The sequence below is a fragment of the Anser cygnoides genome, chromosome 1 (genome assembly GCF_040182565.1).
Source record: "Anser cygnoides isolate HZ-2024a breed goose chromosome 1, Taihu_goose_T2T_genome, whole genome shotgun sequence".
Lineage (NCBI taxonomy): Eukaryota > Metazoa > Chordata > Aves > Anseriformes > Anatidae > Anser > Anser cygnoides.
The window spans coordinates 34296106-34440284 of NC_089873.1; the positions used below are offsets into that span (position 1 = coordinate 34296106).

General features: G+C 37.2%; 1 long non-coding RNA gene across 3 annotated transcripts; it reads left to right on the forward strand.

The window, feature by feature from the left end:
* The first annotated feature begins 31280 nt into the window (after window positions 1-31280).
* Window positions 31281-98356, forward strand: LOC125182949 (uncharacterized). Of its 3 annotated transcripts, XR_010829369.1 has the most exons (8): window positions 31281-31537; window positions 31635-31697; window positions 32812-32873; window positions 36595-36753; window positions 70822-70963; window positions 82147-82219; window positions 90031-90082; window positions 96517-98356. It is a non-coding gene; the product is annotated as an uncharacterized lncRNA (long non-coding RNA). The 3 variants fall into 3 exon arrangements; XR_010829365.1 differs by having other exon boundaries at window positions 31281-31697; window positions 80081-82219; XR_010829360.1 differs by having other exon boundaries at window positions 31281-31697.
* The last annotated feature ends 45823 nt before the right edge of the window (window positions 98357-144179 follow it).

Genomic DNA, 144179 nt, shown 5'->3' on the forward strand with positions numbered 1-144179 from the left:
CTGGTTAAGAGAACCTCCTCTTGCTCCCAATAGCTGCCAGCCTGAGGATTTAACCTGGGAGAACTTAAGGTTCTTGGGGAAATCAGCTTTACAATTTATCCTTACATCCACCCAAGCATATCACAAAATGCTGCCAGGTAGTAATATTTTTTCAAAAGTACACTGGGAGGAAAAAAAAAAAAGAAAGCTAATTTTGTCTCTCTCCTAGTTGTACAAACTAATTAAGAATGTTTGAAAATCTACATTGATATTTTAATTAGCAGTATTTGATTGTTTCAATGTTGTATGACAAAGCCTCCTAAATAAAAGAGAATGTGTATATGTCTTGCATCCAAATATTGTAGAAATTTACAAGTGTGGGCAATACTTACGTCAGCACCTGGTTTGGTTATGGCAGTAGGGTCTAAATAGGCAAAAAAAAAAAAAAAAGAGGAAAAACCTTGTTAAGGTTCTCTTCGAAAGTGTAAGGTGATGCATGCAGATTTCCTGCATGGGTTTCATTAACACAGAATCATTAAGCAGGTTTCCTAAGGCAATAAGGATTACGCAGTCCCTAGGTCCCTGTGTGCATCTCTGTTCTGTGGTAACAAAATTTTACTCTACTCTCCAATGTTAATCACATTTCTTAGATGAACAGATGTTTTGTTATTAAGTTACTAAAATTTATTGCATATCAAACTGTGTAAAAGAAACCCTTCCTGAGGGAAAACCTGTAGGTTGCTTGCTTTGTCTGCTGGTCACCAGGTGAATGCTGAACAACAATTGAGCACAGAAGAGCTGGGAACCAGCCCCAGCACCAGGCTGGAGGACATGGATGTGAGGGGTTGTGGGGGAAGATGGGTGGCACCATGGGGAGGTGATGGGGGCTCATCTCAAGGAGAGAACCTGGCATTATTATGACAGGGCTGCAAGATCTGTAAGAAACAAAGCCTGGGGAATTCTGTCGTTGAAAGAACTCAATACTTTAAAAGCAAAATATCAAATTTAAACTATGGTGATGCTTTATAGTGAGATACCCCCTACAATGAAATGCAATTCTTGCAGCCTTCTTGCAGTTCTCAACTCTGATCTGAGACTCTGCTGGACTTTGTATGAGTGCACAGTTCTGCTTTTATGAAGCCTGTGTTTGGCTTGGGATCAGTACACTCATTCCAAACCATTTAGTACCTTGTGTGGTAGTAAATATTTATTCTGAAACACTTAATTTACAATGACATTTATATGCTTTGTAAGCACTTATAACTTTAAAAAACATCTTCCTCTTCTGTCACAAAAAGATCACAGATATGACTGGTATATCATTTCTGGTTGTGTTGTGATATTAGATTGCCTTGTTTCCACTTCCTTTTCTGATAGCTCTGGGAGCTCTCCACATAGTCTTCACAAAAATTTGAGAAGCCAGGAAAGTCCCTTTGGAGCCATGCAAAGTTCAGGCAAGGCAGGAGGATCTTACTTCTCCTGAGCCCACAGTCCACTTTTATTATCTTTTCCTCTCCAATTTTTCCCCAGATTTTATGTAATACCTGCTTCTACTTTGAGGTAACAAATGTAACTTCTAAAGTACTTTTTAAACCATGTATGATATGTTACAATGTGAATTCTTTCTTTGCAGGTTAATTAAGTGATCTGTCACTTTTTTTTTTGTATTTAGAGGTAAAGATTCCAGAAAGTGAAGCTTGAATATAGCACAAAAAAAATAGTAGCATCCCTTTCCTGAGCAGGTTTTGCTTTGGTGTCTGTGTTCTGCAGTGAAATCAGTATTTAAGTAAATGTCTTAAATGAGCTCTGCACAGCAATGAAAACAGCAGGCTTCCTCTTTAATGCATATGTGTATATATATATTAGAAAAACTTGATTTCCTTTTAAATATCTGGCAATCAAAAGTTAATTTCCCAAATGTAAATCTAATATTTACCATCATCAAAATTATCATCAATCAGCAATAAATTTCCAAGAATACAGACATGCACATGACACCTGATCAAATAGTGAGGTAAATGAAAACTGTTGGAGTTTCAAGGGGCAAAGCCAGGGGCAGGGTCATTTCTGTGACACTCAGCACGAAGCTACTTCTTCACTGCACACACTTCAGGGAAAGAAGGGGTTGTGATACCTTCTTGTGTTGTCTATGCAAGCAGCCTAAGATTCATAACGGTCCCCTTGTAATAACACAGATACTTGAACAATATGTTTTTCAGAAATGTATTCAGGCACAATTTATCAACATTAATAAATAGGGTGTCCACCACTTCCCATTATAGTTTTTTTTCAGTATTTACTCATCCTCACCCATAGTAACCCCTGCTTTATTTTAACCTTGATTTGGTATGGTTTATTTTTAAGTCATTGGCTCCGTTTGCATCTTCAACATATGCATTTCACTGATAGGTGTGGAAGACAAAGGCCTTCCAAGATGCCAATAATTCAGCATGACCCTGACAAAAACCCATGCCCAAATCCATTATCATGCCTTTCTGCTACATCATGCCAACACAAGACTCAGTAAGCCTTCTCTGATTGGGAAATTAGCTTCAAGCTTGCGTATGTTTGAGTAGGAAAAAAACATACTTTTGCATGTAATAAATAAGAAAGCTGTTTTTGTTTTATGATTAATTAAAAATTGACCTAGCTTTTCTTAGGAGTAATAAACATTACTGATACAGAGTCTGTCTGAAAAAGACTGGAACATGCAATTGCGAGAAATCCTTTTGATTCTGAAATTGTGTGTTTATCCTGGATATGTCTAACATGCATATAATTTGATCCAAGCTTCGTGCAAGCCAGAATTAGAACAGCAGATTGCTTACTTTTAGGAAGAAGTGTAATCCAGGGCTTTACTGCTTACATTATTTGTGTAATTAGAAAAAGACCATGGTTGATGTCACTGGTTTAATCTCCAACAAACTGGAGCATTTGATAACCTACTGACATTGAAGTCCAGAAGATTCTCTGGAACAATTTATCTAATTCATGACTGAAAGAAAATATAATTTGTCTTTCACATATCATCATAACTTTGCAAGTGGAAATGAAACACAATTTTTGAATTATTTAATCTATTTGTTTACTTGCTTTAGAAGTTAATATTTTTACTCAAAGGTAAGCAGAGGATTGTGTCTAATATTTTTAAAACAGCAGTTCAGTGTTTGGACTGTCAAAGAAAAGTCTGCTTGTTTCACTTTCAGATCTTGTCTAAGGTTAAATTCTCAGTTATTGTAATACATGCTTCAGCCTTTGTCTGGTTTATGACCATTAATCAAATTGAATCTAAGCATTTTAATTCACTGATTTTTAATCATGATTTAAATCAATGATCAGGAAAACTTAAATTAAGTATTTGTTTTTAACCTTTTTTTTTTTTTTGCATATTTACATGGTAATTAAGATTCTGCATAATAGTATGCTAACTATAACTCATTTGAATCCTGACTTTCAGTTAAATTTGACCTTTACACTTAAGTTGAAGATTCATCTTGATGTACAAAAGACAAAATGAATCTAGTTGAAAAACTTCTACACTATTGCATGTATTTATAAATGGTTTTAAAGGGTTTTCAAAGTAGAAAAATGCAAACAATATATTTTGTCTTTACTAAGTAACTAATGTACAGTTTGCAAGTTGTGGCAAGCTGTATTTGATTGGAAATTAGGATCCACTTACACGCAAACCAGATTTCCTTTCTATTGAATTAGAAACTCTTCTTCAGTTCTTTAATAAAAGCAATAAAAATATCAGGTACTTAAATTGCTCTGTCATGTGGAAGAAATACTGGTTGTGCTTATTGGCTTAACTGAATCAGGAGATGACTGAGTCTTTCAAAGATTTAGAATTAATAGATCCTCTGCATCTCTTTTTTATTTCTGATCTGGAAGAATACAGGGTTTATCACTTTCTTGACTTTTGGTTTCTCAACCAAATAATCTGATTCATGGGCAAAAAGACAATGTCCTGAAAAAAACGATAACTTTTTAGTCACTTTCTGTTCTAGGCAATTAGCCAATATATTCCATCATTTTCAACTTTCTTTAAACTTCCTAAAATCTTGTACTACTTCAGTGACTAACATTTTAATGCTTGGTGTGACTGATGGGTAATGACTAGGGACATGGAACTCTTTTTCCCTTTTGTGTTTAGACATTTAATTTAGTACCTTATATTTGGAGTAGTAGCAAGTGCTTTTTTGATCTACCTTTCTGCAGACTGCTATTTAATGTCAAACTTTGGCAGTTCCTTCATGCAATTTTTTGGAGGTCTTTCCACATCTCAGCAACATTCTCAGCAAAATTAATCCAGCCATCACCTAAAGCTTTGTTTGGTCGTAAGTAAAATATTGGATAGTAAAGCACTATTTTAGAAATTCAGAAGGAGCTTTGATATAGAATAGCTAGTATCTTTAAAGTAACACATATAATTAATAATATTTCCAGTATATGTATTAATAACACAAAGATAGATTTAGGACAATTATTAAGTTTCAATTAATATTACGTTTTATGATAGTAGCTGAGAGGAAAGCTATGAATATGCTTTATAATAAAGAATAAGTAAGGAATTCTTTCAATTCATTCACTCATGCTAACACTGTTTCCTAATCATTGCTTTCAAAAGAATAATTATCCTAATGTCATTTAATTTTTATTGCTTGTTTTAAGAACATTTGCATTTGCTATGCAATGAAATGCACACTTCTTTTTCTTTAAAACAATTCAAGAGAGCAAAACAAAACAAAACAAAACAAAACAAAAAAAAACACAAAACCAACCAACCAACCAACCAACCAACCAACCAATCAACGAAAACAAAACAAAACTTATTGAATCTCCTAGAGAATTCTCCATACAGGATCTTTATGGATATTTGTCTGTGTTATAGGAACCCCCTCTGAAGAATGACAAGAGACTCCAATGAACAAAAAACAGAAATGAAAATAAATGTGAGTTTTTAAACTGGAAAAAAAAAAAAAAAAGATAATGGTTGGTAAAAGGAGAAATACCAGTGTTATGTCCATTACTGTGATTTAAATCCTCAATCAGTTTCATGGAACTGTATCATTTTTGTGAAGCTAGAGTTGACATAAGAGATTAAAGGTACATTTGCCACTGATTCTTTACAAAATTCAAAAAACACCCTCCATCCAGACAATCAGGGATGACTCTTTGATACTTTGTACAAGGATATGTATTAGTTAACAAATTTTAGTTTATCTTTCATCTTGTTTAAACTGATCATAATTTGAAATCCATTTTAAACGTATTTATTTAATAGAAAATATACTAACATTAAAAATATTTAAATAAATATATAAGGAATTTTAACCTTTTAGGAATCAAAAAAAAATAATGGCCCAGCAACTTGGGCCAGAGAGCGTCAATGAAAAACTTGCATTCTGTAAGACGCATGGGGGCTTTTGGAAGCTCACCTCATGGTATGTGGTCAGTGAGGGGGCATTATTAATTTCAAATATTGAAATTGAATTTTGGCTGTTGGATTGAATTCAGTTGTTGGTGAAATACTTTCTATATTCTTGACTAGATATGTACATTCCAGATTAAACTCTAGAATGCAGAAGATATATGCATTTTTTTACCTTTTTTTTTTTTTTCTAAAGGTTAGTAGATGATCTTTTTATCTTAGATATACACAAAATACTATAATACATGCAGCTGACAAGGTAAACAATCTCTTCCAGAAAAAGCTTTGTCCCTAAGACACTCTCACATGATGACAAAATATTCTGGGGGAGCAGCTCTCATTATACCCTCTACTTTGCTTCTAAAAGAGGTTAAAGCTGCAAAAAGGGAATGAGAAGCCTCCCAAGGTATGATTTCGTGTTTCTTGTTAGCTGTTACCTGCTTTTACAGGGACGGTCGTGTTCCTGCCTCCTCACCTATCTGGCTGTATATTCCTGCTGCTTCCCTCCAGCTGGGTCTAGTGCTTGTCCAGCCTCTAGAAAGCCAGTTCTGCTTCCCAAACCTTCAGCAAACTAACCCAGGGATAAAAAGTCTGCAGCTTCTAAAAACTGCTGTTTCAGTGAGCTGCACTGGGGAGTCAAACAGGAACTAGTGCACCAGAAAATGAGATGGAGAGGGAGAGAGTAAAAGTAGACTGGGATCTAGATGGGAGACAAGAACCAATCTGCAGGGTGTTTTGTTCAGCCATCTCTTTGGATAAATGTGTATTTAGGAAGGTGGATTTGGCATTGGCTAAATGAGGAAAAGCAATTCATTGCAGCCTTCATTTTGAGTAAGCGCTTCTTTTTGAGTCATCTGTATGGAAAAAATATAGGCAGGGCAAGGATATAATTGTTGAGGAACTCAGAAAGAGGAGATTGTACAAAGTACTTCAAAGGCAAATCCACCTATATAAGTACACAGCTTGACTTCTTGCGACTTCTCCATCTACAGCATTTCTGTAAATAATTTCCTGAGTAGAGACCTTGACATTCTTTTGTGTTATTTACTATACAGTTCATGAACCACTGAGGAGAATGAGTTTATTGCTGCATCAGAGAGACCTGACTGAACACAAGGTAGAATGAACACAAGGTAGAATGGTTCAGCATGTATGTTATGGGTAGGTACCAGCATTACATTCACAATTCTACTGAACTTGTCATTAAAGTGTCGTTCACAACTGGACAAAGATAGATTGCACACCAAAACAGTAAGCAATTCTTAGTTGGCTAAAGCTATATGTTGAGTGCAGTATACACTGCAGGAGCTGTATATGAAGAAAATGAAAATATTAAAAATGTTCTGTTACCCCTTTTCAAATTTGCATTTTCAAATAAAACATTTTGATCAACAAAAAAAGTATTTCAAATTGTCCATTAAACTGAAACCAAAATGCTGGAAAGTTTGTAACAATCTTGCTATATGAGCTTTCTCTGCTGGAACAGAACCCTATAGTATATAGGATTTTGAAATGTTTATGTCTTTTTCTCTGAGTTTCTCAAGGCTTCTCCAGCTGGAAACACTATACATGTGGGAAAAGTGTGGAGATCCAGAGAAGGCAGTTTCTGTAGAGCTATCTACAGAGGTTTGTTTAACCAGAAGCTGAAAGTAGCCCCTCTTTGTTGTAGCCCCAGCTATACTTAGGCTTTTCTGTATGTATGACAAGCTGAGTAAGACTCTGCAGTACACAGTGAATGCTGCAGGATTTCTCCTGCCCCTCTCTCTCTGCCCTTTGTACACACTGTAGAAGGATAACTCTGACATGGAGAGAAATGGTTTGGGCTGGAGTCCAAACTGTGAGCTTGGGAATGAGGAATGGGAGAGGGAACGAGGAAGAAGAGAAGTCACATGAAGTGAGATGTATTGTGGGAAAGCTGGAAACTGTTGCCATATAGTTATTAAAGGTAGGTTTGTAGAGCCCTTTCCGAGGCTAAATATGAGCAGAAAATGAAAGCCGTTCCATCTAGAGCTCTACTAGGGAAAAAACAGGAGCTAAAAACTGAGCTCTTATCCATCTGCAACCTGAGAGCTCTTATCCCTTTGTCTTCGTAGTACTAAAATGTAGTGGGAGAACCTGCTGAACATATTGCCAGCAAAATACTCTAAAATACGTATCATTATTAAGCTGTCCTTCTTGTACTGTGTCTTTGTAACAGGAGAAAGAAAATTTTCCTTTTTAGGGGAAAAGGAAGACAATAGGCCTCTGAAAAGAGTTCAGTGACCTAAGCTTTAGGAAAACAGGAGGACATCTGCCAGAATTCTGTAAAATTTGCAACAGAAAATGCTGTTAAGTGTGGAAAGACAGATAAATTAAAAGTTTCAGAAGAGCTGTTCAAATAGAATGAGATACTTTGTTAAAATACAATTCCTTTCCCTTAAGAAAAAAAAAAAATCTTAGTTTTATAATCGTTCCTGGGAAAATTAGTCAGGACTTGTCACCTGATACCTGTAGAATTTTTCCTACATTTACTAACAGAGCCACAGTTAAAAGCAGGAATGATGAAGTTTAATCTTCAGAGCCAAAATCTTTTCTTAATTGTACACAAATGCACCATCTGTATTGATGTAGACTGTGAATACTTGCTGGTGTAGAGACTCTCATTTATTTGTTTGAGAGTTTGGAATATTTTTATGCATTATATGCCATGTGTTACATACATTACTATGTATATAATAAATATTTAAGTTTTATTGTCTACTGGTAGTGACAATATATTAGAAATATTTTGCTTAAATATATTAGTAACAATGGAACACTTCAATGAGCTGGAGGTAAAAATAGCACAACGTTCAATACTGTTCATCTTGCAGTGCTTTAGACAACCTGCATTACATGCACAATGCCTCAGCTTCACAGCAGCTAATACAGGTGCTGTGAATGTTTTCTTTGATCAAAATGATTTTTTTTAAATCTTGAAATTTTGGGCTGTTTATCATCCTATGTCCTGAGGGTCTCTAAAATGCCTTACATTTCTGTTAGCCTAGGAAAAATCCACAGCCAGTCAATCAGGTGGAAAAATAGGTTATATTTTCATCTCACAGAAGATTTTCCAGAAATGTTTTCCTCATTAGAAAGCTTTAAAGTGTCAGAGAGGGAGATGTTCCTTAACAGGAGAGCAGAGGCCATCAAATTCTGCATGGTAAGAAGAGCTTTTGTATTCTTGATCTCCAGCATTGTGGCAAAGATGTAGACCTGTCCTGAAGGCCTGCAGTCTGAAAGCCACTGTATGCTGTACTTCAGTGGTGTGGATCAGTTCTAGACCAGACCATCACTTTTAATCACAGTTTCTGGAAATGACCCAAAATATTCTTATAATATCTACTTACTGTCTGTGATGAGCCTAGAGGTTGGAAATACTTAAATTCAACAGGGAAGAACCTACATAGCATGCTAGGGTTATTGCTTTGTTTTGGGATATTTGTGCTGATAAAGACTGAATGTAGTTTTAGGTATTTTACAAATTTTTGAAGTGTCTGACATGGAAAAATTAGTATTTGCAACAGATGTTTTACTTTGCAAATGGATAAACTCAGAACATGCACATACTCATTTGTGGATCGGTGACCAGCTGATCAACAGGAACATGTTAAGTGTCTTAGTGTGACCATGTATGTATACCCTGAATCACCCTTAAAATAGTTTACCTCCATCTGAGAGTGCTGCAGAACTGTAATTGTAAGGCAGCATATGGGCCCTTGGCCACTGCTGCAAAACACAATCTTCCACATAGATAATATTCTAGAAGACTATTCCCAGCAATGGACCCGTCTGCGAATGTAGCAGACTAAAGTAAATTATGCTTCTCCAGATCAAGAGTCAATCAAAACCCCTTCTTCTAATGAGAGACAAGAAACCAGAACAGTAGAAAACATATTGTGAACAGTCATCAATTAATTAAGGAAAAATGTCTGATTTGGGGATTGAGCCAGACGTGCTGTGAATGGGGTTGTCATGCACAAGTGGTGCTGAATAATGCTAGTGGGAGAGAAAGGGGAAACTGTAATCATCTTAGTCTCTGGTATATCTTCTAGTGGTGTGATCATAACTAGCTGGCTAAAGATATGTCTAGCCTTGGAAGAAGCTACCTGCTGAAAGGCTCCTCAGCCATTCAGAAAACAAGGAAAAGGCAGGTTATGCAATGTTTTGACCACATTCATTTGAGAGGGACTGTGATATTATAAAAAATAAATGAAAATCAATGTAACAGAAATCAGTTGACATCGAATGTTTAGGAGCAATTTTCCTTATTATAGTATGAACCTTGACACTGAAGTATTAGAAGACTTAGATCAAAATAGCATGTCCCAGACCAGGTTGTCTGCTAAGGAAACTATACTTAAGGTAATTAAAGCCACTGGTAGATAAGTTTGACAGTACTGCTAATTACCCAACCTTATTCACTGAAAGAGAGCTTGTAAAATATAATAAGTGTAGTATAATGGAAATGACAAAGACTCTAAGTTCAAGAGAAAAATAATAAGTTCGGAATTGGAAGTGCAAGCATCTTTGTTTAGTTTCTCCTTGTATTTATGTAGACTTGAAATTCATTCAGCAGACAATTGCGGGGAGCAAAGAGCTAATGTGACTCATGAACATTGGCTCTTTTGTTGGCTTGATTTTGTTTTTTATTCTGAGTACTGCCTTTTTCCCCAGTGAACCCAGTGAAGCAGTATTGTGTGCTTAGATGTGCCACTCCTCATCATGACCATGAGTCAGGCTGCTAGAATTGGGTTGGCCTTGCTTAATAAAACATCATTTTTATAAATCTTTCTGCCTGATTTGTCTTTTATCAATAATGAAGTATGCACATCAAATTACTTTTTTTTTTTTTTTTTCAATTACCATAAGCCAAGAGCAGGAAGAACAAATAATGGGATAAAGGATTCACATGTCAGGCTTGAATTTCTTCAGGCATTCAGTAAGCAACTGATTGTGCCCACACACCCATCTGCATTTTTAAACGTTCGTATGTCATGTTCAGTAGAAACAGTATTGTTTATTTCCTAAAGGATGAGCAATTAGGAATGAATATAATTAATACACGTGATACAATTTTGGGTCTTATCACAGTTTCAACAAGCCATCCACATCTATGCTTCAGTAGGTTTTTTGAAACATTTGCAAATGACAGGCAGATGGCCTCTTTGGGTTGTTGTATTAAACAACAAAGATTAATATTACCACTTTTCATGCGGTATGTTCAGTCACATCTTGTCTGCCAGAAGCTGGTTGTTTTCAGTGCCTCTAACTATAAATACTTATGGTCTGCTCTATAAATGAAAAAATAAACAAACAAACAAGCTTGAATATCCTTAAGAAATCTCAACCTATAGATACACAACCTTTGTCATAAGATAAGACGAACCTATCCTCTTTTTTTCTTTTTCTTTTTCTTTTTCTTTTTCTTTTTCTTTTTCTTTTTCTTTTTCTTTTTCTTTTTCTTTTTCTTTTTCTTTTTCTTTTTCTTTTTCTTTTTCTTTTTCTTTTTCTTTTTCTTTTTCTTTTTCTTTTTCTTTTTCTTTTTCTTTTTCTTTTTCTTTTTCTTTTTTCTCTTTTTCTTTTTCTTTTTCTTTTTTTTCTTTTTCTTTTTCTTTTTCTTTTTCTTTTTCTTTTTCTTTTTCTTTTTCTTTTTCTTTTTCTTTTTCTTTTTCTTTTTCTTTTTCTTTTTCTTTTTTTTTTTCTTTTTTTTTCTTTTTTTTTCTTTTTCTTTTTCTTTTTCTTTTTCTTTTCTTTTTCTTTTCCTTTTCCTTTTCCTTTTTCTTTTTCTTTTTTCTCTTTTTCTTTTTCTTTTTCTTTTTTTTTTTTTTTCTTTTTCTTTTTCTTTTTCTTTTTCTTTTTCTTTTTCTTTTTCTTTTTCTTTTTCTTTTTCTTTTTCTTTTTCTTTTTCTTTTTCTTTTTCTTTTTCTTTTTCTTTTTCTTTTTCTTTTTCTTTTTCTTTTTTTCTTTTTCTTTTTCTTTTTCTTTTTCTTTTTCTTTTTCTTTTCTTTTCTTTTTTTTTTCTTTTTCTTTTTCTTTTTCTTTTTCTTTTTTTTTTCTTTTTCTTTTTCTTTTTCTTTTTCTTTTTTTTTTTTTTCTTTTTCTTTTTCTTTTTCTTTTTCTTTTTCTTTTTCTTTTTCTTTTTCTTTTTTTTTTTTTTCTTTTTCTTTTTCTTTTTCTTTTTCTTTTTCTTTTTCTTTTTCTTTTTCTTTTTCTTTTTCTTTTTTTTTCTTTTTCTTTTTCTTTTTTTCTTTTTCTTTTTCGTTTTCTTTTTCCCTTTTTCTTTTTCCCTTTTTCTTTTTTCTTTCTTTTTCTTTTTTTCCCCTTTTTTCTTTTTCTTTCTTTTTCGTTTCCTTTTTCTTTCTTTTTTTTCTTTTTCCTTTTTCTTTTTTTTATTTTCTCTATTTTTTCTTTTTTTTTCCTCTTTCCTTATTCTTTTAATCCTTCCTTCCTTCCTTCCTTCCTTCCTTCCTTCCTTCCTTCCTTCCTTCCTTCCTTCCTTCCTTCCTTCCTCTCTCTCTCTCTCTCGGTGCCCTATTTTTCACTGCTGATGCAGGCCACTGCAAGTGGCAGTTTGGGAATCCAGCTGGGATCAACCCTATCCTTGGAGAGATCAGGTGTTATCTTATGGTTCTGCTATCTATCTATCTTTTTAAGAGACCATAGTGTCTTTTTGTGATTTTACTGACTGTTTCCCATTGAAGGAGGATAATGTTTATTGTGATACCTTTTCAGCTTAGGGAAATTAACGTGATCATATGCTAAAGGTATCAACTTGATAGTGTAAGAACTACTTCAGATCAGCTGGAAGTACTTTTAGAGAAGGTAGCTCCCTCACCTAAAAGCTTGAATTCCCAGCACTTGAAGAAAGCAAATCTACATTGTTAGGCAGGAAATAGGATAGAAGTGGATATTTCTAGGTTTGCAACACTTTGGAATATACCTGGCTAACTATGTCAGTGGTAGGGTGTAGGTTAATACCTTACTTTTACTTTACCTTGACTTCCCAAAGTGGAAGAGCTCCAGAAGATTCTCATTTAGAAACAGGAATTTCTACAGAATAAGGCCATTAGTGGAAAATGTTGAGTAGATATACTGAAAAGTCTACATATAGTGGCATATACTAATCTCTGTTAATCACTGATTAGAAAACTAGTTGGAAATGTCATCTTTTCTCCCACGTCTGTATAACCCTATGCACACTCTTAGCACTTAATATAGAGTAAATGACTGTAATTTCATCTCCTCTGAACCCCTGAGGAAAAACTTGCTGGCTTAATTATTTTTATACAGTCATTGTCCCAGTTTTTATCCATTTCAGTTTCCTGTTTTAAATGACTACAAAGAAATAATTCTTATGGCTTACTACTTTGAAGGCATTGCATCTCTGTCATTTAGTAAACACCTGCCATACTAAACAGTCCCGTTAGAGATCATAAAAGTATCTGAGAAGCTGTTGCATGCTTTATTATGTAGCTTATTGCTTTTTCCTTTCATATATGTTCTGGCTTGTGCTGATCAGCTGGTTCATTGTCTGTGATACTATAAATACTCACATCTTTCAGCTCCTATACAGCTAGCTGGAAGACTTCGTGGAGCAATATTTGATTCCTCAAATCTTCATGAATAAGAAGCTGAATTGGCCGTATCTGTGAAAACTGCGTGTTGGAAAGTGCAAGCCATTTACATTGAGACATTTTATTTACTTTGGCATTTTATCATAGGTTATTTTTGCTGAGGAGTTCATTAAATGAGCTTGACTGGATAATATGAAGATTCTTGGCACCACATTTTCTTATTAGTTCTCAAGATATGACAACTGGGATTAAACTCAAAGTAAATTTAAAAAAGACAATTGCAGTATTATCAGTGTTATTAAATATAGGAGACTGTTTATGATACTGTGCCAAATATTTTTACTTTGTTCAGTTCTATTTTCTGAACTGTAATAGCAGGACCTGAAAGAAATGGGGAGCTTGTGTTTTAAGAATATGGAAGAATCTAGGCTGTGTCTTGTACATCCCCCAAATGCTGCTCCTAGCATTAAGTCCACTGATATTATTGAGCCTATGTAATGGCAAAACACCCATGCTGGCACTCCTCCTTTCAGTCATTTGCATGTTATTGAACTTCTGAAGTGAGATGGTGCTTAAGGTGAGAGAGGGAACCACAGTCCCTCTGGATGAATAAGTGGATGAGTAAGAAGAAAATGGCCAAATATCTGAGAAATGGAAAATTAGATTTGAAGGATGTAAACTACTTCACTTTTTATTTAGGGGATTTGCGTGTTGCAGAGCCTTTGTTATTGACGTTGTGGCTCAGAATTTAATCATTAATCTTAACATGTAATCTTAACAGCCAGAAATAAATAAATAAATAAATAATGTAAAAACATCAAACGCGTAGTTATTTTGTTTTATTGATAATTTCTTTGACTATTAAGAATACCTTTATATTAAAACTGAATGCATCTTACATCAGCTTTCAGATCTTGTTGGGTCTAATATGCTCATTGATTCAGCAGACAAATATCTGTCACAAATATATGTACTTGATATATTAAAAGCTTATTCAGTTTAGACATTGCAATCCCTACTTTAGGGACATCACTCTCAGAGCATTTTGGTGTATATGATGTATATAGGTCCTGTAGTTGTAAGTTTCTGTCTTTTTTAATCAGAAGTCTTGGGAAAGTCTTTTATGTCTAAACTCTTTACACTTGTACTAATGTCTAAAAAATTAATCTTTTTTTCTATTAAAATAAACATGACATAAACACAGTTAAGTACACATCTGGGAAAACAACTTTGAATGAAAGAAGGTAAATCATTCCGTGGTTAAAAGCAAATATTTCAGTGTTGTTGATTTTAAACAGTTGTCTTGTTCTCTCTCTCTTTTTTAAATTAGAAATTAGTTCTTCCCAAAGGTAGACATTCAGGCATTACATTTGCCTGAATAGCCTGACTAATTTAATTTCATGCCATATTTAGCAACTTATGTCGCTAAAAATAATTATGATAAAGTTATAACAATTATGCTATGTTTTGGCAGTCTTAAAGTCACACATATATATAGAATTGAATTGAGTTGAATTGAATTGAATATGTCAGTTCTAAGGGACCTATGAAGACCATTGAACCTGACTGCCTGACCACTTCAAGGCTAACCAAAAGTTAAAACATATTACTGAGGGCATTGTCCAAATGCCTCTTGAACACTGGTAGGCTTGGGGCATCAACCACCCCTCTAGGAAACCTGTTCCAGTGTTTGATCACCCTCACAGTAAAGAAATTTTTCCTCATGCCCAGTATGAACCTCCCTGGGTTCAGCTTTGTGCTGTTCCCGTGCATCTTGCCACCGGTTCCTTGGGAGAAGACTGGCACCTCCCTCTGTGCTTCCCCTCCTCAGGAAGCTGTAGGGAGCACTGAGGTTGCCTCTGAGCCTCCTTTTCTCCAGACCAAGTGACCCAAGTGTCCTCAGCCTCTCCTCATAGGACATGCCTTCCAGCCCTTTTACCAGTTTTGTTGCCCTCCTCTGGACACTTTCAAGTACCTTAATGTCCTTTATTATTGTGGAGCCAAGACCTTTACACAATATTCGAGGTGAGGCCAGAGCAAAGCAAGAGAATCACCTCTTTTGACTGTCTGGATACGCTGTGTTTAATGCACCCCAAAATGTCTTTTGCCCTCTTGGCTGCCAGGGCACACCGCTGGCTCATGCTGAGCCCGCTGCTAACCAGCACCCCCAGATCCTTTTCTTTAGAGCTGCTCTCCAGCCACTCATCTCCCAGTCTGTACCTGTGTCTGGCTTCACTCCAACCCAGGTGCAGCAGCAGGCATTTTCTTTTGCTGAATTTCATGCCGTTGCTGATTGTCCAGTGCTCCAATCTATCTTGACACCTCTTCAGGCCTCTTGACCCTCCAGGGAGTCAACAACACCTCCCAGTTTAGTGTCATCAGCGAACTTGCATTCGACTCCTACATCCAGATCGTTGTTAAAAATGTTGAATAGAACTGGCCCTAGAACTGATCCCTGAAGAACACTGCTAGTGACTGGCCACCAGCCATACGTATGTATATATAATGCTGTGTATAGTATTTTTAATTCTTTAATGGAATTCAGTGTCCTTATTGTGCACCAGATCATTCACTGTGTATCTGATTCAATGTCCACTGTGATCTGTGCATTTCCTTTAGTGAGATTTGGTTTGTGAACTGTTGTGAAATGTCTTAAATTTTCACAACTTGATCCTGCACTGGGGCTTTATATACACGGCTAAAAATGCTTGCAATCGTAAACACTGATGGAGGACTAATACTTCAAGCAATAAAATAAAATTTAAGCAAAACACAGTGGTTATATTGTACCAAATAAGAGTAAAAGAAATTGAGTCTTTCTGTTGTTTTGATAGGACAAGAAAAAGATGTAAGAAAGAAAAAATTTTCACAGACATCTCCTTCCCAAATAGGCAACTAATACATTTGCTTTTATACATTTGTTGTATTACCTTTTTGCCTTTAAAAATTTTGCCTTTAAAAACACATGAGCTATGTGTACATGGGTTACTTATAGTGAATGTTACCTCATCTTCCCAGTCATTCTTCTGCCTATTATTTCTGGGCATTATCTGAGAGGGCAGTTAAATTAAAGTCTTATATTGAAGGAACAGTATATTAAGGGGGGCATGCTTACTAAATGTTGTATATGTGAAAGCAAAGCAGAGTCTCATAAAGCATCAGATTTCTCTGTGTTGCTCATCTTTAGATCTGCAGATGCTTGGTTACTTGATTATGGATCATTGCAGTAGTTAAAATAACTCTTGGACAAATAGGTTTTCCTTTTTTTATTGCCCTTAAAAAGAAAAAAGAAAGAGCTGAAAGGAAGAACTTTTTTTTTTTTCTCTCCAGAATTTAGGGGTAGTTTCTTTAGCAAAATTGTTCTCAGAATAAGTGTTAAAAAACAAACAAACATACAAACAAAAACATACAGTGTGAAGCCTATTCAGAGAAAGGTGTGTATTTCTTTATCAAGGATGTTGAAAGTCCTGTCTATATTTTCTGCTTTACTCCCCCTTTTCTCTTCTGTGTAACATGCCATGTAATTTCCAGCCTATTTGTATCTATAATCAGAAAGTGCATAACATAGTCTACCCTTGATTGATTGTGTGGAAAAATGTATCAATGTTAAATAGCAATGTGAATAATTTTATTTTGAATTCTTATAAACAAGTAAATTAGATTATGAAGTACAGTCTAAAAATAGTTTATAAATATGATAGGAACTTAAGAAATGGAAGACAATTTGAAGATTTCTATCTTGTAATATTCAGGTCAATGTTAATGCTAAAAAGGGCTATCATACTTTCTGAGTTTAGAGTGTCCCATTGTGAGAAACTTTGGTACGCTTCTTCTTTAGATGGCCTGGTTATTACCTCTCAGATGCAATAAAATTAAATTAAGGAAATGTCTACATGAGTTTTGTACAGAATGTAAAATACGTGGTAGTAAAATGTGCTTTAAAATGCACACTTAACTCACTTGCAAGCAAACCAGGCTTATTGCAATGACACTCTCCTTCAGCAGCTCCTTGACTGTGCTCTGTGGGCCACCAGTCTTCTGCAGAATGTTCTGTGGGATGCTCTCTGGAGAGCTCATGGGATTGTGTAGTGTTCCTTCACTTTGTTTCCATTCCTTTAATTGCATGAAAAGAAGTTAAAAACCTGTCAGTACTTTCCCAGTGCAGTCTAGTTTTACTATAACAAACCCAAGGGAGTCCTGGAGAATTGTTCATCCTAACAGGGTTGTTTTGCAATTTGCTGCACTGAAATTGTGAAGAAACATCCGATTTCTAATACCCAGTAATCAGTTGTGCTTTTATGGCAATTACTTCATGCTGTTTAATATTTAAAGGATGCTTTAAGAAGAAAATAATGAGGAAATTAAAAAGGAAAAAAAAAATCACATTCAAAGGCTAAATCCTGCATGCTGTGATAAAGACAAAGAAAATAGAGCTTATATGTAGATCAGCCTTCTGTAAGCACACACTCCAGTAGGCCTGATGATCAAGGAGAACGTATCTTTTTGCTGTTGAAATTACTGAAATTAGGGGGAGGCCGTGACTTACTTTTAATGAAGTCAGTCAATTCTTACTTTCTTTGTAAACATAGTCTGTAGCTATGAAAGGGATGGAACTTGTTTTTTGTTAAAAGAACTGATGACTGCAGTTGCCATGATCTGTAGAGAAGAGGGCCCACAGTCAATGTTTTCTGATGTCACCTGTGTTGTAAAGCTTATGACTCTCTGTTCTACTCTCATTGCAACATCATATAGTATGTACTAGCAGGGAAAATTCATGGCCCCCATTTAAAGTCAGCCAGACAACATTTATGCCAGAGTTCTGTTTAGTTGCTCTTAATCTCAATAGGCTGCTGTAATTGCTGTAATTCAGGCAAAACCAACAAGCATCACTCTTTTTTTTTTTTTTCTTTTTTTTCATACTGTCTAGTGATTGTTGTTCCACTTTAATGTAATTTTAGTTAAATTTAATTTCAAACCATCTCAGTTGAATTACTAAATAATAACATTAAAACCAAAACAAGCCTGAAAAAAACAGATACACACTCAGATCTTGTTGTGATTGCAATTCAGGAAAGCTAAAACCAAACATAAAGAGCTTGAATTTATTTGAAAAAAAAGGTATATTTTTTGAATAAAGGAGATGTAGGTATTAAATCTTCAGTATTAATATTGGACATATGCAGACAGGCATCTGCTTTCATTTGATCCAATCACTTAAAAAACATCTTTAAGCTTTAGCAACTTTATATAAATTCATTATTTTTAACGTCTTTTTTAATATCAACATTTATTATCAAACTATCTGTTAGTTTAAAAGGAATGGCATTGTCCTAGTATCTGGCATATTCCAGTTGAATTACTCCTTCATGTATAACTGTAGATATTTACAGTTTCCATTTGCTAGTTTCACATTTTATGGTTTGTTCAGTACTCTAGCCATGATCCACTGAATTCTCTGGTAGGGAGCCTAATAACATCTCGATAGACAAAAGGCAGTTACTTACTCTGAGCTTTTATTTCGCTATGGTGTCACTGGCCATCCCTCTTTCTTTGGGCACAAAAGAGCTGGAGAACTGGCTTAACACTGAGATATAATGTGAAGATGCATATGCCCCTGCTGTTGGGGACTGATGCTTCCGGAAAGCACAAGGTGAGGAAGCAGCAGATCTCCTCCTGCTGTCCAGCACGCAAGGTGTTCCTGTGGGGGTGAATCAGTGGGAGCAGCCTCGTGGGGTCATGGCAAACTGAAACAAGTCAAAGCTGGTCAACAGTAGCTCTAACTTTTGCTAGGACCAGAGTAGTATTTGCTCAGGAGAAATAACCAGTTAAATAAAAGTTATCTGGGTAGAAATGGCAAAAGTACTGTCCCTTTTGGGTCCATTCTCATTGTGTGCTGAGCTCTGGCTAGAAGCTGTTGGTCCAACTGTAACCTGCTCCCTTTAGACATTGTTTAAATCCTAAATTTTAGATATATATCTATAGTGCCGCTCTTAGTCCATTGAAGTCCATGATCAGCATAATAGGGCAAACCCTAAGCAAATTTCTGTTTTGTTTATATTTAAATATTAGCACATAGCAGACAATTAGCAGCAATGTCCCTGTTCTGGCAAAGGGTAAGGAGAATTAATGGCAATGTTAATGAGGTCTGACTGAAAACATTTAAGGCCCTCTCTGGTTCCACAGCTGCTGCCCTTTTGGTTTGGACCATTTTTGCTAATGTAACAACTAGTTTAGCAATGGTTTGGTGTTTACAGTAAAAAACATAGCTGCCAGGTATTTGTAGCAAATTAGTGACTGGCTCTATCCAGATACCTGCATGTCTTTCTTTAAAACCAGACAAAAGGAACAGTATTGGACAAAAAGAGGGCTTTATGACTTACCATGATGGGTCACGAGTGCAATATGTGCACAGTTTGAGTATCACTTCTGACCACTCTTTAGTACTAGAGTTCCTGTTCTGCTTGCTTCTTCATGAAAATAATAAATTTGCGCTACCCTTATTGCTTGCAGATAGGAATACATATCAAGAAAGATTTCAGCAATGCAGAAGTTTTAGATCTCATGAAGTGCCATGTGATAAATCTAAAGGTGATCATCTGTGGCAGTAAAGAATATATACCCCACAGAAATAAATTGATCTAGTTAGCTGCCACTGGCATAGATATACAACATTCATGACTTTTAGTATTCACATTTATTTTGGTATTTGTTATACTGTGCTGATATTTGTGATGTTTTCTTGTTCCAGATCACGCAGGAGAACTTTAAACAGTGCAGGTATGATCATGTAACTTTCTAAAATTCATCGGTGGTTGACAGAATTGTTCCAGTGTTGCCTCAGGTGCTGCTCAGTGAGAGGTTACCTGCATGCTGGAGCACTTCTGTAACAGTAATGGGACAGTGGTTATTTGTTTGCAAATACAAAATTCAGCATAATGACTTGAAATGTGCCTTGGTTATTTAATCATTGATAATACTAATAGCATCCAAAGAAAGCAATATTTTACATCTGTTACATATTTAAAGTTTAGTTGTTCTCTGACAGCTGAAATTACGTAATAAACATTTTATTTTTTCCTGAAGATTTTTTTTTCCTTGTACATCAGTTTGTATCCTAACACATTATTTCTTTATGGCTTTGCAAACAAGTACTGATTTATAGAGACAGAAACTTGTCAAATATATAATACATATGCTACTTTAGCTAAAACATCTGTTATGTAACTTGTCCTAGGTCATTCTGCTTAATCACATGTTATTTTATACATTGTTGTACTCTGCAGTTGTCATAGAAGTTCTAATTCTGCAAACTTTTCTGAGGTAATAAGATAACACCCAGCTATTGTTTTCCAGTATTTTTTTTCTCCATGTACGTAGGGGGAAAAAAAAAAAATATATATATATATATATAATTCCCATTTAAAATGTTTAAATGTAACAATGTTTACCATTGATACAGTGAAATCTAGAATAGTCTTGCAACTTAGATTTTAGTTACCTAATGTCCCTTTAGACATGCTGTTTTCTAAGAAGAAATTAAATAAGATTTTATAGTATAATTACTTTTTCTATATCTTGAAAATCATCGATCCTGCTTCTCTTTAAATCTCTAAAAATGCCAATGATTTAAAGAGCAGACTCATGTCTCAGGTTTACATATATCACTGATCACATTTACCCAACTAGGGTTCAAGATGAGATCCCTCTGATCAAATGTAGACACCTGTTTATGGGCAGGAGGAATAATTTGTCAGGTTCTCCTGGCTGAACTCTTCATGAACACAATGGATGAGAACTAGCTCTTATGAAGACATAAATTATAGACAGCTAAAATAAAGTAAGATTAGTCTTACCTGCCATCCTTCACCCTCACCTCAGCTCCAGCAGGCTGAGAATTAAAATCTCTTTGTGTAATGATCATCATTCAACATTCAGCCATCCACCAAGGACTGCACATTTTGCTACAGTCATTGCAGTATAAACAGCTCATGTTTCAGAGGACAAAGATACTGCCTTGAATATGCAGTTCACAATGTTTGTTTATTTATTATTTTTTTTCCACAGTTCATCATGCTGGATTTCAAAACATCCAGCTGTATTTGTCTGGGAAGGGTCTGTTACTGACTGTAAGGAGACACTTTGAAGATGCTTGTTTAAATTAAATATTTATGTGAGTTTCTAACAGTTGTGAAGATATTTAAACAATATAATTCTCAATATGACTTAGACATACAATGCACTTGGAAGGAAGAAATAACTGATTTTGCTCTAAAGTTAGAACTATGCTGTCAGCTGGTTAGTTTCTGGGAATGTCGGAAACTAAAGCAGCCCAAAACAAAAGAATAAAGTTGTTAGCAATCTTGTCTCATGAACTCTCTCTCTGTATCTTTCTCTGTCTCTCTGTCTCTCCAAACATAAACCTAGGGTAAGGATTGCAGGAGCTGTGTCTTCTGCTGAGAGATCAGTCTCTCTACATTAGTATCGTGTCAATATTGCCATGTAAAGGCCTTTTGTTGTTGTTGTTGATGGGGGTCATACATTGTAAACAGTTAGGTCTTTCACTGTGACTATGGAATATTTCTTTTAAGCTAAAAAAAAAAAAGTGTTCTGTAATGATTAGGCTGAGTACTTCAAATCTCACTGTGTGGTAGCTTCTGCTGTGTCTTTCTAAGAAGATTACTGATTTACAAGAATTTCAGCAGAATTTGTTGCTAACTTCAACACAGTCAGAGGTGTCTGTGTCACCTTGGCTGAGAGGGGAGCTGTGCATCAGCTAAGTCCTGGTAATTGACTGCATGCACTCCAAAAGCATTGTAAACATGCTATGATAATACTGTGATTGCATTATCACATCACAGTGGAAGTGGCTTCAATGACAGTTTCACTTCTTGAGAAGTACACACTAGAGAAAAGTGAAGGGATCAATGAGGCAGCTTGTTCAGCAGCTAGTTTCTAGGGTTGTCCTGTAAATTTAGCCTGTAAATTTAGTAAATTTAATGTAAAATAGCAGAGCCAGCTGAAGTTCTCTGGTTTTTAAAGCCAGTCAGTTATCTACCAGCTTATCAAACAGGTTCCCAAATCACTCCATGCTGTTTGAAAATATAAGAAGACTATATTGAGTAGGAATAACTGGAAATGTGACAGCATCAATGTGGTTCAGTTGATATAGTACCTGGTGGCAGTGAAGTGAAAAGATATGGAGCAAAGCAAGCAAATGAAAACTGAAATGCTATTCCAGACTTTGCAAGAGGTTAGGGTTCACAAGGAATGATGAATTGAAATCCAACTGGAAAATTGTATATTATATACTGACAAAAATTATGTAATTTTGAAAGCTGCTTTGCTATTGTGTGACTGCAGTATGACTTGCATATGAATGTTCTTGCTTGGTAGCAGCACAACAAAGTCATAGGCCATAAGGAGCAGAGACTGGGCAGAAGTGTGCTATTATGCAAACTGAAAGTATAAAAGGTAGAAATAAAATATTTATGTTATTTATGTTAAAATATTTATGCTTAGCCTAGGCTTTCTAAATTGGCACAATTAGATCTCAACAACTTGCAGATCAATACGGCAATGGCCAACACGTCATTGACTAGCGATGAGAATGGAAAAGGTGATGGTACCTAATATTGTGATTAACTTGCTGATCATCGTATTTTGCTGTCTCTTTTCTTCTCCTTAGGCAATTTCTTTGAAGAGTCATGTACTAGAAGAAGAGGGGTTAATATGGAAATCAGAGAGAGCTGAGGCTGTATCAATAAGCCAGTACAGGTTGAGGGGATTTTTGCACAGGGGAAACATCCGTAGACAAGATGCAACAACCACTGTATAAGCAAAGACCTGAAAGGTATCACTCTTTCTAATTATCATAAGCATGACAGTCACCAAGATCATACATCATAAGAATGACTACTGCCCTTGAGAGTTACAGAGTAAGACTTAATGCTCATCAGTATATGGCCTCATTGAATAAAAAGCCATCTAACTTTATGAGAGCAACACTGAGCTCAGGTTGATGTAAGGTTTGATGAAAGTCAGGACGTGGTTTTGTGGACTTGGTGCCATATGGACATGGTCAGAGCACTGGAAGGGGAAGCTTAACACCATGATTTTGGAATTCGAGGAACACAATTACAAGGCTGAAAATCCATGTGTCTGTTTGGAGAAGTATGATGGAAAAGAGAAATAACGAAAAATTTCACAGTTTTGTGAGATCTTAAATAGATTTCTTCCTTCTCCCTAAACACTTTCAGGTGTTCCCCCCCCCCCCAAAAAAAAAAATAAATATTTCTTTATTTTAAGGCAGCACCTTTTATGAATTTACAGGAAAAAGGATTTTAGGGAAGGTTTGAATTCTTTTTTGTTTGTTTGTTTGCATATTTATTTTACTGGTTATGCTTTTGACTTTATACTAGATGGTCTGTAAAAATGCTATTATATAATATTAATAATTATTATATTTAATTAATAATTATAATAATATAATATTATATAATGGTATTTTGTTTGTATTGCCTAAAAAGCCAATAGAAGATAAAACTATAAAACGTAGAAATAAAATATTTATGGTAATATTTATGTTGTCTTATAATAACATAGTCTTTAGCCTAGCTTTCTAAATTGGCACAATTAGATCTCAACAACTTGCAGATCAATATGGCAATGGTTAACACATCATTGACAGCAATGAGAATGGAAAAGGTGATGGTACCTAATATTGTGATTAACTTGCTGATCTTATAGCATCTATTATAGCATCTGAAACTTATAGTATCTATTCCTCTTTTCCAGTCCTAGTTAATCTCTTCCTTTTAACTACAATATTGCAGTCTATCAAACAGAATGCAAGTAAAGAGAGATTCTCTAAACATAACAGAGTTAAATCAAAACAAATCGTTTTAGGTTTAGTAGCAAAGCAATTCCCAACCACTGCAAAGGTGAATTTAAGAAGCATAAGTCAGTTAAAATCAGCACTTTCTGAAAAGAATTTATTCTTCTCATGTACTTTCAGAGTTTTGTAAGGAATAGCAGTCCACAAAATCAACAGAGCCAGTCCTGCAATCCTTGTGAAGAAGCAGCATTAATCTCCAGTGATGTAAGGTATGTCTGCAAGCCTGATAAGGTGTTTCTACAAGCTAGTTCCTGCTGAAAGGCCCTGTGATTCTGTTAAATTGCTGTTCAGTCCAAAGCAACCCATCTGAAGAGGCAACATGTGCTAGCGTGGGTTTGCCACCCTATGGCTATGACCACACAGCTGCTTTTTATCTGCTTGGAATATGGTCAAACCTGCTTGCTCTATATTATATGGGTGCATCTATGGTGAAACATACCTTTTGCAAAGTGCATATAAAAGCACTTCAGTGTAAAATAGGCCAAACACAGTCTTTCAGTAGGTTTGAAGTCCATTAAGGTTATTCCATTGAACAACTAAGTTAAATTTAGTTTTCTGTCTTTTTAGCAACTCAGCAAAACTCCCTGCAAGCAAATGATGGCACATTATCCAAGACTCTTAGCTTGGATACAAAGGAAAGGGAAAAAAGGATAATAGCCTTTCTTCTGCGTAGCTGTTCATATCATTGCAAATGCTCAAATTGTATTTTTGTGCACAATAATTGGACTGAAACATCAAAAAAAAAAACCTGTTAGGGCTGTGTGTGCTTGCATTGGGGTTGTAGTTGTTATTTCAGTGGGTCTGGAGAGGACGGTGAAACGGTGAAGCAGGCTTTATAAACCCTGTAGGAGCAACACTAGTGCTGCCACTGAGCTTTCTATTTTAGCACTGCTGCAACTGGTTTCTAAGTAGAAGAAATGTAAGAGGCACAACAAATACTGGAGTGGTAGGAAAGCAAAAGCAAGCAAGGACTAAAACTTGTGCAGCTGTAGGCCTGCCTATACTCTAGGGGGGGCAAAGGGCTAGTTCAAACATATGGCTGTGCTTTATGCAGGAAAAGAAGACTTGCTTTCTCAAAATGGTGAAAGCTTATAGTGTAAACACAGCCCATAGTGTGTGTATATCCGTATGAAGCTTTCTTTACAGTGCAGTGCCAGAACTTACTTCCTTGCTAAGCTACAGAATGTGGTACAGACACAGGCCAGTAGCTGAGGTGGCAAATTAGAGTTAATTTGGATATCTCTGCACTGGGTTGTTTTGGGGACATTCGTGTTAGTAAATAAAAGAGGACAAGGTGTGCTCTCTGGTCATGTGGACAAATGTCCATGGCATAACTGATGTCCGTATGATAAGCTTGTTTTTGCCTTGCCCTTTCTGCCTGTCAGGCGTAGTCCCCGTCTCATGCAAAACCCTCAAGCTGTGTGGCCAGTGCTACGTGCAGGAGCACTGCTAAGCCCTGGCTGGTTTCTTGGTATAGCTCTAGTGACTGACTTCCCTCTTTACACTATAAACTGAGTTAAAAGGAACCAAGGTAAAGCTGAAATGTAAATACAGCTATCTGTCTAGATACCTGTCTGTTCCGCTGCTGGTGTAGTGGTGGCTCTGTATAGCTGAATACTGGAGAACTGCCTACTGAAGACATTAGCTCATTTGGCTTCATGAACCTCTTCATGACCTTCAAGCCAAACATGTGGTTAAGTGTTTTGCTGGAAGGAGGCTTCTTTTATACTGATAAGAAATACTGTTTTCAGGGCAATGGGACACTCATTTTCTCATCTCTCCTTTAACCTTTCTTTTCTGCTGTTGCCTATAATAGATGCACAGTCCCACTTCATTTTCCTACCTTATTACTGCAGTTGACATCTCCATCTTACCTCTCTCAACGTACTCTCATCTTTCTTTATCAATTTTTAAAATTTCAGCCTTTCCTACACATTCAAATCCACCCTACATCAAATTTTTTCTTCAGACTGGCCTGTGAAAGACTCACCATATCCATCCTAGATTCCTCTAATTATTTTGCATATTTGTGTGAATTATTTTGTGATAATGGCTGTTCATTACATAGACTGTTTCTTCATACTAAATACAGAAAGTTAAAGAGGTTGTTATAGAAGAAATAGAAAGAATAGAAATAGACGAAATCCTATCTCCAATCAGTCCTTTTTGAGGTACCTAAAAGGCTGAATATTTGGAAATTTTTAGTTTTATTTATTTATTTATTGTTAGTTAACTGTCACATACCAGAACTTAGAGACTGTAGAATGAGGAAACTTCATTTATACTACGGTACATGGTTGAGCTGATCCAAAGAGCCACACTTTGTCACAGGGTTTTTTTTTTTTTTTGATAATTTATAATTTGGGCTATTCTATTATTTTCCACACACCTGGATGGTGTCTGAGTAGACATACACTTAAAGAAATTCATTTCTGATACTACTGTCTCTAAACAGAGCACCTGTAGAATTTCTTCAAATTTGTATATAATGAAAAATAGATGCAAGTGGACAAGGTCTCTACCTCCACATAGATAGGTTGCACAAGCTTGAGAATGTATCTCCCAAATTATTCTAAAGATGGGTAGAAAAAAAACTGGTGGTATTCAACAAAACACAAGACTTCACGATGTACAATTTAATACTGTACTAAACATTGAACTGAAAGAAACGTAATGATTAGAATTAGAAAATGTCTAGTCTTTTAATCCTATCTGTTAAACACAAATGTTATTAAATGACACTGTAGTTACCTAAATGATTTAATATCTGTCTTAGATGGCAATCAGACAATTTAAGCTAATTAAAAAACAAAAATGTACTGCTTTTCCTGTTTGGAAAAACTACTATAGAATGTAATGGGAGAAAGACAAGACCTTATTTAGGTTATAAAATGCAATGAATGATATCTGACATGTAGAAGATGTTGTGCTTTCCAGTAAAAGAATAATAAGAAGTATGGCTAATCTTTCACTATTTAATGAATTGATTTATTTCTTTAAATTGTTAGAAAGTGCATGGGCATCATTTTATTACTCTGCTGTTTAAATGAAACATCTAGATCCTTAGGGCAGGCTCTCTCTTCCAGTGATATATATATATAAAGGTTGGTCCTCTGGACTTGGACTGCTATTTCTAGGCAGTGCTATGCTGCAAATTATAAACATCTACGAGAAAATGCTTCTTACAGAAGCTGTTTGGCTCTGAATCAAGAATGAATAAGTCACTTCTAAAGATTCTGGCAAATAAATTGGAACTCCAGTCGCCTCTTGTACACATGCTCAGCTTCCAGTAATCTGCTAATTACTCTTAAAATTAGCACAGTCTGCAGCCTGCAGGAAAATATGCAGTAAATCTTCAGTCACATGAACTTTTGAACCCAGACTTTTAATAAATATAATGAGATGGTCACTTAATAAAGACTTTAATCAGAATTTTAGTGTGCTTCATTCTGCACTAAAATGCAGAGAGAATTTACAAATAAGGAAACCAAATTGTATATAATGAATTGGGAATAAAATATGGCTGATTATTCCGGCTTCAAACGGCTGGAATAGAGCTGTGAGAACATCCCTTACCAAAAATCCTTAAATCCCCTTATATTCTTCCTTGAAAAAGTTGAACTTCTATTTCTGAAGAAACCCTTTGAAGTCTATTAGGCGACTCCATCTTATTCCAAAAATTAACTCCAAGAAAACTGCTGACAAGACATCCAATCACCCTCTTCTTAGAAAGAATCAAATGCACATTTTCAAGAGGGAAAAATACAGAGGAGCTTTTTCTTTCATAAGCTGGGGGAAATGGGAAGACCACAAAGAGGCTTTTATGATGGTATGGAGTACAGCATTGGGGTGAAGTGGCTGAAAAGGATATAAGAAATTAGTGCTGTATGGACTGCCATACCACAATCTCTGATTTTTTTCTTGTGGTACCCTACTGGGATGATCCAGTTTTGAAAAGCTTTGACATGGCACTTCTGTTTGTACTCACATTCTTGTTGGGGTATACCTGCATTATGCCCTGTACCACCATTCCCTTCCCTTTTCCCTCATTCTCACTTCAGTGTTCCTGCTTAGTCTGGATCTACAGGACTACGCTGTGGGGAAAGAGGCATCTGCTGCTGAAGTTCTGCTAATATGGATTAAACCCAGCCCAGATCTTTTGTACATGGTAGTAGAAAATCAGGCTGATTCCCTGGGCATTCACACTCTCAACATTTTAGCCTGGTAAACATTTATCTAGTGTTCAGTATTTTAAAGGAAAAAAACACCAGGAAGCATTTTAAATATTGGGAATTCAAAATCTGGTGCATGGTATCTACCATGTTTGGATCTTGAGCCTGTTTCAACTGGTAGGCACGACTCCAATCAAAACAATTTGTGAGTAGAATCAACCTTTGGCAAGGTTTCAACTATTTGAAGATTTAGCTAGCTGGAACTCTATTTTTACAGCTGTTTCCATATGAATTTACGGATTTGAAGTAAACCCCTTTTTGGTGTATAAGCACTGTTCGAAATGCCATCTGTTGGTCCCCAGTTCAGAGTTTCAGCTAGTCTTGAGCAATGCATCTTTTTCAACTCTGTGCAATTAGTATTTATAATTTTACAGAAGCAGCAGTCTAAAATGTAAACCCTGTCTGTGTTATCATGGCAGTAATCATTTGATCAACACTGGTCTTTTGAAAGCTTTCTAGACTTTTTCTCAAGCTATGAATACCTAAAGGATTCCTGCTTTTCCTTTACAGTTTAAAAATTATTATGTTGGATTTTTTTCCTCTATTCAGCCACATATTAAAAGTATTTTTCATCAGTTCTGCTAGTGTTCACTTTAGAATTAAACCTGACATTACAAACACTGAATGTACTTGTGTTAGTAGAAGTCGACCTTTTAAGCTTTCATTTTTCAAAGTGTCTGCTTGTCAAAAGCAGAAAGAAGGCAGGGCGGTGGGGAGGGGGGACCACGTATTGTATGGTAACAAACAAAAAAGCAACACAAAAGATTTTTCTTTTGAAACCTGGCATGTACTCCAGAATAGTTCTTGCCATGGGAACATTTAATTAATCTCAGCAGCTTCCACTTTTCCCAGTTGGGTACTGTCCTGTCACTTCTCCTGGTAATTGCAAATACAAAGCTGTTTTACATACAATAATGGGTGAGTGAGTTGGTGTTCCTGCTCATTTTGCTAAGCTGCAGAAGCATATTCTCAAGTATATTGCACATTCCTGGAGAGTGCATTTACCCAAGGGAAAATATGCTCCAAAATAATTTACAATCAGCCCAGTTCTAGCAAAATGCAAGGAACATGTTGTCCTCTATGGAGCAGTGACGCAGTTTCACTGGTACAAAATTAGATGAGGCTGAGACTGGGTGCTCTGAACGGCTGCATGATGGACATGTGGCTTTGAGTCCTGCACTGGGTTTGTGTTTTCTTTGGGTGCATTTAGCACAGCTGTGGCGTGAGGACCCAAGCCCATCATACAAACATGGGTTAGTAATGCCAGCTTCTGCAGATTTCTTATCAAAAGCAGTGGGAGATTCATGACTTGAACGCACACAGAATGAGCCCCATAGATCATTTGATTGAACTGGGTAATGGTCTGATTTTTGGGGTGAGGGGGAGAGAAGAGAGGTAGAGAAAAGAAAGAAAGAAAGGGAGAGAAATGAAAACAATCTTCCTCTGATACCTTCAGCCTTCAGCAGGAAAGATGGGGCTACCTGTCACCTGTCTTTCAACTCTTTAAAACTGACCTCTCTGAATTCTTATATACAGTGAGGACTTCGACAAGAAATTAAACTATAAAGATATAATTACTGGGGAACAGTGTGTGTGTATACATATATATATATAATTATATATACTTGTATATAGACTACCTATATAATACTTTTATATACAACTATAAAATAAAAGGCAGACTTCACTAATAAAAGAGAAGTGTCAAATATTTCCAGGGTTCTTCCACTACTGAAGCTGCTGCGAATCAGTATACTGCTACAGAAAAGCAGGATAATTAAAGTATTAATTATTGGGTTAATCTACCCTGAACTGCCTACTGGAGTGCAGTGTTGAGGCTTGACCATGGATGACCATTTGGAAAACACAACTGGAGTGTGAGAGCTGACCTAGCTGCCTCAATCTTAGGTCTTCAGTTGTAATGATTTTTTTTATTCAATTTAGAACATACAAGAAACCCTCAAGTATGCTTAATTACACTTTCTTATAACACAAGAACCAGCTCTTTTCAGGTCTTTTAATTAAGAGATACTTAAGGAAGCAGAAGCCAATAATTTTATGTGTGTGCTGGGCCTGGTCTCGGAAACCGGAGCTATCAGCTGCCCACTGTGAAGAACTCCCTACTTTCTACTGCTTTCCAAACTTTCATTGTGTGGGTTGAAAGAAAGGCAGGAGCTTGCCTTAGGCTTCAATTATTTTTTTTACTGTAGCGTCCCCAATAGCGTTTGTACACAACATAATGTGATCTTTAGCAGTGCAGTTACTTGTTCTTCTCTTCAACGCACATCTTTGGATGGGACTTTTGGGGCAGAGGAGTGGGAGGAGAAAGGTGACAGCACACCACTGTCCTTCACCTGTCTTGGTGCTGGTGTTGGTGTTCCCAGCCTTGCCCTGTTGTTTTCTCCATGGAACTAGGAAGAAGTGATTGCTCTGCACGGGGTGGCCAGGGGTGCCACCCACAACCCAGCTCAGGAAAGCAGATTCTTCACAATGGTCATAAAGTCTTTGGGTCAAACCCTCTTGTTTCTGAGCTAACCAACATCAGCTTCAGGGGGCTACCCAAAAGATGAGGAGCCACTGCCAGAGGGGAGCAAGGGGAGACAGTATCTGGTGTAAAGGAATATATAATTATGGCTTGCTTGTACTTGCTTCCAAAAAAAAGTATATTAACACATGATCAATGCTGACCAGCAGAATACATTATCAGCCTCAAAAGCCGTGCATTGAAAGCTGTGCATTGACTGTTAATGATGTTGTAAAATTCTGTGTAATATACAGTGCATAAAAAATCACCATTTGTAATAAAATACAGTAGAAAATAAAATACAGAAGCAGAATTAAACATGCTTCTTTTCAAAATCTGAAAAATGTTTTTATCTTTCTTAATGCATTTTTTCCCTCCTCTCTGCTTTCCACCTACTGATTTTCCACCAGCAAAATGACAGTTTGGGGCAAAATGTTGGGTTGACAGAAACCAGCTTTGCATTTATAAACCTCAACCCACAAAAACACCTCTGAGACTTTGCATTTATGCCCTGTAGGAAAACAGGATTTATTTTGTTTTGCCTTTTAGAGTAACAATGATAAATGTTAAAATGAAGCTGCTTTTAAGAAGATGTGCCTTCAATACAACTGTTTTGGGCTATTACAGGAGTGAAATACTGCAGCCTGGCTGAAGGAGGGCTGGTCTTCATGATGCAAGAGCCCTTCCTGATTTTATCAGAAAATAATGATCTAATTGTGGTGAAACCATTGCCAGTCTGAAGTTCATTTGGATGGATTAATTGATCTGGATTCTGACCCTAAATATGGAAAAGTCACCTGAAACTTTGTCATTGTTTTTGAATGAAAAGTATGCTGATCCAGTCCATGAGAAAACAGAAGAGAAAATGACTGAAGAAAAGTAAGACCAGCTACACTGTTCTGTTTGTAGAGATGTGAATAGTTGTGGGGAGGGACAGGACTAACACAGCTTCACCTCCTACCTCCCTGTGCTGCAGGGTCTCTCCTCCCAGCATCTCAGCACATGGCCACTCCAGCTCTGAAAAGTGAATGTAAATAAGGTAAGTGCTAAACAACTGAGGAAGGGGGCTTTAAAAACAAAACTTAAAGCTGTGGGTCTAAAAGTCTATGAGTAGCTTTTCATTTAAAAAAAAAAAACAACTTTTTTTTCTTTTTTTTTTTCTTTTTTTAGTGTGGCATCTTATTTGCCACTGCTGATGCAGGCCACTGCAAGTGGCATTTTGGGGATCCAGCTGGGATCAACCCCATCCCTGGAGAGATCAGGTGTTATTTTATTGTTCTGCCAAGAAAAACGTTTTCAATAACAGCCTGGCCTCTGTGGGAACCTTACTGGCAGGGGCTGTCATGAAGATATTTAGACGTTGTGCATTTCATCCCCATCATGTTCATGATCTCCTTGCTGATTTGCCTTGGGCTGGTTTCTCTCTTGCAAAAGGCACCTGTTTTCCTTCATTTCAGTGCTTTCCAATTTGTTTCTGCTTGAAAGTACTAGTCTATAGTTTAGAGCAAAGTGAATAGCTAATATACATTTAGTTTTGCTGGAAGAACAAGTATTTTTTTGTTTTATTTGTACTTGACCCAAAATAAACTATTTTATTTTACTTTGGAAATATATATATTCCAAAGTGTAAGGCCTTAAAAAAAAAAAAAGTAAATTCTGAAGTTTTAAAAAAGTGAGAATGATTTTTTTTATGATAGTCTTTCTCTCTCTCATTCTCTTTCTCTCTTTTCAGAACTATTCAATAATTCAACATGAACTTTCACATACTATAATTAATTAAAGTCTCCGTTTCTGATGAACAGAGGATCTGTCTAAAGAACGTGACATCCTTCCATATGAAGTTTTCATCTTAGAGAGCCTGACTTGATTGATTGTTCTTTTTGATTGTCATGGTGTCTGATAACTTTGGCTAGGATTCTTTCTGCTTGCCTGAAGGGAAATAAAATGTATTGGGCTTTTGGGCCTAGAGTTACTTTACATGCCAGACCTTCTGGTGTGACAGCATGCCATACTCCAGAACACATGCCTATTCTTTACTGATTTTCTTAGCGGGAATGTTGGCTAATGGTAAAAAACTTTTGACCCGGGGGGTTTGCAACTTTAGACACTATTCCTAATTGCTTTATTTTATTTGTGCTTATATAATTCTGTAGATTTTCTGGATATTCAGATTTTCTACAGGACTTTGAAGAGATATATCTTCCAAAAAGATCAAGTAAGTACAGGATTTACTTGTTTCCCTGTTTGTTTTTGTTGTTTGTTTGTTTCGTTTTTGTTTTTCCCAAACCACAGCTGCACATTAACTTGGGGACTGTTCTATTTTTTTAGCAGCCAGTAGCACAGCTGTGCCCTGGGGAGTATTTAGCAAATACAGATTACCGGACAGCTCTAAATTAGTTCCCTGTGTATCACGATCTCTGTCTCGGGTTGAAATGCCCCATTATTAAGTGGGACTATATTCTATTCAGATTTAATGTTTACCTTTAGAAGTAATGAATAACAAAGATAGTGTGGATTCAACAAATTATTGTTACAATCCTATTATGTAAAGTGGCTATCCTTCACATTTTTCTGAGGTCAGACCATGCAGATATTTACAGTGACACTCAAAGCCAGTCTAGCCTTCTGTACTCAGAAGTATGGCTGTCATGACCAAAACGTTGGTCATTACTTGATGGACATCTATCCAGCTTTGTGTTAGAAAATAGGGAGAGCCCAGACATACATTTCAGACCTGTCATGTAAGAGGGGTGCTTGTATTATTGTTATTTGGTGGATACTCCATTCCATGTGACAGAAAAGAGTGCTGGAAAAAAAGCATAGTAGAAAGGGATCTGTAGGCTGAATCTCAGTTCATTCTCCTAGAATGAATTTGGACACTTGTGATGTGAAATCATTTCAATTCATCAGGCTATTTCCTATCTATTATATTATCTATATCAGATTTGATGAGAACTTCTGTGTCAGATTCAATATCTGAGCATCCTAAGTGTACTGCCTAGAAAACAGTTTATATTTGAGATAATACATTTCAGCTGATGAAATCCAAGTGTATTTGCAATACTGTTTTTTCTGTTTCTAGGAATTTGACCTAACCTATTTGATATGTAACACAGAGTTTAATTCTACAAAGATTGAAAACACAATCAAATCATCTTGCAAGCTCAATATCAGTTATTAGAATTTTTTAGTTAACCATAAGCATGTACCATAACCATAAGCATGTACCAAAAAAAATCTTTGCTACTGTACCTGAACCATAATAGTCTAATGGTTAACCAATTTTTAATTTAATTAATTAAGTTTATTTAATTTTAAACTTTGAGTTTTAGGCGTTGTGCTTGGAAACGGTGTAAAAAGATGTCCCTTAAACATACTGGCTCATCTGATGGAGTTGCCATAAGAATCCTTTAAACACTTCCAAAGTCCACTAGTATTTGCACCTTGGTGCAAATGGAGCAACACCACAGAGAAGCTCCAGTTATGGGTGCATGGGGAGAAGAAGGACAGGGCTGCTCCTTGGAGAGGCTTTTGTGGAGGTTTTACCCAGCTGGGCAGCTGAGCTCCACCACAACCACTCTCTCCCTCCCCCTCCTCAAAAGGGGGAGAAAATACGACAGAAAGGGCTCAAGGGTTGAGATACGGACAGGGAGATCACTCAACAAGTATCATCATGGGCAAAACAGGCTCAGCGTAGGGAAATTAATGTAATTTATTACCTATTACTAACAAGGTAGAGAAGTGAGAAACAAAGAAAACAAACTGAAAACACCTTCCCCCATCCACCCTATTCTATATCCTCCTCCCTGAGTAGCACAGAGGAACAGGGAATGGGGGCTGTGGTCAGTCCCTAACGCTTTCTCTCCACTGCTCCTTCACGGTCCCTCTCTGCCCCTGCTCCCCGTGGGGTCCCTCCCACGGGATGCCGTCCTTCCCCAACTGGGCCTGCGGGGGCTGCCCACAGGCAGCAGCTCTTCAAGAACTGCTCCCACATGGCTCCGTACCACGGGGTCCATCCCCCAGGAGCAAACTGCTCCAGCACGGGTCCCCCACGGGCGGCAGCTCCCCCCAGACACCCTGCTCCTGCGTGGGCTCCTCTCCACGGGCTGCAGCTCCGGCCCGGGGCCTGCTCCTGCGGGGGCTCTCCATGGGCCGCAGCCTCCTCCAGGCCACATCCACCTGCTCCACCGGGGGCTCCTCCACGGGCTGCAGCGTGGAGATCTGCTCCGTGTGGGACCCATGGGCTGCAGGGGGACAGCCTGCTCCACCAGGGGCCTCTCCACAGGCCACAGGGGAACTGCTGCTGCGTGCCTGGAGCACCTCCTGCCCTCCTGCTGCACTGGCCTTGGGGTCTGCAGGGCTGGTTCTCACCCCTCACTCTCCCAGCTGCTGTTGCACAGCTGTTTTCCCTTTCTGGAATCTGCTCTCCCAGAGGCACAAACAACATCGCTTTTTGGCATGGTTCTGGGCAGCAGCAGGTCCCTTCGAAGCCATCTGGAGCTGGCCCTTATCTAACATGGGGCAGTTTATGGATTCTTCTCACAGAGGACACCCCTGCAGCCCCCTGTTACCACAACTTTACCACACAAACCCAATACAACTTGGGGCATGGCTCGAGGGAGAGAGAACAACAGCTGAGGATGACCATCATGCAACAATTTGTAGCAGCTGGTTTGGGGGTTCACATTGCCTTTAATAGCCACCTGTACTGAATCAACTCAGATTAATACTAGTACAGGTTCTTTCAGTAGTCCTGTAGACAAGTCCTCTGTAGGACAGAACCTCTTTGTGTTCATGACACATCACCTAAATTCACAGTTTGCTCTCATATAGTTTACAGCAATTTCAAGCTAGACTGAATCTGGAACTGTATTTTTCTTAATCTGATATTTGTTGGGCTCTGTTTATCAGTATTTTAAACATGGGATCCTTGAATAAATGTATTGAAGCTGTTTGCATAATAGAAACTTAATTGGAGCTAATTAAAACTGACTAACATGAAAGATTAAGAATATAAAAAGTATATTCTCTCAGCAGTGCCTCATTCTTCAACATTCATTGTATTTATTTGTATTTATTTATAATATATAAATGGTGCAGGACTGCCTATACAGATAAAAGTGAGGTTTTGTTAAGGGTTTCTAGATATCATGTATGGTCAAAAAAAGCTCAGATGGAAATGCATCCATGGATTTCCTATTTCTATGTCAAAGTGAGCATTCAAATATGTTCAAATATATATATATATATTTGAAATCAATGCATTCATAAATACATCACTGGATTATTCATTTCTGAATGCTACATCTGTTTTGTACAGTAAACATTCAGCTAATATGTTTTCACTTGCTAAAAACCCTCTAAAATTGTATACCCATTAGCAATTGTTTAGATAGATATGACAGTATCTGTAGCTGAAAATATTCAATAAAATTCCCTTATTTTAATCCAATACAGATATAATATGGTATGAAAATATTTGGTTGAAAAATGTGTATGATGTGGAGGCAAGCTAGACCTGTGTCATGCTTCCTTCAATGTCTGGACCACTCTGAGCTCTCTCAGTTGGATGTGTGCAGGGAAAACACAGCATGACACAAGGAGAAAAAGTCATGAAGGCATGAGAAGCTTTGGGGGCATAAATAACGTAAGCATTCTGCAGAAAGGATTAATGAAATCATAGAATAATTTTGGCTGGAAGAGACCTGTGGAGCCACTCTACCCAAAGCAGTACAAACTTCAAAGCTACACCAAGTTGCTCAGGGCTTTTTTCAACAATTTTATATCTTCAAGGGTAGAGATTGCACAGCATTTCTGGACATTGGTTCCAATGCATGGCCACCTTTATTGTGAAAGCTTTCATCTACTATGTAACTGGATTTTCTCTTTCTGTGAATCCTTGCCTAAATTTATCCATCTTGATGGCAATTGTCTAGTTTACTTTTGCAGTGAATAGAAAGAAAGAACCACCTCCTGAGGCCTTTGGGGATGGCATTTAACACCCTCAGGAGATGTCTCCTCTTCCTCCTTGACACAGAAGGAGACCATATAACACAGAGAAATGGTCATAAAGCACTTCCAGGACGTCAAAGCAGGTGAGGAGCATTGCTTCTGGTCTGTTGTAGACACCTCTGCATCTGCTGTAAGTAGACTCTCATGAAGAGTAGTATTGTAGCACCTTCTCACTGGGTCTAAAGGACTCTATCTAGTACTCCAGCTAAATGCAGCAATTTCTGCTGTTTGGATTGTTTCAGTATATTGCCTTGTTTTTTTTCCATCTTAGCTCCCACTGCTTGACTCATGAGCGGTCACGTAAGATGGTGGCTTTTTTTTTTTCTTGGCTCTCTGACTCTGAAACCTTAGTTTTTACAGAAAAAGCAGTTGATGTATTCCTCCACAAAATAAGTCTGTAATTTGGAAGTCTCTACCTTTTCTAAGTAGACAATTTTTAATGGGATAATTATTTCATTATACAGTCCGTTTATTACTCACTGATGCTATAAATGGCTCAGTCTGTGGGTAGGTACCATATATATTAGTATTCTATTGGAATACTCTCAATGCTATTTTTTGCTATTTCTTAGTGCTTAATTACATATTGTAGTCCATACTGCATGCATATTGAAAATGGGATCTTTTTTTGTTTGTTTGTTTACCATTTGTTGATTCCTTATACTTTATTGCACATTCATTTCTGTTTCATCTCAGTGTGAAATTCTCCAGTGCTGACATATGAGTGGTACGATTCATGTCACAGGTCTGAAAGGATGAGGCTGAGTTTGGTATTCCTTCTTCTACTAGCAAAATACTTTTAGTTTTAGTCCAAATAGTCTTAAAATCTTTTTTACTTGCTTCATTTTCACACAAAGTATTTCATCTACAGAGGTCTTTAATTAGAGGAAAAAAGGTTTATCAAGTAGTAAACTACTGGAGGAAAACCAGAAAAAAGTAATCAGAAAGGTAGAGAAGAAAGAGACACTGGAACAGCTGTTGAGGAAGAACTGGAACAGGAGAACAGTGTCGTCCAAGAGCTGAAAACTCTTTCAGGAGCATGGCTGCCTCGAAGGAAAGCAGTGGTGCCTGTGTTTTCAGGGGAGCATCCCTTCTGTGGCAGATCCAGGGAGAAAGGACCATCCCTGTGAGGAACATGCTTTAGCCACAGGATAGGGGCATCTTTGGTTTTCTTTTATTAGTAGGAAAAGTAGTCTCATACTGCTAAACATGGTTTGACATTTAAGGAGTTTAGGAGCCATCATCAGCATGATAATAATAATAGAGTCCTTACTCAAATGTCTCAAAAAATCAAGAAAGCTAAAATCTGTGTTGGGCTGAATTATGAAGTTCGGGCTGGATTGGGTTCAAGGGCAGCAATCCAAGTTCTACTCTTTCTTCTCATTTACATATTTTATAGATTTGAGAAGGCAGTTTGTTAACCTGTTTAAGAAACAAACAAGCATCATACAAGACCATATAGAAAATGTTGATTTTTTTTTTCTTGTATGTGTGTGTGTGATCTGAATCTACTTATGCAATGACAGATAGTTTAGATGAAAACTTCAACACTGCAAATTTTAAGGAGATGTTTGTCTTTGACTTTAATTTCTGGGTAAATGTGCTGACATTTAATTCTTTGCTTGAGAAGCCATTTAGGTTTGTTTTGTTTCATAGTTATGGTTGTTGTTTTTGTTGTTGTTGTTGTTGTTGCTTTTTTTACTATCCTCTTAGGTACAAGGAAGCTTAATTAAACAGAAACAAAGAAAATGGAAATAAAGCAAATCTGGAGTTGATAGTCCAGATGCATTTGTGTTGGAAAGGGGAGAATAAATTACATCACTTTTCCAGCACAGGGCTCTGAGGAAGGATCCATGGTGCTTCCAACAAACAGCTCTCATTACTGCTTCCACTTTTGGAGGCAGCAGCTGGTTCTGGATTGCACTCTGTGTTCAGCCTGCCAAATTAATATAACGAACACATCCATTGCTCACAGCTGACATGGTCCTGGCACAAGTAGTGCAGGTGAGTGGAGGGACTGTGGCTGAAGTCAATGCATGCTTCATCTCCTGCAGGCATGTATCCTTGTTGCAAAGGGGACAGGGGGGAGAGGACACGTCCTTCTTCCTCTGTCCTTCCTGCTCAGCCTCTTCAGTGCCCGGCTTCCCCTCAGCCTGGATATATCTGTCCTCAACAATATACCCAGGATCCTTCTGTTCACTCCAACTCCTTTCCCCAGTCCTTCAATGTTACTATTGTCACAGCCATTTCAGTCTTCCCTGAGCCTTCCCAGATGAACCCCCTCATCCTTTTTATCACAGTCCCACAACTCCATTTTTTGTTGCTCCATGCAACAAAAATGCTTTTTGCCTTACTTATGGCAGTATTCAAACCAATATTTAGAAATTACAGGGAGGGCAAAACAACCGGAAGAAGTAAAGGCTGTTGGTAATCCTAAATTGTCTTTGTAGAAAGGCAGGATATTAACTGCTTGTTCAGACTGGTATGTTGAAACATAAAACCAGTAGGAACTCCTGTAGGAGAAACTTCTCTTTTGTGTAAGTAAGACGTGATGATCTGCCGTGGGAAGGTCTAATGTACTGCAGTTATAGATCTACCCTAGGCTTTCATGTCATTATATTTTCCAAAGAAAACAGTCAAGTTTCATTGGCATTACAACACAAATCTTTTGAAGGAAAAATCAGACACTAGAGGTTGTTTTGTGGCCATCCAATATGTACCAGTCTGGAAATAGCCAGGCTCATGGACCCAGGGTCCAGAAACAAACAAAAAAAGCCAAATAAAATCAATCCTGCATCAGGAGGTACACATAAGCCAATCTATTAGGTCTGTGCTCTGTTTGGAGCAGAAGATAAAATGTATTCTGATAAAATTTATTATTAGTATTGATTTTTTTTTATCATAAGGTTTATAGCGAATATCATCAATAATATCATCTGATAATACTGACTTTTCCCTTCTGTAACATTCAGCTTTGCATGAAGTCTCACCTCATTCCCCAAACAGTTCACATGTTACAGGAAGGTAATGGAAAAAAGATAATAGGATAGATAATGTGTTTCTCTCAGGAAAAGACATTCATAGCCATGCTTGAAAATCATAAGGTATTGCACATACATGCACATGAGGCATTTAATATTCAAGCCCTTAAGTTAATTATATATGTTTAAGATAAGGCTAATTTAAATAATATCTTGACTTGAATATTGAAGCAATATCCAAAACTTTTATTAAATTAAAAAATAAAAGACCTTAAAAGACCCAGAGAAATTTCAAAATCCCTTATTTTTCTCAGAGAACAGCTTTGAAGAGCCTAAAGCCTACATATCTCCTTCATATTCAAAGCGATCTAAGTGTCTACATTTGAAAGACTTTGGAAAATCTTACTTTAAAGCCACATAATCAGGAACTAATGAGCTATTTCTATCCTACTATGCTGGTAGAGACAATGTTTAAATACAGCATCCCCATACCAGAATGCCAAGGGGAGGGCAGTTTAAAACTTTTTGTCTTAATTCCTTGTCCTCAAAACCTTGGAGTAGAACAGGCTTTTTTTGTTTATTTGCTTGTTTGCTTGGTTTTTATTACATGACCTGTAGTTCCAGGGATCGGTTGAGATTATCATAATGATTAGGTTGGACCATAATGTGTGTTAATCCCATCTGAAGTCCTCTGGTGCTTGATATTTTCTTATCAGGCACTGTGCGTATGGTGTATGCTGTCAGCAGAGACAGAGCTGTAGTGGTACTCTTTAAATAGAAATGCTTGCTTTGGCACATAGCTGGTGGCTCATGTCTTCTTTCATCAGTCTTTTTTCCACTCTAAACCTTAAGGCAGTTATATATATAAAACAACATTATGTGCTTGATACTTTAATTACTTTGCTGACCATTAAGTTATTTTTGAGAAGAAACAAAACAAATAACAACTCCTAGAAGGTGATCAAAGCAGGATTGGAATAATTCAACATTCCTTAGGAATCTGGGAAAAATCCCTCTAAGTCCAACATTAACAACATTCTGAGACAAGGTTTGTAGACTGCTGTAGCTATGGCTCTACAGCAGCCTACCAACAGATTTATCAGTACGAAGAGATGAGAAAAAAAGAGATGTAGCTGTAGTTAATAAAATTCTTCATGCAAATAATCATTGTAATGCTAACTTCAGTGAGGATTCTGACTTTCAGTACAAAAGTGTGTGCAATGTCTGTTGTCAAATTCTTACATGGTATGGCTGATGAAGATGGTCTAGGGTTTGTGATGACCAAGTCTTAATAATTTATCTATCAAACTCAAAATACTTTTATTATTGGGCCCACAAGATAATCCTGACTATAGAAAAATATTTTGGGCCATATGTATGTGGTACCTAAGTGAGTGTGAACTGTGAATAAACAATGAGTTTTTATGTATAAATTCAAGGTAGCTACCAATAATATTTTTTTCTATAAAATATTTACATTATATAAAGTTATGCATTTATCTTTTTATTCCATTTCCAATTCCATGATCTTTTTTGTGCTGTATTCTATAAAATATTTTGAATATTGCTTGTTCAATTGCAAAAGCAATGTACAACAAAGTACAAAATAATAATGGGTCTCTACTTGGCCTAACTTTTTAGAGCTTTTGCCTTTTGCCATGTGTAATTCTTTATTTTATATCTGTCTTCAAATCACTCATTTCAGAGATGAATGTCTCAGAAAATGAGTAATCATTTAAAGAGGAAATTTACTGGAAATATTTAATAGCTATTTGGGCTCTGTGCAAAAGCATCCCACTGACAGTACTGTCTGTGCATTTCTCTGTGATAATATTCATCCTCCTTCCACTCTTCCTACTTGTTTGTTACACCTAAAAAATTTTCCAGAAAAAAATAGAAAAAATCCGTGTGTTCCAAATCCCATGCTATTGGAGGATTTCTTTCCATTAGATTTTTTCTTCATCATTTGTTGTGAACACCTCTAACAAGCCAGCTTCCTGCAGGAAAGCATCAAAAATCTGTAACTTTCATGACATCACCCTCTATTACTGTGGCAAATGACCAACATGGCATTATTACTTCAGAAAATAAATGAATTACAGAATTAATGTTATAGAGAAATAAAATTAATAATAATAAAGCAATCCTTCCTTTAAGCAGACAACTCTCTTTTAGTATGACATACATTTTCCCCAAAGTCTACTCAATAGCAGACAATTCCCCAAATTTACCAACATTTTCCTCAGGGCATAAACAAGGACTGAAGCCAAAAACCAGTGAAATGCAAATGGATTCTGTTGATCTGTCTGAAGTCCTTATCCTGGAAGTGCAATTTGCCCTTGTTCAGCCATAAATAACGTTTATAAGCAGAATAGAAGAGAAAACACAGAAAAGCAGCAGCCATGGTGGCTCTGCTGTTCTTGGTGCAGATACAGGGGCAGAAGGGGAGAGATGTCTGGCCTCAAATCATGGTTCCACGCAGAAGCATCTGAGGAGAGCTGCACCTTCCATGCCAGATGCCATGTCCTCCCAGAGGCCACCTGCCCATGGCTGCCTGCCTTTCCTGCTCCACAGCTCCATTCTGTGGTGTCATCTGCACAGGATCCTTCAGCTCCCGGCCTCTCCTGCTGTGAGTCCCTGCTCATCTCCTGCCAGTGTGCCATTCCAGAAAAAGGGGCTCCTTCCTATCCCAAAACTTCTCTCCCAATGCCATTCTGCCTCTTTTAACCGCTTCTCCAGCCTTTCCTCTCCTGCCTCTTTTGCTGTTCTCAAATGATATAACTACAGGTGGAGTATTAGAGGAAGGAAGGGAGGAAGAGAGAGAGGAAGGGTTGTTCCCTTTGCTTATTTATGTGGTGGTAAGCACATCCTCTGGGTCATGCTGTCAGCTCCAGGGCAGGCTGAGGAAGGCCATCTACATCTACTTTTCTTTTGATGTTATTCCTAGGAAGGAGAAGTTTCAGAAAGGATACATGGATAAATTTCAAGTCCCAGAAAACAACACAAATGCAAGAAAATTGCTCATTCCATGGGTTGTTTCTAAAGTCCTGAAGAAAATCCCAAGGGGTCAATTCATGGCTATTTTGATCAGAATGGATTTTCTGGTCACACTGATACTGACAGACTGTGCAGAGCTCATTTTGATGGGAAAGCTTTTCTTTTGGTTGCTGTGTACAGTTTCTCTTCCCCTTATGTTTTTCAAGATTGTGTGTTCTTCTGCTTCCTCTGTAATGTCTTTATTTCCAAAGCAAACTCAATTTGATTGTTGGTCTCATTTGATATCTGTTCATGGTTTGATAGTGATGCAATGTTTCTTTAAACTTATTTTGGCATCTTAATTATTAGAAATGTAAGCACTTTTATCTGTAATGCAACTTCAGTGTATGGGTTCAAGTATTTCAGGGAGAACTTGCTTCACACCATGGACATCAACATGCCATTCCATGGAAAAACTGAAGAAACTAATGGTTGTTGAACCATCCCCAGAAGTACTGCAAATACTAGACGAACATTTTAAGATGAGCAATTGCCTGCTGGCAGTTGAAATTTTCAGATAAGGTGGACTATTTAGGACTCGATAGCTCTCAGCTCGGGAGTTTCCAGTTTGTTTTATTCTGAAATAAGTGATGGGAAACCACCAGTTCCTGTTCCTTTTTAACAGAAGAGCATAGCATAAGGGACCCTAGGGCTTGATTTAAGCAAATGTTTGATTTAAGCAGGGGCTTTTTTAGCTTGAGCAGCACACATCCCTGTTTCTTTGGTATAATGGTATCCACACCTGTTCTCTTATTGACACTATGCTTGAACTAATTAAGTTGTTGCTCAGTCTGAACCATCACTGAGAAAATTAATAAAAAATGCTCTTAAACATAGGCCATAAGACTCAGTTTGAGCACAGTGGTTATAAATGCTACATATTGTTTAAAGTCACCTTATCTTTTTAAGAATAATTTCCTTACAGTATTCTTTACAATTATATTGTAAATTTATATCATTTTTCTGATTTTAATTTAAATTTTTTTTTTTGCTTTTATGTTTCATGGGAAATATCATTACATTTTCTTATGTCTATTTGTCTATTGGAGAATTAAAAGCTGAGAGTTACAGTGAGATACAGTCTAAATGACTGAATTTTTCTCAAATTGATGGGCAGTTATAATTAGCCTGTCCTAAGCACACTTCCATTTGCTTCTTTATTTCTCCAAGTTAAATAAGATAATAGAAGTTTCAAAGTATTTACGATTGAAGAGATGAAGTTAGCCAGAAATGAAGCTCTTACTTACCTCCTATAAATTTGATGAAGATGCAAGAAGCCTGTTTAACTAATTATCAATATTTCTTCTTTGTAATTGAGCAATCTATAAATTCTAGTGACCTTTTAGACAATTTTAACTTTTTGCTTCATAAACCTCTCCAAGGAGTAGGTAGTGATTACTTTATACAGCTGAGGATCAATAAGGGAAATAATTCTGAAACTTAACCACTAATTGATCAATGAAATAAAATATTACAGATTCATTAAACTGTTGAGATTAGGATTATATGCTGGCACTATTAAAGGGTATTGCACTCAATGATTCACAAGATCTTTTGATATCCTCTGTTTTAAATTATGTACCCAGAAGTTAGCGACTGAGAAATCTTTCCTTTAGTTGCTATTAAAAGCTCAGAAGCATGGACATCTAAGCAAATCTTTCAGCTACTTATAATAATACTTATGAGTATGAAAGGATGTCTAAAACATATCCTTATATGTCGAAAATATCCTCTCTGTGACTTTGTCATTCTTGGCTCTGTGGAAGAAAACACTCTCGTACTCCACAGTGTGATTTAATTTTTTTCAGTATCAGGAATGTTTCTGAAGCATAGTAAGTGGAACAGCTTTGAAAAATGAAACTGCTTGTAGGCAGGGCTAGCAATATCTCTGTGGTGAGACTGTATAGTACTTCCCTCATCATGTTGTTTTGAGCACCATCAAGCAATACTAACAGGAGGCTGCAGCCCTTCTCCTTCTGTCCGTGTGTAAAACCACTCCAATGAGTGTCCACTTGGACTGCTTGTAAATGAACTATTTGCCCCTGAAAGTAAGTCAGTTGTTTCCTCAAACCTGCAAACACTTCTCTCTTGGTGTATTTCTCTCTGGTCAGTTCTACGTCCAATTTCTCTGCTGCATGCAACTCCAAATTCAATCAAAAAATCATTGATCTCAGGAAGTATGAATTAAGTAGACTGTACTGAAGAACATGGGAAAATAAGAGCATAGATCTGGTCCAGAAAAGACAGTTTAGTTGTCATCCGTTAGACCTCCATCTGTGCTATGCAATACAAGAGGTGTTTGCACTGTGGGGAGGCTTAGCATCTTGATATTGCTGTTCCCCAGACCCTTCTTCAGTGCATCCTTGAAAATTAAGTAATGACATTATTAAACTTAACGATGTTAAGTAATGAAGAGCTACTTGGTTTCCATCTTTTGAGCAAACTTGATAAATGATCTGATCACACTTGCAAGGAGACACAGCTTTGACACTCTGGTTTGAGAGGGTTCAAAGCCATCTTCCCATGAAGGTGCTGCAGTCAGAGGATGGCAGGTGGGCTGGTTAGTAAAATCTAGATTCTTTGAATGAAATGTTTGGTCAGGAAAGCCTAGGGAATGTAGCATTAAGTGGCTAGCAAGGCAGATGTCTAAGAACTTTCCCCCAAGGACCTAGGTTATTGGCCTTATGTTAGTGGTTAGTAGATGTGCATTTATAGGCTTATGAAGGCTATGAAGTCTTTGTATAATTCAGACAAGGAGAAAAGATCTCTAGGGGCAAAGTAGAGATGTATGTTTTCCACTCCTAGAATAACTTAGTATACTTGGAAATTCTCCTGCAAGAGCCAGGCTTGAACTTTCCTCAGGAACAAAATGAAATTTGGGGCCCTCAGATTCTGGTTGAGTACTAAGCCCCTTTTTCCTGTTGCACACACCACAAATATGGTCAGGTGCTGTGAAAGTTGATCTTTGATCTTGGGACATTCTGAGTTGTTTTGGAGAGGTGCTGAGGGAGATCACTGACACAGAAGGGATCTGGGTGAAAATGTTTACCTTTGGCTTGAGTAATCTCATGACGAAGATTTGATTCTGTTTTGAAAGTCAACCTCTGCTCATGAATATTAGCTGGAGAGTGTACATTAAAACATCCCAGGGGAACATTCAAACTATTTGCAGTGTTATCCCTGGCAATTTTTAACTTCAAAGTGCTTTGCAAACATTAAAGCCTAGTTTTTGTCTGAAGCATTTAGAAAGAGAGCTGGTACAAGGGTTGGATTGCAGCCGGTACTCTTGCTGTCAATGCACAGGTGGGCAAACTGAATGCTTTCACCCCAGACATCAGTGAATGGAGGTTGGTGTAACAAGAGCTTCTACTCCCAGAAACTGGTTATGGCCTGCCAAGGAGGTAATATGTTATCCCAGTGCCTTAGATTTTGGATTAGGCTTAGCCAAAACATGTCTTCTGAGGAATATTCCCATCCTTTCCCCACTGGGAACAGTGGTTTCCAACCATGGGCGGTTCTGAGTTATTCAACCCACATAGCCGGTACAGCATCTCATTTTTTGTAGCTGAACCTTATCTAATCTTCCGTGCGTTTTTAGGAACGTCAGTATTTGTTCAGAACTGGAATGAAATAATATCAAAACTTCCTTAAAACCAATAATTCTAAGTGTTTACTGCTGTTACAGTCCAGGAATGCTTGCTTCATCTATTATGGTTGTATCACATAAACCTTGTTTTGAAGGGGTTTTAAGTCCTGAAATCTCAGAACAGGGTTTATAGGATAGATGTGTGCTCCTCTGTGTACCTAGTTACACATTACATCCTTATGCTTTACTCTTCTTAAGATTTACTGATTTGTACTGTACAGAAACATTTGAATCCAGGCAACAGGCCTGATGACACGTTGCGTGAATATGCTGCTCTTGAGAAAATACATTCACTAGCTCACCGTGTTTATAAGAATTTTCATAAAGTAGTAATGTTTTCTCCAGACTGGTAAATCCTTTTGAGTCACATTATTTTTCCTGCTGAGAGCCTCATGCTGTTAATTAGTGCTTTGTTGACCCAGCTCTCTCACAGTGTTATGGGTAAGGCTTATATTCTCTGTATATTTATTTTAATACATTCTAAAAAAAAAAAAAAAAAGTTTAGTTTTTCATTATATTGCTTAAACAAATTCATAAAATAGCCCATGAGAACTTTGTCTTGTTTTGTTGTGCTTTTCCTGTGCTTCTGGCATGATGAAATCATTCAGATTTTTTAGTGCACTTGTACAAAAGCATGAAATGATGACACCAAAAAATATTCTCTATGTCAAAACGTAATCTGGAAGAGATCAAAAAGAATGACCTTCACCCAGTGTGCAAAACACCATAAATGTCATGAGTCGAAAAGTTCCTCAGAATTTTCCAAAACCTCATCTGAGCAAAACGTTAATAATAGAGATGTTTGACAAAATGCCATGTTCTGAAAATTAATTTGAGAAAAATGCAAAATTAACAAATATTCCCCTTTGAGATTTTACAAATTCCAAGTTTTTTGGTGTCACAAAGAACTTTTCAATATAAAATATAAGGAAGCCAATCTTAAAATAAATAAATAAATAAATAAATAAATGAAAGCAAATTGCTGGACCTAAAGCACTTTTTTTTGGGGTGAAGGCTTCAACCATAAACTTTCAGTGTATTTCATCTTTTTATTCCAGTTTGGGATAGGAGAATGATGTGAAATCTCTTAAAATCTTTTGGGATAGACAAGCCTTTTCCTCTGCATCTCAGCTGATCCACCATGGTATATCAGCTTCATTGGCATCTATATTCTGTCCTTCAATCGTACAGAAAATGGAAGAATTAAATCTTAAGAATTTTTGAGAGCACTTTTAAAGTATATTTGTAAAAATTAAGATGATGAAAATAGATATATGATACATGTTTTGATAAAATCTAACATTTAAAATGTATTTGAATGTATTGAAATAACCGCTGTGTTCTCAGGGAAAATGAATTTATGTAAAATACTATTTTAATGAATTGACATTTGAGTTTCAAGCCAACGAAGAATATCGTCCATTTACTCTGTGTGATACTGACTTTTTTGATCTTTTTGACTGTGCTGTTTTTTATTTCTTTGTTAATGGATCTTAAGTTATTCTGAAAATTTGTATGTACTTAAACATGAAAGTATCTTAAAGCTTTGTGTTTTTGTTTGTTTGTTTGTTATTTCCTCTTGATTTCCACAATACTATTTTCTTTTACTCTTTAAACTCCTGAAAATCTGAGATTGGATTTTCTTGGGAATGTCAGGTCTTAATTTTTATTTAGTTATTATCCTCAGCTGTCTGAGGTTTTAGTAAGAGAACAAGCTGCAAAACTGCAGATCTTTTTACTAAAGTCTTTCTTTTTCATTGTTGTGCTGTCAGACTCTGCTTTCTTCCAGTGACATATATCACAAATTTATGGATAGACAAACATCTCAACTTCAGGTACAAAACAAGATGTTTATAAACCCTTTGAGGATAAATTAAGTGAGGGACAAATATGAAAGGGTTTCTGCTGCTGCTTTAGGCTTACTTCAGGACTCGTTCTTATCTAGCCAAACAGAAAAGTTTTCAGCCATGGTGACTAAATGACAAAGATTGGATAATGCTGTGTGAATAGTGCTCAGGCAGAAATGGATGGCATAGCATAAAATAAAAACTGAGTAAACATGTATGCTTTTCTTGTTTTGTCAGCCAAACTATACAAAGGCAGGGGGAGGGAAAGAAGAGTGACTTGGCTCAAACCACATGTTTGAATTCCTCAGGATTTCTGTCCAGAGGGAGGGACTGGAAAAGAAAAAAAAAAAAAAAGGAAGAAAAAAGAAAGGTTTAGTGTTTACCAACGAGCTCTATCTACAGAGGGTTGGAGGAAAGCACCAGCAGCTCCTGCCTCTCCTGGTCTCCCACAGCCAGCATGCTCAGACTGGGGAAGGTGGGCTTGAGGAAAGGGACTGCACCCTTCTCAGATGTAGCTCCAGGCTTAGTGGCTCTCACTGCCTGAAGGGCACTTACCCCTTTACTGCCCTTCATCCAAAGTCAGGTTGAAGGCTTTCAGTTCATTTGTTTTTTTTATTTATTTTATTATTTTTTTTTGCATTGCTCAGCTAGGTGTTATGATGCAAAAGCTCCTTGTATTCAGGGTTAAGGTGCTGTGGCCTACCCACACACGCCACTGGGCCAGAAAGGGAACATGGCTGTGTTGGTGAAGATGGCACTACCTAATAGAGAATAGGACATGGACTAGAAGACGCCGAGAGCACCCAGAATTATCTTCATATAATAAAGATGTAGTTTCCAGGTCCTCAGCCACAGAGAGACTCAGTCTCTAGACACTTATTGAGAGGCCTAACTCCTTAGCTTTTGGCAAGTCTTTGGATCTGTCTGGAAAAGTTTTTGAGCTAAAGGGACATGAGGAATACAGCCCACTTTTGTGAGTGTCTTCAGCATCATCAGAACAGTTTTTTACTGTATATGCTAAAAATAAAGAAATCACTCAGCTTTAGTCTTGTGCCTTTGTTGCTTGCTGCCATCAGTTGTGGGATTGCTTCAGGGCAACCAGCAGCATTTCACCTAGTCACTAGACAAAGTGTCCTATCGTAGGAAATTTTATAAAGACTAAAATTATTTCCTATGTTAGCGAAAGGTACACTGAGCAGAGAACTGCACGCTATGTAAAAGGTCCAGAGGACGAGTAAATCTTGTTTTTTCTTCTGATGCTGGTGACGGTCTTTGCAAAACCTACCTCATCACTTCCGTCTCAGATCATGGATGAAGATTCAACTAAGTTCTGAACAGGGATGAAAGCTAGTCTTCTTTCTCTGAGTCCCCAAGCTCTCCACAGGAGATGAGTAATGTTTTTGTTCTAGTAAGCTACTGTGCATATCATCTCTCATATATTCTGTTCTTTTGTTTCTGCATCATACAGACAGAGCAAGGAGCAGTGAGAGTGGGAGGACAACTAAAATGAATGGTTTGGAGACAGTAGTCATCAAGTCTGAAATAATGGTAAAAATTATCATATTTGCTACACCAAACTTAAATATTAGGGTCAAAATCCTTGGAAGTGGAAAGGATGGCAATCTTCCCTCTTTCTTTTAGCTTCTGTCCTATAGGTAGATCTGAGGTGTGTGTGATGAGACAGAAAAACATCACAATATAGCAAAATCATCAGCTATACTAGTGATTTCAGAACATGCATTAACCCTTCTTAGCCTGGACACTCTCCCAGGCCTATTAAAACATTTCTATTAGAGGCAGTAGTGCCTCAAATGCCTCAGTAAAATTCTGCATAATTGGGGTCCTTCTTCCCTGTGAGGAAGTTACTACCTCAGCCAATATTACTCAATATCCATATACAGCAGCGTAAGCAAGGAACATTTATTTTCCTTAGGGTGTGACTTTTCCAAGTCTCTTATATCTTTTTTAAATACTGAAATGTTTGTCTATGTAAGTCATCAGTTTATTGCTAAATGAAAACTGCCTATTAATATAAAAGAGAACTTGCTCCTGTATGCTTAATAATTTTTATTTTTTTTTTGTCATAAGCAGTGCAAGTCAGTGGAAAAACAAACAACCCCCCTCCCCCTCCCCAAAGGGTACATAGAAAAGAAAAAGAAAAAAATGGCTAACTCCACGATAAGCCATTCTAGCTGTATGTGTATTAGGTTATTTTTTTGTGTTTGCCTCAGAATATAAATATTATAATAGGCCATGATTTGTTCTCCCAACCCTTGTCTGCAGCTAAGAAGATAGAAGCTCTGTATCTACTATGGCAACAGAAAGCTGTGTTTGCGCTGGATAATCTCCATGAAAACTCCTGCTGTTGCCTCCACAGTTTCAAGCCCAGAGTGTGGAAAGGCTGCTGCCTAATTGTAGTTCTGTCTTATCCTGTTCTGCTCAGAGCAAAGCCTGTCTCTGTGATGGGCTGGTTTAAACCCTGGCAGCTGCTATTACCTTGTGTTTGTGCGATCCGGCAGCCATGACTGCAGGAAAATTTAGGGTTTGGTAAGGAAAGTTTTATTTTTATGATGTTTTCCAAAACAATGATCAGAAACGGTCTTGCCCTGCTGAGGGCTAGATTTTAGTATTGTTTAGGAATCCAGTGATATAAATAATCCCCATAATCCTAAGAAGTTTATTAACTGAAAGATAGCAATATAAGCAATCAGGACATGAGTCTTATCTGCTCCTGTCTTTCCATCTCCCTTCTCTGCTGTTCCAGTCCCACAAATCTGAACTTCCTGGAAGCTTCCTCCATATATTGTATAATCTATTCTTTCATTTGATGCTTCCAGAAACTTGATCCAAGAATAAAAGCATGAAGTGAAGATTTTCCTGTTATTTAAACACCATACCTCTCCTTCTCCCATTGTGGTTCCATTTCATTCCCTTTATTTTCCTTCATGACCTGTGGACAAATAGTTTCATTGCTTCTGTGTATCATTACTTTCATTCATGGAAATATTGCAATATTTGCAGGATATATAAAAAAATCTGTCATGGAAAAGACAAATGTTCCTTGTGACTCCCTTGAATCTGGAAAGTGATAGCCTCAGGCAATAGAATGTCTTTGTTCAAGGCTTTCCTTAAGGGGGAAAAAATATCTCATAATAAACAAAAATAATAAAATATCATAAATTATGCCTTTCCTTTAGCATTAGGCATTAAAATTAGCCCTTCTCAATTAGGTTTTCCATCCTGGATCTTTCTCTTTCGGGGAGATATTATAACTGGAAGAAGTGGATTTCATGTAATTTTTATTTTGAAGAAATTCTAGAGAATGCATTTTCTACCTCTTAAGTTTCCTGTATTCTGGTTGTAGTTCTCACTCAGGAAACTGAAGGCATCGAATCAGATCTTAGTCTATACCTACAGGAGAATTAAGTTATGATTAGACTTAGGCTGGTTTGACTGGGAGACAGTCTTCCTCCTCTCTCCTTCACCACTCACTTAATGCTGAATTTGTGCTCCTGTGCGGAAACAACTTGTGATTCCTGAAGAGCAAAAGAGAGACGGTAGTGGTTAAAACAACTAGCTGGAAGAGGTAAATGTTGGGGTTTAGTCTTGGTTTCTGGTATTGTTTTTTTTAGTTTATTCACTGCAAATAAGTAGATTAGCATAAGAAAATAAAAAAAAAAGATTATATTTCTGTTTGAATATCATCTTAGTTTCTTGTAGTATCATTCAGGGACTTGAAGAGAAATTTTGTTTGGTTTAATCTGAGCAGGAGGAACAAGATGGTTCTCTTTGTTTAGTTCTCCCCGACATCATGAAACGTATATTCTTGGCTCTGCCAGTCCACAGTTTCAACATAAAGGCTGAAAGGCAAATACTAGACCTGAGAGATGGGGACAGTTTCTAAAGATATTGTTTTAACCTAGGCCAAAAAATGTGTTAACTACATGCCAACCACAGATTAAGCAGCCTTTAGGATAGTCAATTGTTCAGAGGAGGGTTATGGGCCTAGAGGAGGGCACAAAGATGATCAGAGGGCTGTAACACCTCTCCTGTGAGGCTGAGAGAGCTGGGGATGTTCATCCTGGAGAAGAGAAGGCTCCAGGGTGACCTTACTGCAGCTTTTCAACACTTAAAGGGGGCTTATAAAAAATATGGAGACTAACTTTTTGCTCAGACAGACAATGACAGGACAAGGGGGGATGGTTTTAAACTAAAAGAGGGGAGATTTAGATTTGATGTTAGGAGGAAATTCTTCACTCAGAGAGTGGTGAGGCACTGTAACAGGTTGCCCAGAGAAGCTGTGGATGCCCCATCCCTGGAGGTGTTCGAGGCCAGGTTGGAAGAGGCCCTGGGCAACCTGGTCTGGTGGGAGGTGTCCCTGCCCGTGGTAGGGGGGTTGGAACTGGGTGGTCTTTGAGGTCCCTTCCAACCCAGGCCGTTCTATGATTCTGTGATTGTTAGGCACCATCACATCCTGCTTATTGAGGAACTCAGGAGCCATGTAAGAGGACAGAGTGAGCTGAAAGGCAATTCTTAATGGCAACAAGAAGAGGGGAAAATTGTTCAAGCAAGCAAAGCTGAGCCTCTAGGGATCAACACATTTTTGGTGATGTAATTCAGCTTTTTGTTTGTTTTCTTTAGGAACTGTGGGGAGAGGGGTAAGGTGTATGGGGCAGAAATATTGACTTTAGAACAGTTCTTGTCCATGAGGGGTGATGCCTTGAGAATTATGGCAGGATAATTTTCTAAGGGTACACGTAGTAGCAGGTATACTTTGATTCAGAAATTGCAAATTGTAGCTATCAATCTGTGTCAGTGTAAGATTAGATACAATAGCTTTTGAAAAGATCGGTATAGTTTGAGTTGGCCTTCTCAGAAACTCAGGGGCAATTGTTACCTGCACCATTTGAAACTAGCAACCACAAATAAAAATAGGAGGAGGCAGCAACATGTGCTGGCACATGGAAAAAGGACTGGGTACAGCAAGTTCTGTAAAGTCACAAGCCTTGGTAAGTAAAGATTTGGTAAAGTCTGTATCACTGTGACTTTACTATTGCTAAGAAGTTGGTTAGATTTTGCTGTGCAGTTAACATGAGCCAAGTATAAGATTAATTTGGTGAGACCCTGAAATATCATACAGTCCATTGTTCTTTTTCTTGCAACAGGCTCAATGACCCCAGCACCTTTCTTGACAGGTGTTTGTCAGGTCCTGAAGACAACTTTAGGAAGTGCAATGACCACCTTAGTCAATCTACTGCAGCTCCCAACTCTCCCTGTTTTCCCTCTGAGGTTTAAGTTTCCTCTTGTACAATTTCAGACCATTACCTCTTCTTCTATGCAAGACGAACACAGAGAACAAATTACTATAATCTTCTTTGGAACAGTCTTTTATGTATTTTAATTTTTTTTTTTTTTAAGTATTCATACATTTGAAGCCAGTCAGATTTTTATTGCTGTGAAAAATAACCCCCAATCTCTCATTCTTTCCCACTCTTCTAGAATTTGATTTCTGTTGTTGCACTTCTCTAGATTTTCTCCATTTATTCACATTTTTATTAAAAGTGTGGTGCCCCGAACTTGCCACTTATCTAGTCTTGTCTTGCTAACATTGGGCAAAGCATAATGGTCATTTAATATCTCTTTCACAATAAATAAATAAATAAATAAATAAATAAAGCTCATAAGTCTGAAAGAGTGATATTTAAAAATGTATTCAATAGAACTTAACAAATCAATATGCTGTAGATATTTACTTCCTAAGAATGGGAACCTGCTTAAATGTACCATTTTTCCTGTTATGCTAAAAAAGGCATTTATCTCCAAATATTACTAAATTCTGGAACTTATTTTGTTTTAAATTAGATATGAGAGAAAGGGATAAGCTTTCTGTTGAAAACAACTCTAAACAATTTATCTTGTTCAGCATATTCTACTAAATATTCAAAGCAATTTGTAAATTGTAATCGTAATTATTGCTCTTAGAAAAGATTAACAATGGACTAATACAATGAGAAAATCACAATCTGATTCTAAACAGGCCATATTTATCTGTTTTCTTTGAAAGGATACCAGCCATTACAGCTCTAATTTATGGTGCTATGGCTGAAAACTTGAAACTTGCTGAAGTCTTCTACTTGTATCATCAAGATGACTACCTAAATTTAATTACATGAATTTTCCTTTTTTTTTTTTTTGAGTTAAATATTCTAGAAAATTGCCATTGTAATCTTTTACTATCACACAGTAGGCAAAAAGGAAACAAATTATCACTCGAGCTAAAAAAACCTGTTGCTTTCATGTGAAGTGGACCAACTACGGTTGAATTACCATGCTTGCTCGATTTTAAAAGTAGACAAGTACCAAAACGATATAGTAAAAGCCTAAAAATTAATCCAAGTATAAGTCACTGTGAATTAGAAACTATTAATGAGATGGCAAGCTCCTTTAATTCTATCCATAATAGAGCAGAATGCTAAATAAGAAGTGAGACATTAGGAGGTTTACTGTATATTACAGAAAACTGTGAGTATGCTTGCACGTAACACCGAGCTTCCCATTTTATAGAATAGATGAGACAGCAGTGATGCAGTGTTTAATTTATCTGTAACAGTATTGCTTTAATTCCTCCCTGACATCTGTAGCACTAAGTAGATACCCTGTTAAAACAAAAAATATATATATAATAATAAACAAGATAATTAATGGTTCTGTAGTGGGGTAATATATACGAAAACCTACACATGCATTTGAAACTGTACTCTGTATATATATATATAACTTTAAAGGTCTATACTTATCTACAGATAGTTCAATAAGCATATATAAAATGGTGAAATAATCCCTGAACCAGAATGATGGTGTACTTACATGACTTCATCCAGGTTTATACAGCAAACAGCTCTTATTAGATGATCTTTTAAGGTCCCTTCTAACCCAAACCATTCTATGATTCTATGATTTAAATGCAAAATCATTACGTTTGTGGGGTATGATAGCTTCATATTCTCAGAGTGGAAAATCCTTTTTTGTTTTAAGGGAATTGCTTCACAGATCTGTTCTATGGCATAGTCTTACAAATAGGGTTAGCTCAGGAAAGAGCTGATAAACTCCAGGAGATATAGCTAGCTTTTTAATTAGCTTTATTGCTGAAGAAAATTTGATGGGGAGCTGCGTCCTGCCACGAGCATTCCTCAGGAAGGAGGACAGAGGAAACTGTGCTAACTGAAAAAGCTTTGGAGGGGATGTTGTTTATTGTTTTCTCAGACAATATTGTTTAACATTTCTCAGAAGTGCAATTCTCAGGAAATTATAGCATCTAGGAATACATTTCAAGCAAGAGAGGAAAGAAGGGCAAACAGCTGACCATATAATCAAACTGGGATTTGCTGCAAGCATAAGATGGGTAAAGCATATCAAACGATTAAGCTATGACTTGTACAGTGACATTGGCTTTTCTGGCTAAAGAAAATGATTTCAGTTTATAATACATTGTCCTAGAAACACTGATATAAATAATCACTAGTAATCACTTATAGTTCAGAATTCATTGTGGTATCTGTGGTATAGAGATTGTATGCAGGAATAAGTGTAGGTAAGTTTGGAAGTATATGAAATCTCTAGCAAGTTCTGCTGAGAAATTAGTTTTTAGATGGGGATTCAACTAAAGCCTCTTAGTTTAAACCAGGCATAAAAGAGCTGTAAACATCAAACACTCACAGCCCAGATAAGAGTTCTGATTGTTCGGGAGTGAATTTTTCTTCACTTATACTCTTCCACTGTGAAGTTTTCCTTTGCTTCAGATGGAGAAATCTCATGCATTACCAGAAAAAAATAAAAAAATAAAAAAATCATGTTTGCTGCAACAGCATTTTCTGACTTAATGTTTTATTGAGAAGTTCTTAATCAAGCCTATACAGCCTTTCACTTCTCTAACCCAGCTCAGCTTCCAACTCTGCTAGCCTGTCATATACTTGTGCCTGTTTGCATCAGAGCAGCCCAGGTGAAGTCAGTGGGAATACTCTTTGACTTAAAATTACTAATTATTTACAATGTTTGAAGTGCTTGTAATAAACAAAAAGAAGATAAGATAATATCTTAATCTAAACATTATATGTGTGCATTTTATAGGTGGGTTTTCTTTTGCTAAATATAAATAAATTATAAGTAACTGTTTAAAGGCCATAGATAACTTTATTTTTTCATTCTGCTTTTCTTCCACTCATTCAAGTGGCATACTCCCTGGTTTCAAATAGCAGATACAATTAAAAAAGTCTTGGTAGCCATTTGATAGGGGAACTAGGAAATGACACTTCATCTGAAACAGTAAGGCTGTCTTCATGGGTGATATAATATGGTTAAAAGATTTCTGTTTCAAAACAACCTTTGGAATCTGCTCTGCCAATTCTTAAAATAGCAGTAGTAATTTTTAGCTAATTGAATTATTTCCGTATTATCTATTTAATTATTTACTTTTACACATAAAATATGTTAGGAGTATAGAAATGAAATTTCATGAAGGCAATAAAGAAAAATATGCAGAAAATCTGAAGTGGAAATAAATCCTATAACTTAAAATTATATGGTTTCCTCTCTTACTCAGTAACCATCTTCTCCCAAGGGAAACCTCAGCAACTTTTCAGAACCTTTGAAAGTTCATTGTCCTCTTTCTAATACTCCTACTAGCTTAGCTAAGATCCTCAGTGCTTGTCTTACCATTAGAGGTATAATTTCAACCCAAACAACACCCCCTAGTTTCTGAATGCTGACTTCAGATTGTCTCCAGCTGTTATCTTACTTTCCTTGAAAATGGGGTGCAGAGACAGAGTTTTGTTTCTTCTGATATTCATGACATATCCTGGAGTACTCAGTTCTTCCTCAGAGTCACCTTCTTGGTAGGATGTCTTTTGCATTTCCACTTCAGCCAGTTCCTCTCTGCCTTCAATGACATCATACAAATAGTAAAATCTTCCTTTCACATTTTTCACACACCACACTACTCATCACAAAAAAAAAGTGAGTGTTAGCCAACAGTTCTGCTAAGCAAATGGTATGTTGTTGGCTTTTGATCAAGACCACATATGACACATTAGCCAGACACAATGCAGGCTGAATAAGCAGGCACTCAGAGTAAGCTACATTCCCTGAAGCTATCAAGTTACTGGATTGTTGTTGTTTTCCAATGTTTTCATGCTGACAGCAGAGCACATGGTCACAGTTTGACATTCACAATCCAGAGGTTATCAGACTCACCTTGACCCTGTTGTGTGAGTTTATTGCTGTCACTTACTGATAGAACTGAATAATTATGTCACCCATGTGTTTAAGTCAGAAATATGACTAGGCACCTTGCTGAACAAAGACCTGGATAGATCTGCTCTTTGAAGACAGGGTTCTTCTATAAGGTAATACTTCCTCAATACTAATAGACCATCTGTGAATTATCGAGATAAAAGCATTATTTGCACAGTGGAGGAGAAAACTTCCTTTGCTCCTAGTGCTGGCAGAGCACCAGGCTCTGGACACTATTTATATCACAATGAGCCAGAAACAGAAGTAGCTTCTCTCCCAGCTTCTTCCTTTCTGATTCATCCCTCACATATTTGCAGCCAGCACAGAAGCTTTGAGGAGAAATAGAAGGAGAGTGCTTAATACCCAGTGTTCTAAAAACTAAGAACAAAAGGAGTTACACGTGATCCCCGGTGAGATTATTAACAGCTGTCTGATGGAAGATCTCACTATCATATGAAATCATGTCCTCTCAGGATGGACTTTTTTCTCTTCCACAGAGATTTTGATCTTTGTTATTTAGCTTCTATAAAGAAAAAATACATTTTACTTTTATTAAAATACATTTAATACAAAAGTACTTCTCAATATATTTAAAAAAAAAAACCAAATTTTTGCTTGGAGTTTGAAAATATTTTCTATAGAGTACCGTTTTTAAGTTTGTAGAACAGTTCAGGAATTTGCCTTTTTTTTTTTTTTTTTTTTTTTTTCTGAGCAGAACTGCTATTCATTGAAATAAAGCTTATTATGTTGACAATTCTTCTGAAGACCTGCAGTCCCTATTATTACAAGAAATTGCCATCAGGAAACTGAAATTCAGTAAAAATTTCTGGAGATCATAAGCTTGCAACATTAATCTAGCGCTGTCTATGTATGCTTCTATGAAGTGTGTGACAGTGTCTTTCATAAATAAAGTTAATCTTGCTAATTCATTTAGCCCTTTTAATATATTTCATTTATCTAGGAGTAAATCCCAAGCCCTACATTTCTGAAGAACTGAAATGTGTGAACATATCTGGTCTTGCACAGTTTAATGATTCTATCTTTATATTCATTGAATACATATGGAATAAAATAAACCAATATGAAAAAGGATAAGGAATCTGGTCAAGGACTATCTGACTTTTATTATACACAAGGTGAATGGCAAGCTTTCTGTTCCCTAGTTAGAGGACTGCAATTTTAAGCTTAGGATTCTGTTACCAATATACAGTATTAGTTTTTCTTTTCTGTGTTTATTCAGCAATGTTGATTTTACATCAGCTCTTTTGATGATGATCTTAGTATTTAGCTCTTTCATTCAGAAGTGCATTTCTGTGTGTGCTGTGTGTGAGAGGGCAGGGGGGTGAAAACTTTGGAACAGATTTGTTGAGGATATCTAAGAAGATTCTTATTCTATAAACATTTTTTTTTCTTTGTTGTTGTTTTGTTTTGTCTTTCTATTCTATGACAGATATGAGTGTTTTCTGTAGACAATGTATTCTATTATTATTATTGTTATTATTGTTGTTGTTGTTATTATTATTCCTGGTTTTAATCCAAATTTAATGGAAATAAACAATGTTGATTAAAAAAAAAAACAAACAAACAGCTAACTACATTCAAAATATCAATTCATGACGCACTCATCTACTCAAAGTAAAGTCTGCATGTTTAGCTTCTCTGACGAACAGACTTTCCAAATACCAAAGTTGTTCTGAAGAGTGATTTATGAAGAATTCTATTTTATGTATATTTATAAAGAAAATCTCTGCCCACTGTTGCATCTTCATGATACACAGAATATGACTTCATTGCTTCTCTTTGTGTAATTTCTTCTGGAATTGTTAGTATTACTGACAATAAGTTTATCTAAGGATTTTGTCTGACATGCCAGAGGACTCATATGTTTAGGTGTATTAATCCTTCAGTAAAAACAGAGTCACAGAACAGATATTAGATGTGTCCTTTCTTTTGATTTGCCTGGCCTTGGAATTGAAATAGTAATTGTAGTGATGAATAGAAACACCCTCAAGTTTCTTGAACAAGGATGCCTCAGTAATATTTCCCATCTTCTTGACCAGGGTAAATATCTCAATTAAATCTGGACTCCCTTTTCTTCCCCTCTGCTCTGCTTCTCTTCCTTCAGAAGTTTTAATTTCCTTAGGAAGAAAATAGAGTTATTTTGCATTAAATGGAGCCAGGCTGTGCTATAGTTAAGCTGAGCCTCCAGGGCAAACTGTAGAGTTTACTGGTTTGATGTCCTAATGTTTCAATGTAGACATAACCTTCCAGGGTAATGAAGACCCTGAGCCTATAATACCAGAAAAAAAATATCAAGAAACACAAACCAACGGAAGTTAAATTCTATTTTTTTTGCTGTTCATAAACCTGCCAAATTCTCTTAGCAAAGACTACAAAAGCCATAAAAATCATCCTCTCCTTTAATTCTCCCTTTACCCTTAAGTCTGGCAGGGAGTTTGCGGTTGTACAGTATTCTCAGATACAATTTCAGGTTGCTCACAGAAACTGTGTTAAGGTTGTCACAGCAACCCAAGGCAAAATTTACCTTGCCTTTGAGGATTCTAGATTCAAACCAAGCATTATTTTCAAATGAGGGGAGGCTAAACTTTGTGGAACTTCATAAAAGCCACATACCTATTAATTCACTCTGTTGCTATTGACCTTCTTCACTCTAAGTGCTCAAAATCAGCAATTTCACTATAGCTAATGTAATGACTTAGTTGGTTGGCTGCAAATAATATTTACTCAGCTGGATGAAATGCACAGCTCAAAGACCAAATTAGTTTGTGAAATGTTATCTAAAGATACTTTCTTGCTCCCTAGATGTTTGATACAGAAGCAGAGACTAATGAATCCCAAAGGCCAGACTCCCAGTCTGTTATTCTTCTTTCCTACCTCAATTAATGACTTTTTCTTCCAGTTTATTTTTAGAGCTTATAAAACCTAGCGATGCACACTTTTTTTTTTTTTTCATGTTCCATAGAGAACAGGAGAATAAAAAAAGCATTATAGCTCCTTGTATTTCTTTTCAAATAAAACAAAACAAAAACACAGTTACTTTTAAGTTATGGTGTTAATGTCATTGAGCTTAGTTATCTTTCGTTGTCTGTTCTTTAGGTACATGCTCTTAGGACTGATTCTCACCCAGTTTCAGCTAGAGTGGTTCACAGCCAGGATTAAATATGAATGGGAAAGGTTCTTTGAGCTGTGTAATGGAGCTCTGTTGTAAATGAGAACATGATCCTCTGTTATGGTACAGATGACTTTGTCTCAGAAAGAAAATTCATATAAAGAAATCCAGAATAGTACAGATGGCAGGTTTTTCAAATGAAATCTATTTTCCTCTCAGAAAGTCCTCATGGCTTTACTAGTTTAAAAACAGAAAGTGTCACCACCACATTTCTTTACCCTGAAAAGCACTTTAATTTCCTTTTCTGGGGGGAGGGTGTGGTGGGGATATTGACTTTCTGCTAGACAGTGATTAAATCACTAACACATGCAAGAGGGAAATGTATCTATACTTATGCATATACATATATACTTTCCTTACCTCAAAGCTGGCACTTTAACATTTATTTCAGTTTTAGTAGGTTTGCTTATTGTCTGTTTTGACCTCTTCCATGTCATTTATTGCAAGTATAGCATTGTCCCCTCAATCAATCCATTGTTCAGAACAGTCAGTTGCTGATTTGAAAGAGCCTAAAGTAATTTATCTTGTGTAATCTAGCTGAGAAGAGTTATTCAATGACAGATGGTGAGTCTTTATATAAAAAAGTTATTTATTTATTTATTTGTTTGTTTGTTCATTCTAGAATTTCCCTTTGCAGTTAGGTTGTAGCAGGGAACAAGAAATTTTATTTTCCTCTGAAAGTATGAAAACTGTTATTTGTCTTTCTCTTCTATTATGACAAGATATGAATATTTCGTGTAGATGATGCATTTTTTTCCCATTATCTCAGAATCTTCTCTCTAGTTATGAAATGTGCTTCCTGTGAAATTCATACACTTCAATTTTTCATGAGCTCCAGGGACCTCCTATCTAGAAGTACTGTTGCTTGGCATCTCCTCCTAGTTAATCCTCTCTATGTCAGTGAGCGTAGTTTTCTTTCAAACATTTCTTTGTAAAATAAATAAATTACTCAAATGTGCAGATTACTCATAAGGTCTGTCTTTTGTACACCTATGTTCTGCATCTGCTTTCCCATGTTAAGAGAAATTTAAGAGTTTTCTGTTTCATGATCAATTGTACTTATACTGGAATAAGGCCACAATGGTATCTGGAGAGATACTGAGCTGTGATCTTAATGAGATATCAGAATTTGTTCTAAATAAGAAGGAATTATTCTGTTTTCTTCCCTTCAGAATAGCAAAGTATTTTTTTTAAATGAAGTGTTTATGCACAGACTGGAAAGGAATGAATACAAATCTGCATTCTTCTGTCCTTTGAATTTGAATGAGAAATGAAGTTGTAATTATTGGAAATCTTCACTTGTACCTTGTAATTTGCAACGTTTTAAAGAGTAAACAGATTACTGAATGCATCCAAAAGCTTGATCGTAAGGATTAATGCTTGGGAAGATGAAAGGAACTGTCTAGCTATAAGACTTCGGGTTAATCTTACCTTTCATATAAAAGGGAGAGAGCTAGTTTCTTATTTAAAGAAAAACAAAGTAAGTAATGCAATCTATAAATGCTTTCAGTCATAACAGCACCTGAAACTTTTTTGATTACTGTTACTGCAAATAATCTCAATGTTAAATCCTATTTGTAATCTAATAAAGCCCTATATTAAAAATAGTTAGGTTTTAGACCTGCAGTTCTGACTGAAATTCTGTTTTAACGTCTCACCCTTTGGTTAATTAGAAAATTTTCCTCATTTCCAGGCTGAATATATTCATGGATACTTTTTTTTTTCTTTTTTTCTGAGGTAATTTATTAAGTTAAATATCTCCTAATGTCAAGTTCTCCTCTCGATGCTTGCTTTGTATTTTTTGACATCTTATTTCCCCCCTTTTTATTTTTATTTTTATTTTTATTTTTATTTTTATTTTTATTTTTATTTTTATTTTTATTTTTATTTTTATTTTTATTTATTTTTATTTTTATTGAGTTTTGTAATAAGCAAACAAACTAGGCTGCTTTATGTTGTCACTATAAATGATACCCTTGTGCAAAACCTGATATCTATCTTCTTGTTGTTGTTGTGACCAAGGTGAAGAGCAGAGATATGTGAGCAGCTTTTAATTAAATATCTTGAATGTGGGTAGCAATCTTTACAGTAATTTAGCCCACACTGAACTGTTTATTGTTGGAGTTGGGCTGTTGACAGTATGCAGGCTTGCTAGGTTAAAGCTAGTATTTCTATGTAGCACTGTGACTGTAGTTCAGAGATATCTTTGGACTCTCATAAGATCACTCATAAGAGTGTTGTTCCTCTGAGCAACCTACAAGCTCTTCCTTAAAACTGGTATAATTTGGGTAAATCCTCTTGAAAATAAGTGTCCAGAGTGTCAAAAAATATTCCCCAAAAGTACAGATAAAATGAAAATAATGTGCTCATTGAAGATACTTTTGCTGTGCTTCTCCATTTTCATGGCCACTTCCTTTTGTCTATCTATTACTTTGTGTCCTGGTTTCAGTTAGTATAGAGTTAATTTTCTCCTAGTAGCTGGTAGGGTGCTATGTTTTGGATTAGGATGAGAAGAGCGCTGATAACATGCTGATGTTTTAATTGTTGCAGAGCAGAGCTTACACCAGGCCAAGGACTTTTCAGCTTCTCGCTCTGTCCTGCCAGCGGGCAGGCTGGGGGTGCAGCAGGAGCTGGGAGGGGACAGACCCAGGACAGCTGACCCAAACTGGCCAAAGGGGTATTCCATACCATCTGACGTCATGCTAAACAATATATAGGGGTGGCTGGCCGGGGTGGGGGGCCGGCTGCTCGGGAATAGGCTGGGCATCGGTCAGCGGGTGGTGAGCAATTGCATTGTGCATCACTTGTTCCGTACACATTATTAGTAGTAGTACTATTACCGTTATTATTATTATTATTATTGTTATTATTTTCCTGTCTTAATAAACTGTCTTTATCTCAACTCACAGGCCTCATTTTCCCGTTTCTCTCCCGCATCCCAGAGAGGACCACAACAGTCCTTTTTGGTGCCCAACGTGGGGCACAAAGGGTTGAGATAATGACAGATCTGACCAGAGTGTGTTAAACTAAAATTGGTATAAATGTTAGACCTGCTTAATAGTTGCTAGTCACAATGTTGATTTCTTTAATCTCCAGGACACTTTGTCATTCACCAACATTCAGCTACAGTTTAAAGCAAAAATCCTTAGCAATATATTCATGGGTTTTCATTATTGCATTAATAAATTTGATGGTACTTCTGTTGCTCACGTCCTTGAGGTTATCCAGGTCTCTCTTGCTCATTCTTACTCTACATTGGCAGGCAGCTTTCTTTTACTGGCAGATTTCATTAGCAACTTCCCAAACTTCATGTTGCAGTCAGTAATGAAAAATTAAGCTGTTGTAAGAACATAAGAAATACTGCACTGAGTCAGACCAGTCGTCCATCTAGCCCAGAGTTGTGCCTCCAGCAGTGGCAGCGGGAGATAACATTTAGGGAGCCCATGTGCCTGAACACTGCCTGTGGACCACAGAATCCTAGAATCCTAGAATGGCCTGGGATGGAAGGAACCTCAAGGATCATCTAGTTCCAACCCCCTGCCATAGGCAGGGACACCACCCACTAGATCAGGTTGCTCAGGGCCTCATCTAACCTGGTCTTGAACACCTCCAGGGATGGGACATCCACAACCTCTCTCGGCAACCTTCTGGTACTAAAACTAGTTCCTCAAGTGAATCTCCTTCCAGGAAGATCCTATTCCTATCCAATGCTGTTCAAGTCCTCTAATCTTTCAGTTCTTCTATACAGTTCATATTTATTTATTTTTTTTCCAACTAATATTTCCCATGTAACACTGTCAGCCATCAGCACAGTTTGAGTAAATGCTTCCCTATTCCAGTTTGTTTGCATGTGCTAACATACATGCCTCTAATCCCACACAGAATGTTTTAGTGTCCAAATTCCATGAGGAACTTTATAAATGAGTGCCTTGCTTTTACTCACACCCCAAGGCAAATATTGTGTATCCCCCTTCCCCTTTAACTCATTTGACAAAAGAAGAAGACCCCCTTTCTCTAAGAGAACTGGAATAGTAAAGTTACAAGGAGATCTGAGAGCTGCACCCTAGGGAACCACAATATATGTCCTGTGGGCCTAGCCCATTTTTAGAGGTTTAAACCAGAAATAGAGCTTGCTCTCTGGTATCTCTGTCTTTCCTGAGTAATCTTTCTTGTTACAGGATCTTTTAATCAATTTCAGTATATAGGAAATGAACAGAGGATCTCCTGTGTGGTTAAAAATCACAGCTAGTCCTTAGAGAGACGACAAAGCAGTCCAGCCCCTCTGGAGAAGATTGCCCCTTGTCACTGAGGAAATCTATGACTGTGTGAGAGTCACAGAGATCACTGACAGTAATTAATTTTTGTGTGTGTGTGTGTGTGTTTGCTTCATGCTTTGCTCTAGTTTATTTGGGATTATGGCATTCTTTTCTACTTTATTCACAATATTTTATGGTTAAAATTAAATAGAAGTTTCCTATAGCGGTATAGTTTTTAAGATTCTGCAAGACCAGGCCAAATGCCTGTGTCATAAACACAGCTGGTCAGCACACAGGTCATCAGGAGGCATTCCTGTTGATCTAGCTCCAGTCCATTAATACAGTAAATTTATTCTCTTTTTATTTTTTTTCCATAAACTTTAACATTAAGCACATTCCTCTTACTTCAAAATATATTAACAGCTTAGTAAACTCAATCCATTTATTGTATGTTTAATCTAGAATGTTATGTAAACTTTAGTTCCAGAAGACTTCTAATTTATCAAGAACTGTTTTGCAAACTTTTATCAAAGTAAAATCTGCTTTGGCTTTCTTAACTTGGTTGCAATTTGCAGGCACTCAATTCATACTGTTTTGTAGCAAATAGTTGCCTAATTCCCCAGCTGAAGTAACATTATGCAGCATCAGATACCAGGGTTGTTGTTTTTTTGTTTGGTTGTTGTGGTTTTTTGTCTGTCTGTTTGTTTGTTTGAAGTCTCTGTCCAACAGGTTTGACATAGAAGCAGTTAATCAAATCAAAGTGACCATATCTAGATGACCTTTAATCTCATTCTTACTTCAGAGTAGCCCTGTGCAATCCTCCTTTTTCTTTTATTATTTGCTTATTATGCAAATAGCTGGACACATTAGACAACATCACTCATAAAATCAATGTGATGTGATTGTTTCCAGTGCTTCACCTGGAAAGTTGCATTTGTTGAACTCTCTTCTCAGATGGTTAGAAGCAATTTTAAAGTCAAATGCTGAGGCTTTAAAACTTAAATCTTTTTAGTTTTTTTTTTTTGTAATTGCTGATGCCTTTTAAATCATAAAGCATTTTCTCCTCCAATTTTGAATCATCTTAGTGCATTTATAAACAAACATTATATTTTTTCCCAGTCTATGTTCTGGTTAACAGAGGAAATCTCTTTTGATGTCCTCTTATGATTCTTTTTTGATTCCTCAGTCAACCTTGTAACCCTTCTCTGTTTTTGTTTAAATTAGTTATTTTGACAATGGGCAGTCAGAAACATACACAGTTTCCCAGATCAGACATTTTATTTTATTTTGGTAAAATGCCAATGGCAGTTGCACATCTGCAACAAACTGGATGTATTTTAGAATTGAACTTGCTTCATGATATGTGTAGTCCAATGTTATCCCACAATCAGCTCCTAGGGTTTCAATCTTCTGTTATTTCCAGCAGAATGGAAGAAACTTCAGTTCAGTTAAGGTTTAGTAAAATAACACTATATAATTAGTACAATGAAGTCATATAGTTCTTCCTGCAAAATATTCTGTGCCCCTGAAATCATGGTGATGATGTCTTCAGTTTTGACTCTGTGACACAAAGTGATGCCCAGAGAGTCCTGGTCTGCATAGCTGGTTTTGTTTTAAATTTCATCGAAACATTTCGCTCAGTCTAGTAGTTGCCATTCATCACTATTTTTGTCTTCTTTTGAACCATTTCCTTACTGACCTCACAATTTTCCTAATATTCCGTAGTATAAGTGATAATTCCCTATGTTAAATTTTATGTTATGCCTGGCCAAATGCCAAACATAAGTGCAGTTTTCCATCTCTCACTACTCTAGATACTCACTTATCTCTTCAAAGGCAGCAGATTGATCTGGCGTGACTGATCTCTGGTAAACCCACATAACATTTAGAGATCCCACATTTGATGCTCAGATTTCTGATTTATGGGGAGGAAGAGGTTGCCATACATCAAATGATAATGAGTAATCACAGCACACTTGCAGCTGATGTGGGTGATATTGTGGTGGTAGTGTTGTCCCTACACTTGCAGAGACTTAGTTCTGGGAAGATTACTTGATGAACAGGGAACAATTTCTCTCTCACATTTGTCTTTGAGTATGAGATGAGATTACAGAGATTACATGGTAAATACTGGGATAACAGATTGACATGAGCTTAAAAATGTATTTAAAAGGGGTTTATAGATGACGATTTTGCCCTGAATATCAGCCTGAAATACAATGACTCAGCATTACTTGAGAGAAGTTACACAGCCTCCAGCGCCCCTTCGTTAGTTGACATGTTTTTCTGTAGGGACAGGTTTTACCAGCTGAATATATCTGAATCTTGGTCTATACCACAACTGGTATGCAACAGTTGCATATTATTCCTAAAAATGTCTTCATCAATATACTCATAGAAAACACGTCTCTTTTCATTATCCTGTAGTCTTTCCAAATTTCAGAATTTACACCCTATAATAGCAGCACATATCTTAAAAATATATTTAAAATGTAAAATTTTCTTTAAAACTCAATTAATGTGTGTGTTTTTTTCTCTATTCTTGCACCATATTTCACTCACATCAGAATATCCAGCAGCTTCATACCATTATTGTTACTATTAATCTCATTTAAAATAAGAGTTGAAAGTAACTTTTGGTTCACATATCCAACCTTCTTCTAAAGAGATAACATTTATCAGTTCATATTACGGCTAGTCACTGTATATGGCCTTCTTCAATAGAATGGCATTGTGGCAGTTACTATAGTTATCTTTACACAAAAGCTTTTTTTTTTTCCTTTTTTTTTCTTTTTCCCCTTGTGGAGTCTTGTTTTCCTTAATTAGTCTTCATTAATTTTAAAAAGGAGATTAATGCTGTGTATGTGAGGGCTCAGCTGTGGCTGTATGAGGCAGTTAGAAAAGGGTATGGTAATTGCCTGTTCTTTCTGTCTCACTGCTGCTGAAGGGGAAAAGAAATGAAACAATAACTTCTAATATCTGATTACAGGAAGTTCTTGATGCCTACATTCGATTTTGCTGCATTGAATCTTCATTAACCCAGTATCTGTTCTCATACTGTGAGTCTGGCATAGAAAAAATTGAATATATTTCTTTATCAAGCAACTTGAGTTGTGCTTAAAATCCTTCCAGGGACAGACTGAATCTCTACTGTCTCTGCTATCATCTATTTGGATTCAGATTCCTAGAAGAACCTAGGCACAGCATTTTTCAGTTTCTGTATACATTTGAAAGAGCTGAAGTGCAGGTGGGGGGTATATACGTGTAGATTTAGGGTAAATTGAAAATGATCCCAAGAAGCACGTCTTGTGAACTAATGGTTTTACGACAAAGGCTACAGTTCTAACTAGAATATGCGATGCTTATCATCTTGATTCTCCACTCTCTTGCACCTATATATATATCTATATTATTAAATGATGAAGTATCAGGTTAGCCTTTTGGCTTTTCACTGAATGCCTCTGCTTTATCTGTATGATTACATCTGTGTTAGATTTGCCATATGCATGTTTGTTACTGTGTGGTTTCTCCTTATGTCATGGTAGGTTTTCTATCTCTGTTGCACCCAAATTCTGAAATGCATTACAAAGAACACCCAATTTCTGTTTTAAATGGATTACCTTTCAGCTGAACCACTCTGCAGTAAAAATGATTAAATTGTAAATTGTGATACAGTCTCTCTCTGTTATTTAGGCCATATTTTTTCTTAGGGACTTCTAATTCTCTTTACTTTTATTTTGGAAGGGGGAGGGAAGTAGGAGGTTGCACTGCAGATTCTGTTTTGCCATGGGGTTCATCACACAAAAATCAAGTGGGTGATTTCAGTACAAAGCTATTTGATTATGCAACATGAAATCACGTAACAGCACAATTGCTTCAAATTCATGGAATCATTTTAATTATCTCAGAGTAATGCTCGCCTTTAATGTTTCTTTTTTTTAAAAAAAAGCAAATTAAAAAAAAAAACAACAACACATTTTTAATGTTCTCATGTATTTTCTGATTATTTTCCCTAGGCACTCTGGAGTCCATTGTCACTTGAAATGGCTGTGACTACAACATTAACATCAATGAGAACTGAGGTTCAGGGTTTTCATAAGGCTCAGCCAAAGAATACAAAAGAGATGGTATTCTGATTAAACTACAAAAAAGTCACAAAATGTGACAGGAAAAACGCTGTACAGGAGCCAGTACCAGCTTCTGCAGTATTTTCTCAGATGATTTGCTAACTGAATGAGGCTAGAAGTTTAGCTAATCTATGCAAAGCTCGAATTTCAAGGAGAAACCATAAGACCTGTTTTGTTGTTGTTGTTTTGTTTATTTTTGTTTTTCCCTGGGAAAATAATAAAAAAGAAAAGGAAATTCCAGGAGATTAGCTAAACGAACTGATACACATCCTGTGGGAAGAGAGAGAGAATTTAGCATACAGACAGCTGTATTTCTTTGATTTCTATGGGAAATTCCACTCTGATCTGAAGAAATATTTGGTGGAGGGAACATTTAACCAAAAAGGATTGTTCTTGTGGAAAGTTTTTACTATAAGGGTCATTTTTTCCTCAACTCTCTCCCTCCCCAAAACCCACTCCTTCAAAAAACTATGTTCAGCATCTTCACACTTTCAGAGTGTGATGGACATTTTTTTAGAGCTCCTTGGAGCATCTTCATTAAAACATGTAAATGTATACTTCTATGTCAGTGGTGCTATATTCTACAGCTGAACATCCTAACATGTTATAGAAGAGACTCCTATGCACAACAATGTATGGAGCTAAAACTACTAGTCATTTGTAATTGATGTTAATAACATAAAGCCACAATATTTCACAGAAAATAAGCCAACTGAAACTATCTGATACCCACAAGCACCACCATTTATTAAGCCGACACTTCTCATTGACTACCCCATGTATAAAAATGCATATTTGAATGTCAAAAAAACATTCCATCTGTTATCAGGGATTTTCTTCCAAGTATTTGAAAGCCTGTGACATTACAAAAATGTATCATATTTTATCAACACTATTACTGTTTCTTGCAGATGACTGTGAAAAGGCCACTGTATAGCTAGCGGCTACCAAATATTGCTTTCTGTATCATAAGTCACAGTAATTCGAAATAATGATGACATTTGGCTTTGGAATAAGTTTTTCCTTTGGTGACCTGAATTTTTATTGGAATTTTTATTGTGTACTTGGCAGATGCTAATTTAAGAAAAGCAAAAGCAATGATCACCATCGGATTTATTTTTGCTACAGGTGAACCCTGCAATTTAGCTCGTCACATGCAAATTAAAATTGTCTTACGCTATTTAGCTTGGTTAGATGACATTAATGTGATTGCTTATGCACCTTCTGTCTCATGGACTTGAAGTGCTCATTTGAGGCTCATCAGCAATGAGCTATCTTTGGTGACAGCTACTGTAAATGTACTTTGGGAAAACTGATTTAAGAAACTGGAGCTCTTCAAGGTAAATGTTTTGTGGTGTTTCATTCCAAGCCTCCATAAATTCATCAGAATCCTATTTAAAGATCACTTTCTACAAAGTTTGTGGGCTGCCACCTTGAAAGTGAATTCTCATCTTGCTGCAAGCAAATATGGCCTTAGGAAGAGTGAAAAAAAATATATGCCAGGAATTCATTCTCTAGTGGAAAATTGCAACAAGGCAGCATTAAAGGAGCTTGTTTAAAGCACAGGAGAAAGTCAGCACTTTGCACTATGAAACCCACAACATTGTCTTATTAAAAAAAAAAAAGTTTGATTTTGGACATTGTTAGGATTCTCTTACTGAAAGGCAATGATCTTTATTCAAACTGTAGACATTGACCCTTCTATTTAAGTAATAATAATAATTATTATTATTATTATGTTTAGCCACCTTCTCCTTCTTCTATTTCCTTTTATTTGTAGTTTTATGATGGAGACTGTGGAAGAGCCAGAATATCTGTTAGCAAGTATCTGGGTGGGATGGTGTTCCTCTCCCTATTCTATGTGCTGCTGATGGAATGAATAGTGCTGAGCTCTCATCTCTCATTCTTTTGGTCCAAAGTCAGTAAGTAATCAGATTATATTCTTTAGGAAATTCTAAAATTCTGAATAATTCCTTTTTTTGTATGTGTGTGCTTGTTATTATTGTTGTTGTTGTTGTTATTATTATTATTACCTTAATGACAATATTATATTAAAACACTGCAAAGGTGAAATTGAATCTGAGTCTGCTGTGTGGAGTTTAAATGCCAATTCTGGCACCCTATTGGTGTTGGGGAGCTGGGAGTCCTGGAGCCATGGGGAGCAATGAGTGTGCCAGTAGCTTTGCAACCAACCTGCTTAGCCCTGCGGGTGTTCAGTCTTCTGCCACTTCCTCCAGATGGAAGGGCAGTCTGGCTTGGTCTGGGGTTGGTGGCTACCCCAGACACCTTGTTACACTACCTTTCTTATCTCAGTGCTCCCACACCCTGTGGCGGATGGGCTATGTGCATGAAAACTGTGGAAGTTTGTGGTTTAGAGTGCTAGAGCGTGACACATGGTAAGACTGCCCTGGATCCAGGCAATGCTGAAACAGCCAGCATCTGTGAGACGCACCAGCAGAAGCTGTGACAGATTTCCAGACAAACTCTGCCTGTAGTTTAATGAGAATTTGTTGGGAAACTTAGTTTTCAACAAATTCACCTCTTCCATGCCTCTGAGAAGCATTCAGGAAATCCTCTACCAGCTCCGCCCGATCAGAGGCTCCCACAGGCTTGCTTTTGTCATCGGTTTTGCTCAAGACTCACATGATGCCTCAGGGTGTGTGTGGAGGGGAAAGCACTTAGCAATAGAATAGCATCAATCTGTGAGAGAGATTTTTATGGAAAAAAAAAATCAACTTCACCTAAACGACCGAGACTGAAAAAGGTATGAGTGATTGAGCATTTGAACGGGTAGGACTCTGTCATTTTGAAAATGCTGCCTTCTGCTTCATTCTCATCAGACCCAGATGGTGTGGCTAATGTTTTACAGTTTCTAGCCAAGTCAAGGGCTTAGACAGTAGAAAACTGACTGATAAATCATGCAGAGGGAGCAGCACACTGAACACTTGGCAGGTGTTCCTCCGACTCTTTTGTTGGGGAATTTACCAACATAGTTTTCCCAAGAAAATCATAGTTCAGGGTGAAGTCAGGCTTTTCTTTTCTTCAAGCTACAGAAGCTCAGGAGCCAAGAGTGTCTCTTAGCTGAGATGCATACCCAAGTACGTGCTTGACCTCTTCTCTGGATGCAGTCAAAACCAGAGTGATGCTTATTTTGGATGTTCTACTGTGTTATGGCAGCAGACAGGCATGTTTGCAGTGTATCTGAAAACTGTGGCTTTTTTATTTATCTACATTACTTAAAGGTTTATAGATTATATTTATTTCCTCCTTCATACATAGGGAAGTTCAGACAGTAAGATACTTCATATCTTAATTTCTCCTGATGGTAGAGTTTATCACTATCCCTATACATCACAAGGTCAAAAGTTGTGCACAAGATAGACTTCATCATCAAATTAATTAATCAGTAGATCTGGGACACATAGTACCCACACATATTTATAAATGCAGGGGTAGGATCCAGATTTATGACAATAAGTAATCAAAACTGCCTGTCCATCCTGCACAATGTGCTCTAGGTGATCCTGCTTGTCAGGGGGGTTGGACTAAATGATCTTCAGAGGTCCCTTCCAACCTCAGCCTTTCTGGGACTTCTGCAAGGCTGGGGACATTTCCCATACACTGTGGAGTTTGTTAGCTTGGCTCCAACACTTAATGCCAACTTCATGCCTTTGTGAAAGCTATGGGACAGAAGGCAATACTTAGTCTGAAATATTTTTTATAAGGTTTATAACTAAGTACGCAGTTCTTTGCCTCTGTCTAATGCAGAGCATATTTGTCTTTCTAAGTGAGTTGGTAGTAAACAAATCCCGTATCAATAACCATAGAAAATTGATTTTAGTTTATGTAGTAAGAAAACCAGGCTAATTTAACTTAGCCCATCCAGTGATAAGCAAAGTTTTGGACACTTCACGTTTCTCTGGTGAAGAATCCTGATAAAAAACCTTACACCTTTTATTCTATTAAACAATCATTTTCTACGTGGTTAACTTCACATTAGCTGCTTCAGTACATCTGCACAAAGAGGTTTCCAAACAAATCATGACTCTTTAAATGGTGTGTGCAATGAAACATCATGTAAATGGTAACCAGAGCAATTTAGAATGTTTTCTTTACTTTTTTTTTTTTAAATAGGATACTGCTAAAATCATACTGCCATGCAATTAATAAACAACTTTCTTAAAATTTAACTATAGCAAATGGCAGCTAACATGAAACAAATAACAATGAAAACTTAAATACATTCATAGAGTAATTTAAGGCCAGAAATACAAGCCATGGAAGTGACTATTTGAACACGTTTTAAAAAGTCATAAATAACACCTCAGATTTAGTTTGTTTTAAGTTTGTGCTCAAATGTTATTAAAATCTCTTTAAAATAATAGTAATAATAAAACTGAAATGCTCTTTGCCTCTGGTTGCATACATTTATAGCAGAAACAAAAAAAATCATTTTTCTTAAAAATCAAGTTGAGTGCAAATCAAGGGCTCAAGCCTTGGAAATACTGTGTTTGGATGGAGTTTAAAAAATGTTAAGGTTGCAGTGAGTGTTAAAAGACTGACCTTTATTGGCACTGACTCTTCCCAGTCAATCAAATTGAGGAACATGGAATTTGTTCATTCCCCAGAGGCTTGCACACTGCTGAGAGTCCAGCAGAGTTGTATTGTTAGGGGAAGACCCTGGTGTCTGACCACAGGATGGGGGCAACAAGGTTACTGCACACCACATATGCCATTCCTTTTTGTGTTAGCCCAATGGGAAAATGGACAATAGCCATAAAGATGTATATGTTTACAAAATGTATTTCAAAGAAGGTTGAGCAGAGGGTTAGCAGCAACCCTGCCTAAGATTTGTGGAGTCTGAAGCATGTGCAATTCTGAAGCAAAGGGCCACCCTGCAAAATCTGCAACTCCTAAAGAATACAGAAGATTTGTCTGACAGCTGGTTTGTCATCTTCAGTCAAGAGGAACTGAAAAGGTGTAAAGGCTCAACAGCCAGAGCCTCTTGTCCTCTTTATTGCACACAACTCATCCTGACAGACCACCGGGGCACACACACTTTGGGGCTTGTAAGTACGTGGGTGTGAGAGCATGAGGGAAAGGAGGCTACGAATTTGCCTAGAGATTTCATAAAATAAGACCATCCCCCACTTTCCTGACATTGTCCTAACATTAGTTTTGTTACACTGCTTTCATCCAGATCAGTTTTACAGCTGAGTTCTGTGATGTTGATGAAGAGTGAAGCCAGTATAGGTGAGCGAGAGCAGGGAGAGCTCCCACATTTTCTGCAGCAGTTTCTCTGCTCTAAGGAGACAAGGATGTTTTTCAGAAGTACCCACTGAAACTCTCCTTTGGCTGCAGTGTGCTGTCGAGCAGAGGTGAGTACAATCAGAAAGATTGATGGTGCTTTCTGAAGGGCTTCTTTAAAGCATCCTCCAACACACATCTTCATGGTTATATCACAGTGAATTTAGCTTGTGATTCCATATATGTAGCTAAGAATAACAGAGTCTGATTTACTGCTGTATTGCTCTAACTCTGGACTCAATTGAGTTACACAGGCATAAAATTCAATAGTGAATAAATCCATAATATGTGCCTACCCATATAAGTCATTTCCCAAGAAAATGTAAGCATCCTCAATATCATCTCCTCCATAAACAACAAAACCAGAAAAATAAGTGCTGCTTATAATCTTTGTTATACATCCAGAGACACATTTTAAACTGTTTCTTCCCTGCTACGTAGATTCTACTATACACCATCCATCAAGTAACTCCTGCACATGGATATTGTCTCAAAAAGAGTGATTGTAGAACTATTTCCAATACTTATCTGTTTAAAGATTTCCACCCAGCATAAAACAAACGTACCACAGCTGCTTCTCCTGTCTGTACTCATCATATTGGCTCTAAACAGATTATGGTAATTATGATGGAAATTGCAGGAACTTGTCTTCTAATTAAAATGGAAATGGAATTTACAAAACAAATATGTAACAAACTGTGCTTTCTCCTATAGGAAAATAAACTAAAATACAATCAGCATGGTGCTTCCAGATGTGATTCAGTGCTGACATTATGGGCAGGAAGGGAACGTTCAATCCCAGTTTGTCAGCAATGGACAAGACAAACAGCAACACAGAGCTGTCTACCTGGAAAGGAGCTTAGCCAGGGAGTAATGGCTTTTGCCTTTCTTTGAAATGAAGGTTGTGCAGCATTTCTGCTGTAAATGTATAAGCCCTGTCTGTTTGACAGGAATTAAATGGAGACAAAGCAACTGTCTTTTACCATGTATCTGAAAGGGTATTTCAGGCAATGAAATCAGTATGGGAGAAGTCAAGAGAGGGAGGAAGAGACTCTGGAGCAGGAGGAAATGACGTAGGAAAGAATTTGAGGAAAGAGCTGGAGCAGAGTTGTGAGCTAGGAAATATAGTGTCTGTCCTGATAAATTGTGTATGATATCAGAGAGCTTACCTTCTGCGGTGAATAGTGAATGCTATTACAAAACTGTGCAAAAGTGTTTTGTCAAATGAGTGGCACAATAAGGGTTTCACCAATTAAGAGCTGTATTGAAAAAAGTTAAACGAACAAACCTGCTAGTAGAAGATTCCTGTAGATTGTATCCAGCAGTGCAGGGAAATAGGAGCTTCCTCCTAAGTGACAATCTCTGAGGCTCACAACAGGACTGCCATGAAATGTAGCTGTGGAGCTCACTCTTCTAGCATCTTTCCTGCCTCTGAAAATTACTGTAGCCTGTTCTTGCTTTCCTACATCATTTGAAAATGCCTATATTACTGGACTGAGAACAAAGAGTGCCTTTGCTTTGTACTAGAGGAGCAGATATCTGGCTCTGACCCATCTGGGTGACGATCAGAGCTTCTTGCCAAGTGTACAGGACACATACCGATAAAAGGGGGAATAAATGTACACTCTCTTTAGGAAAGCAGGAAAAGAAAGGAAACTTAAAAGACAGCGCCTATGAACGATAAGAAGTGAGCACACTCCTGTCTCTTGTCCAGGTGTAATATCAGGCTTTACACTGATTTGACTTCCATCTCTCTCCTCCATATGCCTCTCCTTTGATAACAGACAGGGCTCGTTGACCCAAACAAAGCAGCAGGCAAACGCAGCTGCAGGATTTCCTGCCAAAGGGGCAGCACACTGAACCTTTCAATGTCTTGAGGGTCTGTGGGCTTAGGTCTTTTATAAACAGGCAACCCAACCCTTTTCTATTAGTTCCACTAAAGAGAATGTGTAAAAAGACTCAAGGCACACTGCAGTAAAACTTTCTTGCAGTTAGGACTTAAACCCAGATCCATACCTGGCTTGCATTCAGCGACCTTAGATCATGTTGCCTGAGAGTTTGATTCATCACCTCACAGACCTATTTACCATCTTCTGCCTCAGGCATGCCTTCTGCAACAGCATAAACCCCTTTCTAAAATATTACACAGAACATGTAGAAAGTGGACGTTGACTTTATTTGACCCGTCTGTAGTATGAGCTCACTAGGATTTTTTTTTTATCTCAGAAAATATATTTGCTTTGTGAACTATAGATGTCTGTGAAGCCATCCTGACTTAGCCCACCTTCTAGACTTGCTTTCTGCACTGAGGCCCAACTTCAGCATGAACAAGGACATCTCCAGGTGGGATAGATTACTCTCCTCCCAGCTGGAGAGCTGATAGAGAGATTTGAACTCACATAGTAGAGAAAATAGCTTTTTCAGAAGTACCCTAACCTCTAGCTAATATGGAAAAATAAGGCACACTCTAATGTCAAGAAAATACCTCAGTTTTTATAAAGGCAGATTTTGTGCCCCAGATACAACCAAAGAAGAGATTTCTCAGGAAACCGTGTGAATATTTTGAATCACGCCTTCATAAAGGGCTCATTAAAGGTAAGGTCTATCCTAGTTCCTTACAACCAGCATTGCCATTTCTTCTATCATTGAAGCCCAAAATTAGTGTTAGCAATGAAAATTTACCTTCTGCCTTTAGAGCACAGTGAATTACTGAGAGAATTCATTCTTGATCTCAATCTGTAACAAATTAAAAAAATTCAATGTCCTAAATTGTGGTCTTTTTGATTGCAACCAGTACAACAGTTTGCTTAAGCTCACTGTGATGTAAATCAAATTATGATTTAGAACTTATTTTTTCTGAACATTTGTTACTTGGCAAAGTAAAATCAGATCCGTATTGATTCTACCAGCTTCTCACTAGACACAAGTGTTTGAATCTCTAAAGCTTGTATTTTTTAGGACAAAGTGGCCTGAATGTATTAAATGTATGAAACCAGGCTTTTTAGATCCAATTATTTTATTGATTATAGCTCTCAAGCTCTCTTGAAATGCTCCTAAAAATCAGGCTTGATTCAGAAAATTTGTACTCAGAATCAAAGGCCAATAGACCAATTTAGCATTGCCTGTTCTGTGGTTCCCACATTAGCTGAAAAATTACTTTTCATAGTGTGGAAAGGTGAAAAGACTATGTTACTTTTAATTATGCTGATTATAGTAATTAGGGGATGATTAACAGTGGACCAGTCAAAGTACTGTCATGCCACATATTTCTTGTTAAATCTTTTACCTTCTGCTATCGTTTTCTCTCTTTTTACCTCCCCCCCCCCCCCCCCCCCCCCCCCCCCCTTTTCTTATTTTCCTGAGATTTTTCTACTTCTCACATTTATGGTTTTTACATTACAGTACTAAGGTAATACCTCTATGCAGCGGACAACAGCTTTAACTTGCCTCCATTTACTTAGCACCTCCTTCAAGAAGCTTTACTCAAGTTACTCCTTCAAGAAGCTTTACTTTAGTCTGGTATTTTGAAATATTAATAATACTGTACTACATGACTCCGTGTTGATAGTACTTCTATCTGGTTTAGCTTCAATGTATTTTAATTCTAGATTGGAATGCAACATTTCATATTACATGTACTATTCAAATGTTCTGTATCAAAGAAGAAAATAAACATGGGCTAGCAGTTGTTTTTAAATGACTAATAATAGGTATTGACTTCTTATAACTTCATTTTATTGTCCACTAAGTATTGATATGGAATGCCTGGAAATGGTAAATTAATTCTGCAAGTATCTTTCACTATGTTCTGCTCAAATGTGATGCCTCAAACTGAATGCTTTTTAATGGGGTGGTTGGATAAAAGCTTTTGTAGAGCAGCTATTAGTTTTTTCTTCTTTTTACATACCACAAAATTATGTCAGTCTTTTTGTAGCTACTGCCATTGTATGGCTAACTTCATCAGCCCAAGATCACTTTATATGTATATTTATTTTTTAGTATTGAATTTCTTCATTTCAGATAGCACTTCAGATTTTTTCCAAAGACCTAATCAAAGTTCACATTATTATAAGCATTAAAATAAAAAATCTTGTTTTTTTCTCAAAATTTTGAATAATCTATTATTAAACAGACCATTTTTTTTTTTCCCTGTAGTAAGGCCTAGGAAATTCAGCTCTATTATGCATGATACAGAAGAAAAAAAGAAAAAAGAAAAAGAAAGGGACTTATATTTGCACTCAGCCAAAGGATAATGAGCAATGTCTTTAAATATGAATTACTGGCTATTAGAAGAATTACAGCCTCAAGAGAATGAAGTTTGATGCTTTTCTGGAATACCTAGAACAAATGGACAATTCCCAAGTCATGGGTCTTCCTGTGAGCTCTAAAAGCTTTCCAGATTTATTTATTTATTTATTTATTTTCCTGTGAGGATTTGATAAGGCTCTTGCTCAACACAGTATTTCAATGTCTAAGTGCTGCCAGACTACTTGTAGCTATTCCTGTGCAGGTACCTAGCAAGAACAACTCTTCTACTGCTCAGTACTGGGAATTTCTGAGCATGTTCTCAGCAATTGCTGGGAAACTCAAGGTGTCATTGTGGAGCACCCACTCTTTCCACAACAGCTGGGCTGCTTCTAGAGAACCAGGTCCTTCATCACACCAGATTTGATTGTCCTCATCACCCCTGTTATATAATATCATAAATCTCAAACCACAATGGCTGCTTTATTTATTTAAAAAATGCAAGTATTTTTCATTAAATAATGTAATAAATTAATAAAATAATGTAATAAAATCTTTAACTCTACTCCACCTCTACAAGATTCTGATTTCAACACGCATCTACATGGCAATCCAGACCTAGCTGCAAGTGATGGAGATGTAACAGGGACAACTGGGGTATGATAGCAGTGAAGCTCTGCACCTCTAAATCCCCAGGGGAGAGCTTCAGATCCACTGGTCTTAGTATATGTCCAGGCAGCCTGGATGCTCTGAATGAGGCTGAAAATGAGGACTGTTATGATGTCCTGTAGTACACAGAGGGAGATCAAGAGGGAGATCTGTTGCAGCTGCCATACGCATGGCATCCTAAGTACAAAGGACTGTACCTGCAAGAAATATAATTTTTGTGGATGTCAAGATGTGTCTGTTGAAATGCCAATCTCTCTCTTTTTTTTTTTTTTTTTTTAACCTCATTGCCTCCACCCCATTCCTGAGAGCACAAAAACACTGGCTTGTCCCGGATTCCCTAGCACCAGTAAAGCAAAGCTATTTTTTTTAGGGTTTGCTTCTAAAATTAGAAGCTGGAAGGCTCTGTGAGCTCTTGTAAGTAATGTGTTTTGCTTTTTTTTTTTTTTTCCTTTACCTTTGGATCTTCTTTACCATAAGACAGGAATAGCAGCAAACGATGTGGAAAACTTGAAGATGAAATGTTACTGGCAGGTGCTGCAGCCAAAGCAACAGCAAAAAGACAAGCAGGTCTGGAAATGCCCCTCATAAAATATCTTCTCAAAAGAGCGTTCTAGTAAGAAATTGTAAGAGAAAAAACTCACTTTGGCAAATAAGCTTCTGAAATGGATGTGGTCTTGCCAGCTTAAACCATTGAATAGGTGTTTCTATATAAAGTAGACGTGAAAAATTGTTCTTTTTCACTCTGTACCAGAGTTCTTTCACAGGGAAACCTTAAGGATGTTTTTTGTTTTGTTTTGTGTTTTGTTTTGGTGGAGAAGAAAGGAAAATTTTTCAATGACAGATTTGCAGCCATCCAATCTTGTGGATTCTTATTCTTCCCACTGAAAGTAATAATAGAGTCTGTAAGTACCGTTAACTCATCATTTAATTTTAATCATTCACTTAAGGATAATTTCTGCTTTCATTAGAGTCAAAGCCTATGATTTTAATAACTAAAGTGATTACAGCATTGGGCCCCTTTTAAAACCTTTTAAAAATGCAATCTTGTTTTGGCCATTGAAAAAGGAGCTCAAACTATCATTCAAAACTAAGTCTCTTATGACTTTCCTGAAAATTCTTTACACGGTTGAATTGTGTCTTAGATGAGTTAGTTATGAGTATGTGAAAATACAGCATGACATGTTTGCATGCAATGGAGAGAGTTCTGTTGTCTTTGCCTTGCCTTTATTTCTAGCTTGTGCCACAATATTTAAAGGCAAAATTTTGCTGACAAATATAAACTTTTCTCTAAGCTATCTTAGAGCTGGGTGTTCACTGAGATTTCCACAGAGGCTCTCACCTTTCTTCTCACCCCTTCTTGTCTCATTGAAGGTCCTGAACTTTGCTATGGCCCTTTCCAGTTGACTGAGACCTGTCTCCACTCCTTGTCAGGGTAGTTCCTCCCTCGCTGCTGTGTTCTGGGAGCAGAGTCAGTCAAAGCCATCCATTGTATTTTGGACAGATGAAGAAAAATTGAGTCAATTACAACATTTTCAGAGAAATGTATTTTTGCTGGAATACACTGGATACACTGAAGAGTATCAGGGTTTTGTTCTGATGTAGAAAGTAACCAGGAATGAAATGGCATTCTGCCTGGTCCTGCCTTCTTGCAAGGAATACAGCTGGTAATGGAAACAGCTAGATGCCCGTCAGGGCATTTCTTGTGTTACTATTAATCTCAGGATTGTTTTAATTCAGCTCCTCACCTTCGCGCCCCTGCTTGCCCATCTGTCTGCAGCCCCTAGGCATAGTGTTCTTTTCCCCATTGGAGTATGCTAAAATTGGTCATTTAATGAAGCTCGTCAATCTCTACTTTGCCTACCAGATGGAGTGCCTAAAGGCTTTGTGTTTGGCCATTACTTATATCTCTCTTTATCCGATTTATCACTCATTACTGGGAGCACGTGCTCACAACAATGCACTGGACATGTATCAGCCAAGAAAGCATCAGGCCCCGCTGGCCCCTGCCCAGTGTCCCCACAGCCCCAGACTCACCTGTGCTGCCAGATGTCTTTGGAGTGTCTCTCCCCTTCCATCTCAGGCTCCATTTTATGGTCTTTTCAGTCTTGCCAATCTTTTTCTAACAGGAGGGCCAAATTTCAACCTTTAGCTTATGTTTCTTTTACTTTGTTGCAGTATGTTTTCAGGCCCAAATTTTACAAGTACGCTTTGTCTACTAAAAAAATAAGCTGAGATTTGTATTTACATGGATTTAAAAGAAGGGATCTACTTTCACAGTTTTATGACATCTTCCTTTCACAATTACAATGCACTTTTCACAGGGCCTCCCCAAATGACCTGCTGTACAGGAGATGGCAGATACCATGAAAATGCTTCACATAGCCCACAGAGCTGTAAAATGCTGTGAAAAAGATGAACGAAAGCTGTGCCGAGTGATTTTGTGGAAGCTTTTGCCTTCTGCTCAAAAACATCATAGAAGAGTCTAAAAAGTCTATTTTTATTGGTGTTGTCTCCTAAGATTTGGGATTTTTAATGAAAAACTTCCTAGGTTTTATATAATGGGAGATGATTCAATGAACACTAAGGTAAGTAAATGAGTAACAAGGCATCATCCTGGTTGCAGACAGACATTGTACCCATTAAATAAATATTGACACAAAAAGAAACTCAGAGGTTTGTGTACAACTGAGTTGTATTTCTAGCCTGGTTGAGTAAGAAAGACAGACTAAAAGTACAGCTTATTTGTGTGTCTAGTCTTCCACCCCTATGTCAGTCCTTCCTCTAGTAGTACTGCTTTATGGATGTCCTGAAACAGAATATAAGGCTCTTGGACTGTTGGTCTAAAACACTTGTCCATGTTTATTTAATTTTTTTCCACCCCCAGGAATGAAGCCTAAATCATCAACTCTGAGATTCTCCTCTAAGATTCTCCTTGCCAACTTGTTTCCCTCAAGCAGGTACTTCCTCAAAGAAATGTAATGTGATAAATTTAATGTGTGACTTGTAGTCTTGAAGGCATAGAATTTACCAGAAAATTGACTTAGTGTCCCTAGCTTTCTAAACTTAATGATTACATTTAAAATCATTACATTGCTGGTCCTTCAGGGCTCCACAGTGTTCCCATGACTCTGCAGTGCTGCCATCACTTTGAAACAGTTGTCCTCAGGAAACACAACTGCTGTCTTTACATCGGTGGGATGCCACATAAACAAATACTTGCAACACTTTGAGGTCTGATAACTTGTTAATTGTAACTTGTTAATTGTTCACTTCTGCTTGAATGTTCTGGCAACATATTTATTTGACAATTTGTGGCTCCTGAAGTTTCCATTTGGCTTCTCTGGGGCTGCCAAAATATTCACCCTACCATATACGCTGTCTAACAGCATGCATGCTTCAGTTACCTACTTTCAATAAAGAGTGTAGTGCAAACTCCCTGAAAATGTCCAAGTAAAGCAGGAATTATGTTACACAATTAATTTACTTGTTTTTTTACCTTTTTATTTTATTATTTTTTTTACTGATTTGATTCACAGAGTCTTGGGTCCTTCTTATGGTTCTTCAGTAATGCCTTCTTAAACATATGACGACCCAGAACTTGACTGCAATAGATATTTAACAATTTCATATATATATAAGCAGGGGATATATAAATTTGTATAAAGGAAAGATTCTTGGTCAAGGAATAGAAAAAGTATCAGAGGTGGATCCTAAATCTTTATTTTTCAAATCCTCTTGCTCCTAGCTACATTTTGCTTTCATCCTAAATTGGCACTTGTAATGTCATAAAGGTAATTACTGCAGCAATCTGGGAGCAGTGGTATGTAGCAAGCTGATATATAAAAATGTCGATTTTGTAGCACCATACTGCTTTTGTTTTTTCAGGAAAATTGAAAATGGATCTGAAAAAGGGTATTAAAAATAATGAAATATAGTCTTCATCTTTATAATCATGTTGAAATAACACTCCTGAGTATTGCTACTACCCTTTTTTGGAGGGAGAAGTTTATAATCTTTTCTGAGTTTACTGGCTGAGGTTTATCTCTTCTGCATCCAATAGCAGAGTGAGACTGAGCTTCCCGGTTTTTAAAAAAACAGATAGCATTTAGATATAAAAACATCACACTTCTCTATGAAACATTTGATCCTACAAGAAGAAACCTGAAGAAAGCACCTAAGCAGTAACAGTAAAAATGATTGATTATACACTCATATTGCCCAAGAAATTGAGAAGAAGAAAATTTCGTTGTTCTAAAATGTAATGACATATTTAAAAAGTATCAATAAGACAGTAACACTGATCTGCAAGTCAGTGTGTGATCATGTGCCCATATTGAGTGAAGAATATTTATGGGTGAGGAAGCCAAGGATGTTTGTTACTGTTAAGAGGTGCAATCCAGCCAGCCTCTCCATCTATTCAGGAAGCTCACACATTGTTGTAAATAAAGAGAGCTCATGGTTACTGGCAAGTACTTTTAAAAATCAGGCCGTTAATCTCAACTACAAATCATTACCAGAGATGAAAGTACTCCTACTAATTTATTTTAAAGTGTATGAAGTTTAGCAAAAGGATTATCTTTATCTTCAGAGTATGAATACAGTCAACTCTGACAGCCAGACTGCCTAGCTGGGGGATAAAGCTGTCTGTACAGGTTCTGAATGCAGTGCAGAGACACTCAGGATGGTTGTCTGAAGAACCCTGGATACACCATGGTCCCTAATTTTTGCTGTATCACTGTGTCACTGGCCCTGTGTGCTACATTTTCCGATATGATTAGCTTGGGCTTTTGTGCTACCCCCAAAGCAGCTAAATTGCTCTTAGTCCCAGTCCAGCTCAGGAAGGTCAGCAGCAATTTGTGTGCCCTCCGGAGTGCGATGCAGAAAGGTAAGGGCACTCAGAGCTGCAGGGCAGAATTTCTGTATGCTTACAATAAACTCTTCAGAAGTTATTGGCAGCTTTCTACAAGCATCAGAGCCGAGGGGCTCTGATAAGTGACTATTTCAGAGTGGTGTTGAGCTTGCTGCTCTGGGAAACTACAAAGAAGAAAGAGAAAAACAATGGAAACCCTGTTACAAAGAAATAGGCCTTGGCTTATTTAAGCTGATGCTGTTCCACTGCCTCCTACACAGCCCATCATGGTCTGCATTCTCTTGGGAAGGAGCATAACATTTCAGGAGATACCTCATATCAGAGGATTCTTAAGGGACAACTGAAGCTTACTTGACTTTCCTATGAAACTGCAATGTCTTCAGGCTGTTTCTGGGAGTGGCAGACAGCTCAGTGACATCTGAGGTCCCCACGTTGGAGGGGCCATGCTGAAGGCAAGAGGGCACCTCTTAGTGAGCTTGGAAATCAAAGATGCTGATTGAAAGCAAAGTATTAGCTTTGTTTTATAGCTGGGGACTAAAGTCAAAGAATTTCATAACACATTGGAGAGACTGTGGTGACTCACACTAAGACTGTGTATTTGTGCCTAAATTACATAAACATGGTAGGATGTCCATATGGCTGACTGGAAGGAGCTATTTAGCAATTGAATGCACAAATGAGGTACCCCTGATGGTAATCTTTGCTGAATATTGTACTAATGTGTTGCCTAATGGTTTAGCCAGATATACCCTACTGTGGCAAGAACAAAAGTGAAAAGTTACTTTCAGTCTTTTCTTACTTCTACCTCCAAGCTGCGGACCTAAAAATGTTAACATTTTATATAGGAACAACACTGTTTTCCATAGGTTTGACTTTTCTTCAACATGCTCCCTGGCCAATGGATGTGCTTTTCATTACTTATGGGATCATAAGGTGTTTGGAGGGCAAACTGGTGGAGAAATCAGTGCTGGGCACCTGTGAAATTTGCGGATCTCAGGAAAAGGTTTTCCAAGGTGCATTGTGCTCTTTTCCTTGCACATCTCAGGTTTCTAGTCCGATTTGTGATGCCTGTAAAGCATTACATACTAATGGCTCATCAACATAATGAATGCATGACTAGTGTTAGGACCATGACACTGATGCCTGGGGGCATTACCTCCTCACCTTCCTATCTCAGGCACTGATGAACATTAGTGTTTACATAGCACTAGGGTATCAATTTTATGTTGCATGTGGGTAGTCATTTATTCTAATGATGTTTAATCTTTTAAAAGTCTGTTCTAAATAGATTACCCTTTATTTTTGCCAGTAAAATATAATATTGAATTCAGTGTAAAAGTACCATGAGAATTTTAAGTTCCAAATAGTTCACCTTCCTCTTCCAAATGAGTAATGGCCACTTGCAAACACAAGAATATATCCACATGTTGAGGGTCTGCATTTTGCATTTTTGGTTTTGTTCAACTTTGTTGTTGTTGTTGTTTTTATATAGAAGTATAGTTTCATCTCTGACTTTAATCTTCACTTCTTTGCAAAACAAGGTTTGTATTAGCTTATTTTTTTTCCCATTGAAGTTGGATTCTTTCAGTGTGTCGATAGCTGGGGCATGTGGAGAAAGATGGTTACAGGGTTGTTTTGGTGTTGCCTCTGTAATGAATGAATGCCCAGGAGTCAATTACCATAGCACAGAATCATTTAGGTTGGAAAGATCATCAGGTTCGACCTTCAACTTAGCACTGACAAGTTCACCATTAAACCATGTCACTATATCTACATGTTTTTTAAAGATCTCCAGAGACGGTGACTCAACCACTTCCCTGGGCAACCTGTTCCAATGCTTCACAATTCTTTCAGTGAAGAATTTTCTCCTAATATCAAACCTAAACCTCTCCTGGTGCAACTTAAGGCCATTTCCCCTTATCGTATCACTTGGTGCTTGGGAGAAGAGCCTGATTCCCACTTCGTGATAGGCTCCTTTAAGGTAATTGTAGGGTACAATAAGGTCTCCCCTTAGCCTTCTTTTCTCCATGCTAAACAACCCCTGCTCCCTCAGCTGCTCCTCATAAGACTTGTGTTCCAGACCCTTCACCAGCTTCATTGCCCTTCTTTGGACACGCTCCAGCACCTCGATGTCCTTCTTGTAGTGAAGGACCCAAAACTGAACACAGTACTCAAGGTGCGGCCTCACTAGATAGGAGGAGTACAGAGGGACAATCACTTGCCTGGTCATGCTGGTCACACTATGTCTGATACAAGCCAGGGTGCTGTTGGCCTTCTTGGCCACCCGAGCACACTGCTGGCTCATATTCAGCTGACTATTGACAAATACCCCCAGGCCCCTTTCCGTCAGGCAGCTTTTCAGCCACTCTTCCCCCAACCTGTAGTGTTGCATGGGGTTATTGTGCCCCAAGTGCAGGACCTGGCACTTAGCCATGTTGAATCTCATACAGATGGCCTTGGCCCATCAGTCCAGCCTATCCAGATCCCTCTGTAGAGACTTTCTACCCTTGAACAGATCAACACTTGTGCCTAACTTGGTGTTTTCTGCAAACTTACTAAGGATGTACTCAATCACCTCATCCAGATCATTGATAAAGATATTGAAGAGAATTGGCCCCATTACTGAGACCTGGGGACACCACTAGTGACTGGCCTGCAGCTGGATTTATCTCCATTCACCAACTGTCTTTGGGCCCAGCCACCCACACATTTTTTTACGCAACAAAGCATACGTCCATCCAAGCCATGAACAGACAGCCTCACCAGGAGAATGTTGTGGGAAACAGTGTGAAAAGCCTTAATGAAGCCTAGGTAGACCACATCCACAGCATTTCCCTCATACAGTGAGCGTGTCACCTTGTCACAGAAAGAAATCAGGTTCTTTAAGCAGGACCTGCTTTTCATAAACCTATGCTGACTGGACCCAATCACATGGTTGTCCTGTAGGTGCCACGTGATGGCACTCAGTCTGCTCCATGAGCTCCCTGAAGTCAGAATAGCAGGCCGCCATTCAACTGGGCCCTCTCTGATAGCCAGGACTGCTGATAAATGATGGAAAACAGCTTAATGAGGACTTCCGCCAAATCCCTCAGTACACTCATGAGGATCCCATCTGGCCCCATAGACGTGCTTACATCTAAGTGGTTTAGCAGATCACTAACCATTTCCTCACTGATTATGAGGGCTTCATTCTGCTCCCCTGATCTACCAGCTTTGGGGGCTAGTTGTACCTGGAGAACAACTGGTCTTGCTGCTAAAGACTGAGGCAAAGAAGGCACTAAGTACCTCAGCCTTTTCATCATCTCTTGTCACTGTGTTTCCCCTCACATCCAATAAAGGATGGAGATTCTCCCTAGATCTCATCGTCTTGTTTATGTATTTATAAAAACATTTTTTATTATCTTTAACCGCAGTAGCCAGTTAGAGCTCCAGCTGGGCTTTAGCCCTTCTAATTTTCTCCCTGCACAGCCTCACACGACAACTCTGTAGTCTTCCTGAGTGACTTGCCCCTTCTTCCAAACGTCATAAACCTTCTTTTTCTTCCTGAGCTCTAGACAAAGCTCTCTTCAACCATGTCAGTTTTCTTCGTCATGGGCGTGGTACATGGGGACAGCCTGCTTTTGTGCCTTTAGGATTTCTTTCTTGAAGAGTGTCCAGAGACTTCCTGGACTCCTTTGCCCTTCAGGACTGACTCCCAAAGGACTCCACCAATCAGTCTCGTAAACAGGCCAAAGTCTGTCCTCCAGAAGTCCAGGGTGGCAGTTCTGCTAACCCCTCTCCTTGCTTTTCCAAGAATCAAATACTCTATTAATTCATGATGTATCCACATTAATTCATAATAGTACCCACATACCATATCATTAATTCATGATAGTACCCACATACCACCTGTTAGGAGATAACACAGCCCTTTCAGCTTTTCAGAAGAGTCACAGTCAGACATTCTTTATTGTTAAAAATATGGTCCTCTATTTGAGGGGATGAATTTATGCTCTGAGTGATAAGATTGTTTGTAAAGTACACTCAAAAAGACTGAAAAGTAAAGAATGTACTCCTACTTCCTGACTTTCCAAGTATGAAAGTGTTTTTAAAATGGGATTTTTCCAGATTTCACATAGTTTGAACTGCAGCAACAGTCTCCACATCACTTCACCACTCCTTTAAAGTCACTGCAGCAAATGCTTGTGTGGAAAAGTGTCCTTGAAGGCAATTTAACAGCTGGAATCATAGAGGAAGAACCAGTCCCTTGTGAGCAATAAGCTCTCAGCAAAGCAAATTTAAAGCAATTTGCCAGTTCCTCAATGGTTCAGCTATGAGCATGTTCTGGGGGAGTAATGGGATAGTTATATTTGTGTTATCTAAATGACACTCATAATGCCAGAGAAAATAGCTGCTGCAGTTGCAGGGAGCCTTGCTGGTCACTTCATGCTGCCACTCATCTCTCTCCCTGCAGGGAATATCTCCTGTTTTGGGGTGGGCTTTCCACTTGATGACTGGACTGTTGTGCACTACCTCTCCTTGTGGAAACCTACCAGCTACACCATGTATTTACTGCATAAAGGATTCTGAAATCATTTTGCCTGTTAATAATCTGGGTTCCTTTTTATTTTTCTTGGAAAGGGCTGTTGAGTATTGCTGTTTTTTTTTTTTTTTTTTTTTTTTGTAGGTGTATTTGTAACCTGGTCATTGATCTAGCAATTTCCAGCTAATAAAATGTTTTTTTTGTTGTTGTTTTCGACTAGAAGTACTTGCATTTTCTGTTAATGAAATATTTTCATTTTCATAAATAATACGCTTCTATTTAAAAAGATTGAACATAAAACCAGGGAGGTCTAAGTCTACGTTTCAATTCCCTTACACAATTAAAGTGTTCCGTTTGTCTGTACAACACAGACAGGGAAGTTGTTTAGTTGCCAAATTTAGGAGCAAGGCAGGATTATAATATGAGAAGTCTTGCTGAGCATGGAATTTTTCTGTTAAATGTGAGGAGTCACTGATAAATTATCTTGACTAATCTGGCAATTAGTGAAAATAACTCCAGTCTTTCAGAGTGGTTGGTGTTTTTGATGTGGGAAGCTCTGCACACCATGTCCTGAGTCAATGTCTGTGGTAAAACTCGTTCATACTGTTTAAAAGGGTTGCACTTCAGGTACTGGGACTCAGACACAAGGAATTATTACAAGTACACTCCACAGAACAACTCCAATTATATCATCTGGAAATATGAGGTAATGAAACTGTGTAACAATGGTTTGTGTATAGTTTGAAGTTTAGAAAGTCTGAAAAAAAGAGCAGGTCTAAAAGAAAGACTTCATGATCTGGGGTGGAATTTAGGATATTTTCTATGTTAAATGAGTTTCAGGCAGGACAATGACGACAAGGCCTGTGCCAAATTAATGGACCTGTTTCAGAGAATGGTGCAATTGAAGCACCATCTGAGCCTCACCAAGTGGATTTACTGTCTGACTTGGTGCTCTGATTAAGTGAACCTGCAATGCTAGGATGTCCCTGGTTCATGTTGACAATAAAACCATATGGTGACTTCTAGATTACCTTTCCTACCACGACACAGGTGAAGGAGGTCACACTGATGTTCTCTGTTTGGGTTACTGGGAACATTTGGTTAAGAAGCAAGAAAGTTGGATCCCAGTTCAGTTCTGGAGGAGGGAGGAAGAGAAAACCGATGAACTTGTAGATCGTACCAAGAGCTCAAGCTGGGAGGCTTTGCAGCGTTCTGGCAGGACGCACCTTCTGTCTCTCTCTGCAAAACTTGCTCAGTATAAACAGGAAGAGGAGTCCTGGGGAAAGGGGTATGAGGGGCTTCTAGTACCTGTTCTGTTTGTTTGTTTGTTTTTATATCATTATATTATATTTATATTTCCATTGGTAAAACCACAGAAGGTACCACGGAGGACAGGAACCATTCTTCTCCGAGAGCTCATTTGCCAAGGTATGAAATCATGCTTCTGCAGATATCTCCTCTCTGATTTTGGATTTCTCTGCATCCCTGTCTGTAGAATTGTGCAGCTGCAACAAAGAACAGTAGAAAGGTCTCCCTCTGTCTAGTGTATCACTGGCTGATTAGGACAGTATCCCGCAAACTGACAGGTCAGAGGAACTAAATCACACTTTACGTCTGAAACCATTAAACATCATCCCTCATCTACTGTTTGTTTTAAATGATAGTGAGCAGGACTGCTGACTCCTCTGCTGTCAGAATTGGCACCCAGAATGCAGCAAATTCCTGATGTTCAAGGGATGTAACTGTAAGAATCACCTAGTTTTCAAATTACAAAACTGTAAGCAGGACATAGGTTTCATCAGCCTAAGCAACAGATTCTTTTGGTGTGTGCAAAAGCCCAGCTTTGCAGACACAGAACAGGTTTCACTGAAAAAATGCAGGTACATGAGTTGATTCAAGATGTGGAAGAGCAAAGTAAGTGCTTTCTAATTTGATTCTCTGAGTTTAGATATCTAGGTGGAAATTAGGCCCATATGTAGTATTTTGGATCTTGTAATGTGGTTTTAGATTCTTTTTATTAAAAAATTATTTGACATCATTAAAAAAATTATCCACCTGCAATGAATTACATTTGCTGACTACAGTTCTTGAACTGTCCTCAAGATGAACAAGCAGCAGACAGCTTTATGTTGTTCATTAATAGGCTCTGCATGTTCCTGTTCAGAGTACATTATTGTTTGGTGTACATGCAAATAGTAAGGAAATAAGGAAATCAGTTATTGCAAAACTAAGAAACATGGTGGTACAGATAATCTGAGATGGTCTTCTGGCATCAGCAATTGCACAATTTAAAATTATTTCCAGAACAAGCAACAGCTTACAGAATAATTCACGGTATTGAGTGTACTTTGTGTAGTACTCTCATTTCTTACTTGCTTTTGAGATTTTAGTCATTAGAACTAGGTAAGAAATGATACTACCATTCATTAAAGTACTTTTATTAAGGGACAGACATGAGAAAGATAGCATTTTAAAATTATAGTTTAAAAATATTCAAGGGCATTTTAGAATAATGTTTATTTTATGATTATAAGTAGTAACTATAATGAGGTGACAGAAATATCTTGCTTTTGATTAGATAAACATATCATGTCATGTTTAATTAAACATATCAAGTCATGTTTAATTTGGTATGTACTTTACAGACCCAAAGACTTTTTCTGGGAACAATTTATTATTATTATTATTTTTATATATACTTTCATACTAATTTTAGGGTTTTAAGGGTGACAAAGTGCTTTAAAAATAAGCATTCATTGTTACTAAATGGCAGTTGAGAAGAAAATAATTGGTGATATAGTTTTGTGCTTTGCTTTTTTAGTCTGTGTTGATGTGATGTGACTTGAAATAAAAGTCAGATGGGTTTGGAAGGAAAAAATATGAAAGACAGAAAAATATTTCAGGGACCGTGGACCTACAAAATTTAGCTTATAAGAAAAAACTCTGCATGCAAGAGTTAATTTAATAAGTGCATAATTTTCTTTAATCCACAACTTGTTTAGTGGTCATATGGAAATAATTACAATTAGACTTGTCTTTGTTGTTAAAATTTCTGTTGATATTTAGGGTTGAATAATTTCAACAACAAGTCTAGTGGCATATTTTACAAGTTATGAAAAATGTTCGCTAATAATTAAGCAAAACTTGTTTAAGAACTGTAGAGAATGAATTCAGCAATTCTTATATTTCTTAGGATTTATGATGTAGTAGCTTATAAAACTGTAAAAGAGAAAAAATGTAAAAAGTGTTAAAAAAAAAACACATATTAACCATAAATAACTATGTATGTTCCTGAAAACCAGTGAGATGAAGGTAAGCCCTGAATTTTAGACAGCCAGGCTATCTTCCTTTCATGGTTACTTTAGGGTTTTAGATTTTTTTCCATGACAGTTAAGCAACTAAATATTAGGGTCATATAAAATCAAGACACTTTTTATATTATCATTATTTTTGGAAATACTCATGAATTTCACATCAAAGGAAAGAGCTGCCCTCATTTGTCTTATAAATCTAGAATACAAGAAAAAGTGACCAAAACAAAGTTAAAGAATAGCTTTGCATGGGAAAAGTCCTACCAAAGGAAAATGTTTGTATTCTCTTTAAGCATTGGGATATATATTACATATATAGATTAAAAATAAACCGAAATTAATGTATAGTATGAGAGCTGCTCTTAAAATATACAGTTAAAACAAACTAGAATAAAGTAAAATTCCTGTAGACCATTTAGTTTTCTCTCTTGGTTTCTCAGTTTCCTGGTGCTGTAGCTGAATGTGGAAAAAAAGCTAGAAATCCGTATTTCAGCTTTCCATCCAGAACCTGACAGAGTGCATGTTTGCTATTTAAATATCTCCAATACATGCTGCCCGTGGGAAGAAATTAATCTTTTAGATAGCATTGTGTAGCAAAACTAGGCACTGAAGGGGGAGGCAAGGACTTCACTTGGAAGACGCTTGTTATTAATATAGCACTGCAGGTGCATATGGTGTTATGCACTAAATCAGCAACACCAGCTAGATGTGCTTCTTGCTTCAAAGGGCTGCTAAGACGATGTGCATCTCCAGCCACTACCTAGTTCATGTAAGGGAAGTTCATCACTGTCTGCAGGGAGGCAGGAAATCTCCTATTGGGGTGGCAGAAGCAGCAGAACGGAGGGTACAGGACGTGCTGATCAGAGAAATGCCCAAACACAGCTCCTGCTGCGGCTTTTAAGGAACAGGATTATACATCTGTGATGAAATCTGGAGGAAGCTTGAAAGGGAGAGGATTTCCACTCACATCTAATTACCCCCTGGGGCTATTGCTGGTTTGCTATTAATTAACTTAAACCATGACAGCAGCCTGGCTTGAACTGTGGTTAAAAATATGCATCTACACATGTCCTGGTAAGGGCATGGCTAAGAGCTAAATAATGAATTAGTCATGTTGTTGTCAATAGAGTAGGGCAATGGTAAGGTCATCTGACTGTGCTCAAGGGAGTGTTCCAGCTACCCAGCAGCTTCCCAGCTACCCAGCAGCTTCCCAGCTTCCAGCAGATTCCCAGCCTCTGTGAGTGATGAAGCTTCACATGAAGCTCCTTGAAGCTTAATCCTTTGCACAAGTTCCCCTCATTCAGCAGATTTTGATGTGGCATAGATGTGGCTTCTTGTAGTGAATTTGGAGACTATTTCTTCCACTTGCAAATTTTCCCTAGATCAAATGCTACTAAGTGATGATGGATGTAAGTATGTAGACGTAAGTAGATATGATGAATATTTAGTTGCAAATGTCCCCACAGTAGGATGAAATGTGCAGGTGTATACTGTTTAGCTGTCTTGTATTCCATCTGTAATCATTCAAATTAATTTTTCAAGTTAGTAATTTAGAATAGTCAAAAGCCTGTGAACTAGAAGCCAGAAATGTCTGAATGCTAAACATGACTTAGTGGCTGATTTTATGCAAGGTATCTGGAAAATCACCAGAGGTTGGATTTTTAGAAGTGCTTAACTGCCTATAATCCTCAGAAGTCTGATTGCATAGTATTGAATTTGCGAAAGTGGTTGCTTTCTTCCAAATCTGTACACAGTAACTGAAGTAGGTCAGTGTACAGCTATACTAACATTCCTCAGATCGTTATTAACAAATGGATAGGTTCCCTAACAGGAGCTACATGTTCTTTACATTTCATCCATCATTTTAAGTCATCACTATAGGTGTATATGCCCAATTTTAGAAGGGCTAATGACCAGCAACTCCACCTATAGTCAAAAACTACATAATCCTGTACCTTTTGAAACAGGCTTGAGCTATTCTATATTGCACAAGAAAACTCAGCCACTCTGAAAATACATTTTTACAGCTTGTTTCTTCTCCATAAATAAATATACCTGAATTATCTCATAGATGTACTGCAGGACTTTGTTTTCCACTGCACAGAAATCTCTCTGAAAAACTCAGTGTTAGTATTGGAAGTGTAGTTATACAGTGACTGCTTTGATAGTTTAGAAGGCTGTAAATATCAGTAACCTGACATAATTTAACAGGATGATGATAACATTCTCTGTTATTTATCATTCTGAGCACCATTTGCCTGTCTGGGTATGCATGGTAGCTGTAGTAGCTTCTACATTGCTCACAGCATCTTGCTGTGAGCTCAGTGCTGAATTTTTCATGATACCACCAGACGTAGTTATCGGGTTCTTGTGAAGTTACTTAAATTTTCTGCAGTTACTGCTACTGTTACTGCTCAGTTTTCAAGCTTCAGAAAGTAATTTATCTGAGACTAATTCAAAGAGACTTAAATTATCAGTCCCTGTATGAAGCTCAATTTTTATTTCCTTCAAATGACAAAAATATAAAAATAAAAAATGTATGCAGAATTAGTATCATTATTTTCCTTCAAATATACCTTTGAAAAGTCAAGAAGCAGCTTGAGATCTCTGTAGTATTATACCATGGTGTGGGCAAACGAGCAAGCATCTAGTTTCAATAAAGAAAGCATTTTTGTAACAATCAAATTTTACAGAGGAAATGTAATTAGAGACTTGCCATCCATTGTGTAGTGCCAAAAGCCTTCATTACTTTAATATTTATAATTTTGTAAATGAGTTGCAAAAATCTACTGGAGAATAGAGTGTAGTAAATGTATTATCCTGTTCATTATGAGCATTAAAGAAAAGAATTACTTTGACTCCATAGAGAGTCCTTAATAATATGGGATTTTGTTTGCAAACAGAATTAAATAGAGGGCAGATAGAAACTGTGCAGGTAGGGTCCTTGGCCTTGCGTCCTGTGCAGGTGTTTCATCTTTCCAATATGGTCTGTATTCTGCATGATGAAGTCCTTGACAGTTCCTTCTGTGAATCATTTATTTAACTCTTTATGTCCAAAGCAGAAACATGGCTGCATTCTGCTACATCACCACGATAGATTTCCAGCTCTTGAGACTTCAGTGGAATGATTTCCATACCATATTTTATGCAAATGTGTCTGTGGGCAGCATCAAGATCTGTCAGCAACTTGTATTTTAATAATACTTTTAAATTTTCCAGCTATTAGAAAACATCATAAAAGCCTGAAGTTCAGAGGGAGGTGAAGGAGTTTGAAACCCAAGTCATATCTGCTGCTTAAAACAGAATTAAAATACAATGATGACCACTACCATTGGGCTATACAAAACATCACTTCTAGCTCCTGTTACATGGCTGAGGGGAAGATGTTGCCCAAGTATAGAATGTATAACCAGCAAGCTGCTTCACTGAGCTGTTATAGGAAATATCATTTTGCTGTTGTGGAGGGTAATAACATACTATCAGTTACTGCAGAAGTGGTTATTTGGGTGTCCAGTTTCATACGTTCCCCCTTCACCAGAGAGAGAATACATAAAGTGCAACAACTAATGAACATGTGCCAATGAGGTAAGCATACCCTTTAAGAGGTCTGTTTGCTTCAACTTGGCGGGAGGTTTTAGCCTTTCCAGAAGTAATAAGGTAAAAAGGTAGAATACTTGCAGTATCAACAAGTACATTTGCCACATTTTGAATTTTGGAAAAGAAACTATGGCATTTTTAAGACAGCATTACCAGGAGAGGAGTTGTTACGCAGGAGTCTGCAACTATATGTGGAAGAGGCCGTTACAGATTGCAGCCTTAATGGAGACCCAAAGTTTAGGGAACAGTGCATGAAGTGCAGCAAATCAACATCTGCTCCATGATTAGTTCACTGCTGCTAGAGAGCCTGGTGCTATCTGTCTTCCCACTGCCAAGAGCACATTTACTCATTTGGGATGGAATTTCCAAGCTGCACAAATATGTTCATCAAAGACTGGGGCAAAATTGTTTGCCATCCCCATCAATCTGAAATCAGTTAGATGTGTTTTTGTAAAGTGAAGCTGCTCATTATCATTTCCACTGGTGGAGACTGACAATGTGTGACAGTTTGTTGTGATTAACAGATACAATTTGGAGAGAAACCAAGGCTGTAAAATATTTCAAGTTAGCACTAGAAATGTGAAAAAGCCTTTAAGCAATTGTCAAGAGCTAACATTGGAGTGTCTCCAGCTTTCTTCTGGAGTTCAGCATCTGGAGAGCATATTGCTGTTTATGTTTCTAGGGGAGACTACAAACTTAGGCTCTTTGTACTGTGCTGAAGTACAATACAATACAAATAAGTACAGTACAATGCTGAAGAGTTCAAGATATTTAGCATTTCTTTAGAGCTTACAATTTAATAGTAGTACATGTTGTGTTGCTTATTTGTCTTCATTTTTGTGCTGGTTTCAGCTAGGATAGAGTTAATTTTCCTCCTAGTAGCTGGTAGGATGCTATGTTTTGGATTAGGATGAAAAGAGCGTTGATAACATGCTGATGTTTTAATTGTTGCAGAGCAGAGCTTACACCAGGCCAAGGACTTTTCGGCTTCTCGTTCTGTCCTGCCAGCGGGCAGGCTGGGGGTGCAGCAGGAGGTGGAAGGAGACAGACCCAGGACAGCTGACCCAAACTGGCCAAAGGGGTATTCCATACCATCTGACGTCATGCTAAACAATATATAGGGGTGGCTAGCCGGGGTGGGGGGGCCGGCTGCTCAGGGATAGGCTGGGCATCGGTCAGCGGGTGGTGAGCAATTGCATTGTGCATCGCTTGTTCCGTACACATTATTAGTAGTAGTACTATTACCATTATTATTATTATTATTATTGTTATTATTTTCCTGTCTTAATAAACTGTCTTTATCTCAACTCACAGGCTTCATTTTCCCGTTTCTCTCCCCCATCCCAGAGAGGACCACAACAGTCCTTTTTGGTGCCCAACGTTCTGTACACATTATTATTGGTAGTACTATTATCATTATTTTTTTTTCCTGTCTTAATAAACTGTCTCTGTCTCAACCCACAGGCTTCATTTTTCCGTTTCTCTCCCCCATCCCAGAGGTGGGGGGGGGGAGGGTGAGAGAACGGCTGTGTGGTGCTTAGCTGCCAGCCGGGTTAAACCACAACAATTTTCCTTAAGATTGTCATTTGAGGACAAATACTGATGAGATCTAATGCTTTGTGCTGTAAAGGAGAGCTTCCAAGATTCCCTGATTCTGCCAAATTTGCTGTAGAAAGGATGGAGGAAATTTTCTGTGTGAACTTGAGTGCAGAGCCATGTGTTGTCTTGACACTGTGTTTCAGGATCATACTGAATTACAAAACTCAATTATATGATACTCTATTAATATATTAGAAAATATTGCCACTCTGTGATCAAACAGGTATTCCTCATGCTTGCTGTACAATTTCTACTTTCTCGTTAGAAGGCACATGAATAAATTTCTTTATTTACATGTGAATTTCTTTATTTTATATCAGATTGATTTTATTCATCTACCTGTTTTTGTTGGTGTTTTTGTTTGTTTGTTTGTTTGTTTGTTTTCAGCTGAATTGTTGCAAGCAGTCCCTTTTGCTGTTTTCTGAAGGTAAAGGACAAGATCTTCACAGCTCTCAATTGCCCCAATTTTGTGCTAACTGACCTTCCATTTCACTGTGTCTTTGACTTCATGAATTTGTAATTCAGCCCTGGAAGAGGTCAGAACAGCATTATATTTCAGAGCCCTCAGTCATCTGGGTTGACCTGAGAAGAGAGTGCTGGGTGCACTTCTGAGACTCAATTTTAAGCAAATCAGAATTCTTTCTGTAATTTTAAATTTTACCTCTTTCCCCACTGCTTTTCTGACAAGTTATGTTGGGGCCCTTCAGGCAGATTCCCGGGCAGTCTGGTCTGCTTGATGTTGGCCATGTATCATCACATTAGAGAAAGTGGGCTGCCTGGGGGCAACTAGTGTTGGCATGGAAAACCTAATTTCAGCCATGTTGGTATGTTGAAATGAATGCTAAAGCTAGCAAAATTCAAGAAGTGTTTCTCCTTGACATTCAGCTATTTGCCATAAATTGGGCTCTGGGTTGACTCCTGCAGATAATGTGTGATTGAATTTAGGCACAAAGTTGATCTCAGACCTGCTAAGGATTTTATTGTAATCACTTATTTGTGGTGGTGCCTATAGTGCTTCTGTCTCTTGATTCAGAACCTGTAAAATGAATTGGTAGATTTGAACCCAGTTCCTTCAGATGTATTTTCACTCTCTCCAAAATGGTTTGTCTAGCCCTCAGTATTAAAACCTGTATTAAACTGAGGGATGGTATAAAGAAAAGCAAATGGAAACACTTTAAATAGAAGAAAATTAAAAAAAGAAAAAAAAATGAAAGGACATGTCATTAGGTTTTAGAATAAGCTACCTATTTAGGATTCTGCAACTGAAGAATCTCTGGAGACTTTCAAAGTCAGCTGAGGTCTTCAGTACTCAATTTATCTCATCTAATTAATCCCACTCCATTTAATCCAGGTGGGAATTTAGTCATCCTAGGTTTTCTACAAAAGACATCCTAGGTTTTTTTTTTGCAAAGTCAATGTAGAGAGACAGATTTTCTGAGGGTGATTTAGCCTACCTAAACAGAACCATGTAAACTCAGGGGACAAAACCTTTTTGAAATAGAAATTTTTGGCCCAAATGTATAATTATTATGCCATTAAGAATAACTCAAACTACTGATGATTTGGTACAAGAACAGAGGGTCACATTAATTTTCTGATAACACATTTGGTTCTGCATTTTCAAATCAATCAATGGGCTCTCTACTTAAGTTTGAATTAAAGATATCATTCCACGTTAATTTAAAACTAGATGTTCGAAGGTGTTTAAATGACTCATTCTTGATGAAATCAATAACTTTTGAAGTTCTGGACCTTTGTGATTAACAAGTTCTATAAAAATCAACCTTTGCTTGATGGCCTATTACACATTATGCTCATATAAGATATTGTATAAAAAAATAATAAAAAGTCTTAGTCATTTCATTTGTATCCTTTTTCTGTGACCGTAAATCAAATATAATCAGCAGAAACCTATTTCTAGCCCTTCCACATTCTGTTAGAGAAAAGGTTAGTGCTCTGAATGATGCCAGCTGGACTATCAAGTAATCATCATACAATTTATTTTACCTTGCGAAGGCTCTTATGAAAGCCTCAGCATTTTGGATGCAGGCAGACTATTACACTTGGTTTCAACTGTATGACCTGCTGGTCATATTTCTTTTGATGCAGCCCGTTATATAGATGGCTTTCTGGGCTGCAAGTGCACCATGCCAGCTTATATTGAGCTTCTCTTCAACAAACACCCCCAGGTCCTTCTCCTCAATCCATTCTCTGCCCAGACTATATTTGTGCTTGGGATTGCTCTGGCCCAGATGCGGGACCTTGCACTTGTCCTTGTTAAACTTCATGAGGATTGCACAGGCCCACCTCTCAAGTCTATCCAGGTCCCTCTGGATGGTATCCCTTCTGTCCAGCATGTTGACCGTACCACACAGCTTGGTGTCATCATCAAACTTGCTGAGGGTGCACTCAATCCCACTGCCTATGTCATCAACAAAGAAATTAAGTAACGCCAGTCCCAGTACTGACCCCTGAGGAACACTACTCGTTACTAATCACTCATTACTAATGTTACTTGGACATTGAGCTGTTGACTGCAATTCTTTGAGTGCGACCATCCAGCCAATTCCTTACCCATTGAATGGTCCATCCATCAAATCCATGTCTCTCCAATTTGAAGATAAGGATATCACAGGGGACACTGTCTAAATGACACAAAATTACATTCTTTATAGTGCCTCCTCAATTTTTGGTGTTGCTTTATATAGCATCAATATAACCTCTTTATTTTTTTATTAATCTCCCGACTTTTCTATTGGAAGAGATCACCTTCAAATCTTTGGCCTGTCAGCTGACTTACACGTGAACGTCCTAAGAAAGAAGTGACATTAGGAACTGTCCAGTGTGAAGGGCTCTTATTTTAAAGAAGTTTAATGGGAAGTGAGAAACAATATTTCTAATCTGTAGACAAAACTGTTTGCCATATATTTCCACACAAGACAAAACCCTTTCTCCTCATGTCTATATATAAACAAAAGTACAAGGAAAAAATAAAATTAAAAATATAATTAAGAAAAGTCATCCTAATGAGTCAAATAGCCGTTTCTTTCTTTTGTCTTTCCTGTAGAAGGTTAATAATACTCTTCAAGAAACAAAACACTCTAGAGAACTGGTGTTTTACTGGTACAATGCATAGTTTTATTTTCAAGCTTCATAGCTCTCTTGCTTGTATAATTCCTTTATATTGCCTTACATATATCTTCATTGCTTTACCCCAAATCCACTACAAACAAACAAACAAACAAAAATCACCCACCTCTCCTGACACCTGATGTTGGGAGATAAGTAAGGAAAAGTGTGTGTGGAAAAAAAATAAAAAATATATATATTTTTTTTAAAAAAAAAGGAAATTCTATCAGATTTTACCAGTCCCAGAATTTACCAAAAAAATCTTGGGAATAGACAACATTCTTTCAGCCTTATTCAAAAGTTAAGGTATGCTTTTAAAAGTGCACCTTCTTATCCTACAAAATCAGGAGGGGTGACACAGAGTCAGCTACATAAGTTCTCTGTTTTTGTCTGCACATCCTGGCTGTTTCATTCAAGCTTCTTTTCCTTTTTCTCAACTGTAAATCTCCTGTAAAACTCTTAGACAAAAAGGCATCCTGCTAATTCTGGATTTAAACTTAAGATTATTCAAATATCTACCAAAATTCCATTCTCTCTTTTGATAATTTATTTAATTCTAATTCAGTGTTTCTTATATATTCATTAGGTTCATTGTGGTCATTTTTTATGTTTGCATCAGATTGTAAGAACTGGTTTTCTGTTCTTATTCTTATGCCAGTTAAATAGCCACAAAAGTAATGCTTAAATACTGTATCTTCTTTGTACTCTTCCCCATTAACTAGTGATGGCTATTTGAGAAAGTACTTTAAGGGGAAATATATATATTAATTTTTGTCTTTCCACAAGATTGATTTCCTACTAGGTTCTGGGTGGACTATGTGCTATTCAGATTCCAAGAATTATTAGTAAATCTACGCTCCGTAGTGACTGTATATCTCATTTTGCCTCAGCTGAGTTTTTAACCTACAGTCATATATTCTGCATCTTCACCAACCTAATCAAAGCAGCTTGACTACTCAGAAGGAAATGTTTTAAATGTGTCTCTTCTGGAAATCACTTTTTCTGAGAACACAAAATATCTGAGCTGTAATATCAAAATTTAGTAAAGATGAACAATTTAGTTTGCATGTGATTTGATTGCAAAAGCTGTCGTCACTTTTCAGAAGCCTTCTGTAAAAAAGCTTCATTTTTGGTAAAAATGTAACCTAAGCATGCTCTCAGAATGTGAAAAACTTATGTCACATAGACACTCATTTTATAGTACACTATAGACTTTCTGTAGCTGTACCATAATAAAAACTGGACTTGTATAAACAGAGTGAATGTAATGAGCAATTCATATCACCTGTGCATTATCCAAGTGATATAAAATAGCCTCAGACTATTTAAGATTTGAGCTCAGTATTTCTCTTGAAAACCGAAACATTTTTTTTGTTACTTTTTCAGCTTTGATATATGATTCTATTTCAGCAGTTGATGCTGTTTGCAGTGATTATTACTCTAAATGAGAAGAGCTAATTCATGTATCAAAACAGTCCTTCGTGGAGATATAATTGCATAGATGAGACTGTAGGGTGTAGGTTTCCTCATTTATTATTATTGTTATTATTATTGTTATTTTGTTTATTTTTTGGTTTAATGCCTTTCTAAGACGTGGACAATTGGACACGTAGTGAGTCCTCAGTTGAGTGGAAAACTGACAGAATTGTAATATCTTTTGTTTCAAAACAGAAAATAGAAAATAATTTTCAAAACTTATGATCAGAATTCTGACACACTTCCAAAATCTGTTTTTCATAGTTGAAATAGTTTCTACTCTTAGATTATTACCAAATATAACTTTTTTCAGTTTTATTAGAATTTCTTTAATAAAACTTTTTTATTTTTATTTCTGATTACTTTTATAAGAACTTATTCTGCTGTTATCTGAATACAATGTTTAAATAATATTTGCTATATTTCAAAAGAAAAAACAAACAAGACCAAAGACTGGAATGAGTTAAAATAGAAGTAAAATATTTGCAAGGAAATTGAAATAAATAACTCATACATAGCATGTGATTTTCATTTTGTTGTTGTTGTTTTTCTTGTTCTTTTGGAGACCTACCATGTAAAATGAAGATTAACAAACTGCTTGTTACTTGATAAAAGAAAATGACTTCTAACAAAACACACTAATAAGGCTAAGATGACAGCAAACTGTCAGCTTCAGAAACAAACTTGATTCAATTACATCTCATTTTATCCACAGAAGTGCCTGTAAAATGCATATACAGAACTATGAGTGAAAAAATACACTTTAGGCTAACAGAGACTGAAGATACAGCCATCTGCCTTAGATTGTGGCCCTTGCAGTTCTCTCTCCCTCTTCCTCATCAGGCAGAGTCTTGCTAAACTGAGGTTTGACGAAATATATTCAACTCTAATTTTATGTTGTTAGTTATATCCACATTGGATTCACCAAGAAGAGGCTTAACCCCAAAAAATATGAAGAGACTCAGGTATGGAAAAAAAAAAAAAAAAACAAAAAAAACATAAATACAGCAATAATTTCTTATACAATGTATTCTATAAACAGAGATTTTTGCATTCTGGATGATTGCCTCTCATAACAGAAATACTTCACAAAATAAAAACTGTAGATATTCCCAGTCTTATTCTTTGTGAAGTCTTCATCCTGTGCCAAGACATTTCCTCTCATTTGTGTTGAGTGCTGAGTAGAAGACACCAAGATTTGCAGTACTCTATAGTACTAATGGGATCTATCATAGAATCATAGAATGGTTTGAGTTGGAAAGGATCTTAAAGATCATCTAATTCCAAACCCCCTGCCATGAGCAAGGACACTTTCCACTGGATCAGATTGCTCAAAGGCCCATCCAACATGGCTTTGAACACCTCCAGGGATGGGGCATCCACAGCTTCTCTGAGCAACTTGCTCTGGTGCCTCAGCACCCTCAGAGTAAAGATTTTCTTCCTTATTTCTAAGCTAAACCTACCTTCTTTTAGTTTAAAGCTGTTCTCCCTTGACCTATCACTACAGTCCCTGGCAAAGAGTCCATCTCCAGCTTTCTTGTAGGCCCCCTTTAGGTATTGGAAGGTCACCATAAAGTCTCCCTAGAACCTTCTCTTTTCCGGGCAGGACAACCCAACTCTCTCAGCCTCTCTTCATAGGAGAGGTGTTCCAGCCCTTTGACCATGTTTGTGGCCCTCCTCTGGACTCCTCCTAATACATCCATGTTCTACTTGTGCTCGGGGCCCCAGAGCTGAATGCAGTACTCCAGGTGGGGTTTCAAGAGATCAAAGTAGATGGGGAGAACCACCTCCCTTGACCTGCTGGTCATACTTCTTTTGATGCAGCCCATTATATAGTTGGCTTTCTGGGCTGCAAGTGTGTACTGCTGGGTTTTGTTGAGCTTTGCATCCACCACAACCCCCAAGTCCTTCTCCACAGGGCTGCTGTCAATAAGGACCCTTAGATATGAAGGTGTTTCCATTTACACTTTGCCAAGAAATGTATTTCAGAGGACCCACATCTCATACCTAACTAGAGATTCTCAACAATAGGAATTCCAGGTAGAATTTTCTTCTATTTATTTTCTCAAAAATGTAACCAAAAGAGGAAAATCTGTTTTGAGATGGACTCATTTATTTATTTATTTAGTAACTCAATTACTCAATCTTATGCAAGGATTAAGTGATTCTCCCCCTCTACTCAGCCCTTATGAGGCCACACCTGGAGTATTGTGTCCAGGTCTGGGCTCCCCAGTACAAGAGGGACATGGAGCTACTGGAGTGGAGGGCTACGAAGATGATTAGAGGACTGGAGCACTTATTGTATAAGGACAGGCTGGAAGAGCTGGGCCTGTTTAGCCTGGAAAAGAAAAGATTGAGGGGAGACTTCATGAATATATATAAATATCTGAGGGGAGGGTGTCGAGAGGATGCAGTGAGTCTCTTTTCAGTTGTGCCCAGTGAAAGGATGAGAGGCAATGGGCACAAACTGAAGCACGGGAGGTTCCATCTGAATATGAGGGGGCACTTCTTTACTGTGAGGGTGACAGAGCACTGGAACAAGTTGCCCAGAGATGTTGTGGAGTCTCCTTCTCTGGAGATATTCAAACCCCGCCTGGATGCCATCCTGCACAATGTGCTCTAGGTGATCTTGCTCGGCAGGAGGGTTGGACTAGATGAACTTCAGAGGTCCCTTCCAGCCCCACCCATTCTGTGATTCTGTGATTCTGTGATTCTGTGATTCTGTGATTCTGTGATTCTGTGATTCTGTGATAAAATACGAAACACCCAGCAAGGTAAAGCTGTGTCTACAAGAAAGAGCCATACAGTGCTGGAGGACACAAAGTACTCTGGTGCCCACTTTGCAGAGTCATAGGGCTTCTCTTTTGGCTGGTCCTGCTCTGGTCTCATGTATTGTTCTCCCATCAGCCACTGGAGCACACAGGGTGGTGACTCCTGGTGTACCTTCCCCCATCTGCTCCAGGAGGATTCCTGCTTCTGTACTCTCAGAGTGCTGTGTGCCACGGACTCAAGCTCTATAAATGGGGACAAATGAAGAGACTCCTGCGAAGCAGTTTCAAACGATGCTATAGATACTCCCAAAGTCTACCACAGCAATAAATAGGGCTTATCAAACTAGGAGATGCAAAGAGTACATGGAAAACACAGTATTTCTCCTATTAGCCTTTTTGTACTAAAGAGTAATCCCAACATTTCATTTAAAAAGCAATCTGTATTTTTATTCTGGCTATAGCACAGCTTAGGCATTTTTAACTCGAGTTGACAAGCACACTTTAAATTGCTGCATATGCTTGAACCCTTTGAATATATTATATACATTTCATGATGTTTTAACACTTGGGAAGAGGTTTCTAATGATACTTGACTGTCAGTAGGGCAAATATTTCCTCTCACTGAGTTTAACAGAAAAATAAACTCTAGTTTTGTAGAGATGCAGGAGTCAAATTAAATAATTTCCAAATTCCAGAGCCTCTCAAGAACTTTTTTCACTTCCTCTCTTAGAGCTGTTTCTTCCTCTAAAATATAAGCTGTCAAAATCTGGCCAATGCTAGGGCTGGATAAATAGGATTATATTTTATTTTATTTTATTTTATTTTATTTTATTTTATTTTATTTTATTTTATTTTATTTTATTTTATTTTATTTTATTTTATTTTAATCTGTTTGTTTGATCATTTGTTTTTGATAAATGAAGAAACTATAAAATGTGTTTTATCTACTCTTTTGGTTACTGGAATATTTTCTGGTATATGCCAGCATATCTAATCTGTGTACCAGAGAAATCAAGTCCTAATGATTTTACTGGGCAGATTTTCAGTGTTTGTTTTGAATATTTAGGAAAAAAATAAAATCTTCCTTCTTGGTATAAAGCCTTAGGGATTCTCTCCCTTCTTCTCTCTCTCTTTCTCTTTTCTGCCTTCCTGTCTGAGCTAAGCATATTTCCTGTAGTCCACATCTTTTCTTCAAAAAGACAATGCATCAGATCTAATGAGGAGGTGGATCTTTTTATAAAATTCAGTATTTGTAGGATTCTACTTATAAATTTTGCTGACATCCTACTAAATTTTACATTTAAATTCTATTCTTATTCACTTGAGTAACATTCTGATTTTTAACCACAATATATTTTTTACTGATCACAAGATGCCTGAAAAACAGATAGAAAAGTTGGTGAAGATTAAGAAAAGATTAATGATAGCCAGACACAGAGAATAATGCTGAAACTTGTTACAGAAAATATTTCTGAAATGAAAAAGATAGCCTTTCATTTTTACAGAATGTTTATTTTTCAACAAAACTGTTTTCAGTCCTTCACAAACTCTTATCAGAATCCCCCCCAAAAAAATAATTTCTGTTGAAATATCAATTATATGATTGTTTAAGATTTTTCCCATCCCAAAAATTTTCTGCAAGCTCTAATAAGTTGCTTCCTATGTATGATCTATAAAAATTCAATTCTACAGATGAATTCTGTATGAAAAAGCCATAAGTCTTTTCTAAGTCATTTCCTAAACAGCCATAACTCTTTTAATTTTTTATTTTTTTAATCATCCTAATTTAGAAAGATTTTCCTTGACTTGAATGTCCATCATCCTTCCAGATCTTTATGTCTAATCACATCTTATTTTAAATCTTCTTTCCTACTTTGAGAAGCTTTATGCATTTAAGACTTTGGTATTGCCTCTTAGCCTTTAATGCATTTCTTTTTTCCATTCTACTCTGAGCTTCACATGTAGTCATGTTTCCTGTTTTATAAGCTCTCTTTCAGTCTAAAGCATAGCTGGATGAATTCACCCCTAGGTCAATCTGTGCATATAGGTTAAAATGACAGACAACAAACCTAAACCAGCAAAGAATGATACTTCTTTCTTTTGGGTAAAGCAAGATTCTTAAGTAATAAGAAATCTTAAGTAATGTTTTATTACTTTGGTATTTACTAGGAACACCCAAACTAGATGTAAATGACCTAATTTGAGCATAAATAATAGAACATCAGTGATTCTCAATACTTTTTGATTTGGGGAATCTTTTCAGTTCTTGGGCTGAGGTTCTGATCCCTTTATTTAGCTATTCAACTACCGACAACTGTCTTTCTTTGTCCAGATTTTTTTTTTGCTGAACATTCACAGCTTCCTCCATTGCTCATTTTACTGGTTTAGAAACTTATTTTGATAAATTGCAATTGATGACAGAGCTGATAAGACTTCAATATTCCAAAACATTTCTATAGAGGGAAACAGCCACTTATCTTCCTCAATGTCATTATGCTGAAGAGTAATGGACTTCAGTAAGAGATATTTTGGTTAGATATTAGAAAAAACTTTGTAACAGGGCAGACTGTGTATCACTGGAAGTAGATTGATTGTGAAAAGAGAACACTGTCACTGGAATCCTGAAAAGCAATCCAGGCATCTGTCTTTTAGAAATGGTAAGTGAACAGTTCATCCTGCCTTGCAACAAGAGGATATACTTAATCACAGAATGGACAAGGTTGGAAGGGACCTCTGAAGATCATCTAGTCCAACCCGACTTGATGATCTATTCCTTTCTTTAGTGATTTCAGAAAAAAAAAAAAAAAATGTTATAACTTTCTCTCTAAATTGAAGAGTTTTATAATGATAGCAATTCTTTCCACAAGCAGAAGTGTCCTCACTAAGGGGCTGTAACAGTAAAGATCCATTCTTTTCTGAGTGATGTTTAGCTCTTTGCACCTAAGAGAGCTTGCTGGCATAGGTGCATCCTAGCAGAGATGCCATTTATAGAGTCACAGAATAATTCAAATGTTGCTTGAAAAAGTACCACTGGACAGCAACACAACAATTCCTTAAATACAGTTTAGAGTATTTCTCCTAATTAAATTATATGCTGGAGTAATTATGTAAGGCAAAATAATGCTTTGCTAGTATCTTATGTCTACTAGACTTTCTGTTTGCAAACGTCTTTTGGGGGGTTGGGTTGTGTTTTTTGTTTGTTTGTGTTTTTGTTTGTTTGTGTTTTTTTTCTTTTTCTTTTTTTTTCTTATAGCTAACTGGTGTAGACATGCCAGCAAGAAACATAAATACAAGCCCAGCCAGTCATACCAATACAAAATGCTGTGTGTAGATAAATTTTCCATCTGGCAAAGACTATGCATATGTCTAAAGTTAGTGGTGTAAGTAAAAGGACAATCTGTGCACTGTTTATGAAACTATCTGAAAAGTCAAATTTTTCAAAGAACGTTTGTTGCATCTGAACAATGTGCAATGTAGGAATCCCTGGTCCTAGCCCTAAGAAAATCACTGCAGCCTTTCTCATCATTCCTTGTGAGAGCCTTCCTTGGATGGTAAAAGCTAATGAATTTGATGTGCCACCTGCAGAGCTCAGCTTCTCCCTGAACCCACACTACTGTCTCTGCAGGGTGCTTTTTTGGAGCTGTACCTTGAAAGCTGACTTGAATGTATCCCACCATGTACACTGTAGACATGCACTAAAGTAATCCATTCACCATCCTTTACAGGAACTTTTCAAGCCAGAAATCATGACAGAATAGCAATCACAAAGAAGTCCTATGGATTAATCTTTGCAAAGTCTCACACATTTCAAAGACTTCAGCTGATAGTTATTTTCTACCATGTGTGTAAAGCAAGAGCAGCAAACCTACCAAAAATTTATTAAATTTGATAAATATAAGGAACTTTTAGTACCTTCCTTTGTGGTAAACACAAATATATTGCAAATTATTTACAGAATTAATCTTCAGATCTTTTTGGCTATTTTATTTTCTTCTGTTTTGTAAAAGAAAGCTAACTATTCATAGTGGTAATATATGTATACATATGCATATACATTAAATGCATATGCATATATTCACATATATACATATGCATATATGTACATGTATTTGGAGAATTCTAAATGTATAAATTGGTTAATTGGTTCATTTAGGAAATGAGCATCTGAATTGCTAGTGTCCAAAGGGCATACTGATGATGTTCACAAAGCTAACCTACTAGGTGGCCTGGAAACAGGTAGAACTGAACAACAAGCAAATAAAATAAGTAATGTAGATTGGAAGGAATATCTGTGAGCCACTGTTGTTCTTGATTCTGTGCTAAATGTAAGCAATCAGGTAAAAGGACTTGAAATCATTCTGAAACACTTTGCTTTACTGAAAAAAAGCTAAACCCTTCAATTTTCTAATGCTCGCTTGTAACAGATAGAGATGACCTTTTTTTATTCATCTTTCTGAGAAGTTCTAGCATCTCCACTGTTTGCAGCAAGGCTTTGAAATATTGTAGAAAGGAAAAAAAAAAAAAAAGAAACATCTCTTCTTTGTCCCAAGAAATTCTATTTCAATTTATTGGAGGTATCACATGTTAAACCAAATCACTGGCTCTGGAGAACAGCCTGTACTAAAAACCTCACAGAAATGTGAGATCAGCTGTAGCAAAGGCAGAGTTAGCCGTGTTATCGAATGTGTACCCTTGGCACTTGTAAAGTACCACAGCTTCCCAGCCCTCCTTATTCCTTCCCCCGTTGTGTCTACACATTGTGGTACAGTCTTCTACTGCAGGATTTCCAAGGGATTTTTTTTCACAGTGTCTTAAATCCATTCATAAACAAGGTGGGCACAAGCTGGAATGAAATTAATGTTGTTTATACAGTTGTATATAACATTGGCTTACCCTAACATCTAAGTGCCTGACTTTACAATATGTATAACCTATAACTCTGTTTGATTGTGGACCTCTGTAACTAAGAGAATAAAATAAAATACCAAAATAAAATAAAATAAAAATCTTCTGGTATCTTTATAGACTTTGCTGAAGTGACTGTGCAAGGCATCAAGGGTGTTCAGTTCTCGTTATTCTGTTTCACAGCAACAAAAAAGCTGCAGGAGCAGAAGTTCTGAAAGGCTGCTTGTTAAAGTTCTTTCTGCTCTCAAGTCTGTGAACTAACAGCATGTTATTTTATATTTATACACTATAAATTCTTTTGACGTGAGCAGTTGGCAAAGCTGGTCTCAAGACTAGAGGGACAATTGCACTTTCTGGGTTACTTTTATCTCTGTTAAAAAGTCTTTTATCATTCAAGTGGTTTTAATAAAACACACCAACACAGTCGATTATATACAGTTTAATAGGATCATTTTCAATAATATAACTAAAGCCTTTATGATGGTAAATCACATAAATTTGCTGTAAAGGTTTAATCAGTTTAGACTTCCCTGCTGTTGGCTGGTTTAGATATCCTTGTCTATCTGCACAGTTCACTGTAGTTCAGGAGGCTAGAAATTGGCATACACATACTGCAATTATCCATGGGCTTATACTCATTATTTTTCTCCTAGATATTTGAGTGCTAGTGTAATCCTTCTTGTGGGAAAAAAAAAAAATTATACACCAGAGAATGATAAAAGCCCATAAAGTAAACTCTAGTAACCTATGAAAAGGTAAAGACATCTGGGGTGGAAACTAGTAAGCTCTCCTTCACTATCTATACATCCTACAAACTTGTCTTTAGCTGTTGGTCCAGGCATAATAATGCCTGTTAGTTGCAGAATAATCATACATACCATTCTCCTATGGCTATTACCTAGATTTATGAGGGGAGTTTGGCATGTTAAGCAAGGTGTACGTACTGGTGGCACCTAAATCCCAAACTGGAAGCCAAACACACTCCAACTTTTCTCCCAAATGCACTCTTATGAAGGAAACAGATAGACACCTTATGTGCTGAGCACCCCACTTCTCACTTGCAGCCTAAATGCCTTGGGGATACCTCTGAAAAAGTCGTTTGATATACTCAGCCTGGAGGAGTGAAACAGATCCTGCCTCATCAATAGTTCTCAGAGGTTTTATACCATCAGAAGTGAAAGGAAAACCTGAAATTTTGGACTCAAGATTTCAAATATGGCCTTAATATTCTTGGCTTCCTTTCATTATTATTATTATTATTATTATTATTTTTTGCATGCATGCATGTTTCAGTATATGCTTGATCTCATTGGCTTTAACAGGATTAAACTCGTTGCTGACATGTTTAATTAATCACCTTGTAGAATTTGGACGGCAGTCTGGAGCACTTGTATTGATTTCAACTGGTTTCTGTCTATCCAATACTAGAGCAGTTCATGGCATTCCTTCACAAAATGTTGTTGCTTGACTACTTTCTGCTGAATCAAATGTCCCCAATCTATATAAACACTGGCATCTCTTATTGTGTGTGTTTTTAGTGTTGTTTTGTTTTGTTTGTTTGTTTGTTTGCCTAAACCTAATAGGAGAGAAGACAGAAATGCTTGTTTCAAGACAACTGTGGTCGGTTGGTGTGCCAGTCTTCAGATCTCTGGGAAACATGTTACTGTGGATCTCCTGCAAGAGGATTAGACTTTAGAAATATTTCCCTTACAACCACAAAAACATTCACTTTCGGTTTCTTCAGAAAAGAAAGTTGTTATCTGAGGTGAACATTTAACACCGTAACAAAATGCAGGATACATAAAATCCTACACTCCTGGGGAATGATGGAGTTTGAAGAATGTGTGCAGCCCAGCATGCGCATCTATGAACCTGCATCTATGAGACCTGCCTAGCACTTTCTACTCTGCTTGTGGTAGGTTCGCAAAAATTGGTCAGAAACAAAAACTTTTAGGCTGATTTTACAGAAATTATGAGCATCTGGAAGTCTACATGATGTCAGAGGAAAGTAGTTCATTCTCTACATATTGAAAAACAGTACTGCAATGAACAAATATCTCCTGCTAATTTACCTTGTAATTTACTTCATGATACCACACCAATGTGTCTGTGTGATGTTTTGTGAATATGAATGAATTTCTGGACCTGCTTTGTCATTTACATCAGTCTTGCAAAAAGTGCTAATCCCTTGATTTTCTCTGGGTTAACAGTGACTTCATTCAGTTTGAGAGAAAAATAAAATTCAAAGTATGGCTGTAATCTGCATAAGGCTTTTAAAAATGATGGTTATCTCCCCTGCTCATGGATGATATGCAGGAGGCAAATGAAAAATGACCATTTTTGTAATACCAGTTGTTCCATAGTGTTCTATGATTCGTCCAATTTATGGCTTTTATGACAGAATTAGCATAACTCTCTCCAACACAGCCTTTCTTACAGGTGAAGACTGTAAGTAGGATGAGGAACGTGGTCACTCCCTCACAACAACTTTTTATTTCTCTGAGCTTTCAGATACTTGCACTTGCTTCTCAAGGAGTAGAATTCCAAATGTTTAGTTTCATAGCTGCATAGCTTCCAGAATATTTCAATAAAATAAAAACATTCCATTGCGATGTTGACACTGGCAAATCTTAAATGGACATACTTTTAAAACAGCAGAATGAAAAGTTATTTCTAGCTGGAAAGTTGAATCTAGCTGAAATAATTGAATTTTGCCTTGCTTTTCATAAGAAAGAATATTGTCATGATTTCCGGATGTCATCCGATTTTCAATGAGCTGCATTTTAATGAAGGCTTTGCATTTCTTTTTCTCTCACTTGCTCTTCTCTTTTTGATCCTCATTGGCAACCAATAATAATCTGTTTATATTTGTAATATTAAATTGGTTTAAGTGCATTCTTGAAATTATATTTCACTATGTATTTTCCACTATAAGTCTGAAATAAATATTTTTTCTCCTTAGACTTGATCTGAATTATATTGATGCTATATTGACCAGAAAAACAGTATGGAATCTTATATTATTTCTCTCTTTCATCTCTTACTCATCGAAGTACACCTATACCCTGGATAATAACTTTATTCATTTCATAGAGCTTGACAAAAGTTAACATTGATATTGCAATTTGATTACTTACTGCATGATACCACATAATGAATCTTATGGTATTACAATAAAGGAGAAAAAGAAAGATTTCTCAAAAGCTCTCAAATATTGAGCTATTTGCAACTTAAATTCTTCCAGACAGAATGAAGGAGAGAGGGAGATCTGGGGAAGCCAAAAGATCAAGCGGTCTTGGGGGAACCTCCTGAATAAATGCAGAATAGAATAATAGGCCTAGTAACAGTGACTGCTGAGCCAGAATGAACTTACTCATAGTGCCCTCACACAGCAATGTACTGATACTTCCCCTGATTGACCTTAAAAGGGTTGCTGGGACATAAAACATTTTGTTATCTTTAAGCTCCAGTTCCTTGCAATGAAACTCAGGGGAGGATGATGTCACAATCATCTGTCACAAAGATTTATATTCTAAATTAGAGTTAACTACAGTATATGTATGATTTAACAGATTGTCTTTACTATATTATAATGTCAATGCTGGACATTGCATGCTTCATTTGTCTCTAGCTGGAAGATTTAAGGGGTAATAATCAGTGGCTGTAGAGGACTATAAATCATCCACTTTGTTAATCGGCATTTTTTTTCAAACATGAGAAAAAATGGAGCTTGAAAATGTACTGTAGATGACCTGGTCTGACTACATTTCCATGCAAAAGAACACTCTTCTCCCCTTCCTAAGGTCTAAGGTAAAACAAAAATTTAGTTATATATTATGAATTGAATATATTTAGGTATTTGCAGAACAGAAATCTTTGATGAGATATTCTCACTTATAGTATAATTTATAAAGAGAAAGCATCAACAGCTGTTATTGACAGTTATCAAGAAACTACATCAATAACACAACCATTGGATTTTGGTAAACATAATTTTGCTTGGAAGAGGTTCAAAAACCGTATAAAGTCTGCCACAAAATAGACTTCTCTGTTAAGAAACTTAAAATTAGCTCCCACTTCTATGTGACACACAGATCACATCAATCTTATTCTTCACTTTGCTGGTTTTCATTGCTGCCAGCTGAGCCACCGTATGAAAAACAGATTTCCTAAGTCAGCACTTTTCTATCTAGAAAGCAGAATAACTCTCCAGAGGTTGACAAAGAGGTGTTACTAAAATGTTTTATGTTGTGAAGAAGTATATGTCATCTATAAAGAATATGGAAACTGCAGCATGTCTGTACACCAGGAAAAACATCACTGAAAAACTGATTCAAACTGGATTTGGTAAAAACATTGACAAATAGACAGAGAAGTTCAATGTAAATTACAGGTAAAGATGGGTATTTTTAAGTGTGGAGGGTCGTGAAATGGAAACTGGGTTATGCCTACATTCATCTGAACTCTTTTGTAAGTGATCTGGCAGAGTTAATAGCTCCATAAATTATACCAACCTTACAGGAGCTGTCATGTCCATAAAACTGTGTAGTGGCACATACACTACTCACTGCTATGAGACCAGCAAATTTCCAAGATTTCATGAAGAATGGAGGCAGGGAAGTGTCCAAAAGTTTAGTGACAGTGACCAGATATTTAAGAAGGGAATTTCCTCCACTGGAAGTGTTACCTATCATTGCTCACACTGTTTGTTTGTTTGTTTGTTTGTTTTTATACTCACCCTGGAGGCTTCAATCTGTGCGTTAGAGATAGGAAAATATCCAAGACAAACCACTGGCCTTCTCACATACTAAGACTAATTTGGACTTTAGATAGGGAATAAAAACAGAAAATCTATTTTGCTTGGGGAAAAGTTTTCAAAAAGTAATTATTCTACAATAGAAAACCATTCAGAAAATCGCTAGGGTTTTGATATTATAAACAATCATAATTCTGTTTCTAACAAGAAGGTCATGTCATGCAGAATAGACATGTTACACTGCAATGCCCTTCAGATATTCAAATTCTCATTTATCCACAGGTTTTCAAGGTCCCTAGTGACATTTAGAAAGACAAGTTATGAAGTAACACAAAAACATGAACACCCATGGAAGAAAGAATTTCTGCAATACTTAAGGGAGTAGAATAGAACAAATTTAACAGTGAATGAAATTAAGATGAGGGGCTTGGTTTGACTGTAAAATTCTGTGTCAAATCTATTTAGCTAGTGGATGTAAAAATCCTTCCTTAAAATTAAAAGTTCCCATTTCTACTAAGGAAAAATATGTTTTACAGCTTACTTCCTAAGCTTTCATAGTAAAGAACACAGCACATGAAACTCAGTAAATTCAACTCAATTACAGTAACAGAACAGTATTTTTTTAGTGCTATTTCATTCCTGAAATAATAGATGTTAAGATCTTTCACAGAATCATAGAATGGCTGAGGTTGGAAGAGACCTCTGAAGATCATCTGGTCCAACCCTCCTGCCGAGCAGGATCACCTAGAGCACATTGCGCAGGATGGCATCCAGGCGGGGTTTGAATATCTCCAGAGAAGGAGATTCCACATCTCTGGGCAACTTGTTCCAGTACTCTGTCACCCTCACAGTAAAGAAGTGCCCCCTCATATTCAGATGGAACCTCCCGTGCTTCAATTTGTGCCCATTGCCTCTCATCCTGTCACTGGGCACAAACAAAAAGAGACCAGCTCCATCATCTTGACATCCTCCCCTCAGATATTTATATATATTCATGAGGTCTTCCCTCAGTTTCCTCTTTTCCAGGCTAAACAGGCCTGGATCTCTCATCCTGTCCTCATATGACAGCTGCTCCAGTCCTCTAATCATCTTCATAACCCTCCTCTGGACTCACTCCAGTAGCTCCATGTCCCCCTTGTACTGGGGAGCCCAGACCTGGACACAATACTCCAGGTGTGGCCTCACCAGGGCTGAGCAGAGAGGGAGGATCACCTCCCTTCACCTGCTGGCAACGCTCTTCCGAATGCAGCCCAGGATCCTGTTGGCCTTCTTGGCCACAAGGGCACATTGCTGGCTCATGGTCAACCTGATGTCCACCAAGGCTCCCAGGTCCCTCTCTGCAGAGCTGCATCTAACCTGCAGCACACAGATAAAGAGCAGTTTAGATTAATGAAAACCCTCACAAGACCATAATAGACTATGACTATCAAGGTGCAGGTGTTCATAAATGAAATTTGCTCCCAATTAATTCCCATACCAGTGACTAGGGTAAGATAATGACATGTGTCATATTAGCTCAGCTGTTCCTTTGCCAAGGCTTGACACTGAAAATGGATCTCTGTATTCATTTGCATAGGGTGAAGTTTGTAATCATAATTTATAATGATAATAAAATTGCCATTGACACTGTTTCCAGAGAAGTGTTTTTATTTTTTGCAATGATATTCAGGCAGGTATAATGCCGGTCTACTGTTATAAAGAAATAAGATATGCAGAAGTCTAAGACAATATGCTGCTCTCTGCAGTCTTATCTGTATTGCTTCGGCAAAGAGCAATGGCGGCATTCAGATGACAAATAAATCATCTTTTGGTCTAATGGATGTGATAGATAGATTCGACTTTGCCACTTAATTAATAGCTAGGAACTGCAATACTTGATTAATGAACTGAGCTCTCTAGAACAAAGAACTCCTAATTATTTTTTGTTTAGTCAAGATATTGAGCTATGCTGCTTCCAATAGTCACTTGGTATGTCCATTTGTCTTTTACAGATGAAGTCTAAAGAGCAACAGTAACTCTAATTGCTGATGTGAAAGTCCCAAATAGAAGGCTTTTGCTCAAGTGAAACAAAATTCCACTGATTTTGGTAGGAATTAGGTGATGACTTTACATGTGTATCCTAAAACATCTGTGATTTCTTTGTGTAATCCATTATTTTTCTCTCAAAACCTCTGATTTCAGTTCAAAAGTACCTTTAAAATAGAGATTACACTACAATGCGCCAACAGCTGCTGCCACAAAACTGCAGCTGAGAGCAGGAGGTGGGGAGAACTTATGTGATGGTGAGAAGCAGGCAGGTAGGTGCCTACCTTGAGATCTGCTGGCTGCATCCCTATGAAATTTAATAAAGTTTGTAAAACAAACAAACAAACAAACAAAATAAATTAATATATATATATTGCTGGGCTCACGAAAGACTGGGCCTTTTCTCTGTTGCTACAGACTCTGTCCCTCCTTTCAGAATGCATTGGAATGAATTTCTCTCAAAAAGCCTGAGAGACTCTCTTGTGGTCGATGAAGTCTGGGTGACAGCTGGAGAATGATGTTGTGGCATGGGTTCAGGTGTTAAAATAAAACTAGATGAGCATATGTGGTAAATGAAGCTGAGAAATTATTCTATTCTTGTCAAAGGGATTCAGCCTAAATCTAGCAATCAGGTAGCAGCACCCTAATTTCCAGGCTGTCAATTCATGTGTTCTTTGTCCACCATTAGTGTCAGGTCTCTGTGCCGGATTCTGTGCCTCATCTAGCAGTTTAAGAGATGTGCTTCTGCCCTGTTAGTGAGGAGTTATGGGCAGAACCACCACAGAACTGAAGGAGACATTGTAGTAGGACTTCCCATTGTGGTTCACCAGGAGGATGGATTGGAAATCAGGGGAAGGACAGTCTGTTACAGCCATCAGTAGAAGGCCCTGGTGTGTAAGTGACAAACTTCATGCTGGAAACCAATACAATGTCCACAGGACACAACTGCAGGGGAAATTGCATTACAATATAGCATCATCTGAAAGCCAGGTTTACCTGGGTGTTTGTAACAAGGTGTGAAATCAACACAGTGGTTTCACTCACACACAGGTTGTGGTTTTAGTGTACAATGAAGTTATTCAACTTTCTTTCAGATCAGTTTCCATAATGGAGCAAAGATTTAACACATAGGTAAGAATGTAAGTCTGGATAAGAGCTGTTTAGACAAGAATTCATGGAGACAGAAGCAAGTGAGGATCTGTCATTTGGGTAAAACTATTTATGGGGTACTTTTGTACTGTTATCGCATGATCTTCTGTTGGGAAACATTTTGGGTCTTTGGACACATTGGAAACCTCAGACAATAATTATGGCCAAGAATTCATCTTTTCAATCTGTACTGCATAAACACAGTGCAAATATTTTTTATATTTTATTTTATTTTATTTTATTTTATTTTATTTTATTTTATTTTATTTTATTATTTTATTTTATTTTATTTTGTTTTATTTTATTTTATTTATTTTCTAAAGTAGTCTTTTCTATCTCTGGAAAGTAATTCTATGTGCTCTGCTTGAAGCTATAACTTAAAAATATTCAGAATATTGAGTGCAAATTGTAACAGATTTTTTAGTTTATTTCCAGAGGCAATTGAAGATTTCCATTTCAACCTATAATTTTTAGAGCTAGCTGGTAATGTTTGGGGTCTAGCTGCATTTTGTTTTTTTTGATGCCAAGCAAACTCTCCACATTGCCAGAGCCTAAGTTAATAGTCACCCAATTTAACATAGGAAATATTTAGAACAGAATAAAATAGCTCAGTTGGAAGGGACTTTCAAAGATCATCCAGCTGCTAGATCTCTTCAGAGCTAACCAAATGTTAAAACATATTAATGAGGACATTGTCCAAATGTTGCTTGAACACTGGCAGGCATGGGACATCAATCAACTTCCTAGGAAGCCTGCTCCAGTGTTTGAACACCCTCGCAGTAAAAAAAAATAAAATTACTTAATATCATCTGAACCTCTCCTGGTACAGCTTTGTGCTGCTCCCTCACATCCTGTCATCAGTTACTAGGGAACAAAGACCAGCACCTACCTCTCCCCTCTTCAGGAAGCTGTAGGGAGCAATGAGGTTGTCTCTGAGCCTCCTTTTTCCTGGACTAGACAACCCAAGTGTCCTCAGCCTCTCTTCATAGGACTTGCCTTCCAGACCCTATTTTTATTTTCCAGCTTTGTTGCCCTCCTCTGGATGCTTTCAAGCACCTTAACATCCTTTTATATTGTGGAGACAAGAACTTTACACAGTATTCAAGGTGATGCAGCACCAACACTAAACACAGCGGGAGAATCACCTCTTTTGACCGGCTGGCTGTGCTGTGTTTAATGCACCCCAAAATGCAGTTTGCCTTCGTAACTGCCAGGGCACACTGCCAGTTCATGCTGAGCCTGGTATCCTGCTGTCCTGCCTGCCTTTAAACGCACTCTTGAAAATAGGAGTAAAGTTTCTCATTAATTTTAGTGTGTTTTTTTTTTAGAAATCTTACCTTAATTCTGTGTTTATGCATATCACTTATCAGCTTTGAAAGTTCTGAACAGATTGTTGGATGCCCTGGAAAATCAGACTTAGCTTTAGCTTAGACAAGCTGGGTTTCTGAGGCTTCTCTTCCTCATGAATAAAGACAAATACCTGCAGAGAGTGATTCAGAGCAGCAGACTAACTGTAAGTGCTCTGATTCATCTGCCGGAGGAGTGCATCTCTCTCTGGTGACTCCAGATGGAATTTACCAACCTGCCTCCCTAGGCTAAAGTTAGCCTGCATGGATCTTACCTGCTTATTTTTCTTGTTAGTTCATTTCTTCTGGCTTCATAAAATATTTAATGCTGATGAGATAATTTCAGCACTGTTTCCCAGCACCAGGTTTTTCCAAATCATACTGAGTTTTGCACTTGAGATTTTTGGGGTGCAGGGTTTAGGGTTTATAATCACTTCAGATTGAAGGTTCCCCAGGGAAACAAACACATGATGCCATCTTTTCATAATAACTTTGGAAATAACTTCAACACACTGTGCCCTTGGTGTGATGTGCTTGATTTGGTGGCTCTCAGGTTGCGGATGATTATTATGTGGCTAGCTGGGATGGTGGGAGCCTCGTGGAACGAGAGTCTTACTGCTACCCTCAGGAGCTTCTGGGCCTGATGAGGAAGGAGAAAGTTCCCCTCCTAAAGACTGAAAGGATGGGCAGAAGAAAAGCCTCATGGGGAAAAGGAGAAAACTTCTATGACACTCCTGAGACATGTAGGGAAGAGCAATCTGGGTCTAAGAGGAGGGAGAATGGAAACATGCCCTTAACATAATGCAAAAACTTGAAAAGAGATCTTGCTTGGAACTTCAACCGCCTTGTGGTCTGAGCACATAGGTGAACGCAGATCTCATTCAATTATTTAGATGTGAACCCATACATGTCAGGATATTCTGGTTAAGATCCCCACAAAATTAAATTCCAGAAAAAACATGAGAAAATGGAAGTCACATATTTCTGCTAAATTCAGTTATGTGATGCTCTCGTTCTATTGTCTGAGTCATGTCTCAGACCTGGGTATGCAAAAGAAAAAGTGGAGATCGTGTATGAAGGCAATGAGACTGTCATAGCCAGCTCTAGAAGAAACTAAAATATTATCCAGACCTGACAAGAAAAAATACCTGTCTTCCAATACATTAAAATTTTGAAGGAAGATGATAAAATAGTATTAGAGAAAGAAAGTAAAAGCAATCATACACATTATCAAAATAGGATTTAGCTGTCCAGATTCCCTAATTAGCATGCCCTGCCTGTTTTGTTTTGAGTTCTTTTGTTTCTTGCTCCATGATATATTTCTCTACCAGTAGAAAGGAAATTAATTGCTCCTGAAGCTTTTACTGCAGAAGTTAGAAGCAATGTATTCAAATTTAATGAAGTTGTCACTCAGGTGCTTCTTTTTCCACCTAAAGATATAAAGGAATATTTGCTCTCACCACAGTTCTATCTGTGCTTTTTGGTACGCAGTCTTCCCTGATATAGTGAACTGTTCAAAAATCCAATTTTAGTCTAAAATTCTCTGCTTCCTAATTGGTATCTCTTAATGTGCCTTGTCTAAGGTCTGTATTGTTCTCAGTGAACCTCTCTGAACTGCTTTGAAGTGTACTCCATGAGGAACAACCTTCATTTAGGAAAAATGACTGTTAGAGTTATGTGAGAAATGATTGTGGCTTATCTAAAAGGATATCTCTAATTGCATGTTCTCCAGATAAATTGAAGTTCTAGGAAATTATGGTACAAAGAAAAATAAAGGTCAGAGCAACAAGTGAAACTGTCACATTCCATTGCTTGCAGTACTAAAATATTAACGATGCCTACCAGGGGTATTTCTTGCATGTTAATAAATCATTATGGTGGACTCCGGTGAAGAATCACTGTAGAATAAAATAGATCATATCTTCAGAGAATGTTGTCATTCTCTTTCAGATTGGTGTATTATCATTTTCCCTGTTTTGTCTTAAACATTTTATACAGGAGAATTTTCTGTTGTCATCTATTGGATGGAAATTAATTACTCTGATAGTTTGGTGACTGAAGCCATTGATACTTTGTCTTACTGAATTCAATTGGCTTTCCATGGGGTAAGTTCTGTTTTATGCATTGTTCCTCTAAACACCACATGTCCCAAAGATCAAATTGCCATCTAAAATTCCCAGTTTACTAATTTGATTTTCTTTTTTCTTGCTGCTAAGATAATTGATCTCTTTATTGTTAGATCATTTCCTTCCTGAGCTGAAATTGATGATAATTAGATGCAGGAACTATGGATAAAAGACCTGCTTTAGAAGAAAGTCAATTGCAAGTGTATGGGTGGAAGATATATTTAGTTACATTATCACTATAATATGAAACTATTCAAAAGCTTTTTCTCTATGCAAAAATAGTATGAGAAAAGGACATTCTGGAGAAAAAACAGCTGCTATGATTTTGTAGGGGATCTGATAGAAGAGAACAAACTGAGCAGAGAGCAACTTTATTCAGAAACTCCTTCATTTCAAAGGTAAGTGGAAAGCTCTTTGTTTAGCATCCATAAATTTTTCTCTACATGACTGTTAAAATTTTGACACCTACCCCTGGTTCTGTGCAGCTGTTAAGGTTATACCCCATCTGCGTGCCTACAGAGCACTTCTGTCAGCACATTCCCAGAGCTGTCAAGTCTTGCATGTTGAGCCTAAGACTCAATATAATTTAATCCCTTTCACATTTCCATATAGGAGTGTGGCCAAGCATGTTTCCTATGTGGCTCTCTAGTTTCTGTCTGTCTGCAGGACCTCACAGACCAGCTGTGTGTATCCAGCACATGCCTGTCTGCCAGACCTTTGTGCTGAGAATCCCATGCAAGGGTGATTGAACCAGGCTGTGCTATAACCAGGAAAAGGTACTGGTAGAAAACACCTACCAAACATAGGACAAGTGCTGTAGAACCCTGTCACATGCTGTGAGACAGCTGGGGATCATGTCTATCCCGTGGTTTGGTGGGTAGTTCAAGAAGGATATTAAGTTTGAGTGTGTGCAGAGAAGAGCAATGAAGCTTGTGATGGGACTAGAAAATAAGACTTATGAGGAGTAGTTGACAGAACTGGGGTTTTTTTAGTCTGGAGAAAAGGAGGCTGAGGGGAAACCTCATCTCTCTCTACAGCTACCTGAAAGCAGGTTGCAGTGAGAAGAGTGTCAGTCTCTTTTCTCAAGTGACAAGTGATATAACTTGAGGAGATGGTCTCAGATTGCACCAGGGGAGGTTTAGATTGGACATTAGGAAGAATTTCTTTGTGGAGAGGGTGGTCAAGCATTGGAACACACTGCCTCAGGAAGTGGTGGAGTCCCCACCCCTGGAGGTATTTAAGAGATGTGTGGACATGGCACTAAGGGACATGGTTTAGTGATGGGACTTAGTAGCTCAGGTTGAAGGTTGGCCTTGGTGATCTTGAAGGTCTTTTCCAACCTAAATTATTCAATGATTCTACATTCAAGTGTCATCCAACAGTTGATGAGATACCCTTCCAATCACAGGGAAAGTGAGTCTTATACATCAGGATCTTATTCAGCTGAGAGCTCTGAATTCACGGTGTTTCACTTGAAAGCTCTTTTATATGTAAGAGATGGATAGAAAGAGCCAGTGCTAAGCTGAGGTTAAAAGAAGAAAATCAATACTACTTCATATTTCAATTTGTGGAGCTGGGGGAAGAGTGCCTATAGATCATTATCATGTGATATTGCGAAGAGATAGAAATAGTTGTAATCATCTTTCAGAAGGATAGATTAATTTTAGGACACTGAGCAAAAGTCCAAATTAGCTTCAGATTAAGGGCCTGCTTTCTAAGACCAGTAAGAGTACAGGGGAATGAAGCCCTCTTTTCTTTCTTGGGATCTTTTATTATGTATTACTGTACCGACCTGATGACAGGGAAAAAAAATGTAGCAGCAACAACAATAACAACAACAAAAAAACAAAATAGTCCCTTTATGTGACATAGTATAGAAGTTCTTGTGCACCCAGGTGGCTAAGGAAATGAGATATCTATAGTTAGTAAATATTCTCTCCTCTCTTCCCCGTGTTCCATGGCTGAACTTTTAGAAATGCCATTCTGCCCTAAAATCTTGAAACAAACATTAGCCCAAAGGAAGGTACAACAGAGACTCAGACAGCTATTTTTATACATGCAAGAAAACATTTTTTTTTCCTAGGATCCTGGAATGAGAATAACTCCAGGAGTTACAGAAGTGTCACCTTCCACCCTTTCACAGGTAATGTCAGTTTCAGCCAATGGTCTTCTGTTCCACAGCTCTTAGCCATTAATTTTAATGATAGATCCCCAAAAGAACAGCTTCTTAGTTGCCTTCAGAATCATTCAAATTAAAATGAGAAGGTATATCAAATTAGCAGTCTTGTATATTAAGAAGGGGATTCCAAAATTCTCAGCTTTAGTGGCCTCCATTATTACTGATAATCAACACAAAACCTTAGCAAACTTTGTTCTTGTTGCATTATTTTTTTCCCCTTCTGATACACAACTAGGATTCTCTTTCTCTTCGTCAACAACAACAACAACAACAAAAATATGCTAATATGGGACAAATTGGGAGGCATCTCCTTTGCCTTCATTTATCACTAGTGCTCAGCATTGTCAAAACAACACTGCACATCAGGGCTGATAAAGTACATTTCCTCTTCTGGCTGGCATATTGTGTTCTAAAAATGGAACCAGATGATGTCATAAATTGATAGTGTCTTTTTTTTTCATTTGGTTTGTTTTTTAAATTAATTTTTTATCATAATGCATGTATACACAACTAAGGGCATGTGATTTAGGCTAGCTCTGAGTATTTTGCTGTGATCTCTGTCTAAGAAAGATACCATAATACGATATTTTGACATAAAATACTACCATATCCTCCTCACAGAAAGAGAACATTGTATTAAATTGTTGCCAGGTCTTTTTTACAGTAGCACCATCACGATCCTTTGTAATTTCAGCTTTGATTTTTTTTCTCATTAACAAAGCATCCTTATTTTGAAAAAGAGGTTCTAAAGTATTATGAAAATTGTAACAGATTAAAACTAGGCATGAAGATTTCAATCCTTACTTGCACCCTACTTTCTGTGGATGAGAGAGCTTTGGGGATTAAAAATTGTTTGGTTTTAAAATAATACAGTACAAAGGAAAAAAAAATACGGATGTGTTGGTTTTATGGAGATTTTAGAGAGCTTTCTGTAGAAATTTGGAATCTTGCATAATAGTTTTTGGGACTTTACCAATGCATTTAGAGGCTTGTTTTTTATGTTTTAGAAAGATTCACAGTGAACTGCTGTCAGCAAGCTCTTCACTGGAAAGATAAACCAAAGCTGTATGTCTTCCAGGTAGTTCTCAAACCCTACCTTGAAATTATTCTGTCACCATAGTAACCTTCTAATGGCTAAACACTGTGTATAAGTGTCCCATATTACCTGAAAATAACCAAAAACTTAGTCTCAGTTGTGGACTTTCATGGTTGACAGAGAATTTGATTGCTCTCTGAAACAAATGTTTATGGGTAGACACTAGAAAAGTGAAATAAACAATTAAGCTAAAGTACAAGGTTTTGCAGAACAGAATGGAATAAACTGTACAGGCAGGCACTAAGATTAGAAAGTCTATTATAATTTTTTGTTGTTGTTGTTGTTATTGGTGTTGTTTTTTTTAATTACAATTTCTAATGAGCATTGTGGAGCCAAAGGTTTTTATGATGAAGTATATGATGTAGTTACCTGCCAAAACTGTCCTTGTTCCTTGTCCAAAGTCACCAAGGAGAGTCTATATACTGCAAACTGGACTGCTAACAGAAAGAAAAAAAAAAAAAAAGAAAAAAAACTCAATTCAATTCATTCTGCACTTTATTTCTGAGAGTTCTCCTGGGGTAATCAGACTACGAACCCTACAAACCTTGCAGATAAATTTGTGGTGTCAGTTTTTTCCAAATGATTTCACAGTTGCTCCTGTGTGGCTGGACACGGCTGGACAGAACATCAGCAAAATACAGGTTTTTTAATTCTGTATTTTCGATGTGTCCACACAGGTCCTGCACACACGTACAGATGCACACATGCATACACACACACCAGATCATACAAGGAGACATTACTGCCAAAGCTCTAGCATGTACACACATTCAGGATTAGATGTTTTTCACCAACATGTATGACCCCATCAGGGGAGCGCACTTTCAGTTCACAGGGTGGTGCTCAGGTCATATTGTTCAATTCATTCACATTCAGTCAAGACATAGGAAAAGGTGGCAGGCAATGTACCTTGAATTTTCCTCCTAGATAGCTTATATCTTTGCTGCCCTTTATAGTGTTATAATATTCCTCACTTAGTGCAAACTCCAGCAAATAAACACTCAAAAAAAATATTATTTTTTTTTAAAAAAAGGTGTTTAAAGATTTAGCATCTTTTCTTATTTCTCTTCAGTCAGTCTAAGAAAATGTTTCAACTACATTTTTGAGAGCCTCATCAAGCCTATGAACAAAATCAAGCCTAGAATTGGTGCTTCTGGTACTTCTGAATTTAAAATGCAGAAAGAAGGTTCTTTGAAATTTTGCTGAACACAAAAGCATAAAAAGGGCACAAAACCTCTTAAAAAATTTATTTACAGTTCACATTTGATTCAGGTTATTAGGAGAAGTTATAGATTAGTATATCCTGCTGTTATAAAATACATATTTATGAAGTCTGGATGAATAATTCACAGAATCAATGTAGAGCTTTGCTACTGAAAGGTTATTTGCAAACAGATCATGTTTTGGGGGATTTTTTTGTTATATGAAATTACAAAATCAATGTGTTTGTGATTAGAATTTTTTTAATCTGTTGCTCGCCTGTGACTGTTTCTCAGAATATTTGATATTCTTGTTGTATTGCCTGGTGGTGGTAGGTCAGATAAGTCATGTGATGTTATTTCCTTTGCTCTGATTTTAATGACATACAAACCTTTCTAAAATAAATTGTCACGTGGGAGGACTGAATATTCAGTTCCTGTGAATTCTTGTGCATGTGATTGTGAAATCTGTTTTCTATGAAAATTGGTGCCAGCGTGGTTTGATCATACAAATATTTGAACAAAAGACATATAAGCTGAGAGCAATCATGCCAAAGCAAAATATGAGCAAATATTTGGAGAAACATTCTTTTTTCTGTATTGTCTCAGCTTGAAATAATTAGAGAGAAACTAGGGAATTTTTGGAAACCTTTTCTATGCAATGAGGCTTGCAATATGCCAGCTTCTATTCTGCTCTGCCAGAACTATCTGCTCAGTGTTTTTCAATGAAAGAAAATGTTTGTATCTGAACGTGCTTCACTTCAGAAAAATGAATACATTTTATTATTATTATTATACTTAGGATGGGTCCAAGAGCATGACTTTCCACATGCATTTCACAAGGGAGGAAAAGAACCATTAATAGCATCCCTTCCAAATGAATAATTAAGCTAGGACTGCAAATAATTCTTTCCTCTCACTGCTGAAACCAAGGGAACAAACCCTTATTGGTGGTAATTGGCAAGCTTAAGAACATTACTTCAGTTCTATTGCCCAGAGGATGATATGACATGGGAGAGTGAATTGAAGAATTATTTTCTGGTTTTGGGCAGTGTCATTGTGCAGGCTTTGTTTTGTGTTTTTCATTTTTGGACTTTCTTTCCCTTGGTTGTGAGTTGTAGTGGCTGGTTACAGACCTTTGGAAGCTGGGATATTTGATTTTCAAAAGAGCAGAACAACATTGTAAGGTGGATAATGGGTGGCCTGCAGGTGAGATACTCAGCTAGAGATCAACTATTCTGGTTTCTATACAAAACCATACATTGATTTTCAGTGTTACTTTGGGCGTATCATTTATAATTTTCTTTATTTCTGTTTCCTATCTGTAACACAACGATAATAATACTTCCCTATTTTTGTGAGGACAGCATAATATTAATGAGATAGTTAGGTAAGTGACATAGAAGGGACTGAAGAATAGATCCAAATGATAAAAACAAAACAAACCTTCTGCACAGATGTCACTGCCTGACTCAGAGACAGCCGAGCGTTATATTGTCTGAGTGCCATACTGTCAATCTCTGAATGTCAAACTGTCAATATTACACAAAAACAGAATCTCACAGATTCATGCATTTGCTAGCAGCTTCAAGATATTGTTATGAAATCTCCCTTTTTATTATTTGAAGTTCTAATAAAAGCCAGTTAAACATTAATGTTTGTGCTCTAGTTCTGCAACAAAGGCAGATTGTACAAAGAGCCATTTCTCTCCTTTGTGCCTCTTTGTTACAATTTATTCTTCAGTCTTTGAATGAAAAACATCCATTAGGAGCTTTCAGGAGGAAGAGTGGCCTCCCTCAGGTGACCCAGTCTTGGAGCACTGCAGAGAACTCTCTCTCTACAGGTGGCAGAGAACACTCAAAACCTTTGCAAAGAGCAACAGATTGGCTACCCTTCCCAAGCCTCAGCATATTGCTGTGGCAAATATTAGAAAGAGGCTCCTTTGGACACCCCCTGTGGACAATGCCCTTCTCTGCCATGGTCACCTAGCTAAGAAATGAGATGGAACATGATCAGCTGGTGCAGTCACATTAAGCAGCATAAAATACCAGGCTATTTTCATGAGAACTGGCTTCAGCTGTATACCTGAAAGAAATGTTTGACAGAATGGGAACATTTCAAGTGTTTGAAAAAAAAAGACCATGATGGTAAAAGCTTCATATTTTATATTGTACTGTGGGGGTGGAAATATTATTAACTGATAGCAGGTTACATTTTTTTTTTTTGAGAGTCATCAGACTGTTTGCTACTGGAAAAGTGATAGTATATTCAAAATCAAGTGTGTGAATGTCTTTTCCCCTTATAACTTTAATCACTTTGAAGAAATGTACATGGATATGCGTATATGATATGCATATGTTTTTATGCATACGAAGGTGCATACTTGGTAATTAAAATAGAAATGGAGAAACCCTTAAGTGGGCTGGTTTTCATCCATTTCCCCTTTGGAAAAGAGTCAGTATATATCTTGGATGTCAATATATTATATTGGTCCATTTTAACATATAACGTATGTATGTGCATGTGTATGGAGAATATTTAAATATAAACATCCTCAGATTCATTCATGCATGTGTGTATGAACATCCCCTAGATGTTTCCTCCTAAGTTTGTCTGTGCTTAACCATGCCTGTAGCAGAAAGGATGACGGAATGTGTATGAGCTTTTTCCTTGATTATGTTTGTCACAATGTCAAAGTATTGGCAGCCATCCTAGTGAAGATATGAGTAAATCTGGCAGACCATAGTCTAAAATTAGTTCCATCTATATGTGATTGTCCTACTTTTGTTTGCAACAGTCCCAGCCACACTGAGCTTGTACATACATCATATAACCGTTATACTCTTGCAGGTTGTTGAACGCATTTTCTTTGGTGGGGTGGACAATTAGCAGTGCATTTTTCACTTTCATAGATGCTAGAAGGCAGACTTCTATTTTTAAATAAACTGAAGGATGCTTACTACATTAGTGCAAAAAAAAATGATGCTCTTAATGAACTCTGAAATTTTGGTTGTGTATTTACTGACTTTAATCAGAATGAAGGCTGTGAAGGAGGGTGGCTGTCAGTCCATCAGTGGTACAACAGAATGATTAATGTCAGGACCTTGAAGGGAATTGCATCATTCTTGGACATCTGTACCTCTGTACCCGTCTGCCATTCTTTCATTTGAAAAAGATATCTTCAAATTGAAAATGTTGCTTCTTCCAGTTACTGCAGATCTTGTGTTTGTTGTTGTGGTCTTGTTTTGTTCTTGTTTTAATTTCAGTGTGTTTGGAACATGAAAAAACATCAATTTGTAGGTCTGAGTTTTCTCTGCTAATATGTAGAGATTAGCTCTCCACAAAAATCATGCATCAGACTTAAAAATGATGATATTTATGATGGGGGGAGAGGGGGCAGGGGGGAAGCAGAGAGATGGTAAAAAAAAAAAAAAAAAGATAATACTTGCTTCAATTTGCCATTTTATTTTATTTTATTTTATTTTATTTTATTTTATTTTATTTTATTTTATTTTATTTTATTTTATTTTTATTTTAATTTAATTTTATTATTATTTATTTCTAAGGGAAAACTTCCTGTTTACAAGAGCTTCAAGCCCATCATTAGATACAGGTACATACTTCCACACCTAGAAATCCATGCAAGCCTACCTCTTTACTAGTTGGTAGAGATTCCAGCTAGAATAGGCTGCCTACAGTCTTGAACAATTAAGGTCTTAATCTGTATAATTATATTTAGTCTCGTAAGTAAAACTTGAACAAAATTGGTGAATAAAGACAGTACCTTTCCTAATGCCTGTACAAGAAGGTAGCACTTTGTATTTTGTAGTTAAGTTTGTAGTCTCAATGCCCTCTAAAAGAACTCTTTAGATTCTGTTCCTGCAAAATACTGCTTACCAGCGACATGACCGTGGCTCCTTATCTTTGTTTTGCAATATCCAGGTAGCCTCATGACAGTCCATATATCTAGTGTGTCACAGATTACTGAACTATTTCACTTCAAGAGCAGTTTGTCTTATCTTTGTCTACTCAAATGATACAGAAATATTTAGCATAGAACTTCTACTAATATATTTCAATGTTTCCTTTCAGAGTCAGTGAAGTATGCTGAAGTCCTGTAAAGTCATTGGAACATCTAGGGAAAAACAAGTCAGGAAAATCTGCCCAAGGCAGATTTGCAGGAAAAAGCATTACAGTCTAATGAATATCATTTACATACCATCACAATAATGAAAGAATAATAGAGACAGGCAGTGTGCTTTCATTAATGATAGCTTTTAGGGTCATTTGGAAGGATCATCTGGATCTATGGCCAGCTTATTTTAACAAAATACTTGAAAGCAAACTACCAAGAAAGTGTATAACTAAGAAAATTTGTGGGTTGTATTTGCACACGTGTAAGATTATTTCCACATGTTATCTAACCAAAAATTTTTGCAGAGAACCTGTGAGTTCTCTGCCTTTTGCTGATTTATTCTTTTGTTCAATATAAGCCTGACTATTATAAGGATTTGCATCAATATATATTTATTCTTCAAATATTTTAAGTGTATTCCAGATTAGTAAGATTCAGCATGTACTTAATTACTTTGCTGTATATAAAGGGTTGTACCTTGTGAAAATGTTTAAAGCTATGTAATTTTTTCATTGCATTAAATAATAGGATGCCAAAAGGTCATCTGTGTTTATGGTTCTTTCTTTTCTTAACACCAGATTTCTGTTGCTACTCATTTAATCATTATAAATAATAAATCATTGCAGTGGGTAGGTAAATAGCCTCATTTTTCTTCAATTAGAAAATAATAACAGTGTAGGCTGGCTTAATTTACAGGCAAGTGAATTAATATTAGAATGATATGGAGATTTTTGTCTTTATGCTTTCTTTATCCAGAAACAAGGACTTTTGTTAGTGTCTCTGTTCTGCTCATTTCTGTTCCTGAGCATTTCTCATTCTAGTATTTGCCAAAAGCTTTTTGCAAAACTTAAAAGTCATAATTAGTGTTAGGATTTATGGTCCAAAAGACTGCAAAATCTATCAGTGAATAAGAAGATTTTTATATGCCTATTTGACATAAATTGAACTAATTCTTTATAAGAAAAAGTAGCCCCTGTCTAGCCAGGTAAATGCTTTTAACCTTTAATCTCTGTTCTGTTGTATCTGAGCACTAACTAGAAAGTCACACCATTCATGACTCAGAAGATCAGTTCTGCAGAACAATTCCATTTGTTTATCTGTATGATAATATAATAATACATGTTGAGCTTTTCTCACATGAACACAGAAGTGGCAAGATTCTTCTTTCCCTAGTCTTAGTCGTACTAAAAGATTATATAATAGTTTTAACTTTCAAACATTTAAAGGCCTGATTAAAGACTAGAGTGACAAATGATGGAGCAATGGAGGAAATAAAAAGTAGATTGGTTGAATTAAATCATCTTTCTCTTGATAGCAGTGTCAAGGTCTTATACCATTTGAGGTCCAACTTCTGTTAGTGGTCATGAATATGCATAGTGACACTCTTTTTATTAAAAAAACTTTTCTATCTTTGAATAGGTATGATACAGCTGAACTGGTAATATTTTATCTGTGTCTGGTGTCTCTGTCCAGGCCCCTTTTGTGTTCAGAGGCACAGAACAGTTATAGATTTTATTTTTTCTTCCCTGTGAATGCAGTTGTTATGGAACTTTTATTAGTAGTAGTATTATTGTTGGCATTTCTTCTGTGGACTATGGCACTGTGCAGTACCTACTTAGCTTGGCAGTCAGTCCAACGGCTGATGGATGCATGAGTTGTTCAGCTAAAACAAAAATAGGAACGAGGATTGATTACAAGCTAAGCAAAACTAACTTGCTTGTCTCACACTGTGCAGTTCATTCTGGATCCTCACCCTCTGGTGTAAATTGCTTGGCACTGACAAGGAGTGCATGATGGGGATGGTTGATTGGGGGGGGGGGGGGTCACTGGGACTGGTTGTGTTTTGGCAGCCTGTAGAGAGACACCCCTGGTGTAGGCCCAGGACGTTCAGCACCATGGAAAGCTGCCTTCTGTACCGCTCAGCACCACTCAGCACCACCATCTGGGCTGCAGCTGGCCAGCTGTGACACGCAGGGTCTTATCCCGAGGAGGTGTTTTGCTCCTGCAGCTGTGATCAACATTATTGGCTTTAATTCACAACTTCTAACAATACAGACCTTTTGGAGGACTGAGGGGTAGCTCCCTTACCTCCAACTCTAGGCTTCCCATCTTTTATCTAGGTTTCATATTCATTTTAGAAATTGAAAGTCTGGAAATTTGGGGGTAAAGATCATTTGATCTGCTGTACATGAAGTTTGCTTGAATATTCTGTTTGTCAAGGAAAGAGCAGATTTCTCCAGTCCTGATGGCACTGGCACAAGGACTGTTCCTCCTTGTAATGGTAGGCATACGCTGAGGCATTACAATAGGCTATACACTTGCACCTTAAAATAATACAAAGTACATGGAGCAATTCTGTCTTACAATGTCTCTCCTGCTATATTGTCTTGAAAATAACCCACTGCAGACTGTCTGGCTCAAAGTAATTAGCCTGTGGCCTCACAACATTTTAAAAATGAGATCTAAGCAATTTTATGTAGACTGCTTATACACAGGCTATGTAGATACGTTTACAGGCCATCTAGATTTTTTTTTTTTCCCCTGTGTGTGTGTATCCTCCTATCCCATATCTAACAGCAATAGATGGATACCAAACTGGATGCAGTAAAATTTGAAGAACATAAACATATTTCTTATGTAAGGACAGCTGTTCTTCAGTAGCTCTAAAATCCAGGTTTCACTTTTGCAACCTCCACTTCCACCTCTGCAGGCTTCGATGTTGCCAATAGCAGCACCATTCCTGTCCATTTCTAACAGGAGAAGGAGGAAGAGAAGGAGGAGCAGGAAAGCTTCCAGCTCACTCATTTTTCTCATGGCAGCAAAAGCTTCTCACTGATTTGGCTGGTAAATAATTCAGAAGGCATCAACCATCTGTTTAAGGCAATGTCCTGTTTCATATCTCCCCAGGGAAAAAGCAGCAGTCCAGAAAGAAACATCAAGTGTAACTTGATGACTTTCTTACATAAAGACTACCTAACAACTGAGATATTTTTCTCCTACAATTTATTTTCCTTGAATTGGAACAAGCATATTCAGACTTTAGTACACTAGAGACTAATTATAAATGGAGGACAATGTCCTTCCCCTGAAATAACTTCAAGAAAAGAGAAAAACTGCAAAGATCAAAAAGGTGCAATTGCATAAACATTCCTAAGAGTCTGAAGAAAAAAGTAGATGAGGGAGATTCAGCTTCAGGGACATTCAGGTACCTTCAGGTACCTGATGCATATGTGCACTTTGGATGCAATAATTTTTCCCTGTGCCTACTGGCTTGGTTCTGAATTTGAGTCAAATTTAAACCACTTTGACATCTGATTCATTCTATGACAATCAAAATGTAGCTTTTTTAAGCTAACATGTAATTAATGCTCCAAAGTTTCACAGAATAATAGCAATCTAAGACCACACAGTACTGGTACTTCTGTGTTCTTTAAAACTCATGAGTATGTGAAAGAATGATTGAATGTGTCCTTTAAGGCTGATAACATAGACATTTGTAAAATGTGTTATGCAAACATGAAAAATCTGTTTGGGCCTCAGATACTCAAGTTATTTGGTTTTGGCAGGACCATTACATAATTGTGCGATTTTTCTTCTCATTATGCCATTCCAAATCTGAGTAGATAATGCAGGTAATTTTGCCCATTCTTGTGTAGGGACTTTCTCTGTGTGAAATCAAGTATGAAAGACTGGAAGAGGGCAGAAACTTTGCCAGTGTTCAAACACATATTTTCATTAATAATAAAAGAGATACAAGGAGAATAATGTGTGAAAAGTATAATCAGAGCACAATTAAGACAATATTACTAAAATTGCAATAACACTGTAGTTTAGAATTTAGGTAATGCTAAAGGCTAGATCACTGCTGTTCACTAAACTTGGCCATGGGATGTTTTTGGTCACACATAGGGACCCTCTACACTTTCAAATTTTTCAAGTCACAGCAATTCCAAATACTACCTTTCAGTTTAGGACTTGACTCACCTAAGTTAATTTGTTTCATAGGTAGAGAGAACCTACCTAGTTGCTTGGTTTTCTGTAGTCAACAGGGAGAGACAGACACTTTCAGAAGGTTAGTCATCACTTTCTAACCCCGGGGGGCAACATACTGCTACTGAGTTTCATTAAAGAGTCTCTCTGTGCTGTCTGTCTATAGTGATGACTCTCCAGAACCTATATGGTTGTTTTGGTTTGAGCCCTTTACTTTAGAAGACTAGAATTAGGTAGAATAATCCTACTTGTTTACAGATCAATGATTGGCATGTTAATCTTCTGACTTGCACCATCTCCTGAAAAGAGGGCCATCAGAAGCACTGAGGCACTAAACTTCAAACTGGCCCCCTCATTCTTCCAAGTCGCTTAAATCCAGCTTTTCTTAGAACTTCAGTGTTACAGAGTATGTGTGGTTAAATAGATACAAGACAATTTACATGTCAGCACTTACATGTGAATTTTTCTTTACTGTTGTGGACTGCTCCCTGTGGTATGTGCAAGTGTCTGTTCAGGTTTCAAAACCATTTCTCTTGGGTTTCTTACCTCGGATCAATCCCTCTGAAAGTTGAAGTCTTATCTCTTTTTCTTTCATCTAGCTTGCTTTGACCTTTGCTTGTCCCCTCATCGAAAAGTACCTCTCTATTTCAAGAACTTTGTATACTTCTTTCTCACTTTTCTCCACTTCTTCACAGCTCTTTTTTTGTTGTTGATGTCATCTTGATCCAGACTTTTCTATTTTGAATTTTTGTCAGTTTATATTGACTTGTCTTTTTCAGATAAAGGTGGTGAAATTGTATTCCTTTATTTATTTATTTATTCCACATCAGACTTTTTTTTTTTTTTCCAATATATCCAAAAGTCCTGGCACAACTCTGCTGTCAATGATAATGATTTCTTTTTTCTTTCTTTCTTTCTTTTTCTTTCTTTCTGCCTTTTTTTTTTTTTCAGCCTGGGGCTGACTCACACAATATTGAGTTAAACAATGATATTGCGACTTCATGAAACAAACATTCATGCATTAAAGATCACTAGTTTTCCCAAATTAGCCCACTGTATTAGAATAGATAACAGGTGATCTTAAAATTTTGAAAGAATAATTACAAGCATGGCAAAAATGTTGGAAAGTATTGATTTAGTTACTCAGTAAATGTGAGATTTTTTTCATGAGAAAAAATATATTATTCGATTTTATTTTATTTTATCAAGGGCAATTCTGAAAATAACAATGGTGCTTTTCTCATCACTTGAAAAATACTAGGTCATTTCATCACAAGATTTATATACTCCTTTAGCAGACCCAGGTAATTAATTCCTTATTTTGATAGAGAAGGTATTGACAGACACAGGTAATAATTCCTTAATTGACAGAGAAGTTATTTATTTACATGGAATAAAGAGGAATCTAAGTTTTCTGCTTAATTAATTAATTCCTAGCTGCTTTCCTGAATGTGTTTGCAGATACATAAAACTCCAGGTGAAAAGAATCAAAAATATCTAGCTTGTTGGTGATTGTTTAAGGAAAAAAGAGTTAAGGTAAGGATTGATTGTCACAATGTTTCTTACCTAGTTACTATTTTCAAGACAATGAGGTTAATATAGAATCTCACTAAAACCAAAGTTTATCTTTCATATGATTTTACTGCCTAATGTTATGGTGTTTTAACCTATAATGAGATAAATAAGGCTTCAAAATTAGAAAGAATTATTAACTTAAAGATGGTGCCAAACAGCACCATCTTGTTCTGGATTGCTAGCTTCCCCCAAAGAACTAAAGTCTCACCTCTGTTTTCTATTTAAAAGATACATTTTTCTTCTATTGTGTGCACCACACAATCCAGATGTGAAGAAATAATTTTGAAGCAGAGAAATAATTTGATTGAATCCAGTCTTTCCACAGATAATTTAACTTAGTTTCCTTTATATCCACATGTAATGGAGACACTGTTCCAGAGAAGCCCTAAATCCTTTGGATCAGCTTGTCTTTTGATCTGTTGGAAAGATCTTCATCTAAGGACTCTGACAACAGTATTGCAGGGTTTAATTCATAAGAAAAGGAATTCAGTTTGGATTGTATTTGTAGTGGAAAAAGCAAGGTTAGCAAAAATATTCCACCTGCAGGTGAAGGCATTCTTTACAGTTCTGTATATGAGCTAAATCTGTCTAGATTAGACACTGATAGCAGAGAAGTCATTGCAGTATTTCTGGGCAGCCAATGAAAGGGTGAGCTGATCAGCATGTTGGCCATTACTGGAACAGAAACCATGGCATTTTTGACATGGAAGCAAAGTCAGCAAAACAGCTTTATGGTTGGGTTATCTCTTCACAGCAAAGTTAACTGTGATGCCTAGTGCTAAAATCTCTATATGTGAGTTATGTCAGGGTGGATGTGAACAAGCACAACTCTCCTCAGATCTACTTTCCCCAACCTGGTGCTGAGGCAAACTTCTGTACAGATATGATTTTTAGGTTACAAGCCTGGAAAGGTGGGAAGTCAGGTGCTTTCTATGCACATAGTCTCCTCTCCTCCTTGCACAATTGTCAAAGGTTCTGGAAACATCCATCCTTTTCATTAGCAAGACTGTGGACAAGTGAAATGATTGCTATATTTTAGGTTCTCCTGCTGTAGCCAATTGGTCCACTACTGTTGGAACATCCAACAAGTTCCGAAATGGTGAGGAGCCTCATCCATTGGGGTGCTGAGTAATAACCCCAGATCCAGAACATCTCCTTAGTCTTCTGAATCTCTTTAAAAATATCCATCAGTTTCAATAGGTTTTGGAATAGGTTTAGAAGATCAGTAGATGTAATCGTATTTTGATACCATGATGGCAACTTCACTAATATTCCTAGAGAATAATTCTTTCAATTATGTGAATTCAGTGACTAACAAAAGTATGATTTTCTATTTGGTAGCCATTGGTAAGGGTTCTGCCATTTTTCCACTTTTCATTAAAAAAGTGGTTTATTTCTCTTGAGAGTAACTAAGCAAATAAAATGGAATTCTTATGAGAGCTGCTTATATTTTGGAAAGTGTGCAGTCCACCTAAGCACAGCAACTAAGTTGAATTATACAGACAGCTCAGATGAAGGATCCTACTTTTTCTTTTCTAGAGTCATGTATTAAAAACCTATGCTTATTTTTCTTTTTAGAAAAATGAAAGACATGTTCAATAGCAAAACAGGTTTGGGACTGCTGAACCCCTTTAATCAGCTGCTTATACTAGTATCATTAGCTTTCTCTTCTAGGAAAAGCCAGAACAAACATTTCAAAAAGCAGGCTTCCCATTTACGCAGGATGTAATAAATATGTACTAGAGTACTCCTGGGCACTGGAGTAGTTTGGAAGAAAATGGACATAATTCATTTCCATTTACAAACATCAGAGATGTCTAAAAGAAATTTAGCCAAGTTTGAGGAAAAAAACAAAACAAAACAAACAAAAAACCACATATGGACCTCTTCCGATTCAGGAAGAAGTAATACATTAAATCTGTACTTTAGAATCTATTTATCTTCAATGTATGCTTGTTTCCATTGTTTTCATGTGAAAACTACATCTTCCTCCAATTACACTTTTGGCTGATGTTTTTCAAAAGAAGGCTGTTTGCCTGCAAGACTCAGGTTTCTTTTTGTTGCCATCTGCAGACAAGGATAAATGAGAGAAACTGTAACAAAAGTGATTTAGTATCTTCAATAAGATTTACAATCCATTTCAAACATCCTACATTTTAGAGTTCTAATTTTCCACCTCTGTGTCCAGTTTTACAAAAACTTCAAATAACATACTTTGTACTCAGTGGGTGAATCTAAACCAGAGCATAATGGTACACAGTGGTAATTTGAAGGCAGAACTCTCATGTTGAGAGGTACTCAAGTGTCTTCAACCTCTTCTCATAGGACATGTTTTCCAGTCCTTTTATGAGCTCTGCTGCCCTCCTCTTTCGGTATTCAATTATTTTGATATCCTTTTTATATTGTGTATCCCAGAACTGCACACCATATTCAAAGTGAGGCCACACCAATGCCACACTCTCCACCAATAGTTGGAGAATCACCTTTTGGTCAGCTAGCTATGCTGTTTTTAATGCACTCTGAAATGTGGTTTGCCCTCTTGGCTGCCAAGGCTGAATCAGTTCGAGCCAGCTGTCTTTCAGCACCCCCCAGATCCCTTCCTGCTGAGATGCTCTCCAGTCCCTCATCTCCCAGTCTGTGCCTGTTTACAGCATTACTCTATCCCAGGTGCAGAACCCAGCATTTTCTTTCTTGAATGTCATGCTGTTAATGACTGTCCAATGCTCCAATCTATCTAGATCCTTCTGCAAGGCCTCTTGCTCCAATCTATCTAGATCTTTCTGCAAGGCATCACTCCAGGGAGTCAACAGCACCTCCCTATTTAGTGTCATCAGCAAACTTGCTGAGGATGCACACCAGCCCTGCATCCAGATCATTGATAAAAATATTAAACCGAACTGACCCTAGTATTGATCCCTGGGGAAAACCACTGGTGACAGTTCACCCACCAGATGAAGGCCCATTTACTATAACTCTTTAAGCTCTACTGCCAAGACAGTTCATCACCTAGCATAGAAAGAACCTCTTTATCTCACAGTAAGACAATTTGTCTGGAAGGATGCTGTGAGGGACAGCTTCAAAGGCCTTACTAAAATCCAGAAGGATTATGTCTACTGCCTTCCCTTCATCCACCAAGCAAATGACCTTATCATAGAATATCAAATTACTAATTCATGAGCCTATGCTGACTAAACTTGAAAATTGCTTTGTTCTTTAAGTGCCTTTCAGTGACACCCAGGATAATCTTCTGCATAACTTTTCTAAGCACTGAGATTAAGCTAACTCTTCTGCAGTTTCTGGGTCTTCTCTTATTCCCTTCTTGTAGATTGACATAACGTTGGCTAGCTTCCAGTCAGCAGGGACCTCCTCATACTCCCAAGACCTTTGGTAAATTACTGAGAGTAGTCCAACTGTAACATCCACTAACTCCCTCAGTACTCTGGGATGAATTCTCTCAGGCCCCGTAGGCTTTTGAACATTCAGCTGATACAAACGGTCCCTTACAATTTCAGTCACCACAGATGGAAAGTCACTGCTCCCCCACTCATGGTCCTCCATCTCTGAGGTCCGGGCAGCCCAAGATCTATCTTTAAAAATTTAGGCAGAAAAGACATTAAATGCCTCCGCCTTTTCCTCGTCCTTAATTGTTTGCTGACCATCTTCATCAAGCATCAGTCCAATGTTTTCCCTAGACCTTCTCTTGCTGTTGGCATACTTTAAAAAAGCCTTTTTTTGTTGTCTGACAGAACATTGGCTAATGTCAATTCAATTTGTGCTTTGGCTGTTCTTGTTTTCTCCCTGCAGATGTCAACCGCAGCTCTGTACTCTCCCTGTGAAGCCAGAGCTTGCTTCTTGAAGGTGAACATCTTCAAGGTTTAAAACTCAGTTCAGGGTTCCTCACATTTATCTTTACTCATCTTCAGTACCTATCTTGCAGTTTGCTATCTAGAATCATCCTAATGGACAAGGACTTGCTTAGTGTCATTCATTCCACCATCCCAGACGAAGTTAAATATTAGTCTAACTTCGTCTGGGATGGTGGAATGAATGACTCCCTAGAGGTATGTATGAGAGGATTTGACCTTAGTTTAATGAAGTTGAGCAGGTCGGTTGCACTCTTTGTTTCTTTTGATATGCATATGTAATTCCCATTAATACCAGCAAGAATAAAATGCTGGAACTAAGGCCTGAATATATTGTTCACTTGATTTATGCAACTATTGTTTCAATTCCATGTAATCTAATACTGCCTGCCACTGTCATTAGAATTATATATGACAGATATGAAGCACAGAGAATCAAGAAAAGAAATCAATTCTATGAAAAGGATTAGTGAGAATTCAGAGAGTTTTTCATCCAAATTGTTTCTCTTTATAAAGGATTGAGGCACTAAAATTTTATCTTAGTAGGAATTTGTCTGCTTCATTGTTTATTCTTCTTTACATTTAGAAACAGTCAAGATAAACAAATTCTGTGCCAGTTGTTCAAAAGTGGGTCAAAATTTAAATTAATTAAAACTTAAGTCAATAAAGAAATGTTAAAAGTGGTTCAAATAAAGATGTATGGTTCATTTGACTCTAACTACTGATTTGGAAAAAGAAGAAAATGATACTGCTCTGCCAGAATTGTTAGATTCCTGATTTTGTAGCCTGATGACATGACTTTTTAAAATTCCAGACATTTATTTCAGAAACCACTTTCACATACACCTTTTTTCTCTGTCTTTCTTACACGTAATTTAAATTGCCTTCTCTGGTGAGTTGACCTTGGCTAGCTGCCATATGCCCACCAGGTTGCTCTTTCACTCTCCATCCTTGGCAGAACAGGGAGAAAAATAAAATAAAAAATTCATGGTTCAAGATAAGGAGAGGGAGATTGCTTACCAATTATTGTGGTAAAACATAATCAACCTTGGGAAGATTAATTTATTTTATTGCCAGTTAATGACAAAATAGGATAATGAAGAACAAACACAAATATAATAATTTCCTTCCTCTTCCCAGACTCAACTTAATTCCTGAATCCTCTACCTCCTTTCCCCAAGTAGCTGAGGGGAACGGACATTGCAGTCAATTTATAACTCTTAATTTCTACTGCTCCCTCTTCCTCACTCTCTTACCCTGCTCCAGCATGGGGTCCCTCCCACGGGATGCCATTCTTCCCAAACTGATCCTATGTAGACTTCCCACAGGCAGCAGCTCTTTAAGAACTGCTCCACTATGGGTCAATCCTTCAGGAACAGACTGCTCCAGCATGCGTCCCCCATGGGCAGCAACTCCCACCAGACCTTCTGCTCCACTAGGGGCTCCTCTCCACAAGTTGCAGCTCCAGCCCAGGGTCTGTTCCACTGGGGCTCTCCATCAGCCACAGCTTCCTTCAGGCCAGATCCACCAGCTCCACCGGGGTCTCCTCTGTGGGCTGCAGCACAGAGATCTGCTCAACTGTGGTACCCTATTACTCCACATGGCTGCAGGGAACAGCCTGCTGTACCATTGTCTTCTCCATAGGCTGCAGGGGAATCTCTGTTCTGACACATAGAACACCTCCTCTTCTTCCTTCTTCACTGGCCTTGGATGTCTGTAGAATTGTTTTTCTCACTTTTTTTTATCACTCTTCTCTCTCACAGCCTCTGCAGTGGTTTTTACCCTTTCTTAAACGTGCTTTCACAGAAGCACAACCAAATTCACTGATGGGCTCAGCTGTGTCCTGGGATAGGTTTACTGGAGTCAGCTGGAACTGTATTTTGCCTAAAATGGGGGCAGTTCCTGGTCCTTTCTCCCAGATGCTACCCATGCACTGTCCCTTCACTACTGAAACATTGCTTCATAGACCCAGTACACTTCTAGTATTATAAGGCTCTTATTGTGATGGTTTGCCTGGAAGATAACAACAGCATTTTGATATCTCTAGGCTACTAAAAAGGTTGTTTTTTTTTTTTTTTTTCCTGTGTTCGAAAGGTAGAGGGATTGATTGTATTGCCTATCCCATTATATGCTGAAGAATATAGGACAGGATTTGGTATCTTCTCTGAGAAACATAAAGGTTAACATTGCTCATTGCTTATTTTGGGTGTACAAAATTATTTGAAACAGGTCAGAATGAGTAGTGTACAATGACAGTGCCTTCTGTCTGCACCAAAAATATGTATCTTCTCTTGAGATCATCATGTTCTTTATAAATGTCAAAATGTCAGAAGGTTGCTCAAATAAGCTTTGAGAAGGTGATAAGAGTTATTCCTCAGCAGGTAATGTCCTGGACAGTCAAATTGTCACAATGCTTAAAGAAACCAAAATAGCCATGTTAGATTCTTGATTTTGTAGCCTGATGAAGCCATTAGCTTATTTCTATGGTATATGTAAACATTAGCTAATACAAAGAAGCCATTTGTGTCAAACTGTCCCTAACATCTTTTACAAGACAAATGTATGGACATTTTGTTTACTTGCTTGTTTGATTTCCTAAAATTGTGAGTGTTTTAAATGCATACTGGTTTATAACATAGTCAGCCAATGAACATCAATGCGGGAGTCGATCCCAATTAATATTACCTGTCCTCATAATTTTAGTATTTCTTGTCTATCTGAAAAGATACCAATTTCTTACTTGCTGTAGTCTCTGTTATCTTGGCAATCTTGTGACGGTTGCAGACTAGTGATTTGTATATGATTAAAAGCTAAGTGCATTTGGTTTCTATGGGATTTTTTTCAGTCAAACTCTTGTGGCAGCTAAAAGAACATCTTATTCTCAATTTGTATAGCTAAAAATTGTTATTTTCCTACAATGATACCATAACATTTAGCAGCCAAAAGCAAACTATCTACAAAGAAAAATGAATACAAAATTTTTTAAAAAAAATGCAGTTCATTTGTGTGTTGTTGTTGTTGTCCCCACCACCCTTGATAATGGCTACCTATATCCTTATCATCCCATAAAGTCATATTTGCAAAATACCAATTACATGATATGAAATAAATGTTTCCTCAAATTTGCAACTTGGCAGTGACTTGCTGTAAACAGAAATGATATATTTGGAAGTGTGATGCTCTGTAGAAATCATTGAAAGGAAGCACATTTGGGGTTATCAAAGAATCTTGATTTGGGGTTATCACAGAATCTTGATTATCTTCATCCTTCACTATGCTGCATGATTCCCATGTTTGCAAATGTTTTCATTAGTAAGAAAATCATCAGAGCTTCTTTTACACAACTCATTCATATTATACCAAGCCTTTTGTCACATCTTAAACTCTCGTTACAATTTACAACTAAATCTGACTATATAAAATTATCTTTACTCCCACTGTTTCTTGCTATGTGAGTTATTTTGATGTGCTGTAAAGCTTAATCTCCTTCTGGGAAGATTTTGGTGTCTGTAGGCATGTTAGAGGTAGAAGGATCCATGAGTCAGTGCAAGACACCTACGTATAAAGAGTGAAGGTTCGTTATGAGAAACGGTAACAGAACTTGATTTACTATTGGCAAATAGTTGTTAGCAATTAGAGACAGTAGCATCACAAGCTGTTTTAAACACAACATATGTGTTTAAGACCTTCAAGCAGATGTTCAGTTGCTGTGATGCTGACTTATATACCATCCAATTACTTGACCTTGTCTTACATTCTGTGTACGTAAATCGAAATAGGTAATACTTTCATTTGTACAATCTAATGTACAATCCAAAATACTGAAAGGATACCTCTCTCATCCTTACTGTAAACCCTTAAATAGGAGCTGTACCAATGACAACAACAATAGGCTTGAGACATTCTTAATTATCCAGATCTTACAGATATGCTTAGTTTTTACTAGTACAGTATAAAATGAACATCACATTTTAAGCACAAAAAACTATTAAATCAGCCATGTCAATGTATGTGATTTAAATTGTGAGACTATTTAATATCTGAGATTCTTACACAATGTGGTATATAGAGTGTGATTAAACTGGACATTGAATAGTCGATGAGTATGAATAAACTTTGTAAAGAGCATTATTCCTGATAAGTGAATGGAAAAACTCATCAGGAAGAAAAAATTTCACAATTGTTTATGGGACATTCCCTACTCCCCCTAGCCTCAATATTTATGGAGATTGCTGCTTGTTGCAAAGAAAAAAAAAAAAGGAAAACATGAGCTTGTGCATGTCTTCCATATTTCCTCTTCTTCCTTTTGCCAGTGTTGAGATTGTGAAGTCAGTGGACTTTGGCAGTAAAACCTTAAACTTCTGAAGTTTCAACATTCTAAATTATTTGTTGAAAACATTTAAAGAATTTCTGACAAAATTCCTGTTAAAATTCTAGCAGGAAGCAAGTTTTACTCCCACCTGATACATGGCCAACTATGAAAAAGTTGAGAGCTGTATTATAGGCTGAGTGATATCAGCCAAAGTCAGGGGAGGGGAGAATGGGGGGTGGGGAATGGGGGGACGACCTTGGTGTTTTATTCCTACAAAATGTGGTATAGAAAAGAGAAGTCTCTGTTTAAGGAAAGCTAGGCAAGGCCAATTTTTCTGGGGTAGCACTAATGAATCTCGGGTTAGGATGGAGAGAGCGCTGAAGAATGGTTTTGTGGGAAAACACACCAGGGATCTCACAATATCATTAAGGGTGATCTGGATAGAATTCTAGAATTACAGAATACTGCAAGGAAAGGGGAGAGATAATCAGTGTATCATTTTGGAGACCATCAATTTTAAAAAAAAAAAAAAAGAGAGAATCTCATAGTTGTTCAAATAAGAATATAAGGCCATGAAGGGTATTTGAAGCAAATTACTGATAAAATAAAAAAACTTTTCTAGAGAATTAGTGTTATTTAAATCAAATACAGTAATTTCTAGGAAGTATTGGGTAACTATTTATCACCTTAAGTGGGATTCTTTTTCATGTCTACATCTGAACTGTGCACCTCATAAACTATAAATAGTCAAAATAGTACTTTTGAGGCAGGTGCTTACAGTAGGTTCATGTGTCAGGCATCAGCAAAAGCAGGGCTGCTCATGCAGGAGCATGAGCCAGGAGAATGGGTGTCAGTGTAGGAATGGGAAGGAGTGCATCTGGCCAGCTGAGGCACCCTGTGCTTTTAGGATCCCTCAGGACAGGGAGCTGTATGGAGAAGGGGAGTCACTGGTGGGCAGCATTGGGGTTGTTTTAACATGTATCTTT